Source organism: Nerophis lumbriciformis, linkage group LG29 (assembly GCF_033978685.3).
Source record: "Nerophis lumbriciformis linkage group LG29, RoL_Nlum_v2.1, whole genome shotgun sequence".
Taxonomy (NCBI): Eukaryota; Metazoa; Chordata; class Actinopteri; order Syngnathiformes; family Syngnathidae; genus Nerophis; species Nerophis lumbriciformis.
This window is the reverse complement of record NC_084576.2, coordinates 25,290,914-25,422,500: the sequence shown is the minus strand read 5'-3', so window position 1 is coordinate 25,422,500 and position 131,587 is coordinate 25,290,914. Positions and strand designations below refer to the sequence as shown.

Genomic DNA, 131,587 nt, shown 5'->3' with positions numbered 1-131,587 from the left:
TCTTCAGGGGGGTTTATATAAACTCCCCTGAAGAGCAGGGAAACCAGCAAAACAGGCTTGTAGGGATGAAATAGCCTCTCATTTTTCCTGACCTAATATATATATATATATATATATGTATATATATATATGTCTTAATAAGGTTATCCAAAAAATAGTGCTCGATACCGTAGTAGAGCGCAATATATGTATGTGTGGGGAAAAAAAATCACAAGACTACTTCATCTCTGAGAGATGAAGTAGTCTTGTGATTTTTTTTTCCCCACACATACATATATATATATATATATATATATATATATATATATATATATAATTGGAAATTAAAAGTATGTCTAAAGTTGGACTCCTACCTTGTTTACTTCCATGATGACCCCCTCAAAGTTTAGTAATCAATCATAAATATCAAGCATCTAATATGTGCCAAACATGGATAAGTGTGGCGAGAGTGTTTTGCATTTTTCCCATCATGCATTGCAGGGGATTTAAATGGGTGTAATTTTGAATTATGCGTTGTGCTTGGACATTTTTTATATTATCCACAAAGTTAGTGAACATTTTGTTGTGTCTGACCATGTGTGTTGACTTTTTGTGTTAGTTGCATTTTTCTTTGGTTTATTTCCGCCCTGAGTGGGAAAGGTTGTTTGGATTGGGTCATATATAAAAATGCTGTGCTATTCAAACTCCAAAGTGCAATCCGTGGTCATGAACCTGAATAACTCGCAATGTCCACAAGCTGGTGGGAAAGTGGCAGCAATTATACTGTCAGATATTTGAAAGGAGGTTGGAGGCCAAGTCCTGATTGGACACCCCTCGTCTAAAGTGTACTTTGAGTTTTGGGCCCCGATTGACACGGCTGTCAGAAGGTGATTGTCCGACTATTGACAGTTTTGCTGCTCTGTGTTCCCAGGAATGGACGCTGGAGGTCAGAATGGAAGTTAACAATCTCTCCATCCACCACTCAAATTACAGGAATCATGAAGATTCAGGTGATTCTCCTAGAGTTCTTCAGCCTAGTGCAGATCCCACGTGTCCTGACAAAGAACTAAACCAAGTACACACATAGCAGCCTCTAAGCTTTTTTTGTGGTTGCTGACAAAGTGTGTTATTGTCATCATCATCAGACAATAAGTACAATATCAATATTCTGAAATGAGTTTGCCATTTATCAGCTATGGATGACATACCACTTCTAACTAGGGCTGGACAATTATAATCCAAAATCAAATCAAAAATAATCATCACAACTACCGTAGTTTACCGAATATAGAGGGCACCAGTATATAAACCGCAGCCAATACATTTTAGAACAAACATTTTCCGTATATTGGCAGCAGATTTATATACTTTGTGAAATGAGTTAACACGGAAATGTTTATTTACCGTATTTTTCGGACTATAAGTCGCAGTTTTTTTCATAGTTTGGCCGGGGGTGCAACTTATACTCAGGAGCGACTTACGTGTGAAATTATTAACACATTACCGTAAAATATCAAATAATAATATTTAGCTCATTCAGCTTGTCTGTAAAACGGCAGTAAAACGACTGATCAAACAATGATAATAATAATAATAGATTTTATTTGTAAAAAGCACTTTACATTGAGTAAACAACCTCAAAGTGCTACAGTGTATTAAAAAAATAAATAAATAAAATAAAAAGATAATAAAAAATAAAAACTAGAACAGCCAAATAGCTAAAACTAGTATGCATATATCTAAAAAAGATATGTGCATACTAAAAAGGCTTAAAAAGGAGGGTTTTTAAGCCTTTTTTTTTTTAAACTTCCACAGTCTGTGGTGCCCTCAGGTGGTCAGGGAGAGCGTTCCACAGACTTGGAGCGGCGGAGCAGAAAGCCCGGTCTCCCATTGTTCAAACAAAACAGAAGTCATCGTCATTGACCCACTAGCTGCGCAAGCGACCTCTCCAATCAGCTAATCAGACCCAATAACTCCACGGTGACATTTTGGTGAATTTACCGAGGAATTTGTGAAACTGACACAATACAAAAAGAATGCAATTGTAAGTTAACACTAACACAGACGCTCGTAAACATGTTAGCATATTAGCCACTGCTAACGACGCGAGCTTCATTGCATTACGATAGCACGTACAAATATGCGTGAAAGCACTCCTACAGACGTCACACATGGGACGGTTTAGTAAGTAAGAATTGTTTTAGTTCTATTGTAAAACTTACAAACGTTGCTTGGAGTGATGGATGAAAAATCCATACGAGTAGAAGCGCTATGGACGGCTATAAGATGAAACGGAACTTCTACTCGCGGTTCAGAGCTCAGTCTAAACAGAAGGACACCGCACCTGCAGGGAGAAAACCCTGCCAGAAGAGGGCACCATAGCACAATAAATGACACCCCGTTCAGTGTATTTGCTTGTTGCAGAAATGTGTCTCTTTTTTATCTCTGTAAAAAATACTTTAGAAAGTATTTAAAAGTGTGTTAAAATCTTGATCCGTCTCTTTGTCACACCTGCCAACAACTACAGTTTTCCCGTAATGAGTACGGTTTTTGATAATCCGGTGGTAAAAACTACGGTTTTTCATTAAAAATGATTAACTTAAAAATCAAAGCTACGTAACGAAGCAACTCCTCAGGCAGGGGACAAACTATACGGGAAACATCAATGATTGGTTGGTCTACGTGTAAGAGCATCCATGATTGGTTGACTGGTTTACTATGAAAAAAAAACATTACGGACTGGCCAATCAGAGGGTTGCCTGACCCCCGGCTTATTTTCAGTCTTTTTTTTATTAAGTGCTAATCGTATGCCTGTTGTTGACATTATGGTCGTCGGCAAAGAAAAATCCATAAATTAGCCGCTCTGTTTTATAAGCCGCGTGGTTCAAAGTGTAGCTAATAGTGGGGAATTGTATTTGGTGAATGTGCCACAGAGCAACAGAAAATGCACTTTTAGGCATCCATGGAGTGACGCCAGTCTGGCTTTGTGCGTGCAGGTTCATTACTACGAGGACGGCAACGTGCAGCTGGTCAGCCACAAGGAGGTCCAGGATTCCATGTCCTTTTCTGTGAGTACCACCAAGTATCTTCAGGAGACACGACTTTATCGTCATTGCACTGCTGCTTTGGAGGTTGAAGCGGTGACGGGTGTGGGTGCGTGTATTGTACGTAAACCTGGAGTCAGAGTCAACATCCCAGCTGTCTTTGAAGAAGGGGAGGGGGTTCTTTAGTGCTGCACTAGTCTCACTGGTTTGTTTACCTCATGACCCTGCCAAGGCCGTTCCTGAGGGAGTGGAATTGTAGGTCAGGACTGTCTTTGGTCAGGCGAGCAAACATTCCAATGGTTTGTCAGCTCTAACTGTCCACTCTGGCTCTCAGATTAATCCTAATTTGCCTTGCCGAGTGGAAAGCTTGTCTGAGATGTTGTCCAATTTGCAATTCAACTCCGGGATTGCCAACGTCTTCGTGCTCACAGCTATGCCCGACCCGTCCGCGGCGACGGGCAGCCTCTTGTCAACTTTGGACATTTGTTCTTCCCACGGGGTCCGATATGTCGCCCATTGTTACGTGAGAGGTACATCGTGGGAAAGCAACAGGCGTCACAGACGTTGTCAGGTTCAAACACTGATGACATCTATTAAACAAGACAAGAAGCAAAGAATCAAACAGAGGCAGAATTCAATTTTGCTCAATTGAGGAGAAACGTGTCGACGTGTAACCTCTTACAGTGTCACCCACGCTCTGGCGAAAGATTGTACGCCACCTCTTTTTATTTGGACTTTCCCTGTTTACATAACATCTGTTTCTAAAGGAATGTAAGGTATGTAAACAGTCACTGTTTTCGGTCACATTAACACAAAAGAAAAAGATGCCTCGGGCTTGGGATGGTCCTGGATTCAGCTTGGGCAAGTCTTGGATGACAATAGATAACCCATACTTGCCAACCCTCCCGGATTTTCCGGGAGACTCCCGAAATTCAGCGCCTCTCCCGAAAACCTCCCGGGACAAATTTTCTCCCGAAAATCTCCCGAAATTCAGGCGGACTTAGGTCCTCCACAATATAAAAAAGCGTACCTGCCCAATCACGTTATAACTATAGAATGATGGAGGGCGAGTTCTTGGTTTCTTATGTGGGTTTATTGTTAGGCAGTTTCATTAACGTCCTCCCAGCGCGGCAACAACACACAACAACAGCAGTCACTTTTTTGTATACCGTAAAGCAGTTCGTCTGCCGTAAACAGCAATGTTGTGACACTCTTAAACAGGACAATACTGCCATCTAGTGCATTTGATGAAAGCACTTTTGTGCGTGCCACACATCAATGCATATCAGAGAGGGTGTTCAGCATGGTTCGAAAAATAGTGACAGAGAATAGAACAAGGATGGACAATTCAACCCTTAACTCAACAATGAGTAGATGAGTGTTATGTGTGTGTATATGTGTAAATAAATGAACACTGAAATTCAAGTATTTATTTTATATATATATATATATATATATATATATATATATATAATAAAATATGGATATAGCTAGAATTCACTGAACGTCAAGTATTTCATATATATATATATATATATATATATATATATATATATATATATATATGAAATACTTGACTTGGTGAATTCTAGCTGTAAATATACTCCTCCCCTTTTAGCCACGCCCCCGTCCCACCCCGACCACGCCCACCCCCAACCCCCTCCCCCCACCTCCCGAAATCGGAGGTCTCAAGGTTGGCAAGTATGAGATAACCCCCTCCCGTCTCCTCCCATCGTACACAATGGAATTTTCCAAGCCTTTGCTTGGTGCAACAAAGACAGCCTCTTGTCTGTTCATTGGGAACTCAGAGAACGGAAAGTTTTTTTGATAATTTACATACAATTTTTTGCCAGGAGCAGAAAACGGCCAGTGGCCAAAAACCGATGTTTTAGAACTCACCTCCATGCGTTAGCACTCCTGGCTCCGCCTCCTCTTCCTTCTTAATCTTCAAAACTTTGGCTCGCACAAAATGCTCGACAGGACTACGCATAATGAAATAAAAACATTTGAAAACAACTCACTCAGATAGCCGATGTCATTTAGAAACGTCTCCCGTGAGCTGAGATTGTGCTGTAGGGGGGTTAAGGTGCACAAATTAAGCGCTTCTCCTCCCTTACCTCACAGGTGGTGAAAAAAAACCAAAACAAAAAAACATAGCATCCAACGCTGTTTCAAAGAAAGACATTTTGTGTGCTGTTTGCTCCCAATGTTCAGCCAACATTCCGCGAGGAGGGGAAAAAAAACATCAAGCTTCAACACATCAAACCTGATCGGATGTTTTGAAAAACGAGCAAGACGCTGCAGACTATTCTGCACAAACTACACTTGAATTTAAAAATAATTTATATTATCTTATTTTCCAGACTATAGAGCGCACCGGTATATAAGCCACACCCACTAAAGTTTAGAAGGAATAAACATTTTCCATATATTAGCCGCACCCGGACTATAAGTCACTTGTTGTGAGATGAGTTGTTTACACAGAAATGTTTATGTACATACTAGGGATGTCCTGATCCAGGTTTTTGCACTTCCGATCCGATACCGATATTGTTTTTGCACTTCCGATCCGATACCGATACTGACCGATACTGGCCTATCCGAGCATGTATTAAAGTTTAAAGTTATTTAGCCTACTTAGTTGTCAGAATCATGTTGAAAAGGGTTTTAGTACTCTTGATAACAACTAGCCAGCTGAATTAGGGGAGTTTGAATAATACACAATGGTTGGTAACAAGAAACTGACCTGTTTATTCAAGGATAAACTCAAAATAGACAAAATAATACATGACAAACAGAAATGGCATCATTGAAACTAGGGCTGGGCGATATGGCCTTTTTTTAATATTGCGATATTTTAAGGCCATATTGCGATACACGATATATATCTCGATATTTTGCCTTAGCCTTGAATGAACACTTGATGCATATAATCACAGCAGTATGATGATTCTATGTGTTTTGATTGATTGATTGAGACTTTTATTAGTAGGTTGCACAGTGAAGTACATATTCCGTACAATTGACCACTAAATGGTAACACCCCAATAAGTTTTTCAACTTGTTTAAGTCGGGGTCCACTTAAATTGATTCATGATACAGATATATACTATCAGATATATACTATCATCATAATACAGTCATCACACAAGATAATCACATTGAATTATTTACATTATTTATAATCCGGGGTGTGGAGGGGGGTGCCGGATGTAAGTGTCAAAAAGACAGCCAAAAGAGTTTGATATGAGAATAAATCTAAAGTTAAAATATAGGGTAGAAATGCATCCATTTGCAGGAAATGTAGTCTTGATTTTCAACATTTTCTTTTAAGGCTTGCATGTCTACATTAAAACATTCTTCTTCATACTGCATTAATATATGCTACTTTTAAACTTTCATGCAGAGAAGGAAATCACAACTAAAAAAAATCACTTATATTTTCATACGGTGTTGATGTGGACATTTTTGCCTCGGCATTTTGATGGTGTGGACGTGTGGCACCGAACGGAGATAAGCGTCTCGACAGACGTCACAATATTTGAACAATGATGACGAAAACTGTTTTCTCTGTCGTGTCCGTGTGTTGAAAATTGTTATGCGCTTATTTTTTTATTTGATTTTGTGCGTGGCATATAATTGCTATGCGCAGAGGACGCTTAAACAGTGCGCAATTGCACAAGCGCGCACCTTAGAGGGAGCGTTGGTCACACGGCTGCGCTAGCATCACAGCTAACGTTAGCCATGCTGCTACCTCTCTGCTCGGGGAGGACGTATACATATGTGACGTATGACGTGACAGTATGTGACGTATGACGTGACAGTATGTGACGTATGTAAGAAGGTGCACTTGCTGTCTGTGAGAGGGAGACACAGTGAGAAGAGCCTGTCGTGTAATGCCAGCAGCTAAAAGCAACTGCGTTAGAATCCACAGACCTGTGGATGTGTTGAAGGTGTGCTGGAAAATGCGGAACGGAATCTGGGAGCAGCAGAAATGTGGAATGTACTATTTAAATAGGTGCGTTGGAAAACACGGAACGGAGTTTTTTTTTTAACTGGATCTGGATCTGCATTTTCCCATGCCTTGCCGATACGCATTTTTTTGCAAATATCGGCGGCCGATCCGATCCAAATATCGGATCGGGACATCCCTAGTACATACCTTAATTGTTTCCAAACAGTGTCTGTGACACGGCAGTAAAACCAATGTGGTGATGTCTTACATCAGGATTGTGAACGATAAACATAAGAAGCTGCACTAAAGATCTTTTTGTCCTCCCTGCAGAACGAGACTACAGCGGCGAACCGCTTTGTCAAGATCATGGACGTGGCAGAGACCGCCTACCAAGTAAGTGGCGGCGTGAAAGCACTTTCCGTCCGAAGCGGCGCCGCTTTGAAACTTTTTTTTTTGTTGCCGTTTCCGCCTCCAGACGGCCATCAACGAGAACTACCAGACCATGTCGGAGAGCACCTTCAAAGCCTTACGCCGCCAGCTCCCCGTCACGCGCAACAAGATCGACTGGAACAAGATCCTGGTCTACAAGCTGGTCAAGGAGATGCAGAACGCTTGAAACGAGCACCTGGCCGCACACACACATACACACACACACACACACGCACACACACAGTATATTGCATGACTGGATTGTTGTATCGTCTTTGTTCCAAAATGAGACACTTTGGGGAAAAGAAGGCTTTCGCTCTCCTGGCAAGATGTCAAATTAACTCATTGGATGTTGATCTTCTTGACTTTTGTCTGTCCAAGCTGCCGCCATCAGCAGGTGGAAAGGCGACATAGGAAAAGAGGGCGGGCGCTCGTATGCAAACACACTCCTCACGTGCAATATCATCGAGTCGCAGCCCGACAAGAAAAGTTGTCCTTTCTTTCACGGGAGAAAAACATTTTTTCATCGTTTATTTGTGCTACTCTTCTGCAAAAGCATTTTGTTCCTGTTCTCTTTGCTACTCCCCCCCCCCCCCCGACCCGGCGTTTGTTGTGTTTGTGGGATCTCAAGCTTGCTGCACCTCCTGACTGGGCGGCCTCGTCGACTCGCTAACACCTAGCTAGCGCCATCCATGAAGCATGGACACAATGTGCATATGATGTCACAATAAAGTCAAGACGTATCACATCCTCCTCCAGTGCTTCTTCCTCCCAAACTCAAGCTGACTGTATTATATAACACTGTAATGTATATACACACACACACATATATATATATATATAAACACACATATATCATACATCCTCTGGCGCTTTGCTCCTTATTTCCATCACATCAATTGTAATTCACTCACACTTATGTTGCATTAAATTTCAAATTTTATATTCAAACAGTCTCGTACTTGCTGGTGTTTTTTTTTTTTTTTTAATAACTTGCTACAGTTGACCTGTCATTATTATTACTTATTTTGGAGAATATTCCTTTTTTGTGGACTCCTGTTTCCACCACATAAAAAAATTCAATAAACCCAATGGTAAGTCATTTTTATGAGATATAGTCATAAATATGAGATACAAACTTTACATCCTGTGACTGTGTCATTTCGAATTTGTTATCCCTTTATGATTATTTCATTTAAAATCTGTATCCCATAATTATGACTCATGGTTTTAAAAGTTGATGTCATATTTTTGACTTTTTATCTCATGACTTCTCTCATAATTATGCCTATAATTAATGACTTTTTATTTCATAATAAGACTATCTGATAATTTCGATAGTTTTTAAAAAAATCTTATAATGGCTTATTGCATAATCATGACCATCTTACTATTTAGACTTTCTTACCTTATAGTTATGACTTTTTATTTCATAATTTTGACTTTTTATCTCACAATTATAACTTTTTATTTCATAATTTTAACTATCTCACAATGATAATAAAGACTTACCATTGAGGTATTTTTATTAGTGGTGAAAACAGGCACCCATAATATCCATATATATATATTTTTTAAATTATATATATATATATATATATGTGCCTGTCTAAAATCGAACGTAATAATTTAATCGTATAAAATATTGTGCAGTATGGGGAGTGGTTGAAAAATGCAAAAAAAAAAAATTTGGCAGTAAGTTTTGATAACATTTTTTTATTTGGTTTATCGTTTATTATGATATATATATATATATATATATATATATATATATATATTAAAGTTAGTTAAAGTACCAATGATTGTCACACACACTAGGTGTGGTGAAATTTGTCCTCTGCAATTGTTCACCCCCTGGGAGGTGAGGGGAGTAGTGAGCAGCAGCGATGGCTGCGCCCGAGAATCATTTTTGGTGATTTAACCCCCAATTCTAACCCTTGATGCTGAGTGCCAAGCAGGGAGGTATTGGGCCCCATTTGTATAGTCTTTGGTATGACTCGGCCGGGGTTTGAACTCACGGCCTACCGATCTCAGGGTGGACACTCTAACCACAAAAATCTCTAAAATCAAAAGTCATAATTTAATCGTATACAAATATTGTTCAGTATGGGGATTGGTTTAAAAAAATGCAAAAAAATAAATATTTGGCAGTAACTCGATAAAAAAAATAATTTGGTATAAAAAATATTGTGCACTATGGGGATTGGTTGAAAAAAAAAATTTGGCAGTATTTTTCGATAAAAAAAATAAATAAATTTGGTTTATTGTTTATTATGACATAAATATATATGTGCCTGTCTAAAATCAAATGTAATAATGTAAGCGTACGAAAATGTGCAGTATGGGGATTGGTTAAAAAAAATGCAAAAAAAACAACTAATGGCAGTAACTTTCGATAGAAAAAAAAAAGATTTATCGTTTATTATGACATATATATATATATATATATATATATATATATATATATATATATATATATAGCCTGTCTAAAATCAAATGTAACAATTTAATCGTATACAAATATTGTGCAGTATGGGAATTGGTTAAGAAAAGCAAAAAAATAAATAATTTGGCAGTAACTGTCGATAAAAAATATATATTTTTTGTTTATTGTATCATAAAGTAACGTCAGGGGTTCTGAGACCATCCAGTTAGCTTATTGCTACTCTCCTGTGCGACAAGTCCTTCAATGACGTGTTTTATATACTTTATACGTCGACACTTTTTAAAAACCGACTAATGTAAGTGTATCCCTCTATGATGACATATTTGTGTTAATAAATGTTGGATGCTCTCGGAAGGAATCAACAGCGACATCGTGAGGCGGGCCGCTAAGCTAACGGTGTTTAAAGCTAGCTGTGCTAAGCTAACGGTGCTAGTTATGCTAAGCTAACGGTGCTAGCTATGCTAAGCTAACTGTGCTAAGCTAACGGTGCTAGCTGTGCAGGCAGCGGCAGCCAGTGAGCCGACACGTCCGCAGAGAGCACGCCGTGCGCCGCCGCTGGTCACCGGGCACATGTACGGAGCAGCTGCCGGAGGAAATGTTAAATGTGACCAGCGCGAACTAAGGTGAGCTCCGACGTGTTGCTTCGGAAACACTCCACCTTCAAAACTTACACTTTTAAAAAAAAGTCACTTTCTCCAGGTTAGCTGGCGAGCTAACAGGCTAACATGGAGTCAAATATGAGTGCAGCAAAGCTAAAAATAAAAAAACATATTAAACCACAAATATTATTTCAACAACACAAGGTTATCTTTGCCTGACTATAACACCTTGCTAAAAGTTAAATGTTTTTAAATTAAATGTATATTAAATGGTTACCTGTGACAGGTAGTATTAATACATAATTGTCTTTTATGCTGCTTTACTCGTTTATGTGCTAAATGTGTACATTATGACAATATATAATAATTATGTGTTAAATGTCTACATTATGACAATATATAATAATTATTATGTGCTAAATGTGTACATTATGACGATATATCATAATAAGTATGTGCTAAATGTGTACATTATGACAGTATATAATAATAATGTGCTAAATGTCTACCTTATGACAATATATAATTATGTGCTAAATTTGTACATTATGACAATATATAATAATTATTTGTTAAATGTCTACATTATGACAATATAGAATAATTATGTGTTAAATGTCTACATTATGACAATATTTAATTATAATTATGTATTACATGTGTACATTATGACAATATATAATAATAATTATTATGTGGTAAATATATACATTATGACAATATTTAATCATAGATATGTGTTAAATGTGTACAATATGACAATATAATAATAATAATAATAATAATGTGCTAAATGTGTACATTATGACAATATATAATTATGTGCTAAATGTGTACATTATGACAATATATAATAAGTATGTGTTAAATGTCTACATTGTGACAATATTTAATTATAATGATGTATTACATGTCTACATTATGACAATATATAATAATTATGTGCTAAATGTGTACATTATGACAATATATAATTATATTTATGTGCTAAATGTGTACAATGTGACAATATATAATAATAATAATGATGTGCTAAATGTGTACATTATGACAATATATAATTATAATGATGTGCTAAATGTGTACATTATGACAATATATAATAATTTTGTGCTGGATGTTTACATTATGACAATATGTAGTAATAATTATGTGCTAAATGTGTACATTATGACAATAAATAATAATTATGTGTTAAATCTGTACATTATGACAAAATATAGTTATGTTTTAAATGTCTACACTATGACAATATATAATAATTATGTCCTAAATGTGTACATTATGACAATATATAATTATAATTATGTGCTAAATGTGTACATTATGACAATATATAATAATTGTGTGCCGGATGTTTACATTATGACAATAAGTAATAATAATTATGTGCTAAATGTGTACATTATGACAATATATAATAATTATGTGTTAAATGTGTACATTAAGACAATATATAATTATGTGTTAAATGTCTACACTATGACAATATATAATAATTATGTCCTAAATGTCTACATTATGACAATTTTTAATTATAATAATGTGTTAAATGTGTTCAATATGGCAATATATAATAATAATAGTTATGTGCTAAATGTGTACATTATGACAATAATTAATTATAATTATGTGCTAAATGTGTACATTATGAAAATATATAATAATTATGTGCTAAAAGTGTACATTATGACAACATATAATTATGTGTTAAATGTCTATGACAATATATAATAATTATATGTTAAATGTCTATATTATGACAATATATAACAATCATTATGTGCTAAATGTCTACATTATGACAATATTTAATTATAATTATGCGTTAAATGTGTACAATATGACAATATATTATACTAATAATTATGTGCTAAATATGTACATTATGACTATAATTATAATTATGTGCTAAATGTGTACATTATGACAATATATAATTATGTGCTGGATGTGTACATTATGACAATATGCAATTATTATGTGCTAAATGTGTACATTATGACAATATATAATAATTATGTCCTAAGTGTGTACATTATGACAATATTTAATAATATGTGTTAAATGTCTACATTATGACAATATATAATAATTATGTCCTAAATGTCTACATTATGACAATATTTCATTGGAATTATGTGTTAAATGTGTACAATATGACAATATATAATACTAATTATTATGTGGTAAATGTGTACATTATGACAATATATAATAATAATTATGTGCTGGAAGTTTACATTATGACAATATGTAATAATAATGATGTGCTAAATGTCCACATTATGACAATATATAATAATAATTATGTGCTGGATGTGTACATTATGACAACATTTAATAATAATTATGTGCAGGATGTGTACATTATGACAATATATAATAATAGTTATGTGTTTGATGTGTAAATTATGACATATAACAATTATGTGCTGCATGTGTACATTATGACAATTTTTAATAATAAGTATGTGCTGTATGTGTACCTTATGACAATAAATAATAAGTACGTGCTGGATGTCTACATTATGACAATATATAATAATAATTATGTGCTTGATGTTTACATTATCACAATATGTAATAATAATGATGTGCTAAATGTCCACATTATGACAATTTATAATAATAATTATGTGCTGGATGTGTACATTATGACAATATATAATAATAAGCATGTGCTGACTGTGAACATTATGACAGTATTTAATAATAAGTATGGGCTGGACGTGTACATTAATACTGTATATGATAACTATGTGTTACATGTGTACATTATAACAATATAGAATAATAATGATGTGCTAAATGTGTACAATATGACGATATATAATAATAATTATGTGCTAAATGTGTACAATATGACAATATATAATAATTACGTGCTAAATGTGTACATTATGACAATATAAAATTATAATTATGTGATGGATGTGTACATTAACACACACATACATATGTACATACACGCACTGTTTGTGTGTGTGTGTGTGTGTGTGTGTGTGTGTGTGTGTGTGTGTGTGTGTGTGTGTGTGTGTGTGTGTGTGTGTGTGTGAGAGAGAGAGAGAGAAATAGTGTTCACATATTTCACTAGATTGTTGCGTTGAGAATAAAGTCACTCGGTCAGTTTAGTGGTCCAGTTGGCTTCATGAGTCCTGCTGCTGTCATAGCCAACAAGCACAGTCCTTAGTCTTCCTGACTATGCAAACTCACCTGTGCACCTGCTCACCTGAGCACCTGCTCAGTCTAAATGCTATGCAAATATAATACCTTTTCATCATTGACCAATTGTGTGTTTCCTTGTGAGTTGTCAGTGAAGAGGAAGAAGGATGCAGGTGAGATACATGGCACTCTAATGGTGAAATTCACTTCATTTTTACTACAGATAGACCGATATGTTTTTTTCTGGGCCGATTATTAGGAGGCCGATGAGTGATATTTGGAGGTGAATTCATGTGCAGTAAAAGTTTTGAATCTGCTGATGTAGGCGTAAAATAAAATGGCGATAAATGCAAATATGGCTGGCAAACAAGGGGTGGATGTCTCATGTTTAAAAGTCAGCTTTTGTCCAGTCTGGAACAGGACTCAAGACTCAGGACTCAGCCGCCAGACTGGAAAGGTCAGCACTATTTTTGTCAACGTCCAGGAGTTATTTTTAAAAGTCCTTCTGGGCCCGGGGCAAACTGTTCCTAGTTTTAGGCCACAAGAAGTTGATGTTTTCCAGCCTGCTTGAAGATTGGAATAGTTTGGACGTCATAATGACAACATCTTGTGTCACAGAGGTGATATTCTAGTGTGATGTGTACTTCCTGTTGTCTTTTCCACCAATGACTTTCTTCAGCCCTCTCGTTTATTAGAAGTTGTTCATTAGTGCTGACTATTCTGCCTCACCAAATGTGTGGTAAGATGGTGTAAATAAGACCCGCCCACAAAATGGCACATTTAGACTTAGATTGGGCAGATCGAGTCTTAGACTTAGATTGGGCAGATCGAGTCTTAGACTTAGATTGGTCACATCTAGTCTTAGACTTAGATTGGGCAGATCGAGTCTTAGACTTAGATTGGTCACATCTAGTCTTAGACTTAGATTGGGCAGATCGAGTCTTAGACTTAGATTGGGCAGATCGAGTCTTAGACTTAGATTGGTCACATCTAGTCTTAGACTTAGATTGGTCAGGTCTATTTGAGGTTTAGATTGGTCAAATCTAGTCTTAGACTTAGATTGGTCACATCTAGTCTTAGACTTAGATTGGTCACATCTAGTCTTAGACTTAAATTGGTCACAACTAGTCTTAGACTGAGATGGGTCACATCTAGTCTTAGACTTAGATTGGTTGCATCTAGTCTTATACTAAGATTGGTCAGATCTAGTCTTAGACTTAGATTGGTCACATCTAGTCTTAGACTCAGATTGGTCACATCTAGTCATAGACTTAGATTGGACAGATCGAGCCTTGGACTTAGATTGGGCAGATCGAGTCTTAGACTTAGATTGGTCAGATCTAGTCTTAGACTTAGATTGGTCACATCTGGTCAGAGACTTAGATTGGTCAGTTTGAGTATTAGACTTAGATTGGTCAGATCTAGTTTTGGACTTTGATTGGTCACATCTAGTCTTAGACTTAGATTGGTCACATCTATTCGAGTCTTAGATTGGTAAAATCTAGTCTTAGACTTAGATTGGTCACATCTAGTCTTAGACTTAGATTGGTTACATCTAGTCTTAGACTTAGATTGGTCACATCTAGTCTTAGACTTAGGTAGGTCACATCTAGTCATAGACTTTGATGGGTCAGATCTAGTCATAGGCTTAGATTGGTCACATCTAGTCATAGACGTAGATGAGTCAGATCTAGTCTTAGACATAGATTGGTCAGATCTAGTTTTAGGCTTAGTTTGGTCAGATCTAATCTTAGGGTTAGATTGGTCAGATCTAATTTTAGACTTAGATTGGTCAGATCTAGTCTTAGGATTAGATTGGTCACCACTAGTCATAGGCTTAGATTGGTCAGATCTAGTCTTAGTCTTAGATTGTTCAGATATAGTCTTAGGCTTAGATTGGTCAGATCTAGTCATAGGCTTAGATTGGTCAGATTTAGTCTTGGACTTAGATTGTTCAGATATAGTCTTAGGCTTGGATTGGTCAGATATAGTCTTAGGCTTAGATTGGTCACATCTAGTCTTAGCCACTCTGTTAATGTTTGCCTTCTAACTTGCCTTTGTGCCCTAAAATATGAGCCTTCCTTTAAGGCAATACTTGCCTGGGTATGTGTGGGTTTTTAGTAAACCCCAACATGGAGGCCCCGGTTTTCTCCAATGTGGAGGGAATACTTGAAGACCGCCTCAATCCCACTTACAGGTCTTCCTATGAGGAAGCAGTCCCTGGGGAATCTGTGGTGGACTCTCCTATTTCTGGGGCTGAGGTTGCTGAGGTAGTTAAATAGTTCCTCGGTGGCAGGGGCCCGGGTGTGGATGTGACCAATATTTGAAGTCAAAGCATAATAATTGTGTATTTGCAGGGTTTCCCAAGATTGCGGTTAGGGGTGTGGCTGGGGTGTAGTCACCATGACATCATCGTTTGATTTGCATAATTGCTATGATGTCTAAAGTCTAAAGTTGCGACTACATCCAGATTTGTCGTTCACAACACAACAGATGAGATGTGTTGTGTGTGTGTATGATTGTTTGTACATTGATGTTACATCCATGATGTCGTTCACAACAACACAACAGATGAGATGTGTTGTGTGTGTGTATGATTGTACATTGATGGTACATCCATGATGTCGTTTACAACAGATTAGATGTGTTGTGTGTGTGTGTGTGTATGATTGTTTGTACATTGATGTTACATCCATGATGTCGTTCACAACAACACAACAGATGAGATGTGTTGTGTGTGTATGATTGTTTGTACGTTGATGTTGCATCCATGATGCCGTTCACAACAACACAACAGATTAGATGTGTTGTGCGTGTATGATAGGGATGTCCCGATCCAGGTTTTTGCACTTCCGATCCGATACCGATATTGTTTTTGCACTTCCGATCCGATACCGATACTGACCGATACTGGCCTATCCGAGCATGTATTAAAGTTTAAAGTTATTTAGCCTACTTAGTTGTCAGAATCATGTTGAAAAGGGTTTTAGTACGGTACTCTTGCTAACAACTAGCCAGCTGAATGAGGTGCCTCGTATGTTAACGTAACATGGTAAGAGTCATTCAAATAACTATAACATATAGAACATGCTAGGAGTGTGGGAAAAAATCGATCCGAATTCGAATCGTGATTCTCACGTTGTGCGATTCAGAATCGATTCTCATTTTTAAAAAATTGATTTTTAATTTTTAATTTTAATTTTTTTTTTTTTTTTTAATTAATCAATCCAACAAAACAATACACAGCAATACCATAACAATGCAATCCAACTACAAAACCAAACCCGACCCAGCAACACTCAGAACAGCAATAAACAGAGCAATTGAGAGGAGACACAAACACCACACAGAACAATCCAAAAGTAGTGAAACAAAAATTAATAAAAAGAATACAATTTCAACATAGCAGTGATTAAAAATCCCTCATTGACATTATCATTAGACATTTATGAAAAAAAAAGAACAATAGTGTCACAGTGGCTTATACACTTGCATCGCATCTCATAAGCTTGACAACACACTGTGTCCAATATTTTCACAAAGATAAAATAAGTCATATTTTTGGTTCATTTAATAGTTAAAACACATTTACATTATTGCAATCAGTTGATAAAACATTGTCCTTTACAATTAGAAAAGCTTTTTACAAAAATCTACTACTCTGCTTGCATGTCAGCTAGGGATGTCCCGATCCAGGTTTTTGCACTTCCGATCCGATACCGATATTGTTTTTGCACTTCCGATCCGATACCGATACTGACCGATACCGATACTGACCGATACCGATACTGACCGATACTGGCCTATCCGAGCATGTATTAAAGTTTAAAGTTATTTAGCCTACTTAGTTGTCAGAATCATGTTGAAAAGGGTTTTAGTACTCTTGATAACAACTAGCCAGCTGAATTAGGGAAGTTTGAATAATACACAATGGTTGGTAACAAGAAACTGACCTGTTTATTCAAGGATAAACACAAAATAGACAAAATTATACATGACAAACAGAAATGGCATCATTGAAACTAGGGCTGGGCGATATGGCCTTTTTTTAATATTGCGATATTTTAAGGCCATGTCACGATACACCATATGTATGTGGATATTTTGCCTTAGCCTTGAATGAACACTTGATGCATATAATCACAACAGTATGATGATTCTATGTGTCTACATTAAAACATTCTTCTTCATACTGCATTAATATATACTACTTTTAAACTTTCATGTAGAGAAGAAAATCACAACTAAAAAAATCACTAATTTTTTCATACGGTGTTGATGTGGAAATGTTTGCCTCGGCATTTTGATGGTGTGGACGTGTGGCACCGAATGGAGATAAGCGTCTCGACAGACGTTACAATATTTGAACAATGATGACGAAAACTGATTTCTCTGTCGTGTCCGTGTGTCGAAAATTGTTATGCGCTTATTTTTTTATTTGATTTTGTGCGTGGCATAGATTTGCCGTGCGCAGAGGACGCTTGAGCAGTACGCAATCACACAGGCGCGCACCTTAGCGGCTGCGCTAGCATCACAGCTAACGTTAGCCATGCTGCTACCTCTCTGCTCGGGGAGGACGTATACGTATGTAAGAAGGTGTGCTTGCTCTCTGCTCGGGGAGGGCGTATACGTATGTGACGTGTGTAAGAAGGTGCGCTTGCTGTCTGTGAGAGGGAGACACAGGAAAGAGTGAGAAGAGCCTGTCGTGTAATGCCAGCAGCTAAAAGCAACTGCGTGAGAATCCACAGACCTGTGGATGTGTTGAAGGTGTGCTGGAAAATGCGGAACGGAAATTAGGGAGCAGCAGAAAAGTGGAATGTATTATTTAAATAGGTGCGTTGGAAAACACGGACCGGAGTTTTTTTTAAAAACTGGATCTGGATCGGCATTTTCCCATGCCTTGCCGATACGCATTTTTTGGCAAATATCGGCGGCCGATCCGATCCAAATATCGGATCGGGACATCCCTAGTGTATGATTGATGTTACATCCATGATGTCGTTCACAACAACACAACAGATGAGATGTGTTGTGTGTATGTATGATTGTTTGTACATTGATGTTACATCCATGATGTCGTTCACAACAACACAACAGTTGAGATGTGTTGTGTGTGTGTATGATTGTTTGTACATTGATGTTACATACATGATGTCATTCATAACAACACAACATATGAGATGTGTTTTGTGTATGTATGATTGTTTGTACATTGATGTTACATCCATGATGTCGTTCACAACAACACAACATATGAGATGTGTTTTGTGTATGTATGATTGTTTGTACATTGATGTTACATCCATGATGTCGTTCACAACAACACAACACATGAGATGTGTGTTCTCATGATCGTGAGAAGCCATAATTGAAATCCAAGTGTGATTAATTGTCCATGCATTGTACCTTACAAAGGACATGTAAGTGTCAGAAAGAGGTTGCTGGATGAGAATCAATATAAAGGTCAAATCTGGTGTAGAAATGCACCCAATTGCAGGAAATGTAGTCTTCATTTTCTTTCAAGGTTTGCAAGATACAACGTGTGCCTCTTCTTTTTCTGAACGTGTGCTCACATTCCTGAACATGATGTATGCAACATTTAGCAACAAGACATGGAGGGTTTCAGCGTAGAAAAGAGATGACGGCATGACCCTTGAAGGCATGTCCTGGGTCAGCGTTGTACAGTATTGACAATGTTTGCTCCTCTCCTTCAGCGTCACCTTGGATTCTTTTCTATTTTTAGATCATTTCTTCTCTTTCATCCATCTCCTTCCTTTTTTTTTTTACCGCCATTCACGTCTTTTCTTCTGTCCCATCTGGCTGCTCCCTCCTCCTTCTCTCCATCCCGTCCATCGTTCATCCGTCCATCCATCCACCATCCATCAATCCATCGTCCATCCATCATGCGTTAGCCCCGCCCCCAGGTTGTGACGTGGCGTGTGATGGCGTGGCTATTGTCTGCGCTCGTCTTCAGCAGTAGCGTCTGGGCTTGTACTCTCCCCCCACTCGCTCGCGCCCCCCATACCCATCTCTCATCACCCCCCCCCCCCCCCCCCCCTGGGCAGCTCTGACTCCAGCAGGGACATGGCAACACAAAAGCAGAGGATGAACGTGAGAAAAAAGAGGGGCGATGCGAGCCGCTAACCCCGCCTGCATGTGACCTCGCTAGGCCTCGCTGGTTCCTCGCCGTGCGACGCGGACATTTGGTGACGTGACGCTCCGCCGGACCTCTGTTGTTGTTGTGGCGGCGGCGGGGGCGGGAAGGGGGGCCGTTGGAGCACGAGCGCTGTGAGCGGCGGTCCAAAGCGGCGAGCGTAGTCGTAGTCGGGACGTTTGTGCGTCTGGAGGCAGCGTCCGGCTGCTTTGTGTTTGTGTGATGACCCCTGCTGTGTAGCTGCCTGCTCACCACCTCCACTCTCTCTCTCTCTCTCTCTCGCTCTCTCTCGCACCCTCCCCCTTTTCTCTCCTCCTCCTCCTCATCCTCCTTTCTCTCCATCACAGCTCCCGAACCAGCCATGTTCGGCACAGAGTCGTCATGTAAGTACGCCGCCATCCTCGCGCCTCCCGTGTGTTTGCGTATTGTGCACGACGTCCACCGGTGGAGGGAAAGGGGAAACGTTTGTGCTGGCTATAATTGTGCATCCTCCTCTTCCTCTTCCTCCTCCTGCTCTTCCTCTCCTCTTCCTGTTGGAGCCTCCATGGTCGCTGCTGGCACATTTCACTGGGATGTACCATTTTAGCGCGCTACGAGCTAGCATGTCTTGCTGAGCTTAGCGTCTGCCTTGTGTTTTCCTGTCCCGTGTGTGTGTGTGTGTGTGTGTGTGTGTGTGTGTGTGTGTGTGTGTGTGTGTGTGTGTGTGTTTCATCTTCTGTTTGGGTGCATCTACAGCGTGATATGGTCCGCAAAATTATATCAGAAAATGATGCTTTTTGGTGGGCCTTACACGTGTAACATTGGGGTAGCCTTTGCTACGACAGATGATACGCATTACCGTATATTCCGGGCTGTAAGTTGCTACTTTTTTTCCTACACTTTGAACCCTGCGGCTTATAAAATGGTGCGGCGAATTAATGGATTTTTCTTTGCTGAAGGTTTAAAGCAAGTGGTTGTCATGAAAACACATGCAATGGCGTGTTACTGTTTGTGCTATGGCGCCATCTTTTGGACAAGTTTGCTACTGCGTTTAAAGCTTTGAACCAGAGGTTCAGTCTTCTAGCCCAGTGTTTTTCAACCTTTTTTGAGCCAAGGCACATTTTTTTCATAAAAAAAAATACGGAGGCACACCACCAGCAGAAAAGGTTAAACAATGAAACTCCACCAGGTTGTCGTGCCTTATTTTGAGTTTGTTGTAGTTTCCTGTGTTATTTTGGTGACCCTTCCTGTTTTGTCGGCGTTCTCCTGTAGCAGCTTCACGCCTTCCTTTGAGTGCTATTGCCCGCACCTGCTTTGTTTTCGCAATCAAGACTATTTAAGTTGTGCGTACGCTATCCTTCTATGTGGGGACATTGTTGATTGTCATGTCATGTACGGGATGCGCTTTGTAGACGTCCTCTTTGCTCCACACGCTGTAAGTTTTTGCTGTCGTCCAGCATACTGTGTTTGTTGACTTTGTAGCCAGTTCAGTTTTACATAGCCATTCCTATGCTTCAATGCCTTTTCCTAGCGGGACTTGCCTTGTTATTTTTTGGTTTAAGCGTTACATACCTTTTTACCTGCACGCTGTCTCCCGCTGTGCTCTGCATATTGGGATTACGACAAACCATACTCGACGCGTTCCGACTTCTATAAAGTAATGAACTACCTGCTGCCACCTACTGATATGGAGTTTTACAAGATTACCCTGCCAAGCTCTACACAGCACAGGCACTAGACAACGGCACATTATTATGATTATTGATTGGTCCAAAAAATATTTTTTTGCAAATTAGGTGAAGTTGCATAATTTCCCACGGCACACCAGACAATATCAATCAATCAATGTTTATTTATATAGCCCTAAATCACAAGTGTCTCAAAGGGCTGCACAAGCCACAACGACATCCTCGGTACACATAATAATAAAATCACTGTTCTAGCCGTCCACTGCGTTTTCCACTCTTATGGGTTCTTCATTCATCACTCCAAGCAACATTTTTGTAAGTTTTACAATATAACTAAAACAATTCTTACTTACTTAAGCGTCCCATGTGTGATGTCTGTAGGAGTATTTTCATGCATAATTGTACGTGCTATCGTAATGTAATTGAGCTAGCGTCGTTAACATTAGCTAATGTGCTAACACGTTTACGAGTGTCAAGACTTGGACTATGGCGTGGTTTGTTCTCCCGTGGTGCAAATGAACATTTGGACCAGACATGGCGTGAAGGTGAAGACATATTTAATTTTACTATAACAAAAAGAACAAACTAAAGGCGCGCACAAGGCGGGAGTACAAACTTGACAAATGAAACCAATACTTGCACGTGGGCAAAAAACCTAAGGACAAGAACAAAAGTCGCTAACTGTGGCATGAATAGAAACAACTTACTTGGACATGGCATGAAGTGCGCAGAGGTAAACAAAGCGTGAAGCAGAGAGTCAGGGGTATGATGTCGCCAGGGAGACTTCCTGGCAACAATGGGTTTAAACAATAGTGACATGATTAAAGACAGGTGCGTGAGTCATGAGGGCAGGTGAAAACTAATGGGTTGCTATGGTGACAAACAAGAGTGCACAATGAGTCCAAACGTGGAACAGGTGAAACTAATGGGTAACCATGGAAACAAGACAAGGGAGTGAAAAGCCAAAAACTAAAGAGTCCAATAACTAAACAAAACAAAACATGATTACACAGACATGACAACGAGTGTCTGTGTTAGTATTATTAACTTACAATGGCATTATTTTTGTATTGTTTCACTTTAACAAATTCTTCCAGTAAATTCACCAAAACGCCACCGTGGAGTTATTGAGTCTGATTCGCCGATTGGAGAGCTAGCCTGCGCAGCTAGTGGATCCATGACGATGACTTCTGTTTTGTTTGATCATCTTCTAGTTCGGTGCGACTAATATTTACCGTATTTTTCGGAGTATAAGTCGCTCCGGAGTATAAGTCGCACCGGCCGTAAATGCATAATAAAGAAGGAAAAGAACATATATAAGTCGCACTGGAGTATAAGTCGTATTTTTTGGGGAAATGTAAAATTATTTTTTATTGTTTACAAATTTTTTGTTCCAAACATTGTTAAAGTACAGACATTTAACAGTATTATATATTAATTAATATTTTTGCACGTTACCACGGAGACAGAACTTCCCAGCAGCGGCCCTAACACTCCGCCTGGAATTTTCCCTAACACGCCGCCTGGAATTTTTCGAAGCCTGCTGGTGTTTGACATAAGTCCCCTGGGAAAGATAAGAGACAAATGTCATTCAGTGACACCACCATTTTCAGGAGATTTGGATTCTATCGATCGCTGTCAATGACGTAAGAGGAAATGACGTAAGTAAGAGGAAATGACGTAAGAAAAAATGACCCCGGAAGTAAATGGGGGGGGGGGGGGGGGGTTGAGGTTTTTGTAGGGGGAAGAAATTTGTCGTGACATAGCCCGTAAGGACCAGATGAGTAGCCCGCTGGCCTGTTCTAAAAATAGCTCAAATAGCAGCACTTACCAGTGAGCTGCCTCCATCCATCCATTTTCTACCGCTTATTCCCTTTGGGGTCGCGGGGGCGCTGGAGCCTATCTCAGCTACAATCGGGCGGAAGGCGGGGTACACCCTGGACAAGTCGCCACCTCATCGCAGGGCCAACACAGATAGACAGACAACATTCACACTCACATCCACACACTAGGGCCAATTTAGTGTTGCCAATCAACTTATCCCCAGGTGCATGTCTTTGGAAGTGGGAGGAAGCCGGAGTACCCGGAGGGAACCCACGCAGTCACGGGGAGAACATGCAAACTCCACACAGAAAGATCCCGAGCCCGGGATTGAACCCAAGACTACTCAGGACCTTCGTATTGTGAGGCAGATGCACTAACCGCCTCTATTTTTTAAATTGTATTTATTTACTAGCAAGCTGGTCTCGCTTTGCTCGACATTATTAATTCTAAGGGAGACAAAACTCAAATAGAATTTGAAAATCCAAGAAAATATTTTAAAGACTTGGTCTTCACTAACTGACAAAGAAACATAACAGATTTGGTGTCCAGTTCAAAGTGTGACATGTTTTATTTAAAAATTTGAGAGTTGACTTTTGTATTTTACATGAGTTATTATTTGTACAAACATGGTGCAAAGTACCGTATTTTTCGGAGTATAAGTCGCTCCGGAGTATAAGTCGCACCGGCCGAAAATGCATAATAAAGAAGGGAAAAAACATATATAAGTCGCATTTTTGGGGGAAATGTATTTGATAAAAGCCAACACTAAGAATAGACATTTGAAAGGCAATTTAAAATAAATAAAGAATAGTGAACAGGCTGAATAAGTGTACGTTATATGAGGCATAAATAACCAACTGGTATGTTAACGTAACATATTATGGTAAGAGTCATTCAAATAACTATAACATATAGAACATGCTAGGAGTGTGGGAAAAAATCGACCCGAATTCGAATTGCGATTCTCACGTTGTGCGATTCAGAATCGATTCTCATTTTTAAAAAATCGATTTTTTTTTTTTTAATTTAAATTATTTTATTTTATTTATTTTTTTTTTTAAATTAATCAATCCAACAAAACAATACACAGCAATACCATAACAATGCAATCCAACTCCAAAACCAAACCCGACCCAGCAACACTCAGAACTGCAATAAACAGAGCAATTGAGAGGAGACACAAACACGACACAGAACAAACCAAAAGTAAATAAATGATAAATGGGTTGTACTTGTATAGCGCTTTTCTACCTTCAAGGTACTCAAAGCGCTTTGACACTACTTCCACATTTACCCATTCACACACACATTCACACACTGATGGCGGGAGCTGCCATGCAAGGCGCTAACCAGCAGCCATCAGGAGCAAGGGTGAAGTGTCTTGCTCAGGACACAACGGACATGACGAGGTTGGTACTAGGTGGGGATTGAACCAGGGACCCTCGGGTTGCGCACGGCCACTCTACCACTGCGCCACGCCGTCCCACCCAAAAGTAGTGAAACAAAAATGAATAAAAAGAATACAATTTCAACATAGCAGTGATTAAAAATCCCTCATTGACATTATCATTAGACATTTATGAAAAAATAAAATAAAATAACAATAGTGTCACAGTGGCTTACACTTGCATCGCATCTCATAAGCTTGACAACACACTGTGTCCAATATTTTCACAAAAATAAAATAAGTCATATTTTTGGTTCATTTACTAGTGAAAACACATTTACATTATTGCAATCCGTTGATAAAACATTGTCCTTTACAATTATAAAAGCTTTTTACAAAAATCTACTACTCTGCTTGCATGTCAGCAGACTGGGGTAGATCCTGCTGAAATCCTATGTATTGAATGAATAGAGCAGGTGTCGGCAACCCAAAATGTTGAAAGAGCCATATTGGACCAAAAATACAAAAACAAATCTGTCTGGAGCTGCAAAAAATTTAAAGCCATATTACATACAGATAGTGTGTCATGAGATATAAATTGAATTAAGAGGACTTAAAAGAAAATAAATGACCTCAAATATACCTACAAATGAGGCATAATGCAATATATACATATAGCTAGCCTAAATAGCATGTTAGCATTGATTAGCTTGCAGTCATGCAGTGACCAAATATGCCCGATTAGCACTCCAACAAGTCAATAACATCAACAAAACTCACCTTTCATGCACAACCTTAAAAGTTTGGTGGACAAAATGAGACAGAAAAAGAAGTGGCATAAAACACGTCCTAGAAAGTCGTAGAAAGTTGTACATGTAAACAAACTACGGTGAGTTCAAGGACCGCCAAAATTAGTAGGACAAAACGGCGCTCGCCAAATACTCGAATCAGTGAAGCATGTTTAATACAAACAGTGTGCTTTATAACAATTAGGGAGGTTTGTGTCATGTTTGTCCTCCTACAGAAACCATATTAAAACAAAACAAAAAAAAGTTTTTCCCCTCATATTTTTCCATTTTTCATACATTTTTGAAAAAGCTCCAGAGAGCCACTCGGGCGGCGCTAAAGAGCCGCGGGTTGCCGACCCATGGAATAGACAATCCTTTTGAATGGGGGAAAAAAATCATTTTTGAATCGAGAATCGTGTTGAATTGAAAAGAAAAAAAAATCGATTTTGAATCGAATCGTGACCCCAAGAATCAATATTGAATCGAATCGTGGAACACCCAAAGATTCACAGCCCTAGAACATGCTATACGTTTACCAAACAATCGCTAAATCTGATTAAATCTTATACGTCTAGTCTCTTAAGTGAATGAGCTAAATAATATTATTTGATATTTTACGCTATTGTGTTAATAATTTCACACATAAGTCGCTCCTGAGTATAAGTCGTATAAACTGAGTATAAACTGTGACTTATAGTCCGAAAAATACGGTATATGAAACTATTTTTTTCTTCTAAAATGTCATTGGTGCGACGTATATGCCGGTGCGCTTTATAGTCTGTAAAATATGGTGGAAATATTGTTGATGTACAGTGTGTGTATAGTAGAGGGAGGTATATTGTTGATGTACAGTAGATGGAGGTATATTGTTGATGTACAGTGTGTGTATAGTAGATGGAGGTATATTGTTGATGTACAGTAGTAGATGGAGGTATATTGTTGATGTACAGTGTGTGTATAGTAGATGGAGGTATATTGTTGATGTACAGTAGTAGATGGAGGTATATTGTTGATGTACAGTAGATGGAGGTATATTGTTGATGTACAGTAGTAGATGGAGGTATATTGTTGATGTACAGTAGATGGAGGTATATTGTTGATGTACAGTAGTAGATGGAGGTGTATTGTTGATGTACAGTATGTGAGCATGTACATGTTCAAATGGGCTATGGAACTCTGCTGCCATTCTTACAATTGCTGCATTCTCAAGACCCAAGTTCCTGGTCCTGGTCTTCAACTTGGTCTGAGATTGGGACTTACTACTAAAGGTAGATGTCCTCGGTGTGTCTGTTTGTTTGACTGTTGGATTGGTTCGTAACTTTTTAAAGTTGATGTCAGCTCTGTCCAAACGTTGTTAGAACAATTCTGTAAATTAATGATCATAAATTAATAGGTGCGCCTCTCTTCTACGAATAACTTGAGGGGTGAGTGAGTCGGGCTGGGCAATATGGCTGAAAACTGTATCCCAGTATAAGCAACTCATATCGGTTGATATCCATAATTTTTTATATTTTTTATGACCTATAGAAAATAATGACCGGTAGAAACATAGATTTGATTTGAAATGTAACTTCCTCTGATTATAATCCCTAAGCTATAAAGGTAGAAAGGAAATGTCAACACAAGCATGAAAAACACTCAAACAATGTCAACAAAATAGTAAAATCACATTAAAGACGTAACAATAAGCTCTTAAAATGAAGGAGTATGTAAGAAATGCTTCATAAAGTGTAAGAAAATAGTGCAAAGTGTGAAAACGTAAACATAGAAAGACCTGAGAAGAACTATTTTCTGCAGGTTTAGTGGCAGGAAGTTACAGCTGTGCTCTAAAGGGTGAGCTAAGGTGGTCTGCTATTAGCGGTCTTGCCTTGCGTCATTTACAGACAACCATGGTCTGACTACGGTCCTTTTGAAAACATCCAAAAACTGTCCAGGTGACTTTTCCTCTTTTATCCACATTTTCTTCATTTTGACTTTCTCTTCTCACGCCATACAAAGAATCAACCAAACCTGATAGTTGATACTGTTACCTGATTGGCTAGCGTGTCACTTCCTGTGTTGCTCGGTTTCTAGAGAGCGAGTGTCTTTGTTAATGCAACCAACCTTGCTCCCATACTTCCGCTTTAGTATTACATTTATGTCAATATGTATTATTTATGCACATTTATGTCAATGTGTATTATTTATGCACATTTATGTCAATGTGTATTATTTATACACATTTATGTCAATGTGTAGTATTACATTTATGTCAATGTGTATTATTTATGTCAATGTATAGTATTACATTTATGTCAATGTGTATTATTTATGTCAATGTGTAGTATTACATTTATGTCAATGTGTATTATTTATGTCAATGTGTAGTATTACATTTATGTCAATGTGTAGTATTACATTTATGTCAATGTGTATTATTTATGCACATTTATGTCAATGTGTATTATTTATGCACATTTATGTCAATGTGTAGTATTACATTTATGTCAATGTGTATTATTTATGTCAATGTATATTATTACATTTATGTCAATGTGTATTATTTATGTCAATGTGTAGTATTACATTTATGTCAATGTGTATTATTTATGTCAATGTGTAGTATTACATTTATGTCAATGTGTATTATTTATGTCAATGTGTAGTATTACATTTATGTCAATGTGTATTATTTATGCACATTTATGTCAATGTGTATTATTTATGTCAATGTGTAGTATTACATTTATGTCAATGTGTAGTATTACATTTATGTCAATGTGTATTATTTATGTCAATGTGTAGTATTACATTTATGTCAATGTGTATTATTTATGCACATTTATGTTAATGTGTAGTATTACATTTTGTCAATGTGTATTATTTATGTCAATGTGTAGTATTACATTTATGTCAATGTGTATTATTTATGTCAATGTATAGTATTACATTTATGTCAATGTGTATTATTTATGTCAATGTGTAGTATTACATTTATGTCAATGTGTATTATTTATGTCAATGTGTAGTATTACATTTATGTCAATGTGTATTATGCACATTTATGTCAATGTGTATTATTTATGCACATTTATGTCAATGTGTAGTATTACATTTATGTCAATGTGTATTATTTATGTCAATGTATAGTATTACATTTATGTCAATGTGTATTATTTATGTCAATGTGTAGTATTACATTTATGTCAATGTGTATTATTTATGTCAATGTGTAGTATTACATTTATGTCAATGTGTATTATTTATGTCAATGTGTAGTATTAGATTTATGTCAATGTGTATTATTTATGCACATTTATGTCAATGTGTATTATTTATGTCAATGTGTAGTATTACATTTATGTCAATGTGTAGTATTACATTTATGTCAATGTGTATTATTTATGTCAATGTATAGTATTACATTTATGTCAATGTGTATTATTTATGTCAATGTGTAGTATTACATTTATGTCAATGTGTATTATTTATGCACATTTATGTCAATGTGTATTATTTATGTCAATGTGTAGTATTACATTTATGTCAATGTGTATTATTTATGTCAATGTGTAGTATTACATTTATGTCAATGTGTATTATTTATGTCAATGTGTAGTATTACATTTATGTCAATGTGTATTATTTATGCACATTTATGTCAATGTGTAGTATTACATTTATGTCAATGTGTATTATTTATGTCAATGTGTAGTATTACATTTATGTCAATGTGTATTATTTATGTCAATGTGTAGTACTACATTTATGTCAATGTGTATTATTTATGTCAATGTGTAGTATTACATTTATGTCAATGTGTATTATTTATGTCAATGTGTAGTATTACATTTATGTCAATGTGTAGTATTACATTTATGTCAATGTGTATTATTTATGTCAATGTGTATGTAGTATTACATTTATGTAAATGTGTATTATTTATGCACATTTATGTCAATGTGTAGTATTACATTTATGTCATTGTGTATTATTTATGTCAATGTGTAGTATTACATTTATGTCAATGTGTATTATTTATGTCAATGTGTAGTATTACATTTATGTCAATGTGTATTATTTATGTCAATGTGTAGTATTACATTTATGTCAATGTGTAGTATTACATTTATGTCAATGTGTATTATTTATGTCAATGTGTATGTAGTATTACATTAATGTAAATGTGTATTATTTATGCACATTTATGTCAATGTGTAGTATTACATTTATGTCATTGTGTATTATTTATGTCAATGTGTAGTATTACATTTATGTCAATGTGTATTATTTATGTCAATGTGTAGTATTACATTTATGTCAATGTGTATTATTTATGTCAATGTGTAGTATTACATTTATGTCAATGTGTATTATTTATGTCAATGTGTAGTATTACATTTATGTCAATGAAACGCTTGTGTTCCAGCTCTGGAAGATATATATAAGACTCTTCTTCTTAGCGTTCCCACTCGTCAAAGCTTGGCTGCACGCTTGTGGAGTTGTTCCGCACACCTCCACCGCACTGCTAACATCTGCCAAGGCTTGTGGAGGTGACCTGCATGTCTAGATCTCTGGCTAATACCCTCTGCTATTTGATTACCCAGGAAATGCATGATGCAAATACTCAAATATTTACTACTATTTGATTAGTTAGGAAATGCATCATTTAATGATGACTTGACAAGAAATTATAACATATGGCTCCTTTAATGCCATTCCCCGTTAAGAAACAACATGCCCCTATCCAACAACTACACTATTCAATTGTGCACTTTGAACTTACAAGTTATGCTCTCTTAAAACTGAGTGACAGATCAGAGAAATACGAGACGGAGGTGGTTTACGGTGCGTTCAAAGACCGCTGAAAAGAGTAGGACAACCAAAGAGTACAACACTTACCAGAAATAATAACAAATAATAGATTTTACCTGCACCACACTTTTTTATTTCATTAAATCTTAAAAGTACAAAGCAATATTTAAAACAATAAAAGTTCAGCCAATAAAATATCAAATGAACTCAAAACATGTCAAATAGAGGCTTTTCTAACCGTGCGTCTATTTACTTTATTTTGAAAAATCTAAGGATTTCAGTGTGTGTGTGTGTTCTTTTTGAGCACGTTCAACAATATTGCGATTGTAATAACAGTGCTGCTTTCGGTCACAACAATCGCGATATAAAACTTACATATCCTTACATCCCAAACACTTAACACCTGCCGATCACTCCAGCAGCACTGAGAGCTGACTCCGCCTGTAGGTGATGTTGCCATTTTACATGCCAACAAAGAAAATGACAATAAAACAAAATATAACAACTGGACAGAAGTTATCGTAATCGGCTCATTTTCAAAAATACAAATGAGATTTTATTATCAAAAACAATTAAAATTTATAAACACACAAAAAAGTACAGAATCGGTACCGTTTGAGTACCGGTGTCGATTGTCAGGGACCAGGAATTGGTACCGTATTGGATAAGTTACTAGATGGTGTGCCTAATGAAGTGGCCTACAAGGGGATATTTGTGCGATGGCGGCCAAAAGGTTTTCACTGCACGAGGTGCTAAATGAACACGGCTGTCTCTGTTGCTATGGCAATGCTGCTTTTTTAAAAACAACAAAAAAGGCAAAAGAGCGGCAAGATGGTGTTTCTGTGGTAACTGCTGACTCGGGCTATTTCAGTCCAGTGAGCTCCGTAGACTCCACGCCACATGTGCGTGTCGTTGTTTGACCTCTGACCCTTTCACCTTGAACCCTCGCAACATGCAACGATGTCATACTGTCGTAATATATATGATGGATCCTATGAATGGATGAGTATGAAACCATCATCCATGCTGGTGGATGGATGATGTCGCATGTTATCTGCAAATGTTCCTGTATCATTTATAGACCTCTGACCAGCATTCACAATTGTCAAATATGCAAAAAGGTCGGCCGACTGAACTTGTCTTATCCTGCCAACGTCAACAGTTTCAGGCAGGGGTATCACCATTGATATTGACATCGGTCTGATATCAGCAAAACAATTGGATTATATCGGTTTGCATCTATAATGTCCAACGCAAGCAGTCCTACAACGTGCGTACTTGTGTGTGATATCATGTGCGATACAAGCAGTCCTGCAGAGTGTTTACATGTGTGTGATATCATGTGCGATACAAGCAGTCCTGCAGAGTGTTTACTTGTGTGTGATATGATGTGCGATACAAGCAGTCCTCCAACGTGTGTACTTGTGTTTGATATCATGTGCGATAGAAGCAGTCCTGCAGAGTGTTGACTTGTGTGTGTGATACCATGTGCGATACAAGCAGTCCTGCAGTGTTGACTTGTGTGTGTGATACCATGTGCGATACAAGCAGTCCTGCAGTGTTTGCATGTGTGTGATATCATGTGCGATACAAGCAGTCCTGCAGAGTGTTGACTTGTGTGTGATATCATGTGCGATACAAGCAGTCCTGCAGCGTTGTTTACTTGTGTGTGATATCATGTGCGATACAAGCAGTCCTGCAGAGTGTTCACTTGTGTGTGATATCAAGTGCGATACAAGCAGTCCTGCAGAGTGTTTACTCGTGTGATATCATGTGCGATACAAGCAGTCCTGCAGAGTGTTTACTTGTGTGTGATATGTGTGATACAAGCAGTCCTAAAGTGTGTTTTTATTTGTGTGTGATATTATATGCGATACAAGCAGTCCTACAACATGTGTACTTGTGTGTGATATCATGTGTCATACAAGCAGTCCTGCAGTGTGTTTACCTGTGTGTGGTATCATGTGCGATACATGCAGTCTTGCAGTGTGTTTACATGTGTGATACAAGCAGTCTTACTGCATGAGCACTTGTGTGTGATATCATGTGTGATATAAGCAGTCATGCAGCGTGTTTACTTGTGTGTGTGATATGTGCGATACAAGCAGTCTTGCAGAGTATTTACTTGCGTGTGATATCATGTGTGATACAAGCAGCCCTGCAGAGTGTTTACTTGTGTGATACCATGTGTGATATAAGCAGTCCTGCAGCGTGTTTACTTGTGTGTGGTATCATGTGCGGTACAAGCAGTTCTGCAGAGTGTTTATATCATGTGCGATACAAGCAGTCCTGCAGTGTTTATTTGTGTGTGGTATCATGTGCGATACAAGCAGTCATGCAGAGTGTTAACTTGTGTGTGTGATATCATGTGTGATACAAGCAGTCCTATAACATGTGCACGTGTGTGATATCATGTGTGATACAAGCAGTCCTGCAGCGTGTTTACTTGTGTGTGATATCATGTGTGATACAAGCAGTCCTATAACATGTGCACATGTGTGTGATATCATGTGTGATACAAGCAGTCCTGCAGCGTGTTTACTTGTGTGTGGTATCATGTGCGATACAAGCAGTCCTGCAGCGTGTTTACTTGTGTGTGATATCATGTGCGATACAAGCAGCCCTGCAGTGTATTTACTTGTGTGATATCATGTGCGATACAAGCAGTCCTGCAGCGTGTTTACTTGTGTGTGATAAGTGCGATACAAGCAGTCTTGCAGAGTGTTTACTTGTGTGTGATAGCATGTGCAATACAAGCAGTCCTGCAGAATGTTTACTTGTGTGTGATACCATGTGCGATATAAGCAGTCCTGCAGCGTTTTACTTGTGTGTGATATCATGTGCGATACAAGCAGTCCAGCAGTGTTTGTGTGTGATATCATGTGCGATACAAGCAGTCATGCAGAGTGTTAACTTGTGTGTGTGATATCATGTGTGATACAAGCAGTCCTATAACATGTGCACGTGTGTGATATCATGTGTGATACAAGCAGTCCTGCAGCGTGTTTACTTGTGTGTGATATCATGTGCGATACAAGCAGCCCTGCAGCGTGTTTACTTGTGTGTGATGATAAGTGCGATACAAGAAGTCTTGCAGAGTGTTTACTTGTGTGTGATATGTGCGATACAAGCAGTCCTGCAGAATGTTTACTTGTGTGATATCATGTGCGATACAAGCAGTCCTGCCGAGTGTATTTACTCGTGTGTGATATCATGTGCGATACAAGCAGCATGTTTACTGGACAGACAGTTAACATTAAATAAACACACAATTTCTCCTATTTTACTAAAGTCATTTACAAAAAGTAAACATGCTAGGCTATAGGCTACGAGGAGATAGCAGCTACACAACAGCTAAGCCCACTGAAGTTGTACATGACTTGTGATACAGGTGCAAACAAGGAGCAGGAGACATGATGTCACGTTGTAGTTGATGTTTGTAGTCGTGTGAGCAGAAGTCACTCTTGTTAGCGAGCACTTTGACACATTAGCAGTGTAAAGCTGAAGGGGTGTCATTTAGGGGTTGCCATGGTTACTCTTGCAAGAGGCGACCGTGGCATATCCTGGATTGGCTGATCCACTCGTGCTGCTGCCTTCCAAGTCCACTACCACTAGGACCAGGACATGTGTTCCATGGTCCAGAGGTCTTTCAGGAGGGACAGGACTCTGAGGAACATGCTGGCTTGTGTGTTGTGTTGTGAAGTGATGTCACACTTACAATCTTGTGTGCTGCTACACAACCATGTTCATTTGGAGCACATGAATTTATCATCGACACATTTGTTCTCATTCATGTGTGTGTGTGTGTGTGTGTGTCCTCCATCAATGAGAGATACGCAGAGTTGTGTGCGTGTTGTCGTTGTCGTCAGAGTCACTTGGCAAAACTAAGGAGAGAAAGTTGTATAGAAAGGTACTCAAGCTAATTAATGCATTTCTTGCTTAAGCCAGTGAAAAGTACCCTAAATGTGTTGACATTTCTACCAACTTCACGCCGTGTGTGTCTTCCTACCTCCGTTTGGACATGGCTGTGTGGAGTGTGCATGCGTGTGTGGGGTTTCTCCAGGCACTCCAGTTTCCGCATAATTGTAAACATTGTAACAATTGTAAACTTTTTAACAATAATAAACATTGCAATAATATTATACATTATAATATACATTGTAACAATATTAACAAATTGTAACAATTGCAACGTTATTACACATTGTAACAACTGTCACAATGTTAAACTTAACAATTGTAAACATTGTAACAATTTTAAACATTATAATAATATTGAACATTGTAACAATTATAAAAACTTTAAACAAATGTAACAATATTAAACATTGTAACACTTGGAAACATTGTAACAATATTAAACATTGTAACAATTGGAAACATTGTAACTATTTATAAAAAAAATTAAACATTGTAACAATATTAAACATTGTAACAATATTGAACATGGCAATAATTGTAAACATTGTAACGATTGGAAACATTGTATCAATATTAAACATTGTAACAATTGGAAACATTGTAACTATTTAAAAAAAATTAAACATTGTAACAAGATTAAACATTGTAACAATATTGAACATGGCAATAATTGTAAACATTGCAACAATATTAAACATTGTAACAATTGTAACAATATTAAACATGGCAACAATTGTAAACATTGTAACAATATGACATATTGTAACAATATTAAACATTGTAACAATATTGAACATGGCAATAATTGTAAACATTGTAACAATATTAAACATGGCAACAATTGTAAACATTGTAACAATATGAAATATTGTAACAATATTGAACATTGTAACAGTTATTAAAAAAATTAAACAATTGTAACAATATTAAACATTGTAACAATTGGAAACATTGTAACAATATTAAGCATTGTAACTATTGTAACAATTGGGAAAATTGTAACAATATTAAACATTGTAACAATATTAAACATGGAAATAATTGTAATCATTGTAACAATATTGAACATGGCAATAATTGTAAACATTGCAACAATATTAAACATGGCAACAATTGTAAATATTGTAACAATATGAAATATTGTAACAATATTGAACATTGTAAGTTATTAAAAAATGTAAACAATTGTAACAATATTAAACATTGTAACAATTGTAACAATATTAAACATTGTAACTATTGTAACAATTGGGAAAATTGTAACAATATTAAACATTGTAACAATATTATATTAAACATGGAAATAATTGTAATCGTTGTAAAAATTGTAACAATATTAAACATTGTAATAATTGTAACAGTAGTAAACACTGTAACAAATGTAACAGTATTAAACATTGTAACAAATGTAACAATATTAAACATTGTAACAAATGTAACAGTATTAAACATTGTAACAATTGCAAACATTGTAACACATGTAACAGTATTAAACATTGTAACAATTGCAAACATTGTAACAATATTAATTATTGTAACAATATTGAACATTGTAACAATTATTAAAAACATTAAACATGGCAACAATTGTAAACATTGTAACAATTGGAAATATTTTAACAATTGTAACAATGTTAAACATTGTAACTGTGCAGCTGGGATAAGCTCCAGCACCCCCCGCGACCCCAAAAGGGACAAGCGGTACAAAATGGATGGATGGATGGACTATTGTAACATTTGGAAACATTGTAACAATATTAAAAATTGTAACAATTGGAAACATTGTGACAATATCAAACATTGTAACAATTGTAACAATATTAAACATGGAAATAATTGTAATCATTGTAAAAATTGTAACAATATTAAACATTGTAATAATTGTAAACATTGTAACAATTGTAAACATTGTAAAAATTGTAACAATTGTAAACATTGTAACAATTGTAACAATTGTAAACATTGTAACAATTGTAAACATTGTAACAGTAGTAAACATTGTAACAAATGTAACAATATAAACATTGTAACAATTGTAAACATTGTAACAGTAGTAAACATTGTAACAATTGTAAACATTGTAACAATTGTAACAGTATTAAACATTGTAACAAATGTAACAGTATTAAACATTGTAACAAATGTAACAATATAAACATTGTAACAATTGTAAACATTGTAACAGTAGTAAACATTGTAACAAATGTAACAATATAAACATTGTAACAATTGTAAACATTGTAACAATTGTAACAGTATTAAACATTGTAACAAATGTAACAGTATTAAACATTGTAACAAATGTAACAATATTAAATGTTGTAAACATTGTAACAATTGTAAACATTGTAACATATATAACAGTATTAAACATTGTACCAATGCACATGTCACATAAGTATTCAGACCCTTTGCTCAATACGTTGTTGATGCACCTTTGGCAGTTGATAAATACTTTTGGTTTGTAAAATGTGGGCTGAGAGTTGTGCAATATGTTCTCTCTTCATAGGACTTTATGCAAACACTTGAAATATACGAGCTGGGTGTTGCAGCCTGATGATTGGAGTCTTTGATGGACGTGCTTAGTGCTCCCTTCACACCAGCTGTTGTCCTCAAAGACTCCTTTTCTGCACCAAGAGGCTGCACTCCACTCCACTCAATGGCTGACCAGCTGCCCTCTCTTACCACACATGCGCCCGTGTGTGTGTGTGTGTGTGTGTGTGCGTGTGTGTGTTAGGGCTGGAATTTTATAGAATTTTTCATTCGATTACAGCTTCTCATGATCATGACAACATAATAACGGGAAAAAACTATAAATAGGCTGCGCAACGTGCATGCAAATTCTGCAGCTTGTGACGGTGAAAGAGATGAGAAGCGAATGAGTGGGGAAAAAAAGAGCACATCTACTAGAAGTTTGGGATTTCACCATGGTTGCTACTCGCCCTGGGCGATATAGCCTAAAAATAAAATCCCCGATTTTTTCCACAAACAATTTTTTCCTTACTTTTTAAAGAACCCATTGAATACAAATGACAGATCATTCAAAACAAGTTTTTCTTTTATTTGATCAAAAACTAGTACATTGACATGACACTGCATCTTACTCTTAACAACATTCAAATGTGTATAATGTTCTTCTTACACCTGATATAAATTGTACTTTTTATGGAATCATTTTCCAAAAGCTTATCCAGAAAGTTACTTTTTTTTTTTTTCCCAAAAAAGTTGTCACAGGAGTATTTTTACCACTGTGTTACATGGCCTTTCCTTTTAACAACACTCAGTAAACGTTTGGGAACTAAGGAGACACATTTTTGAAGCTTCTCAGGTGGAATTCTTTCCCATTCTTGCTTGATGTACAGCTTAAGTTGTTCAACAGTCCGGGGTCTCCGTTGTGCTATTTTAGGCTTCATAATGCACCACACATTTTCAATGGGAGACAGGTCTGGACTACAGGCAGGCCAGTCTAGTACCCGCACTCTTTTACTATGAAGCCACGCTGTTGTAACATGTGGCTTGGCATTGTCTTGCTGAAATAAGCAGGGGCGTCCACGATAACGTTGCTTGGATGGCAACATATGTTGCTCCAAAACCTGTATGTACCTTTCAGCATTAATGGTGCCTTCACAGATGTGTAAGTTACCCATGCCTTGGGCACTAATGCACCCCCATACCATCACAGATGCTGGCTTTTCAACTTTGCGCCTATAACAATCCGGATGGTTCTTTTCCTCTTTGGTCCGGAGGACACGACGTCCACAGTTTCCAAAAACAATTTGAAATGTGGACTCGTCAGACCACAGAACACTTTTACACTTTGCATCAGTCCATCTTAGATGAGTTTGGGAAAAGTGAAGCCAGCTGTGTTTCTGGGTGTTGTTGATAAATGGCTTTCACTTTGCATAGTAGAGTTTTAACTTGCACTTACAGATGTAGCGACCAACTGTAGTTACTGACCGTGGTTTTCTAAAGTGTTCCTGAGTCCATGTGGTAATATCCTTTACACACTGATGTCGCTTTTTGATGCAGTACCGCCTGAGGGATGGAAGGTCCGTAATATCATCGCTTACGTGGAGTGATTTCTCCAGATTCTCTGAACCTTTTGATGATATTACGGACCGTAGATGGTGAAATCCCTAAATTCCTTACAATAGCTGGTTGAGAAATGTTGTTCTTTTAAACTGTTGGACAATTTGCTCACGCATTTGTTGACAAATTGGTGACCCTCGCCCCATCCTTGTTTGTGAATGACCGAGCAGTTCATGGAAGCTGCTTTTATACCCAATCATGGCACCCACCTGTTCCCAATTAGCCTGTTCACCTGTGGGATGTTCCAAATAAGTGTTTGATGAGCATTCCTCAACTTTCTCAGTCTTTTTTGCCACTCGTGCCAGCTTTTTTGAAACATGTTGCAGGCATCAAATTCCAAATGAGCTACTACTTGCATAAAATAACAATGTTTTCCGGTTCGAACATTAAGTATCTTATCTTTGCAGTCTATTCAATTGAATATAAGTTGAAAAAGATTTGCAAATCATTGTATTTTGTTTTTATTTACCATTTACACAACGTGACAACTTCACTGGTTTTGGGTTTTGTAATATTATACATTGTATGCAAAGTAAAACATTGAGATTCACCCATCTCAGTGATGGAAAATTATTATATTTAGTACCGTATTTTCCGCACTATAAGGCGCACCGGATTATTAGCCGCACCTTCAATGAATTACATATTTCATAACTTTGTCCACCAATAATCCGCCCCGGATTATAAGCCGCGCCTACGCTGCGCTAAAGGGAATGTCAAAAAAACAGTCAGATAGTTCAGTCAAACTTTAATAATATATTGAAAACCAGCGTTCTAACAACTCTGTCCCAAAATGTACGCAAATGTGCAATCACAAACATAGTAAAATTCAAAATGGTGTAGAGCAATAAATAGCAACATAATGTTGCTCGAACGTTAATGTCACAACACACAAAATAAACATAGCGCTCACCTTCTGAAGTTATTCTTCATTCGTAAATCCTTCGAATTCTTCGTCTTCGGTGTCCGAATTGAAAAGTTGCGCAAGCGTGGGATCCAAAATGGCCGGTTCCGTCTCGTCGAAGTAATCGGAGTCAGTGTCGCTGTTGTTAATTAGTTTCTCGTTACTTTACCAAACAGTGTTTGAATTACTCTTTCATTAATTGAATTAATTACAAGGGAACGTAATTAATGCGTTACTTTAAAAAAAAAAAGAATTATATCTAGCTTATGCAATTGAGAGCTGTATCATATTTGGGGAGCGTGTGCGTGAGTGTGTCTTTAAAAGGCGGTGCCTGTTGCCTAGCGACGGCAGCACTTTTATGTGTGTTAGCTTAGCAGTAGCAGTTTGTTGACAGTCTGTTGAATGTTTTCACTGGATTGTGTTACCTCTGGTTCATAAAGAGATTGACCGCTGTCATATCTTCTAGTACACAAAGGGGGTGCTGTTTGGATTGCAAGCTGAATGAAGGTTTTCACTTGAATTCTGGTTGTTGCTTTCATTAATAGGACTATTATAAACTACAACACATCTCATCTGTTGTGTTGTTGTGAACGACATCATGGATGTAACATCAATGTACAAACAATCATACACACACAACACATCTCAACTGTTGTGTTGTTGTGAACAACATCATGGATGTAACATCAATGTACAAACAATCATACACACACAACACATCTCATCTGTTGTGTTGTTGTGAACGACATCATGGATGTAACATCAATGTACAAACAGTCATACACACACACACAACATATCATCTGTTGTGTTGTTGTGAACGACATCATGGATGTAACATCAATGTACAAACAATCATACACACGCAACACATCTCATCTGTTGTGAACGACATCATGGATGTAACATCAATGTACAAACAATCATACACACACAACACATCTCAACTGTTGTGTTGTTGTGAACGTCATCATGGATGTAACATCAATGTACAAACAGTCATACACACACAACACATCTCAACTGTTGTGTTGTTGTGAACGACATCATGGATGTAACATCAATGTACAAACAGTCATACACACACAACACATCTCATCTGTTGTGTTGTTGTGAACGACATCATGGATGTAACATCAATGTACAAACAGTCATACACACACAACACATCTCATCTGTTGTGTTGTTGTGAACGACATCATGGATGTAACATCAATGTACAAACAGTCATACACACACAACACATCTCATCTGTTGTGTTGTTGTGAACGACATCATGGATGTAACATCAATGTACAAACAGTCATACACACACAACACATCTCATCTGTTGTGTTGTTGTGAACGACATCATGGATGTAACATCAATGTACAAACAATCATACACACACAACACATCTCATCTGTTGTGTTGTTGTGAACAACATCATGGATGTAACATCAATGTACAAACAATCATACACACAATACATTTCATCTGTTGTGTTGTTGTGAACGACATCAGTATGATTGGATGTAGTGAGTACGGCTGTAAGGCCAAAAAGTGTATTTGTAGTGTGTAGTTTGTACTTGAAGTTGTATTTGCCAAGTGAATGTTTAAGAATAAGAAGAAGAGTATTTGCCGTGATCCTACCCACAATGCATCAGTGTGCAGTGCTAACCTAGCGTCTTTCTTGTCTTGCAGTAAGCATGTTTCTCAACACCCTGACACCCAAGTTCTACGTGGCTCTGACCGGCACCTCCTCCCTCATATCAGGACTCATCTTGGTAAGAACCACTTTTCATTCCACCCATTTGGGACCTAGTCATCCCAGATGAAGACACTTACACACGTCACATGGTGCACAACTACACACATGCTTGCTACACACGTTACTGTAGTTCTACACTCACACATTGTATGCTAGCAGTAGCAATAGTTGTACACTCACACTTTGTACGGTATTTATACTTTGCTATAACGTTTACCATCATATTTGTACATATCGTATGTGCTGATGTTGCTCATTGTTGTTGTTGTTGTGTTTGCTGTTGTTGTTTTTGTCTCTCTGTCTAATCCCCCACTTGTCCCCACAATTTCCCCTTTGTCTTCCTTTTTTTCTCTTTCTATCCGGCTGCACCCAATGATAATATAAATACATTTAATAAAGTCAAATACAAATAAGGCAACAAGAGAAGTATCCTACACTTTTGTAAAGTAAATCTGAACAGCCGATATGGGCATCTACAAACCCTGTTTCCATATGAGTTGGGAAATTGTGTTAGATGTAAATATAAACGGAATACAATGATTTGCAAATCATTTTCAACCCATATTCAGTTGAATATGCTACAAAGACAACATATTTGATGTTCAAACTGATAAACTTTTTTTTTTTTTGCAAATAATCATTAACTTTAGAATTTGATGCCAGCAACACGTGACAAAGAAGTTGGAAAAGGTGGCAAAAAATAAATAAATCAAACACTTATTTGGAACATCCCACAGGTGTGCAGGCTAATTGGGAACAGGTGGGTGCCATGATTGGGTATAAAAACAGCTTCCCAAAAAATGCTCAGTCTTTCACAAGAAAGGATGGGGCGAGGTACACCCCTTTGTCCACAACTGCGTGAGCAAATAGTCAAACAGTTTAAGAACAATGTTTCTCAAAGTGCAATTGCAAGGAATTTAGGGATTTCAACATCTACGGTCCATAATATCATCAAAAGGTTCAGAGAATCTGGAGAAATCACTCCACGTAAGCGGCATGGCCGGAAACCAACATTGAATGACCGTGACCTTCGATCCCTCAGACGGCACTGTATCAAAAACCGACATCAATCTCTAAAGGATATCACCACATGGGCTCAGGAACACTTCAGAAACCCACTGTCACTAAATACAGTTCATCGCTACATCTGTAAGTGCAAGTTAAAACTCTACTATGCAAAGCGAAAGCCATTTATCAACAACATCCAGAAACGCCGCCGGCTTCTCTGGGCCCGAGATCATCTAAGATGGACTCATGCAAAGTGGAAAAGTGTTCTGTGGTCTGACGAGTCCACATTTCAAATTGTTTTTGGAAATATTCGACATCGTGTCATCCGAACCAAAGGGGAAGCGAACCATCCAGACTGTTATCGACGCAAAGTTGAAAAGCCAGCATCTGTGATGGTATGGGGGTGTATTAGTGCCCAAGGCATGGGTAACTTACACATCTGTGAAGGCGCCATTAATGCTGAAAGGTACATACAGGTTTTGGAACAACATATGCTGCCATCTAAACGCTGTCTTTTTCATGGACGCCCCTGCTTATTTCAGCAAGACAATGCCAAGCCATATTCAGCACGTGTTACAACAGCGTGGCTTCGTAAAAAAAGAGTGCGGGTACTTTCCTGGCCCGCCTGCAGTCCAGACCTGTCTCATCGTAAATGTGTGGCACATAATGAAGCGTAAAATACGACAGCGGAGACCCCGGACTGTTGAACGACTGAAGCTCTACATAAATCAAGAATGGGAAAGAATTCCACTTTCAAAGCTTCAACAATTAGTTTCCTCAGTTCCCAATCGTTTGAGTGTTGTTAAAAGAAAAGGTGATGTAACACAGTGGTGAACATGCCCTTTCCCAACTACTTTGTCACGTGTTGCAGCCATGAAATTCTAAGTTAATTATTTGCAAAAAAAAAAACGTTTATAAGTTTGAACATCAAATATGTTGTCTTTGTAGCATATTCAATTGAATATGGGTTGAAAATGATTTGCAAATCATTGTATTCCGTTTATATTTACATCTAACACAATTTCCCAACTCATATGGAAACGGGGTTTGTATGCTAATTGTAGTTGTACACTCACACTTTGTATGCCAGTTGTATTTGTACACGCACTCTTTATACACGTCCTAGGTATCCTACATGGCGCCTGTGTAGAGGTCTATACTCTTTATACACTCCTCTGAGCAGCAGCATCTCCATGGCAACATGTTGGAAGCTGACAACTAATGGAAACATTCTCACTTCTTCCTCTTACCATCTTCAGTGCGAGTGATGACGTGCTTTGTCTCCTCACAGATCTTCGAGTGGTGGTACTTCAGGAAGTACGGGACGTCCTTCATCGAGCAGGTGTCCGTGAGCCACTTGCGCCCCCTGCTGGGCGGAGTGGACAGCAGCACCCCCAGCAGCTCCAGCAGCAGCAACGGGGAGGCGGAGTCCAGTCGACAAAGTGTGTCAGGTGAGACGGCAGCAGTGAAAGAAGGTCTTTGGACCGCACGCCTCCAATCTTCTCCTTTCTTCTGCAGAATGTAAAGTTTGGAGAAACCCCTTGAATTTGTTTCGAGGAGCCGAGTACAATCGGTGAGTGACAGCAGTGAAACCTTCTTACTTCTTCATCGAGGTGTTCCTTGTCTTTTCTTCTTGTCACCTCCTCATCTTTCTTCTCTCCATCTTTGAGGACCGTTCATGCTTCCACTGAATGATTACTTCTTCATTCTTTAGTTCCTCAGGGGTCATTAAAAACACTAGAAGTCATCAAATAGATGTTGTGAAGAAGAAGGCCTTTAATGGCATTAAAAAGCAGTAAATATGATATCATACCTTTGCAATTGGCAACAAAAAAGACAAAACAAACCACCCTACCAGATTTTTCCAATTAGGGGAACAAAACACACTTGGAGATGTTTAATAGTTATTGGTCGGACCAATAACTAATTTTGCTTGACGATATATTGACCTACAAATTATTGGCGATAATCGATATCATTGCCGTTATTTTTATGGGACCAAATGTACCATTGATGTAAGGATAATACATAATATTAATACATGTACCGTATTTTTCGGAGTATAAGTCGCTCCAGAGTATAAGTCGCACCGGCCGAAAATGCATAATAAAGAAGGAAAAAACATAAGTTGCACTGGAGTATAAGTCGCATTTTTGGGGAAATGTATTTGATAAAAGCCAACACCAAGAATAGACATTTGAAAGGCAATTTAAAATAAATAAAGAATAGTGAACAACAGGCTGAATAAGTGTACGTTATATGAGGCATAAATAACCAACTGGTATGTTAACGTAACATATTATGGTAAGAGTCATTCAAATAACTATAACATATAGAACATGCTATACGTTTACCAAACAATCTGTCACTCCTAATCGCTAAATCTCATGAAATCTTATACGTCTAGTCTCTTACGTGAATGAGATAAATAATATTATTTGATATTTTACGCTAATGTGTTAATAATTTCACACATAAGTCGCTCCTGAGTATAAGTCGCACCCCCCGGCCAAACTATGAAAAAAACTGCGACTTATAGTCCGAAAAATATGGTATATCTTTTCAAAAGCAATAACATTTTATTTCTCGTGTATTTTATAAGTTTAATAATAATAAGTTTATTATTCTTCGGTCAATGGTCAACAAAATAAACAAACAGTTGTACATTCATAGATTGAAAATGAAAATGTTGCAGACCGAAAGGGTTTAGGCTGAAGTTGAACACTTATAGCGCCTAACCCTATAAACAATGTCAAGTACAAGATGAACTTCCGAAAATTATGAAATGTCTTTTGTACAACATATTATAAATACACATTATACACAATATGAACACTGTTCAATTATATACACAGTAAAGGCATGTGAAATATCCTTATACGCGTGTTAAACCTTTGTACCAATTTATATACTAAATACAAATAATTATACTTCCATTATTATTTATATCCCACATTTAGTATTTTAATTAACATTGATCATAGTATTAACTACTGTGTTGATTCAAGAGTGATATATTTTTCCAAGACATTGGTCTTAAAGTGTTTTTTAAATGTGTGAATGGACCTGGAACATTTTAAGGAATCATCCAAGCTGTTCCACAGTTGAGCCCCCTGACAAAAACACATCTACTTTTAACATCGTTATTGGAATGCAAAGGTTTATATCTCCAAGTTGAATAAAACAAACAAATATTAACAATAAGATATACTTTGTCTGTTAGAAAAATGATGCACTTAAATAAAAATCACAAGCAAAAGCAATATAATATGTTAAAGGACAACTTAAACAATAAATGAAATGTCTAAATCAAGTAAAAGTCTCTGACAATGTATTTAACCACACTATTTTGCAGCGTTTTGTTTACACTGACCTGGCTTGTTCACCAAAGGCCTCAGTGAGTGTGTGGAGTCCTTGTGTTTGAAGTGGGCATGTTGTTCTGGAACTGTCCATAGTCTCATCTTCTTCCAAAGGTTTACCCTGAAATATTCCCACATTTTGTCCTGGTTAGCTGCTACATGCTAATTAGTTGCACTGTGTGATGCTAGCACGTTAGTCATAAAGAGTCAAAGACACTTCATGAGAGTTCACTCCCTTCTGTTCATGCCGCTCTGGTACAAAGGCATGTAGCCTGCTGACAGCGAGGAAAAGAGTGAATGCTCTTGAAGTGTGCACATGGACATTTATACACACTGGAAAACTTACCGCCTTCATTTTTATTTGTCGTCGGTTAATTGACTTGTCGAGTATCGGCCCAGGCCTAGGTCAGACTGAATCAGACTGCATTCAGAATTAAGACTAAAAAGTACATTTAAACTAAAAAGTACATTCAGACTAAAAAGTTAAGACTAAAAAGTACATTTAAACTAAAAAGTACATTTAAACTAAAAAGTTAAGACTCGAAAGTACATTTAGACTAAAAAGTTAAGATTAAAAATCACATTAGACTAAAAAGTTAAGACTAAAAAGTACATTTAGACTAAAAAGTTAAGATTAAAAATCACAGTAGACTAAAAAGTTAAGACTAAAAAGTACATTTAGACTAAAAAGTTAAGATTAAAAATCACATTAGACTAAAAAGTTAAGACTAAAAAGTACATTTAAACTAAAAAGTACATTTAAACTAAAAAGTGCATTTAAACTAAAAAGTTAAGACTCGAAAGTACATTTAGACTAAAAAGTTAAGATTAAAAATCACATTAGACTAAAATGTTAAGACTAAAAAGTACATTTAGACTAAAAAGTTAGGACTAAAAAGTACATTTAGACTAAAGTTAATTTACACTAAAAAGTTAAGACTAAAAAGTTAATTTAGACTAAAAAGTTAATTTAGACTTAAAGTTAAGACTAAAGTTAATTCAGACTAAAAAGTCCATTTAGACTAAAAAATTAAGACTAATAAGTAAATTTAGACTAAAAAGTTAAGACTAAAAATGTATTTAGACTAAAAAGTACATGTAGACTAAAAAGTTAAGACTAAAAATGTATTTAGACTAAAAAGTACATGTAGACTAAAAAGTTAAGACTAAAAAGTCCATTAAGACGAAAAAGTAAATTTAGACTAATAAGTTAAGACTAAAAAGTCCATTTAGACTAAAAAATTAAGACTAATAAGTAAATTTAGACTAAAAAGTTAAGACTAAAAAGGACATTTAGACTAAAGTTAATTTAGACTAAAAAGTTAAGACTAAAAAGTTAATTCAGACTAAAAAGTTAAGACTAAAAATGTATTTAGACTAAAAAGTAAATTTAGACTAAAAAGTTAAGACTAAAAAGTACATTCAGACTAAAAAGTTAAGACTAAAAAGTACATTCAGACTAAAAAGTAAATTTAGACTAATAAGTTAAGACTAAAAAGTTAAGACTAAAAAGTACATTTAGACCAAAAAGTTAAGACTAAAAAGTACATTTAGATTAAAAAGTTAAGACTAAAAAGTACATTTAGACAAAAAAGTTCAGACTAAAATGTTGATTTAGACTAAAAAGTTAAGACTAAAAGTACACTTAAGACTAAAAAGTTAGGACTAAAAAATTAATGTAGACTAAAAAGTAAATTTAGACTGAAGTAAATTTAGACAAAAAAATTAAGACTAAAACGTTAATTTAGACTAAAAAGTTATTTTTAGACTAAAAAGTACATTTACACTATAAAGTTAGGACTACAAAATTAATTTAGACTAAAGTACATTTAGACTAAAAAGTTAATTTAGACTAAAAAGTTAGGACTAAAAACTTAATTTAGACTAAAAAGTACATTTAGACTAAAAAGTTAGGACTAAATAATTAATTGAGACTAAAAAGTTAAGACTAAAGTAAACTTTGACTAAAAAACATTGTATGTAGCATGTGAAGCATCCTGACTGCTCTGATGTGTTGAAGTGTGACGGTGTTGCATTCAGGTACACGTGGGTGACGGGACGAGAGCCGCTGACGTACTACGACATGAACCTGTCAGCGCAGGACCACCAGACCTTCTTCACATGCGACTCGGACCACCTCAGACCCGCCGACGCCAGTGAGTTAGTCCCTCGCCGCGGACGCCATCTTCACCCTAAACTCTTGCTGCTGTCCTCTGTGCTCGCAGTCATGCAGAAGGCCTGGAGAGAGAGGAACCCTCAAGCTCGCATCTCAGCCGCTCACGAAGCTCTGCAGCTGGAAGAGTACGAACACTTCTTATGCTCATAACCTGGATGGATGGATGGATGGATGACTGACTGTGTGTGGGTGGAGGGATGACTGTGTGCATGGATGACTGTGTGGTTGGATGACTGTGTAGATGGATGACTGTAGATGGATCACTGACTGTGTGGATGGATGGTGGACGGACGATTGTGTGGATGGATGATTGTGTGGGTGGACCACTGACTGTGTGGATGGATGGTGGACGGACGATTGTGTGGGTGGATGATTGTGTAGGTGGACCACTGACTGTGGATGGATGGACGACGGACGATTATGTGGGTGGATGATTGTGTAGGTGGACCACTGACTGTGTGGATGGATGGACGACGGACGATTATGTGGGTGGATAATTGTGTAGGTGGACCACTGACTGTGTGGATGGATGGTGGACGGACGATTGTGTGGATGGATGATTGAGTGGGTGGACCACTGACTGTGTGGATGGATGGTGGACGGACGATTGTGTGGGTGGATGGACGATTGTGTGGGTGGTTGGATGATTGTGTGGGTGGACCACTGACTGTGGATGGATGGTGGACGGACGATTGTATGGGTGGGTGGACGATTGTATGGGTGGGTGATTGTGTAGGTGGACCACTGACTGTGTGGATGGATGGTGGACGGACGATTGTGTGGGTGGACCACTGACTGTGTGAATGGATGGATGGTGGACGGACGATTGTGTGGGTGGATGATTGTGTAGGTGGACCACTGACTGTGTGGATGGATGGTGGACGGACGATTATGTGGGTGGATGATTGAGTAGGTGGACCACTGACTGTGTGGATGGACAGCTGACTGTGTGGATAGATGGTGGACGGACGATTATGTGGGTGGATGATTGTGTAGGTGGACCACTGACTGTGTGGATGGATGGTGGACGGACAATTGTGTGGGTGGACCACTGACTGTGATGGATGATTGATTGTGTGGCTGGATGACTGTGGGTGGATGATAGTGTGATGGATGATTGATTGTGTGGATGGATGATTGTGTGGATAGATGACTGTGATGGTGGATGATTGTGTGGGTGGACCACTGACTGTGGATGGATGGTGGACAGACGATTGTGTGGGTGGACCACTGACTGTGTGATGGAAGATTGATTGTGTGGCTGGATGACTGTGGGTGGATGATAGTGTGATGGATGATTGATTGGGTGGATGGATGATTGTGTGCATAGACGACTGTGATGGTGGATGATTGTGTGGATGGACCACTGACTGTGGATGGATGGATGGTGGACGGACGATTGTGTGGGTGGACCACTGACTGTGTGAATGGATGGATGGTGGACGGACGATTGTGTGGGTGGATGATTGTGTAGGTGGACCACTGACTGTGTGGATGGATGGTGGACGGACGATTATGTGGGTGGATGATTGAGTAGGTGGACCACTGACTGTGTGGATGGACAGCTGACTGTGTGGATAGATGGTGGACGGACGATTATGTGGGTGGATGATTGTGTAGGTGGACCACTGACTGTGTGGATGGATGGTGGACGGACAATTGTGTGGGTGGACCACTGACTGTGATGGATGATTGATTGTGTGGCTGGATGACTGTGGGTGGATGATAGTGTGATGGATGATTGATTGTGTGGATGGATGATTGTGTGGATAGATGACTGTGATGGTGGATGATTGTGTGGGTGGACCACTGACTGTGGATGGATGGTGGACAGACGATTGTGTGGGTGGACCACTGACTGTGTGATGGAAGATTGATTGTGTGGCTGGATGACTGTGGGTGGATGATAGTGTGATGGATGATTGATTGGGTGGATGGATGATTGTGTGCATAGACGACTGTGATGGTGGATGATTGTGTGGATGGACCACTGACTGTGGATGGATGGAGGACGGATGATTGTGTGGGTGGATGATTGTGTGATGGATGGATGATTGTGTGGATGGATGGTGGACGGACGATTGTGTGGATAGACCACTGACTGTGGATGGATGGTGGACCACTGACTGTGTGGATGGATGGTGGACGGACAATTGTGTGGGTGGATGATTGTGTGGGTGGATGACTGTGTTGGTGGATGGATGACTGACATGTGGGTGGATAGTTGTTTGGATGGATGACTGTGTGGATAGATGATTGTGTGGGTTTATGATTGACTGTGTGGGTGGATGATTGTGTGGGTTTATATAGGATAGATTATTGATAGTATGACTGACTAATAGGATGGATGCTAGGATGATTGACAGGATGGATGGAGGACAGTAAGAGATGTGAGTGTGGAGAGAATTATATTTGCGGGGAAGACTTCCTGCCTTTGAAGGCTGCTGTGTTTATTTTTAGACACGATGAAGACACAGCAAGCTTTCTTACCTCCTTCTTATGTAAGAAGTAAACACATGTATTTCATATATAAGAAGTAAACACAAGTATTTCATGTATAAGAAGTAAACAAATGTACTTCTTATTTAAGAAGTAAACATGTGTACTGCATATACAAGCCCCCAGCGGCTTAATCTAGCTCTGCATGCGCTATAAAATGTTGGTGTGAAAGGATCAACTCATCAGCACCACTCATGCTGACTCAGCAGTTTATTGCTACTTGTGGTCAGAGAGAACTATGTACCACTTTCTCATGCACTACAAATCATGAATACATTGAAAGAAGGAAGGCTTCTCTCCAATGATGCGCTCCATGCTAGTGGTTCAAGTATGACGAACACCACAGCCTAATGTAGCACTTCTGACACGCTTCTTCTTCACGTCCCAGCTGTGCCACGGCCTTCATCCTGCTGGCCGAAGAAGAGGCCACCACCATCATGGAGGCCGAGCGCTTGTTCAAGCAGGCCTTGAAAGCGGGAGAACTTTGTTATCGCCGAAGTCAACAGCTGCAACACCACAGCACCCAGTATGAGGCCCAGCACAGTGAGTACTTCCTGTCTACATCACTGCTACACCCTTACACACTTGTCATCACTGCTACACCCATACACACTTGTCATCACTGCTACACCCATACACACTTGTCATCACTGCTACACCCATACACACTTGTCATCACTGCTACACCCATACACACTTGTCATCACTGCTACACCCATACACACTTGTCATCATTGCTACACCCTTACACACTTGTCATCACTGCTACACCCATACACACTTGTCATCACTGCTACACCCATACACACTTGTCATCACTGCTACACCCATACACACTTGTCATCACTGCTACACCCTTACACACTTGTCATCACTGCTACACCCATACACACTTGTCATCACTGCTACACCCATACACACTTGTCATCACTGCTACACCCTTACACACTTGTCATCACTGCTACACCCATACACACTTGTCATCACTGCTACACCCATACACACTTGTCATCACTGCTACACCCTTACACACTTGTCATCACTGCTACACCCATACACACTTGTCATCACTGCTACACCCTTACACACTTGTCATCACTGCTACACCCATACACACTTGTCATCACTGCTACACCCATACACACTTGTCATCACTGCTACACCCATACACACTTGTCATCACTGCTACACCCTTACACACTTGTCATCACTGCTACACCCATACACACTTGTCATCACTGCTACACCCATACACACTTGTCATCACTGCTACACCCTTACACACTTGTCATCACTGCTACACCCATACACACTTGTCATCACTGCTACACCCATACACACTTGTCATCACTGCTACACCCATACACACTTGTCATCACAGCTACACCCATACACACTTGTCATCACTGCTACACCCATACACACTTGTCATCACTGCTACACCCTTACACACTTGTCATCACTGCTACACCCTTACACACTTGTCATCACTGCTACACCCATACACACTTGTCATCACTGCTACACCCATACACACTTGTCATCACTGCTACACCCATACACACTTGTCATCACTGCTACACCCATACACACTTGTCATCACTGCTACACCCATACACACTTGTCATCACTGCTACACCCATACACACTTGTCATCACTGCTACACCCATACACACTTGTCATCACTGCTACACCCTTACACACTTGTCATCACTGCTACACCCATACACACTTGTCATCACTGCTACACCCATACACACTTGTCATCACTGCTACACCCTTACACACTTGTCATCACTGCTACACCCATACACACTTGTCATCACTGCTACACCCATACACACTTGTCATCACAGCTACACCCATACACACTTGTCATCACTGCTACACCCATACACACTTGTCATCACTGCTACACCCATACACACTTGTCATCACAGCTACACCCATACACACTTGTCATCACTGCTACACCCATACACACTTGTCATCACTGCTACACCCTTACACACTTGTCATCACTGCTACACCCTTACACACTTGTCATCACTGCTACACCCTTACACACTTGTCATCACTGCTACACCCATACACACTTGTCATCACTGCTACACCCATACACACTTGTCATCACTGCTACACCCATACACACTTGTCATCACTGCTACACCCTTACACACTTGTCATCACTGCTACACCCATACACACTTGTCATCACTGCTACACCCATACACACTTGTCATCACTGCTACACCCACACACTTGTCATCACTGCTACACCCATACACACTTGTCATCACTGCTACACCCACACACTTGTCATCACTGCTACACCCATACACACTTGTCATCACTGCTACACCCATACACACTTGTCATCACTGCTACACCCATACACACTTGTCATCACTGCTACACCCATACACACTTGTCATCACTGCTACACCCTTACACACTTGTCATCACTGCTACACCCTTACATCCTGGTGGACGTATATACACACATGTCACATGTGTCCATCCTGGTGGACGTATATACACACACACGTGTCCACCCTGGTGGACGTATACACACGTCACATGTGTCCATCCTGTTGGATGCATATACACACACGTCACATGTGTCCATCCTGGTGGACGTATATACACACACGTGTCCACCCTGGTGGACGTATACACACGTCACATGTGTCCATCCTGGTGGACGTATATACACACACGTGTCCACCCTGGTGGACGTATACACACGTCACATGTGTCCATCCTGTTTGATGCATATACACACACGTCACATGTGTCCATCCTGGTGGACGTATATACACACACGTGTCCACCCTGGTGGACGTATACACACACGTCACGTGTCCATCCTGGTGGACACATATACACACGTGTCCACCCTGGTGGTGGACGTGTACACACACGTCACATGTGTCCATCCTGGTGGACGAATATACACACACGTGTCCACCCTGGTGGACGTATACACACACGTCACATGTGTCCATCCTGGTGGATGTATATACACACGTGTCCACCCTGGTGGACGTATATACACACGTGTCCACCCTGGTGGACGTATATACACACGTGTCCACCCTGGTGGACGTATATACACACGTGTCCACCCTGGTGGTGGACGTGTACACACACGTCACATGTTTCCATCCTGGTGGACGAATATACACACACGTGTCCACCCTGGTGGACGTATACACACACGTCCCATGTGTCCACCCTGGTGGACGTATATACACACACACATGTCCACCCTGGTGGACGTATACACACGTCACATGTGTCCACCCTGGTGGACGTATATACACATACGTCACATGTGTCCACCCTGGTGGACGTATATACACATACGTCACATGTGTCCATCCTAGTGGACGTATATACACACACGTGTCCACCCTGGTGGACGTATACACACACGTCACGTGTCCATCTTGGTGGACGCATATACACACGTGTCCACCCTGGTGGTGGACGTGTACACACACGTCACATGTGTCCATCCTGGTGGACGAATATACACACACGTGTCCACCCTGGTGGACGTATACACACACGTCACATGTGTCCATCCTGGTGGACGTATATACACACGTGTCCACCCTGGTGGACGTATATACACACACGTGTCCACCCTGGTGGTGGACGTGTACACACACGTCACATGTTTCCATCCTGGTGGACGAATATACACACACGTGTCCATCCTGGTGGACGTATACACACACGTCACATGTGTCCACCCTGGTGGACGTATACACACACACACATGTCCACCCTGGTGGACGTATACACACGTCACATGTGTCCATCCTGGTGGACGTATATACACACGTGTCCACCCTGGTGGACGTATACACACGTCACATGTGTCCACCCTGGTGGACGTATATACACATACGTCACATGTGTCCATCCTAGTGGACGTATATACACACACGTGTCCACCCTGGTGGACGTATACACACACGTCACGTGTCCATCCTGGTGGACGCATATACACACGTGTCCACCCTGGTGGTGGACGTGTACACACACGTCACATGTGTCCATCCTGGTGGACGAATATACACACACATGTCCACCCTGGTGGACGTATACACACACGTCACATGTGTCCATCCTGGTGGACGTATATACACACGTGTCCACCCTGGTGGACGTATATACACACGTGTCCACCCTGGTGGTGGACGTGTACACACACGTCACATGTTTCCATCCTGGTGGACGAATATACACACACGTGTCCACCCTGGTGGACGTATACACACACGTCACATGTGTCCACCCTGGTGGACGTATACACACACGCCACATGTGTCCATCCTGGTGGACGTATATACACACGTGACCACCCTGGTGGACGTATATACACACGTGACCACCCTGGTGGACGTATATACACACGTGTCCACCCTGGTGGACGTATACACACACGTGTCCACCCTGGTGGACGTATACACACACGTCACGTGTCCACCCTGGTGGACGTATATACACACGTGTCCACCCTGGTGGACGTATACACACGTCACATGTGTCCACCCTGGTGGACGTATATACACATACGTCACATGTGTCCATCCTAGTGGACGTATATACACACACGTGTCCACCCTGGTGGACGTATACACACACGTCACGTGTCCATCCTGGTGGACGTATATACACACGTGTCCACCCTGGTGGTGGACGTGTACACACACGTCACATGTGTCCATCCTGGTGGACGAATATACACACACATGTCCACCCTGGTGGACGTATACACACACGTCACATGTGTCCATCCTGGTGGACGCATATACACACGTGTCCACCCTGGTGGTGGACGTGTACACACACGTCACATGTGTCCATCCTGGTGGACGAATATACACACACATGTCCACCCTGGTGGACGTATACACACACGTCACATGTGTCCATCCTGGTGGACGTATATACACACGTGTCCACCCTGGTGGACGTATATACACACGTGTCCACCCTGGTGGTGGACGTGTACACACACGTCACATGTTTCCATCCTGGTGGACGAATATACACACACGTGTCCACCCTGGTGGACGTATACACACACGTCACATGTGTCCACCCTGGTGGACGTATACACACACGCCACATGTGTCCATCCTGGTGGACGTATATACACACGTGACCACCCTGGTGGACGTATATACACACGTGACCACCCTGGTGGACGTATATACACACGTGTCCACCCTGGTGGACGTATACACACACGTGTCCACCCTGGTGGACGTATACACACACGTCACGTGTCCACCCTGGTGGACGTATACACACACGTCACATGTGTCCATCCTGGTGGACGTATATACACACGTGTCCATCCTGGTGGACGTATATACACACGTGTCCACCCTGGTGGACGTATATACACACACGTCACATGTGTCCATCCTGGTGGACGTATACAGACGTGTCCACCCTGGTGGACGTATATACACAGGTTGTGTAATTGCAACACACATGTTGTGGTGCAGGAAGAGACACAAATGTGTTGGTGTACATCAAGAGAAGATTGGCCATGTGCTCCAGAAAGCTTGGAAGGACGAGAGAGGCGGTGAAGATGATGAGAGACGTAAGTGTCTCACTCACACACACACACACACACACACACACACACACACACACACACACACACACACACACACACACACACACGTATACACACACACTTGCACACACACACACACACACACACACACACACACACACACACACACGTATACACACACACACGTATACACACACACACGTATACACACACACACACACACACACACACACACATACACACACACATGCGCCCCCTGTCTGCTATTACATGTAACAACAGTTGTGTGTTTTCCAGTTAATGAAGGAGTTCCCTCTCCTCAGTATGTTCAACATCCATGAAAACCTGCTGGAGTCGCTGCTGGAACTGCAGAACTACGCTGACGTTCAGGCCGTGTTGGCCAAGTACGACGGTACGATGCTCTTTACCCAGCATGCATCGCTGCTTAACAAACTCTTCATCCTCTTTTTTCTGTTGATATCACTTTACTGACATCAGGGTCATATTTTTGTGTTGATATCACTTTAATAACATCAGGATCATATTTGTGTGTTGGTATCACTTTACTAACATTAGGATCATATTTTTGTGTTATCACTTTACTGACATCGGGATCATATTTTTGTGGTATCACTTTGCTGACATCAGGATCATATTTTTGTGTTGATATCACTTTGATAACATCAGGATCATATTTTTGTGTTGGTATCACTTTACTAACATTAGGATCATATTTTTGTGTTGATATCACTTTAATAACATCAGGATCATATTTTTGTGTTGGTATCACTTTACTAATATTAGGATCATATGTTTGTGTTATCACTTTACTGACATCAGGATCATATTTTTGTGGTATCACTTTGCTGACAGGATCATATTTGTGTGTTGATATCACTTTACTGACGTCAGGATCATATTTTTGTGTTGATATCACTTTTTTGACATTAGGTTCATAATTTTGTGTTGATATCACTCTACTGACATCAGGATCATATGTTTGTGTTACAGGTATCAGTTTACTAAAATCAGGATCATATTTTGTGTTGATATCACTTGACTGACATGATCATATTTTTGTTATCTCTTTACAAAAGCATGATCATATTATTGTGTTATCACTTTACTAAATCCAGATCATATTTTTGTGTTGATATCCCTTTATTGAAATCAGGATCATATTTTTGTGTTGATATCACTTGACTCAAATCTGGATCATATTTGTGTGTTACAGATATCAGTTTACCAAAATCAGCAACAATTTGCTACACAGCAGCTTTGCTCAAAGCGAGAGCTGTTTCAGACAAGTAAGTCACACCTTTCTAATACTACCTCATGTAATACTACTACTTATACTACTACCTCATGTAATACTACCTCATGTAATACTACTACTAATACTACCTCATGTAATACTACTACTTATACTACTACCTCATGTAATACTACCTCATGTAATACTACTACTAATACTACCTCATGTAATACTACTACTACCTCATGTTCTAATAATACACCTTCATGTACTACTACACCTACATGTACTACTACTACTACATAATGTAGTAATAATACACCTACATGTATTAATACACTTACATGTACTATGACTAGCTCATGTAGTAATAATAAACCTACATGTACTACTACTACTTCTTGTAGTAATAATACACCTATATTTACTACTACTACTACTTCATGCACTAATAATACACCTACATGTACTAATACACCAACATGTACTACTCTACCTCATGTACTAATACACCTATATTTACTACTACTACTACTTCATGCACCAATAATACACCTACATGTACTACTCTTACTACTTCATGTAGTAATAATACACCTATTATTTACTACTATATGCACTGATAATACACCTTCATGTACTACTCTACCTCATGTAGTAATGATACACCTATATTTACTACTACTACTTCATGCACTAATAATACACCTTCATGTACTACTCTACCTCATGTAGTAATGATACACCTATATTTACTACTACTACTACTTCATGTAGTAATGATACACCTATATTTACTACTACTACTAATACTTCATGCACTAATAATACACCTTCATGTACTACTCTACCTCATGTAGTAATGATACACCTATATTTACTACTACTACTACTACTACTACTTCATGCACTAATAATACACCTTCATGTACTACTCTACCTCATGTAGTAATGATACACCTATATTTACTACTACTACTTCATGTACTAATAATACACCTTCATGTACTATTATTACTATTTCATGTAGTAATGATACACCTATATTTACTACTACTACTTCATGTACTAATAATACACCTTCATGTACTATTATTACTATTTCATGTAGTAATGATACACCTATATTTACTACTACTACTTCATGCACTAATAATACACCTTCATGTACTACTCTACCTCATGTAGTAATGATACACCTATATTTACTACTACTACTACTTCATGTAGTAATGATACACCTATATTTACTACTACTACTACTACTACTTCATGCACTAATAATACACCTTCATGTACTACTCTACCTCATGTAGTAATGATACACCTATATTTACTACTACTCCATGTACTAATAATACACCTTCATGTACTATTATTACTATTTCATGTAGTAATGATACACCTATATTTACTACTTCATGCACTAATAATACACCTTCATGTACTACTCTACCTCATGTAGTAATGATACACCTATATTTACTACTACTACTACTTCATGTAGTAATGATACACCTATATTTACTACTACTACTACTACTACTACTACTTCATGCACTAATAATACACCTTCATGTACTACTCTACCTCATGTAGTAATGATACACCTATATTTACTACTACTCCTTCATGTACTAATAATACACCTTCATGTACTATTATTACTATTTCATGTAGTAATGATACACCTATATTTACTACTACTACTACTACTTCATGCACCAATAATACACATTCATGTACTACTCTACCTCATGTAGTAATGATACACCTATATTTACTACTACTCCTTCATGTACTAATAATACACCTTCATGTACTATTATTACTATTTCATGTAGTAATGATACACCTATATTTACTACTACTACTACTTCATGCACCAATAATACACATTCATGTACTACTCTACCTCATGTAGTAATGATACACCTATATTTACTACTACTACTTCATGTACTAATAATACACCTTTATGTACTACTCTACCTCATGTAGTAATGATACACCTGTATTTACTACTACTACTACTTCATGTAGTAATGATACACCTATATTTACTACTACTTCATGCACTAATAATACACCTTCATGTACTACTCTACCTCATGTAGTAATGATACACCTATATTTACTACTACTACTTCATGTACTAATACACCTTCATGTACTATTATTACTATTTCATGTAGTAATGATACACCTATATTTACTACTACTACTACTTCATGTACTACTATACCTCATGCAGTAATGATACACCTATATTTACTACTACTACTTCATGTACTAATAATACACCTACATGTACTACTACTACTACTACTACATCATGTACTAATAATACACTTACACAAACTAAGAGTACATGCACTACTACGACTACTTCATGTATTACTACCACCACATGTACTAGTACCTTGCCATTGTAGGAATATATTCATTGTGACATGTTATTTACATGATGTTGATTTGTCTTCATGTTGTTTGAAGAGACTGATAGTTTGAATGTTGGAAAGTACTTCAAAGTACTACCATCAGATGAATAATATACAAATAATACATCTCAACTATGTCAACTGTTACGTTATAACGTACGTGTGTGTGTGTGTGTGTGTGTGTGTGTGTGTGTGTGTGTGTGTGAAGGTTCTCACCAGAGGCAGCATCCAGACGAGGTCTGAGCACAGCAGAGATGAACGCAGTAGAAGCCATCCACAGAGCGGTGGAGTTTAACCCTCATGTGCCCAAAGTAAGACACACACACACACACACACACACACACACACACACACACACGCTGGTCACATGACTTGTGTGTCTGACTGTCATGTGTCTTCTTCTCCTGGCGGTCACGTGACCATCAGTACCTGCTGGAGATGAAGAGTCTTATTCTTCCTCCAGAACACATCCTGAAGAGAGGCGACAGTGAGGCCATCGCCTACGCCTTCTTTCACCTGCAGCACTGGAAGAGGGTGGAGGGGGCGCTCAACCTGCTGCACTGCACCTGGGAGGGCAGTGAGTACACACACACACACACACACACATAAGTACTAACCAAATAGATTCAAAATACAATTGCGTTGTGCTAAAATAAATAAATACTGAATGTTTTTTAACTTTACTGTCCATAAAATTAAAGCTCAAATGAAACTACAGTTTCCTCACTTTAGTCATAATTTGTGCGCTCGCTCCACAGCTGTGTCTCAATCCGGGGGCTGCTTGGTTCCAAGGACTTGGCCCACGCGGTCAACAAAGTCCTCCAGCAGCGATATGAGTTGGGAGGGTCTAGCCTATGGAACACTTCTTGCTTACGTCTGTCGTCCCCGCCCTTACATCTACGTCACGTATCGGCCGCTCCGTCGCATAATGACAAACTTAAGAGAAGAATGTTGCATCGTTTTTTTTTTTGTCTTCTGGTTCTTTACCGTATTTCAGAGGAAGTGGCTCAGCACCAGCAGCATCTGATGATCATGCAGTTAAAACGATCATGGGAGATGGTTGTCATGGAGATGCGTTCTAAAGCTGTTATTCCTAATTATTAGTTAATGATGGATATATATTGATGCTTGTTGTAGCGGGACATGTATTTGGCCACCTGCCTTGACTCACATATGAACTTGAAGTGCCATTCCATTCCTAACCCATAGGGTTCAATATGATGTGGGTCCACCTTTTGCAGCTATTACAGCTTCAACTCTTCTGGGAAGGCTGTCCACAAGGTTTCAGAGTGTGTTTATAGAAATTTTCCAGCATTCTTCCAAAAGCGCATTGGTGAGGTCACACACTGATGTTTGTCGAGAAGGCCTGGCTCTCAGTCTCCGTTCTAATTCATCCCAAAGGCGTTCTATCGGGTTCAGGTCAGGACTCTGTGCAGGCCAGTCAAGTTCATCCACACCAGACTCTGTCATCCATGTCTTTATGGACCTTGCTTTGTGCACTGGTGCACAGTCATGTTGGAAGAGGAAGGGGCCGCTCCAAACTGTTCCCACAAGGTTGGGAGCATGGAATTGTCCAAAAATGTTTTGGTATCCTGGAGCATTCAAAGTTCCTTTCACTGGAACTAAGGGGCCAAGCCCGTCTCCTGAAAAACAACCCCACACCATATTTCCTCCTCCACCAAATTTCACACTCGGCACAATGCAGTCCGAAATGTAGCATTCTACTGGCAACCTCCAAACCCAGACTGGTCCATCAGGTTGCCAGATAGAAAAGCGTGATTCATCACTCCAGAGAAGGCGTCTCCACTGCTCTAGAGTCCAGTGGCGACGTGCTTTGCATTGGACTCGGTGATGTATGGCTTAGATGCAGCTGCTCAGCCATGGAAACCCATTCCATGAAGCTCTCTGCGTACCGTATTGGAAGGTCACATGAAGTTTGGAGCTCTGTAGCAACTGACTGTGCAGAAAGTTTTTGCACTATGCGCTTCAGCATCCGCTGACCCCTCTCTGTCAGTTTATGTGGCCTACCACTTCTTGGCTGAGTTGCTGTTGTTCCCAAACTCTTCCATTTTCTTATGACAGTTGACTTTGGAATATTTAATACTTGCAGACAGACATCCACAAAATGTGCAAGTATTAAGAGGACAGTGGCAGCTTTTAAGGAGACGAAGGCAAGTGTGACGTCATGCTGGCTTTGAGGGACGGACTCAGTCTCTAAACACGAGTACAGTCTCTAACACCACCAGGGTAGATGCTGAATTGTACTTTATACAATAGCAGCAAAACAACATAAAAATAGATGATTTAAGTAATAACGGTTTTTAAATATATACCTTTTTTTTAGCCTTTTTAAAGAAAATCATTCAGCAAATAATAGAAATGATTATTATTACTGTTACAAGTATGTTGGCAACCCTGAAGACTGTTGTAAATATTTCAATTCTGTACCACTCGTCTTTCTGTCTGCAGCATTCAGAATGATTCCATATCCTCTGGAGAAAGGTCACCTCTTCTATCCTTATCCCATCTGCACAGAGACGGCAGACAGAGAGCTGCTACCCAGTAAGACACATACGCTCACACTGGTATTTCTTACCTTCTTGAGACCTCCGAAAAATGCCTTCCTCTTTAAGATTACCCTTTCTAGATATATAAAGATTAGTATTTATAACATGAATAATATATACATACTATGCAAATATAAAAAAGCTTGTTGTGAAAAAATGAGTTGGAATTTCACAAGAAAAACTTCAAATTTTGGCAGTATTATAATAAAAGTCGTAATTTTGCTAAAGGCAAGTCAAAATTTTACAAGAAAAACTGAACATTTGTGTAATATTATGATAAAAGTTGGAATTTTACAAAAAAAAGCTTAAAATGTTGGCAATTTTATGAAAAGTGTCGAAATTTTACTTGACAAGGCACTATTTTGTAAGAAAACTTTAAAATATAGCAATATTACAGGAACAGAATATGACAAATTGTTCCCAATTTTATAAGAAAAAAGTCAACACATTGTGAGAAAGACTGCTTTTAGTTAATTTTAATTTTTTTATTGTTTTTTAATCTTTATTTAATTTAAGTTATGACAGTATGTCTCTATATACATATTTATTTTTATTATTTTTAATTAATTTTGGCCAAAGGGGGCACATTTCAATTTCTTACACACACTTGTTATTTCATATGTTGACCAGAGGGGGAGCACTTTTAAAAGCGACACAGTCAATTTGAAAAATCCCTCCGTTTTGAGACCACCCTCATTTTGATAGATTTCACCACCAGGGGTGCAAATGAGACATTCTCTATTAGATGCAATGGTTTTCTGTATTGGGAGCATGATTTATGTCCTAACTTGTTCACACCTCCTCATATGGAAGCTACTTTTCCTTGGTGATGTCTCAAGAAGGGTAGAAATACAAGAACACACACACACACGTAAGCTAATATTGTGTGTGTCACACCTTGAAGCAGTGTTCCACGAGGTGTCAGTGTATCCCAAGAAGGAACTTCCTTTCTTCATCCTCTTCACGGCCGGCCTCTGCTCCTTCACCGCCATGCTCGCTCTGCTCACACACCAGTTTCCTGAACTCATGGGAGTCTTCGCTAAAGCTGTGAGTACACACACACACACTTATCCCAAAGAAATGGTGTAAAAGCATCATGTTCATGTCTTACTTGCTGTGGTAGTTCCTGAGCACGCTCTTTGCGCCGCTCAACTTCATCATGGAGAAGGTGGAGAGCATCCTGCCGTCCAGCCTCTGGCACCAGCTGACCCGCATCTGACGCAGCCTTTTTTCCCGGGACACTAAACGTGCTGACACGGCATCTCGTTACAGTGAAGTGACGAGGAGGCGTGGACAAAGCCAACAGACTTTATTTGACCTGTTTGGGTTTTGTTGAGGTTTTTTTTTGAGGATTATTTAAAAAGTTGTTTGTTGTACAAAAACAGTTGCCATCATTACACAAAAACAAAAAAAAACAATAAAGAACTTTTGGTGTATGACTGAATGCTAACTGATAAGTCATGCAGTGGGCGTGGCTTTGTCAAGAGTCCACTCAAGACACGCCTACTATGATTTCCATTTGAAATGTTTTTGGACTCCTCCAGGTTGTCCCGATGCCAATGCTGTTTACTGTACTGCCCTCTAGTGGCTTTAAATAACCAATGTAGCAGGAATGTGGTGTTGAAGCGCTGCTCTACAGCACCCCCCGGTGGTCAGAATACTACACCTTCACCATGACGATGGAGGCGCGGTCACGTGTGACCCTTGCAGGTGAGCACCTCCACCACCTGGTGGCAGTCTCTGCAGCGCACGGCGCAGCACCAGTGGAACTTGCACTCGCACTTGGTGCGGCGGCTGACCCGCGCCGTGTCGTAGCCCCGCCCACAGCACATCACCTCACAGCTGTCGGCGCCGCGGGACGTGCGGTTGCAGACGCGCCCGGCTGTGCCCGTCGAGCCTGAGGAGGAAAAGACACGTCAGCGGTCACATGCTGTGCTATGTTGGCATGGAACATGTTCACTTCAAATTGACGTGCTTTCTTTGATGTCAGTGAACGCATCACAAACATTTGCTAATGTTGACGTTTCTTTGGTGTTCCCTCGCCACCTCATAAATGTGGGCGTGAAGAGTCCGCCCTTTCACCCATGTGACATCACAGTAAGGTGTTGCATGGTAGTCGCTAACAGTGAATTTTGTTGACTAGAAATGTTAGTCTTTGTTACCAACAGTGTTCAGATCTCTGAGGTGGTCTTGAAAGCACTTTTATGAAGGTTATTGCGAGAGATGTCCAATAATATTGTCCAACTCTTAATTGCCGATTCCGATATCAACTGAAACCGATATATACAGTCGTTGAATTAACACATTATGCCTAATTTTGTTGTGATGCCCCGCTGGATGCATTAAACAATCTAACAAGGTTTTACAAAATAAATCAACTCAAGTTATGGAAAAAAAGTGCCAACATGGCACTGCCATATTTATTATTGAAGTCACAGTGCATTATTTTTTTTAACATGCCTCAAAACAGCAGCTTGGAATTTGGGACATGCTCTCCCTGAGAGAGCATGAGGAGGTTGAGGTGGGCGGGGTTGAGGTGTGTGGGAGAGGGGGGGGTATATTGTAGGTCCCGGAAGAGTTAGTGCTGCAAGGGGTTCTGGGTATTTGTTCTGTTGTGTTACGGTGCGGATGTTCTCCCGAAATGTGATTGTCATTCTTGTTTGGTGTGGGTTCACAGTGTGGCGCATATTTGTAACAGTGTTTAAGTTGTTCATTCGGCCACCCTCAGTGTGACCTGTATGGCTGTTGACCAAGTATGAATTGCATTCACTTGTGTGTGTGAAAAGCCGTAGATATTATGTGGTTGGGCCGACGCGCAAAGGAAGTGCGTTTAAGGTTTATTGGCGCTCTGTACTTCTCCCTACGTCCGTGTACACAGCGCCGTTTTAAAAAGTCATACATTTTACTTTTTGAAACAGATACCGATAATTTTGAAACCAATACCGATAATTTCCGATATTACATTTTAAAGCATTTATCGGCTGATAGCGGAAGTCCGATATTATCGGACATCCCTAGTTATTGCAAAACATCTCAAACTACATTCACAACAAGACCTGTTTTAGTTATAAAATAGGTTAATTAAAAGTTTTTTTTAGTCAAGAAAATTTACAGTCGCGACCCTGAAATTTCTAACAGCGTCTTTATTGTGGCGCTTTTTGGCGAGGCGTAACTTGCAATTCTCAGCTAGAGCGCTAGGAACAGTGTTTTACTGAGCACTCGCTATAAAAAAACAAACATGGAACTAATCCAAGCGGATTATCACTCGGGATGGGAATCGACAACTGTTTTTTGTTTGAAACTGGTTCCCACACAAAAACCAGTTCAAAGTGTATCAACTCCTTGGAATCACTTGACATGTTCTCTAACAACTATTGCAGGCGGGAACGACGTGATTACGCAACGTGCGTAGTGACGTCAGACAGCAACATGGCGCTGCAGAGTTTGCATTAACTATAAATGAATGTGGCCTTTTTAAAGCACTCCCCTCTCATCCGAGCAGCAGTCATGTGACACAAACACAAACGTGGCTCCAGGTCACGCCTGCGGACTGCTTCTTTCAGGCCAGCATAGACTCACGTCAGCCACTAAAAGCTTGCACCTACTTGCCACAGTGCTCCTGATTTTCGCTAGGTGAATGTTCGCTTGTACCGTATTTTTCGGACTATAAGTCGCAGTTTTTTTTTCCAATAGTTTGGCCGAGGGTGCGACTTATACTCAGGAGCGACTTATGTGTGAAATTATTAAGACATTACCGTAAAATGTCAAATAATATTATTGATCTCATTCACGTAAGAGACTAGACGTATAAGATTTCATGGGATTTAGCGATTAGGAGTGACAGATTGTTTGGTAAACGTATAGCATGTTCTATATGTTATAGTTATTTGAATGACTCTTACCATAATATGTTATGTTAACATACCAGTTGGTTATTTATGCCTCATATAACGTACACTTATTCAGCCTGTTGTTCACTATTCTTTATTTTTTTAAATTGCCTTTCAAATGTCTATTCTTGGTGTTGGCTTTTATCAAATACATTTCCCCAAAAAATGCGACTTATACTCCAGTGCGACTTATATATGTTTTTTTCCTTCTTTATTATGCATTTTTGGCCGGTGCAACTTATACTCGGGAGCGACTTATAGTCCGAAGAATACAGTAACTTGGAAAGGCCACTAAAAAGATCGGATTTGACAAGAAAATGCCAACTGGACATTTGACGCTGCAGTGTGAACGCAGTCTTTGTACGCTCATCTTACCTCTAAACTCAACTATATTGACGCTAAATCACCATTTTTTACAAACAAGAAACGATTTGTTCCAAAGAATCCGAAGTGGGATCAGAACCGGAACAATCGTATCTGCTCATCATCTGTTTTGTGTGGGTTTAGTCTTCAAGTGCTTGACCAAAAGGGGCGTGGCCAACCTGACTGCTGGTCTGCTATGCAGAAGTCGGGCGAGTCCTCCGAGTAGACCAGCTGCTTCTTTCCGGGGGGCTTCAAGCGCCCGCCTGTGAGGTGTGTGAAGCCGGTGCCGTACTGGTCCACGGCCACGTGCACGGCGGCGTGGTACTTCCTGCGCAGGTGATCGCCGGTGCGTCTGAAGTCGGCCAGGGCGAGCCAGCAGGTGCGCAGGCTGCACGAGCCGCTGACGCCGTGACATTTACACTGCAGCGTCATCAAGCGCTTCACTGCCTGAAACCACAAACCAGATCAGGAGAGCACGAAGATGGCCAGCGGACGCTCGCCGCCGCCGCCTCACCTTTCTGCCGGCACGGTTGTTGTGCAGGTTCATGAGGGCTCGGGCGTCGCGCTCCTTCCGTTCCTTGGCGTCCACGAAGGCCTGGCTGAAGCGTGCGGCGTGCTCCACGTGCTCGCTGCAGCCGCCCCAGGTGAAGGCGCCATTGCTGTCCCGCCAAGAACCCGTCTTAGTGGGGTCGCATGAGCACGAGTCCAGCTCGCCGCGGCTGCAAGCTCTCGCCAGCGTGTCGACCACGCCCGCCGACGAGATGGCGTGGATGAAGGCCACCTCGCGGTTACCTGAGGAGGCGAGAAGAAAAGAACAATATTTGAATGGTCGACACTTGAACGTTTCCACTGAAATATTCATCTTACTCTTCATTGTAATCATATTCAATCATTTTGACCACGACTGTACAATATGAGCACAACTTTGTTGTTATTTTCATTGTAAGAGGGCCAAATCACTGATATCAGAAAATAATCTCATGAAAATGACATTTGATTATTATAATAAAACATTACAATTGTTAATGTCAGGTGTGGGACAGGTGTGATGCTGGTGTAGCCACAGTGTGCACGTCTGATGTTGCTCACGTGTGCTCCACTGACTACTCCGGGGAGTTTGTGTGTTTGCTCACACACATGACAAATTACAGGGAACATTGTCCACTAATGAACACCAACGTCATGGAAATTGACATCAAGTAGGTGAAATGTTGTCATCGTACGAAGGAACGTTTGAGAAAGTGCTTTGTCATTGCTCCTAAAACAACTAAACATTTGTGAGATCCGATGTACAAAACCCAAAACCAGTGAAGTTGGCACGTTGTTGTAAATGGTAAATAAAAACAGAATACAATGATTTGCAAATCCTTTTCAACTTATATTCAATTGAATAGACTGCAAAGACAAGATATTTCATGTTCACACTGAGAAACTTCTTTTTTTTTGTGTCAAATAATCATTAACTTAGAATTTAATTGCAGCAACACATTGCAAAAAGAGTTGTCACAGGGGCATTTTTACCACTGTGTTACATGGCCTTTCCTTTTAACAACACTCAGTAAACCTTTGGGAACTGAGGAGACACATTTTTGAAGCTTTTCAGGTGGAATTTGTTCCCATTCTTGCTTGATGTACAGCTTAAGTTGTTCAACAGTCCGGGGGTCTCCGTTGTGGTATTTTAGGCTTCATAATGTGCCACACATTTTCAATGGGAGACAGGTCTGGACTACAGGCAGGCCAGTCTAGTACCCGCACTCTTTTACTATGAAGCCACGCTATTGTCTTGCTGAAATAAGCAGGGGCGTCCATGACAACGTTGCTTGGATGGCAACATATGCTGCTCCAAAACCTGTATGTACTGTATTTTTCGGACTATAAGTCGCAGTTTTTTTTCATAGTTTGGCCTGGCTCCATTGCAACTTATATATGTTTTTTTCCTTCTTTAGTATGCATTTTCGGCAGGTGCGACTTATACTCCGGTGCGACTTATACTCCGAAAAATACGGTACCTTTCAGCATTAATGGTGCCTTCACAGATGTGTAAGTTACCCATGCCTTGGGCACTAATACACCCCCATACCATCACAGATGCTGGCTTTTCCACTTTGCCCCTATACCAATCCGGACTAACTTTTCGGGTGAGAGAGGACGCTAAAGGCAGTGCTTTTAAGGCACGCCCCCAATATTGTTGTCCGGCTGGAAATCGGGAGAAATTCGGGAGAATGGTTGTCCCGGGAGATTTTCGGGAGAGGCGCTGAAATTCGGGAGTCTCCCGGAAAATTCAGGAGGGTTGGCAAGTATGAGACGATCTATATCTACCGTACACATTTACTTTAGAAAAGACAAGTGTTGGATACTTCTCTTGTTGCCTTATTTGTCTTTATTAAATGTTTGGGTGGAATTTTTTTGAAGAAAAATCGAAATTAATTAAGCGGTTAATTTTATGGAGAAATGTTGTTAATCCTAGAACTGAAAAAGTATTGATTTTGAATCAAGAATGGAATCAGAGATTCCCTGCCTTATTATCTATGATGATATTTCCAAGCACATTATTGATTTGCTATAGTTCACTGCTGTTCTTTATCCAATGTGTGGCTACCTCTTGGCAGCTGATGCTGATATGTCAATTCTGTGCAAGCAGATGTTGAAACGAGGTGATCTTAAATACATTTTTAAAGTACATGGGCTCAGTGTTTGGATTTCTTCTGCTGTATCAAATAAGTGTGTGACAATTTACAGCTAATGTGGTACGGTGACAACCCTTTGAACGGTATCACATACGTGATGTCCTTCCTTGGTGCCCATGTTCAGTTTGTGGTCCCACGACAAGAGCGGCTACCATGAATTGATTACGTGGACCCCGACTTAAACAAGTTGAAAAACTTATTCGGGTGTTACAATTTAGTGGTCAATTGTACAGAATATGTACTGAACTGTGCAATCTACTAATAAAAGTCTCAATCAATCAACCTGAGAGGATCTGGGACAGGACAGCGACTCACTGTGCAGTAGCAGGCGTCCAAACAGGCTGTGGTCCCGCGCCACTGTGTTGCACTTCCAGCGCTGGTGGCGGAACTGGTGCTGGCACTCCGACAGCCACTCCTGCACTCCGGCCCCCAACACCTGCATCACTCGAGGATGCTGGCGGCAGAGCTGGCGCTGTTTGCTCACCAGCCCTGGAACGTTGTCGCACATCACCTGAGAGCCCAGACTGCCCATGTACCTGCAGAGTAGAGATCCAACCATTATCTGCTTTTTTTTTTTTTTTTTTTTTTTCATCCATATCAGCCTTTTTTTAACAACTGCAACAGAACTACATCAGCAGCAATGTTCCCTCTAATTGTTCATGTGTGTGAGCAAACTACCCAAAACATTCAGTGGAGCACACATGAGCAACATCAGACGTGCACACTATGGCCACACCAGCAGCACACCTGTCCCAATGAAGTAATTTTTATAAAAAAAACATTCTAATACCGTACTTTATGGACCATAGGGCGCATCGGATTATAAGGCGCACTGCCAATCAATGGTCTATTTTTGATCTTTTTTCATATATTAGACGCACCGGATTATAGGGCGCATTAAAGGAGTCATAATATCATACTTGCCAACCCTCCCGAATTTTCCGGGAGACTCCCGAATTCCAGTGCCTCTCCCGAAAATCTCCCGGGACACCCATTCTCCCGAATTTCTCCCGATTTCCAGCCAGACTTAAGGCACGCCCCCTCCAGGTCCATGCGGACCTGAGTGAGGACAGCCTGTCGTCACGTCCGCTTGGCCAACCAAAAAGTAACCACAGAACACTATACTGTATAGTGTTCTGTGTTCAAGGTTGGCAAGTATGCATAATTGTATATTTTTTTCTAAATGTTAAACACTTCTAGTGGTCTACATAACATGTAATGGTGGTTCTTTGGTCAAAATGTTGCATAGATGATGTTTTACAGATCATTTTCAAGCCACTTTCTGACAGTCGCTTCCGGATGCGCCGTTTAATGGGCAGCCTTATTTACGTGGCTCACCTTCGACAGCGTCTTCTCCCCGTCATCTTTGTTGTAGTGTGCAAGGACGGGAGTGGAAGAAGTGTCAAAAGATGGAGCTAACTGTTTTAATGACATTCAGAATTTACAATCAATAACGGAGCAGGATCTTCTCATCCAGAAACAACAACACCAGGAATGTGTCCCGGATCTCTAATAACTAAAGTTCCTTGGGTGAATAATGTAAACACACTACACCTGTATGTTTTAGCGCTTTCATGGCGAGTTTACTGATAGATATAAGTAAGAACTTTACACTACTTTGTATTAGAAATGGCAACAGTGGAGGATGAATGACCCATAACAAGAAGATAGAGAAAAAGATTATCGACTACGGCGGAAAAATACGGTACTAATAATCGGTATCAGCCCAGAAAAAAACGTATTGGTCGCTCCGTTCTGCAGAGCAGCACACTAAATATTTGATGACCTCTTTTACCAGTGGACATGTAAAAAACACCTGAGCATGATGGTTAGTGTTATCTAATGAAGTGTACGTAGAAACAATTAGAGCACGATAAAAGGAGATGTATGATTGAGAAAGGTGTTGAAATGTTTGAAGAAAAAAAAGGTGCTGAGAGACTGGTTGAGACTTGCAGCCTTCAAAGATTTCTTCCAGAAGGAAGACGAGAGCATGAGAATAACATGAAATAGTTCATCATAAAGATGAAAACAGAAACTATGTTGCCAAGACAGCACCTGCACAAAAGGCAATTTGGACTACTCAATATGACATGAGGACAAAGAGAGAAGGCAAAGAAGCGTACCACCAAGAAGCGTTGACACTCGGCGTGCACAGCGTCACGCACACGCACCAGCATATTCCGCTCAGCAATGCCTTCATGTTGGGCCCGCGTGCGTCCTCTAGGGCCGCGCATGGAGCACGTCCAGGCGCCGGCAGCCCCTGGAGAGAACAAGACTGGAAGTGAACGTCGAAAGGAGCATAGCGGGGTGGGAAGCAGCTCAGCGTCTGCGTCAGGACACCAGAGGGACGTGCAGGGCTAGAGCAGTCTGGAATGAGCAGAGGATATATGTTGAGGCTCTCTGACGTCATGAAGGCAGGCTTTTAGGTCACATTTAACATGGAGTGTCGTGCAAGTGTAAAAAGAAGTGAGGACACCCATGGTTTGACTGCTGCCACTTCCTATGTTCTTCTTCCTCCATTATTGCCACCAATCCTGCTTTTGGAATATAAATGATGAAAGAAGGCCAAATACAAAGCAAAACACACCCTTCATTGTGTATATGCTCCAAAGCAATTTTTACACCAAAATTCATCTATTTTTAAAACTTCTTCAACCTTTTCTTCTCCAGATTTTCTTCTACATTTTTCACCCGAAACACACCGTTCCAACTTCAAACTGTTCAGCCTATTCGGGAATCACAGGCTTTCCCTTGACAAATTCAAAAAATTCCCAGATTCCCCAGAATTCCAGGTTTTCCGGGACATTTTTCCCATTCAAAATGTATTGGCCATTTTTTCAAACTTCCACCATTTCCACATTTTTCAACCGATTCAAACCATTCCACCTACAACACATTAAACCATCCTGGAAGTGTAAACTACCTTTTTTCTAAGTTCCAAAAAATCCCAGGATTTTCCAGAATTCCTGGTTTTCCAAAGCCCTATTTCCACCCTTTATTCTGGCGACTACTCCTTGCACATTTTTCAACGCATTTCAACCGTTCCACCGTCACAACATTCCTCTTAATTAGGACAAAAAACAAAGGTGTTTTTTGAACTGGAAAAATTCCCGGTTTTCCCGAAATTCCGTAATACCATTTTTCAATTCAACATGTTACTACTTCAACATTTCTCTATTTGTTGAATATAAAACATTATGGCTGTTAGCGAAGAAAAATACATAAATTAGCTGCACCCTTGTATAAGCCGCAGGGTTGAAAGCGTTTGGAACTACTAATAAATATTCTACAAAAGCTACCGTATTTTTCGGCCTATAAGTCGTAGTTTTTTTCATAGTTTGGCCGGGGGTGCGACTTATACTCAGGAGCGACTTATGTGTGAAATTATTAACACATTAGCGTAAAATATCAAATAATATTATTTAGCTCATTCACGTAAGAGACTAGACGTATAAGATTTCATGGGATTTAGCAATTAGGAGTGACAGATTGTTTGGTAAACGTATAGCATGTTCTATATGTTATAGTTATTTGAATGACTCTTACCGTAATATGTTACGTTAACATACCAGTTGGTTATTTATGCCTCATATAACGTACACTTATTCAGCCTGTTGTTCACTATTCTTTATTTATTTTAAATTGCCTTTCAAATGTCTATTCTTGGTATTGGCTTTTATCAAATAAATTTCCCCAAAAAATGCGACTTATATGTTTTTTTCCTTCTTTATTATGCATTTTTGGCCGGTGCGACTTATACTCCGGAGCAATTTATACTCCGAAAAATGCGGTACCTTTTTTCTAAGTTCAAAAAAATCCCAGGATTTTCCAGAATTCCTGGTTTTCCAAAGCCCTATTTCCACCCTTTATTCTGGTGACTACTCCTTGCACATTTTTCAACGCACTTCAAACGTTCCACCGTCACAACATTCCTCTTAATCAGGACAAAAAACAAAGTTGTTTTTTGAACTGGAAAAATTCCCGGTTTTCCCAAAATTCCGTAATACCATTTCTCAATTCAACATGTTACTACTTCAACATTTCTCTATTTGTTGAATATAAAACATTATGGCTGTTAGCGAAGACAAATACATAAATTAGCTGCACCCTTGTATAAGCCGCAGGGTTCAAAGCGTTTGGAACTACTAATAAATATTCTACAAAAGCTACCGTATTTTCCGGCCTATATACTCCTTATACTCAGGAGCGACTTATGTGTGAAATTATTAACACATTAGCGTAAAATATCAAATAATATTATTCATCTCATTCACGTAAGAGACTAGACGTATAAGATTTCATGGGATTTAGCGATTAGGAGTGACAGATTGTTTGGTAAACGTATAGCATGTTCTATATGTTATAGTTATTTGAATGACTCTTACCATAATATGTTACGTTAACATACCAGTTGGTTATTTATGCCTCATATAACGTACACTTATTCAGCCTGTTGTTCACTATTCTTTATTTATTTTAAATTGCCTTTCAAATGTCTATTCTTGGTGTTGGCTTTTATCAAATACATTTCCCCCAAAAATGCGACTTATACTCCAGTGCGACTTATATGGTTTTTTTTCCTTCTTTATTATGCATTTTCGGCTGGTGCGACTTATACTCCGGAGCGACTTATAGTCCGAAAAATACGGTACAAAAAGCGTTGGGACTGTAATCATCGAAATATGATTGGCAGCTAAAAAGCAAACTAGAAAGTCGTCAACGATGTGGCTCGGAGAGCGATCAGAGGCGACAACAAGTAAGCTAGCCAGATGATGCTAACTAGCGAGCTTGTTTTCGTGCACCTTATTGTCTACACGTCCTGCAAGTCAGTGCAGCGTTTAGGCAAGAGGATTAGCGAGTACCTACGGCTAAGGCCGCTCAACACATTTTGTTTACATCCTATTTTTATTGATAGTTCATTAAAAAAACGCATAGGCGATATTTTGACGCAAAAACAAACGTTTAAAAACGCAGATTTTTGTGGAAGTTTGACATAACTTATAATAGTTTTATTCAGACATCTGTATGTTCACTGCTTGCTGTACATATCCAACCAAGTCAGACCTACACTGTTTCAGTGTCCATTTCTCTGATGATGCAATTGTTGATGACTGAAGTGCTGATATCAACCCTCCACATCCCACCCCCCGGATTGTAAATAATGTAAATAATTCAATGTATATACTCTGATGATTAACTTGTGGGATGACTGTATTATGCTGATAGTATATATTTCTACCATGAATTGATTTACCTGGACCCCGACTTAAACAAGTTGAAAAACTTATTTGGGTGTTACCATTTAGTGGTTAATTGTACGGAGTATGTACTGTACTGTGCAATCTACTAATAAAGGTTTCAATCAATCAATACTGAATTTGAGCAGCAAAAAAAAAAAAAAAAACAGCTTTAAAAACCCCATCCCTGGTTACACTATTAAAGAAATGTGCTGTGTTTACACAGGGTGGGATAGTCATGTCAAACCAAGTTAAATCTGGACCTGATCCAGGCAGCACATTTGGCCTCAAAGCAAGTGCAACGTGTTAAATGCTGTGTAACACACTCAGCGTTCCTTCTATTGCTGTCAATCTTCAAGGAAAGAAAGAAAATGGTGGCGATCTCTGATAAATACTAAACATGTGCTCGAGTCGGAGTCAAATATTCGTGATCCACCTGACGAGTGAGTGATCTTCCCAAAGCGGCACCTCTGCGTCTGTGAGATTATGTGTCACACGACGTTTGAAGTGTGGAGGAAAGTGTGTGCTGGTGTCACTCAGCATTTCCTCCATCTTTGATCACAGTGCAAAAGGAGATGAATGAGGTCACAACAAGGAGCTCCTCTCACCACAAGCACATGAAGTCCGTTTACCAAGATCAAGCAGGGTCCCATCATAAAAAGTCTGCACATTATACATTCTCGTCTCATGGAATGTTTCAACAAGTTAAGATGTGCTTTGAGGAAAATAAATATTTATTGAACTTCTTTATCATTTTTACAAACTGCTCCTAAAAATTCAAACATGCACTTGTAAAACGTTGATACTCTTGAACACTAAAACAAAGCACTTATTCGCCAAAGTCGGCAACAAAGAGGAACATAAAAGTAATTTCAAGCATAGCGTGACATGTTTGAAAATCAAGGGCTGACATTCCTTAGCTTGAGCAGATAGAAGAGGACGGCGGCAGCCATGGCGGTAGCCACGGCGATGCCCGTTAGGGGCCGCAACATCCTGTTGCCCCGGGGGGCAGGTCGAGGAAGCTGACAGTGGTGTGGGGTCTCATTCATCTGTGGACAGAGGAAATGTGTGCTGTAATTTTACTCCACTTGGGTCTGCAGAAGAGCTGAACGATTATGGAAAAAAACAATTATTTTTTTGATTGATATTGAAAATCACCATGAATAATTATTCATTACTTTGAAAACATTCTACCACAAAAATTCAACGTTAAATACAATTTAAGAGAACAACTGATACAAACATATTAACGAATAAACAAGTAAAATAATTTTTGTGTCATAAATATAATTTATATATATTTTTAAATCCTCACATTGGTGCAATAAATCTTTGGGCAATTTTGATCAGTATTTTAAATCACAGCATAATATATTTTTTTAATGTATCAATAAGTGTTTTAAGTACATTATGCTTTTTCAAAACTTTTATTTTCTTAGTAGTAGTACCGGATGTTGAGCACAGTGCTGTTATTTTGGAGGGTGGAAGTGTGCTCTTCTGAGCTTAACAAGTAAGGAGACAAATTGATGTTTCAAATTAAAAAAATATCCTCTCAGGTTGCAAGTGCTGTTTGTGCATTGATGTTACATCCATGATGTTATTAACAACAACACAACAGATGAGATGTGTTGTGTGCGTATGATTGTTTATACGTTGATGTTACATACATGATGTCATTAACAACAACACAACAGATGAGATGTGTTGTGTGCGTATGATTGTTTGTACATTGATGTTACATACATGATGTCGTTCACAACAACACAACAGATAAGATGTGTTGTGTGCGTATGATTGTTTGTACATTGATGTTACATACATGTCGTTCACAACAACACAACAAAAGAGATGTGTTGTGTGTATGATTGTTTGTACATTGATGTTACATCCATGATGTCGTTCACAACAACATAACAGATGAGATGTGTTGTGTGTGTGTATGATTGTTTGTACATTGATGTTACATCCATGATGTCGTTCACAACAACACAACAGACGAGATGTGTTGTGTGTGTGTATGATTGTTTGTACATTGATGTTACATCCATGATGTCGTTCACAACATCATGGATGTTCACTGATATTCTGCGTTTTAAGAGCAGATTCCCTCTTATTGGTCAATTCTGTGACTCGGTCTGTGATTATGTCAACGCGGAAATCATGTGCTTTACTTTTCTTATTGAGTTGAGTGATTATTGATTTTGCTGTGTCAAATAAAAAGTAGCAACCATACTGAGATCCTTAACTTTTTGTAGATGTTTTTCACTTATACGCTCATCTGTTTGACCATCACAAGCTCCGTAAACTGCATGCACGGCCCAATAATAGATTCTTCTATTGTAATATTTCTATGATCATAAAAAGCCATAGCCAAAATTGAAATGTTATTCGATGTCCAGCCCTAGTCTCAAGCGGACCAGAATGCATTGGGGTGGCACAATATGAGAAGGAGTGTGGAATCATGGTCTGAGGTGGTTTCTGGTGTGCTAGTACACCCCTCTGTAGCGGATCTTCTCCAAACTAGGAACTGCACCCCTGCAAGGAGAAGCTGGGCCCAATACCCCGCCAACAAGACACGCGCGCTACACTCTGGCCGACAACTGGAGGCCACGATGTAGAGTACCTTCCTGGTCATTTCAGGCTTCATTGGTCAGCAGATTCTTGCCTGACACAGCTGAGGAACCACAGCCCCCACATCAGACCCCAATTTGTCTACCTACTGCTACCTCACCTCCTTTTTTCAACCCCTCAACCCATCAGGCCTTTCTCACCTCTTAAACTCCCTCACCCCTCACCTCCCTCTGCTTCCCGCTGGCCCCCATCGTTCCCCTGCAATGTCTGCGTGCAGACAGGGCCGTGTCACAGTGGTGCTGACTTATGGGCTGTGAGGAGTGTGTCCTGTCAGACTGCTAGGGACACGTATGACCACACATGCACAGTCAGGTGCACACACTCATGTTGGAGCTTGTCAAAATGAAAATATGCCAAAGAAGAAATGTTATGTTGCGGTGGATCGAGTGGAGGAGCACAAATCCCAGGAAGGGCAGTGGAAATGAACGTAAACACAGACCTGGCAGAGCAGATCGTGCAGGCAGCAGACTTCGGTCTGCAGGTCTTTGGTCTGGGCCAGCAGTTCTTTGCACATGGCCTGGGCCTCCCTCTTAGGGTCCAGTGAGAAGACCACCTAGATGAAGACACACAGCAGTGGGTACAGTATGAGCACAGAACAGCATGCAGGACAACCAATGAAAGCGTGGCAAAAGTACATGATATCGCGTCGTATTGGCCAATGGATAACATCAAACGACAGATCAACCAATGTGTTTTTTTTCATGGGCGATAATCGATATTTGGAGGTGATATTCATTTGCAGTCGACTTGTCCAGGGTGTATCCCGCCTTCCACCCGAATGCAGCTGAGATAGGCTCCTCGAAAGGGACAAGAGGTAGAAAATGGATGGATGAATTCATTTGCAGTAAAAGTTATTTAAGCATTAACAGTAAACATCAGTAGGCAGCTGGACTAGGCTTTAAAGGAGAACTGCACTTTTTTGTTTTTTAATTTTATTAAAGACATGACGAAGGTTTTTTTTTTTTATTCATTCTAAATATTAAATACATTTGATCAAAAGTCTGCTTACAATGGAGCCTATGGGAGTCGCTCTATTTTGCCTATTAAGCCCTTAAAACACATCCAAACACCTCCTTTAGGGTTTTATATACATGCTTTAAGTATATACTGTATGTAGTTACATTTAAAATAACATTTAATATTTATATATTTTGCTCTTTTGAAGCAAATGCAGCGCATTCATTTAAAAAACGCATCACAATGTTTGCTTTTCCCCCCCCTTTATCACCGATTATTACTCACTGCAGACTTCATTAGAGCCAACAAACATAAAACCTCACTTACTGTACAAGGTCTGCAGTCATTAGGATTCCCATTTAGATGAAAAATGTATCATAATCCTCGTCAAGAAATGGGGTGGGGGGCGGTTGGGAACAAGCGCTTTTCGCGTTCTCGCCAGTTCCAGGTCCTAAAGAGTCCCAACTTGTCGGATTATATTCTCAACCATCTACTTTCCAGGTGAGATGCATGATTTATGATCTAGAATAAATTTACAGGGAGGAAGCAGCAGACCACTTGATGCGCCGCTATAAATAGTTTGTCTGCATTAGCATAGAGTTTTGGAAGTTTTGACAGGTAAACAGAGGAGACGTACTGTAGGCGACCAGCACTGCAAGGAGGAGAGAAAGGGTGCGTGGAGAAGAACTCATAAATGTCCTGTTAGATATCAAAACCTATTTATGGAGAATGATTGACAATGAGAGTATTTTCTATTCTTAAATAAATATGAGAACGTTTCTCATGCAGGGCAAGCGGGCGGGTGCTTGAGCAGTGCTTATCATTTATCTACTTCACTTATTTCATTGTTTTTATTACTAAAAACTGGCATCATATGTGCATATATTGTATCTGCCGATGGAGTTCTGGAGTTGTAAAAAAAAAAAAAAAAGGGGGGGCCATACGGATAAACGTCAAAATGCTAAATATCAGCGCCGATAATGGGTCGATCTCTACATTACATCAAAACTTATTTTGTACAACACTTTTCAGACATAGGCAACACGTGTGCTTTAGTCAGAAAAAACACGCACAAACTCCACCATTGGTAATGAGGTTTGTGGAAAACACCACCTATATGCGATCCCCACATTAGAGAATAGGGAAAATGAACATTTTGAAAAAAATAAAATAAGTACAAGAAAAGGCAGCATAGGAGATGAAGATACCATGAATTGATTTACGTGGACCCCGACTTAAACAAGTTGAAAAACTTATTGGGGTGTTACCATTTAGTGGTCAATTGTACGGAATATGTACTGTACTGTGCAATCTACTAATAAAAGTTTCAATCAATCAATTAAGATAACACAGAAAAGTAAATATATCAAGAATAAATCCAATAGAAAAGAAGACAAAGATGGTTGGCTGAAGGTTCCGGATATTCCTGGACAAATCCCGCCATCACCTCCTGTAGCTTGATGTCTTAAGGAGAGTTTTAAAATGTTTCCTAACAAGCCTGATGAAAAGTATTTAATGCTCTCCAGCAGACTGTCCCACAGGTGGGGGCTAAATCGCCTCTTTGTTCTGCTATTTGCTAAATCCAAGTGGCTCTGCAAAGGGTGATTTGATAAAAGCAGGTTTAAAGCCATTAAGACTAGTAATAGAACCTTAAACAGGGAGCCAATGCAGTGACTTAAGAAAATGTTGATTGGCAACACTAAATTGGCCCTAGTGTGTGAATGTGAGTGTGAATGTTGTCTGTCTATCTGTGTTGGCCCTGCGATGAGGTGGCGACTTGTCCAGGGTGTACCCCGCCTTCCGCCCGATTGTAGCTGAGATAGGCTCCAGCGCCCCCCGTGACCCCAAAGGGAATAAGCGGTAGAAAATGGATGGATGGATGGTTTCCAATATTTGCTAATACAGACCACTTGCATTGGGGCAACACTTGGCAGTGACCACCTGTCCTAAAGAGAGCTGAAAGGGGAACTGAGCTTTTTTTGGAATTTTGTTTATCATTCACAATCATAAGAGACAAGAAGACATTCGGCTTTTTTTGCTTTCTAACATAAAAATCGGCTCGTTTTGGTGGCTAGCAATGCAGCTAATGGGAGCAATCAAGTCTGCCTCTAAATCACTCTAAAAATGCATTAAAAAAAGTTAGTTTAAGTTCCGTAACCTGTATAATAACCAAGCTGTAGTGACATTGTTGTAGTAAGAGTGAACACTGAGGAACTCTTTTTCTAGCGTACTAACACATCGGCATGCTACGGTATTAGCCATAAAAGCTAACTACTGCAAGAGGTTAGCTAACTTCTGCATCAGCAGCCAAATGGCTTTTAAGTTGGTAATGCACAACACAATGTGATAGGACACCAGTCTGTACTGACTGAAAAAACATAATTTTACAGTACCTGTAAAGTATTATTTCACGTTTTGTTTGTACAAAGCTAGCCAGACAGCGCATGGACTGTAGTTGTAATAACACGCATGACTTACTGCTTGTATCATTATCGATGTTCAAGTTTTTGAAGTTGTTTTAGAGGCTTTCAAGGCGACAACGCTGCATCTTTCCAGCATTTTTTATATTTAAAATCGTAAAAAAAATTTTTTTTAAAAAGGACGTGTTCTCGTGTCTCTCATCGTGATTGTGAACAATATAATTCACAATTCCTAGGTTTTTCTTTTTTGTGCATTGTAACTTGTAAATAAGCATCAGCAAAGATAAGCTAACAATGGAGCTAAGGCAGTGGTTCTTAACCTTGTTTGAGGTACCGAACCCCACCAGTTTCATATGTGCATTCACCGAACCCTTCTTTAGTGAAAAATTAAAAGTTTTATTTTTTTATTTATTCAAGACAAAGTTATATGTTTTTTTTACTGGTACACAAAATGAACCGTTCAAAGAACAAAACCAACACAGTGCATGAACTCACAACAAATTACACACCTGCAAATCAGATGGAAAATTAGAGGGAACATTGTTTGGGGGTATCCATAGTACGCCAATAGGGAGAAGTTTTTATTTACAAGATGAGTCGGGTGTGTCTTGACCTCCGCGGCGGAGGCTCCACCGAACCCCTAGGGTTCGATCGAACCCAGGTTAAGAACCACTGAGCTAAGGAGAGTCTCTCTAGTCCCCCTGTAAAGCGCTCTTTAAAAAACCTCCGTCAAAGTTTTTTATACATGCTGTATCAGGCATGTGAGCACACTTTGGGGAAAAAAAGTGGAAAACTCAGTATGAAGTGCTGCCATGCATGTCACATTCTATAACAAGCATGCAAAGAACTCGGAAAATGTTTCCCATTTGGCAACTCTATACTGTAGCCACGCCCACTCAGGTAATATACTTCCTGTGTCGTGACCTCTGTTTCCATCAAAAATACTAATCAAAATCAAAAGTAGTATTGTTTATTCATTAGAAGGTGCAAGTGTACCTGGGAAACGTGCGTGGGGAAGAGGCTGATGGTATCATGAATCCTTTCAGTCAGGCAGCAGCAGTGTTGCTTCAGTCTGATTAGGAAGTTAAGCAGCTCCTCGCTCCTGAAGAACATGTTGAAAAATGTGCAATAGTGAGGAAGACAAGTGCACGAGCAGGCAAACTAAGTGAATACGTTGGTTGTAGGGTTCTCCTAATACCAATATTTCGGTACTTTTAAAATAATTTTCGAAATAAAAGGGTACCAGAAACTAAAAATCTTAAAGCACATGAAACATATGTTTCTTATTGCAATAAAAGAACAATTGTGGTCTTAAATAAGGACTAGACAACTTTTCTTTTTTTTTTTTGGTAAGTAAGCAAACAAAGGCTCATTTCTCATTATTTTATTTTGTCAATATGATGATGGACAAGCGGTAGAAAATTGATTATTCATCTACTTGTTCATTAACTGTTAATATCTGCTTACTTCCTGTTTTAACATGTTCTATCTACACTTCTGTGTAAATGTGATAATCACTTATTCTTCTGTTTGGATGCTTTACATTATTTTTGGATGATACCACAAATTTGTAGTAGTTACAGGATCATAAATTGGTCATATTTAAAGTTATTCTGTGTCCAGGGATGTATTTCCTAAGATTATAAACATAATAAAACATTATAAAAAGAGAAACTTTTTTTTTTGGCATGATAAAAAAAATCTCAATGTAATCATTGTAGTATCGACTACATACGGCTTTTGTACTTGGTATCATTACAATCCATATCTGTGTTGACCCACCCTTTTGTATACATTGAGGAGTGTTAGCTATTGTATCCTCCTACGGTGTGTAGTGAGGCATGTTTAGCTATTCTTCGTTCTGCAGGGACGATTCTTGTAAGAAACCAGTAAAGTGTGCGGAGTCTTTGTCTTAAAAGGCGGGGTCTGTTGCCTAGTGACACGTGACATCATCGAGGGTTTCAAGGGAGCTGTGTTTTTTAGCTTTAGCAGTTAGCAGCTGACGCCAGCTCTTTTGAATCTTTTCACCGGATGGTGTTACCTCTGCTTAATATAAAGATTGAATATGCTTCCATGGCTGTCATATCTTCTTGTCAACAAACGGTGTATTGTTTGGATGGCAAGTTTGTCACTTCAATCGTTGATTTTGTTCAATATTCCCATTGTGTACGTGTGTTGTCTGCTGTGTCACAGTGTGATATTGCCTCTTCCTATTTGATATCAAGTTCCTTTTAGTGCAGTTTTGCTTGTTGCTTTCATAAGTAAAAAGATATTTCCCGCAGTGAACTTGCTGCACTTATGACGCTTTTTTGTTGACATAAAACCACATCAAAAGTATTGTGCCACTTTACCGCTGACGGCTTTGTAACGGATCTAAAAGTAATTAGTTACTCGTTACTAGTAAAAGTAATGGCATTGCTAACGGCGTTATTACAAACACTGGTTATAGCTTGACCTTTATCGTTAGTTTTTAGGCCAAAATGCGTCCATTCTCCCTTTCTGTCGACACACTGTTTCTGCTTGTAAGTACTCCGTGCGTGTACGTTGCCGAACATGCTCCTCTGCTCGTAAAACCAGCAGTTACGACATGACGGTGCACTGTCATGCCTGTTAGAAGAAAAAAATGGGCCGGTATTTTTCAGAGGCAGTATAGTACCGTGTTTAATTCATTAGTACCGCGGTACTTTATTAGTACCAATAAACCGTCCAACCCTAGGTGGTTAAAAACATTGTTGTTCTTGAAAAGCACATTAGCAAACAGGTGAGCAGGGAACCTTCCATGATAAGTTGTTGTATTCCACCTCTGCCCCCCGTCTAGATATTGATCGGTGTTATCTTAACGGTACATTTGCCTTGGAGAAGAACACTCTGTCAGAGTGAAGAGTGTAAACAGTGTCAAGCGGCCTCGCCTCCCTTCTCTTGGCTCCTAGTTTGTCTAGCGGAGTGATGACAGCGCACCCGTACAAATATGTTATGTTGTGTTATGCTTTGTTGTTTTATGAAGGGAAATATGCGTGTGCTTTTATTTCTTCTTGTTTCAATGAATTGTCAGACAAGCAATGTGTTTGATTGGCCACCTTCACCATCTGCTGCACCATCCCACAGTCTGCACACTTTTGCTGCAGACCACTCGACATCAGTTTTATCGGTCGCTAAAATCTGCCTTCATGTCTATCACAGGTATGAAAAGCCAAAGTTGTCCTGAGTAAAGTGAGGACCCTCAGAAGAGGGTCTGGCCCTAGACAAGCCTTCCCCCGTGTCCTGACTCGGACGTCTAGCCTGGGCAGTTCACAGACCTGGTCTGGCTGAGCCTTCATGAAGTGATGGGGTGTGTTGAGACGGCTATGTTTGGATCTCTTCTCCTCATTGCAACCTCTCCTCACCTCTCACCGTACAAATCATCACATTTGAACCACTTCAACCATTAGATTCCCACTAAAGGTGACGAGTAGGGGCCAGGACAGGAAGATACTCGCAGGTCTGATGGACAACTTCCAGTCTTATGTTGTATCACTATATCATTTTAAATAGTACTTGGTAGAAGCAGGAGTATCAAAACGTGTACTAACGCGGCATCTGACACTCCGAGTTGCTCGATTGTGTCCAGGTCCACCTTGTCCAAGTGCACCTGCTGCGCAGCACTCAGCACCTTCTGCTGCTCCTCTGGGTCTGTGATACCAACCTAGCACACGTAAACAGTAGGTATACAATCAAATGAGTTGTATTTACCACGGTTAACAGTTTTAGTAGCAACGAGTCATCAGGTGATATCAAACTGCTGTGGATGGTTGGTGAGGTTATACTTCTACACTTAAAGGGGAATTACACTTACTTGACTCAAAGTCAAGTGACTCAAAGTCAAGTAAGAGGTGGATAACAATAGAAGTACACTATTGCAGTGTTTTTTAACCACTGTGGCTAGTGTGCCGTGAGATACAGTCTGGTGTGCCGTGGGAGATGATCTAATTTCCCCTATTTGGGTTAAAAATATTTTTAGCAAACCAGTAATTATAGTCTGCAAATGATGTGTTGTTGTTGAGTGTCGGTGCTGTCTAGAGCTCGGCAGACTGACCGTGTAATACTCTTCCATATCAGTAGGTGGCAGCAGGTAACTAATTGCTTTGTAGATGTCAGAAACAGCGGGAGTCAGGGTGCAGGTAAAAATGTGGCTTATGCTTAAACCGAAAATTAACAAGAGTGCCCCTAAGAAAAGGCATTGAAGCTTAGAGAAGGCTATGCAGAGCAAAACTAAAACTGAACTGGCTACAAAGTAAACAACAGAATGCTGGACGACAGCAAAGACTTACTGTGGAGCACAGACAGCGTCCACAATGTACATCCGAACATGACGTGACAATCAACAATGTCCCCAAAAAGAACGATTAAAAACAACTGAAATATTCTTGATTGCTAAAACAACGTAGATGCAGGGAATATCACTCAAAGGAAAACATGAAACTGCTACAGGAAAATACCAAAAAAAGAGAAAAAGCCACCAAAATAGGAGCGCAAGACAAGAACTAAAACACTACACACAGGAAAACAGCAAAAACCTCCAAATAAGTCAGGGTGTGATGTGACAGGTGGTGACAGTACATCTACTATGAGACAAGAGCTATTGTGATGCATGCTTGGTTATGCTTTAAAGTCATACCCAACAATTGCGACAACGATTTTTTACTGTCAACTGAGTTTCGTTTTTAATGATGTCTGCTGGTGGTGTGCCTCCGCATTTTTTCAACGCAAAAACTGTGCCTTGGCTCAAAAAAGGTTGAAAAACACCGCACTATTGCACCCATAAAGTCCACTAAAAAACATCCCAAAAACGCCACAAATACTCCATTTACATGTCGTGACATGAATATGAACAAGTATTAGTAATATTCTTATTACAAGCGCCAACTAAGTTTTAGTGGTGCCGTGATCACAGAGCTAACTAGCTTATGCTGCTATATCAACATGTCGAGCTGCTGCATCACCTCTAAATTAGTGAAAGTTTATTGTAGATTATAAATCATGCCTCTCACCTGGATAGCAGAAGGTTGAGGACAATAAACCCACAAGTTGGTTCACTTTGACATCCAACTTAGACCTGGAGATGACCAGAAAGACGCTCTTTTGCGACACTTTTTTTTATAAATAAAACCTGCGTGAGGATTATGATAAATTGTTCATGTGAAGGGGAATATATACACATCCCATCAGTCTTTATTCCAGTGAGAGAAGACATTGTACAGTAAGTGATTGTTTTATTATAGTTTGTATATCTTGTTTAGCACTTAGCAATACTGCTACATGATGATTAGTGTTTCACTAAAGCTGCAGCTGTTTAGCTTATAAAACTTGTAGATCATCCTCCTTATACGGAGCATCCGGAATGTATTCAGTGCTTCACTTTTTCCACATTTTGTGTTACAGCCTTATTCCAAACTGGATTTGTTTGTTTTTGTCCTCAAGATTCTACCAACAATACCCAATAATAACCATGTGGAAAGGTTTTATTTAAAAATATTTGCCAATTTATTACAACTAAAAAGTAAAACAACCACATGTACAGAAGTATTCACAGTCTTTGCTCAATACTTTGTTGATACACCTTTGGGAGCAATTACACCTCAAGTCTTTTTGAATACGATGCCACAAGTTTGGCACACCTATCTTCAGGCCAGGTTCGATCCCCGCTTCCGCCATCCCAGTCACTGCCGTTGTGTCCTTGGGCAAGACACTTTACCCACCTGCTCCTCAGTGCCACCCACGCTGGTTTAAATGTAACTTAGATATTGGGTTTCCCTATGTAAAAGCGCTTTGAGTCACTAGAGAAAAGCGCTATATAAATATAATTCACTTCACTTCATCTTTGGGTACTTTCTCTCATTCCTCTTTGCAGCACCTCTCAAGCGCCATCAGGTTGGATGGGAAGGTTTTCATCCAGGATGTCTCTGTATATTTATGAATTCATCTTAGTCTAGTCAGGGAGGTGACCAAGACCATGGTCACTCAGTCAGAGCTATAGCATTCCTCTGTGGAGAGAGGAGAACCTTCCAGAAGGCCTGTATGGTAGAGTGGGCAGACGGAAGCCATTTCTTAGTCACAGCTTGCCAAAAAGCACCTGAAAGACTCTCAGACCATGAGAAACTAAATATACTGGTCTGATGAGACAAAGATTGAAGTCTTTGGCGTGAATGCCAATCATCATTTTTGGAGGAAACCAGGCACCTCTCATCACCAGGCCAATACCATCTCTACAGTAAAGCAGGGTGGTGGCAGCATCATGGTGTGGGGGTGGTTTTCAGCAGCAGGAACTAAGAGATTAGTCAGGATAGAGGGAAAGATGAATGCAGCAATGTACAGACACATCCTTGTTGAAAACCTTCCCATACAACATGATGGAGCTTGAGAGGTGCTGCAAAGAGGAATGGTTGAAACTGCCCAAGGATAGGTGTGCCAAGCTTGTGGCATTGTATTCAAAAAGACTTGAGGCTGGAATTGCTGCCAAAGGTGCATCAACAAAGCATTGAGCAAAGGCTGTCAATACTTGTCTAGGTGTGATTTTTATTTTATTTTAAACAAATAAAAATTAAACAAAAAAACAATAAAAAACCTTTTTCACATTCTCATTATGGGTTATTGTGTGTAGAATTTTGAGGGCAAAAATTAGTTTATTCCATTTTTGAATAAGGCTGTAAGATAACAAAATGTGGAAAAAGTGAAGCACTGCGAATACCCTCTGGATACTCTGTATTCAGATTTAAAACCAGAAGTTTCTGGATCATCATTTGTCCCGACATAGTCTTTGTTGTCCCTCATCAAGTCTGCCATGATTAGTAGTCTTGTTGTTGTTGGAGAAGTGAACAATCTGACGCGTCTGTGAAATGAATACGCCGTTGTATGCTTAAACTGAGCAAAAAAAAATTAAATATTACATGTTATTATAAATGTTACTACATTACTTATATACTTACAGTGTGCATATAAAACCTTGATTGATGCGTTAGGATGTTTTTAGAACACTTAATAGGCGGAATACATCAACTCCCATTGACGCTGTGAGCTGACTTTTGCTAACGTTTATCTATGCTTTAGAATGCATAAAAAATAAGAAAAACTCATACATTCATAAGGACTGTGGATGATAGAGAAAATTCCAAAATAAGTGCAGTTCCCCTTTAAAGTGATGTATCTTCAAGAGCTGGTGTCATTGAAGCGCATCAGTGTCCTGTGTGTGAAAGTCCAGCCTGGACATGAGCAGCTACCCTCATTATGTTCTTGCTGACATTGACAAATATGTTGTAGTCACCCTCTACCTTCTCCAGGTCCTCCTTGTCCATGGTCAGCAGGTCACTCCAGGTGATGTCCTTCTCCTGTGAAAGTATGGGAGAAGTTGACCAGGTGCAGCAGATGTGCCTGCATGGCCAACACCTGCATCTGTCAAACTCAGCCCTCATTCTCCCCTCCAGACCGCCTCAAGATATTGAGTGTTCATTTGGGTCAAGCCAAATCAGTCAATTTGAGCTATTATGACTATGTAGAGTCAAATATGTAAACTGCACACCTCATTACAAGAACATGTCATACCTTCTCACATCGGTTACTGTAAAAGCTCACCTGCAGATCAGCTACCATTAATCAGTGATGTTCCAGAAGGGAGATATGGGAACAATAGAAAACAAATATCTCTACGTACATGTATGATGTCAGTAAGGTGGCTGAGATGGAGGCCATGCAGGAGGAGCTCCAGCTCATCCAGTTTGGGAACACTGAGGGCAAAATAGAAATGATTTATATTATTTCAGTCTATCAAGTCAAATACAAAACATTGCAAATACAATTTATACAATACAACTTGCCAAAGTATTGAATGATGGGATATATCACTTGTTTTATGCTGCAAAGAGTGCAGTCATTGAAAAAAGCCAACAGGGGGAGACAAACACACACATTAGTTTGTGCAAACTGAGAAGAGCTGCAAAGCCAAACTTAATTTTATGCTCTTGACAAAACAATCTGTTTTTTAAAGCACAGGTATCAAACACAAGGCCCGGATTGTGTGTGTGTGTGTGTGTGTGTACATATACGTGTGTATGTATATGTGTGAGTGTGTATATATACATACACACATACATACATACGTGTGTGCGTGCGCATATATTTGTTTGTTATATATGTGTATATATTTTTTTAATGATATATTTAAAAAAAAAAAATATATATATATATATATATATGTGGGTGAATATGTACAGTATATACATATATGTGTGGGGGTGTGAGTGTATACACACACACACACACACACACACACACACACACACACACACACACACACACACACACACACACACACACACACACACACACACACACACACACACACACACACACACACACACACACACACACACGCGCTCACGCCCACACCCATGCTGGTTATCATTTGGAATGGGGACCAAGTTTTTGATCATCACTTGTGGGGACAAGGGAAAAAATATTAGTTTTAACTAAGGATGGATACCATACAGAATTACAGTACTATTAATGCCAGGACAACACGTTTCACTTTTCAAGAAAAGTCATTTTCTCTTTTACCAATATTTAAAACACGTAAACAAAGTAACCCAAATTTCCCTGTTGTGGGATCAATAAAGGATTATCTTATTTTACCTTAAACCACAGAAATAAAATACAAACTCATTTCAACTTTTATTTTTACTTTTTATTTTTAACAACATTGAACATGAAGAACATAAAAAAACGGTTCTACTTAACCAGTCTTGCTGATTATCTTTTAATCTACTATTTTACCTGCCCACATAGAACTTCAATGCTTGCCATTCCCGGTTTTGGAGAGCTTCCGGTTCGGCCCTCAAACATTTTAAACAGTCACTCTTTGCTGGTACAATACCAGAAGGGATGAATCGCTTCATGTGCTTCTCGACAGCCTTCACCTCTTTCTGTGTCCAGGGTCTTCTTTTCTGGGCAGCTTTACCTGCAAGTGACCATGCAAAATATGTGTATGAAAATAAAATAAATAAAAGAAGATTAAGAAATTAAGTTATACATTTGTTTCCTATAATGTCTCTAACCCACAGAGAACAATGCATACATATGCATTTGCATTATTTGTGAGAAAACAAAGACTGATAAAACTTGACTAAAAAAACATTTTATGTATATAGTTTACCTTTGGAAGAATGTCTCACTGCACGATCTCCTGAGGATACCGCCTCTTCTTTTGAAAGTTGTGTCAGTCTCTTGGGGGGTGGAATAACCTACAATCGAATATTAAACTTCTAACCCTTGTTACATTAAATGAGTTTAAAGCTTCTGTGAAAGGACTGCAGTCTACCTTGTCTGTATGCACATGTGTCATGTGAGCAAGTTTTAATGTTGTAAATGTGATGTTTTATGTGTTGTTTACTGTTTTTAATGTACCGGTAACCTTGCTGCTGCCCTCTTGGCCAGGTCTCGCTTGAAAAAGAGATCTTTGATTTCAATGGGATTTTTACCTGGTTAAATAAAGGCTAAATAAAAAAAATAAAATAAAAATTGCTTCCTCCTCAGTGGTTGGAAAGGCCCCCTCCTCTGTTGGTTCAATGTAATAAACATTCAGTGTCATTCTTACCATAGTGTCATGCTTACCATACCACATGCACTTCTGGAGTGCTAACCAAATGGAACTTCAGAAACAATTCTAAATAACAGAATATTAAGACATTTATTGTCATTAAAACTACTGCGAATACTGTCGAATACATTTAATAAACCACAAAAATGAGTATTGACATTACATACCATTATCAGGAATTGAATAGTGTTCGTCCTCTCTGGTAAGATCTTCCTCTTCAGTTTCCAAAACACATTCTGTGGTACACATAACATGTTAAGCTTATAATTGAGTTCAAACCAAACAAAAGGATGGAAAAAAATTATAGACAATGGAAACAACAAAGATGACAACTTACCATTTGGAGCAATTGTGATTTCATCTAAGTTCTTGCCATGGAACTCTGATAATCGACCTTGCTCGAGTGCCATCAAAACTTTGCTGATTTTTGCCAGCTGCAGTGTCTTTTCAGGGAGTCTATAGAACTCGCGATGGATTCTAATATCATGGCCAAGAAAGTTGGCCAGCTGGTCCATCTCTGTGTCTGTTATGTTTAAGCACAGTTGAAAGGGTGGCAGCATGTTTTCGTAGTTTCGTGGATGTAAGTGACACAGGACACTTTGCATGACATGCTTTTGCATAGTCTCGTTTGCAGTCAGAACCACAAAAATGTGTCATCGCTGTGGGTCTTGCAAACAGGTAACTGTTGTCTTTGAGAACCCCACAAGTTTCCCTGTACTTAACGAGAAGTTCTAATGCACACACCATTTTTGGAGTCAGGAGAATAGGAACAGGTCTGCCTCGTTTTCCCCTGATGACAATCCTTGAAAAATGTCTGCACAGTTTTTTTTCCACTTCAGAGAGAGCCCAATCAACATCTTCGTGAGGATCAGTTGTGTCTCTTGACAAAAAAGTCAACAAGGGCATGGCTGCTGCCTCTCCTTCTCTTCGTCTGTTAAAAAGGATGATCTGTGTCAAACATACTTTTGTCAGGTCTGACCAGGCCTTTGTGGAAGGTTTTCAGATAGCGCACTGCTGCACTCACCATGCATTTGACTGAGAAACTGATGCATTTTTTGAACATCCTCAGTGAAGGGCATAAGTTGTGGTGCATTCCACTTTTCTTCGGCTATGTTCCTCAGGGCCGTTACAGAGATCAACTCGTTCCACTTCTCACGATGGACATCTTGGAACTGAGTGGCATTCCTTACCAACTCTTCATTGTTGTTTATCCAACCTTGTGCTTTCAAGAGTTTGCTGACTACCAGGGAATTCCCAAGTTTAGTTGCCAGTGATGGAATGCAGAATTTGTTAGTGTCACTATCATAGCCACAAGTACATTTGACAGCTTTGACCATCTCCAAGTAGTTCTTAGTGTACACAATTTCAATTTTGCACACTGCTGCTGGAATTTTAATTTACCTGAGGGAACTCTCCTGAAGGAATCATTAAAGTACTATCTATCTATCTATCTATCTATCTATCTAGGATTCACAAAATCCTCCATTTTTTCAAGGTAGTTACTCTCCTGGCATTATGAATCAGTCTTCCTAATTCCCGCATCTTCTCTCTGACACATTGTTGAATTTTTGCTGACATACCACTTTTGTTCAACAGGTGCTGCCCAACATCTGTGATGACATGGTCATCTTTTATTATTTCTGTGATTGGATCAGGAATCATGGCACTTATTACTCCCCACAGTTGTTTGGATACACTTGAAGGCACAGGCCCAGTATATGTGCACATGGACTGGACACGGTTCTTTCCTGGTTTTCGGGTGACTGATGGAGGTTTGAGGCGACAACTTCGCATGTGTCTCCACAGTACCTTTCTGGTAAACAGTCCTTGGCAATGTGCACAGTGCATAAAATAATTTCCTTTAGGTGGTCGTTTGAATGGCACCAGTTCACCCTTTCCTGACTCCATAATAGCAGTATTGTGAGCATAGTTTCCTTTATTACGAATATTCTCTAGCTGTTTCCTTCTCTCCATGGAACTCATTGGAAAGCTAAGGGCTGTGGCTACTTCCAATCTGTTTTTGTGTGCACTTTCTAGATGTCTTGCCAGCTTGGCATAAGGCTTACAATAATGTCTTTTGTTGTAAACTCTTTTTCCATGTTTTTTAAAGGGAGCGCAAACAACAACGGTGTCAATTGTTTCCTGACTTGAGCAGTATTCCTCTGTTCCAGTGACATCAGGTGTTTATGTCCAAGTGGTTTACTGTACAACTGTCTTTCATCTAAAATGTGTGAAACAAAATCAATGTGAGGTTCTTAAAATATCCTTAATCTCCAATGTCCATCAAAACTATACATATAACTTCTTAAAAGTCCTTATAGACAACCAATTAGCATTAAACCAGTACAAATGCCAAAAAAAACAAAAAACACAGTGATTCAAAAGCTTTTTTTTTTTTAGCAAGGCTCATGTTCTTAATTAAATGCACCCCCTGGAAAAGGTTAGCTGCTAATTTTTTGGCTTAACTTGGTCATAAACACATTGTTCTTCTACAAATGATAGTCAATAACCTCCATTTATAAGAAAGATGTGCTTACCTTTTGGTTCAAAACAGCGCGCAAACTTCCTTCGTTTGGTGCACCAGGTGTAAATTGTAAGTAATCAAGGAAGGAACAGCGAGTGCAGTACCAGCTGCAGCCCTATAAGGAGGCTGCTGTGCAAATCTCTCACACTCAAACTAACCAGTAAACATGTTTTATGGGAAAAAAAGAAGCTTAAAAATCACTTAGGCATCTTCAGAATGGATCTGACTATTATTTAAAAAGGTTTCCCTTTCGGGCAGTGGTCCCCAACCTTTTTGTAGCTGCGGACCGGTCAACGCTTGAAAATTTGTCCCACGGACCGGGGGTTGATTTTTTGTATTTATTTTTTTAATAAAGAAATACAATCATGTGTGCTTACAGACTGTATCCCTGCAGACTGTATTGATATACATTGATATATAGTGTATATATTGTGTTTTTATGTTGATTTAATAAAAAAATAAAAAATAAAAATTTTTTATTTTATTTTATTTTTTTCCTTGTGCGGCCCGATACCGGTACCGGGCCGTGGCCCGGTGGTTGGGACCACTGCTTTAGGGGACCTGTTTTTTTGTCCCCATAACGTCAAAGGTCCCCTAAAGTGACTTTGTAAACAGAGCGACGTCCCCAATAAGTAAGCATTGCCAGAGCACGCACGCACGCACGCACGCACGCACGCACGCACGCACGCACGCACGCACAATATGTGCATAAAATAATACTGTTTTTGTAAAGGTAAAATATAGTATTTTCTTATTTACAGAGTAAAGCATGGTAGTGTCATGTACTACGATAATAATCGTATCAGCTTTCCAATGTTCTACCTTTCCCCAGAAGCTGATGGTGGCGGTTGAGTGTTTGTCTTGATGAAATTGGAAAGGGTTTCCTCCATTGTGCTGAAAGGCTGGACAGGATCAGCGATAATTGAGGAGGCCAGGATGCTGGAAATCTGCACACGTCATGTCACACGTTCAGAGAGATTCCAGCTATTTGGTAGATGAAGGTGATCAGGGTGTACTTCACCTGAGTGTGATTGAAAATCAAGGCCAGCTCAGCAGGGTTCATTCCCGACTTGATCCTGATGGTGCTGTCTGCTCCCAGCTGGAGGAGCTTCAACACCGCCTTCTCTCGGCAGTTCCGCACAGCGAACGATAAAGCCTGACAGGAAACACCGTAGTGTCCAGATGAGTGACAAATGCTACAGCTGTACTTCCAACGTCACGTACAGTGTATCCATCGCGGTCCTGCATGTTGAGGTCTGCTCCATAGGACGCCAGCAGGTTGAGGACTTTGCAGTAATCCTCTTTGGCTGCCAGCATCAGGCACGTCATGTCGGACCTGAAACACACAAGTTCAAGAGAGACATGTTAGGAATTATGTGACATTCAAGGGGAACGGCACTTTTTTGGATTGTTGTCTGTCATTCACAATCCTTATGTCAGATAAGAACACGTTTTTCTTTTTTATGCATTCTAAATCGTAAATAAACGCTAGCAAAAGTCACTAACAACGGAGCTAATGGACGTTGATCTATTGATCGTCTATAAAGAGATTTAAAAAACATATTTTACAAAGTGATGACTGCAGACACGAGCGTGGATGGTATTCCAAAAGATGATAAAAGTAGGGCTGGGCGATATGGCCTTTTTTTAATATCTCGATATTTTTAGGCCATGTCACGATACACGATATATATCTGGGTATTTTGCCTTAGCCTTGAATGAACACTTGATGCATATAATCACAGCAATATGATGATTCTATGTGTCTACATTAAAACATTCTTGTTCATACTGCATTAATATATGCTCATTTTAAACTTTCATGCAGAGAGGGAAATCACAACTAAGTCAATTTACCAAAACTGTATTTATTAAACAGTTATTAAGCAGTGGCACAAACATTCATGTCATTTCAAAACAGAAAGTGCAAGATTGTCAGAGACATTTTAAAACAAGCTATAAGTGCACTTTTGTGAATGATGTCACCAAGATGACATATCAAAACAACACTAAATTAAAGTGCACTTTTTGTACAGAACGCCACTACAATAGTTACAAATAAAGTGCACTTTTGTGCATGATGTCACACAATAACTGTCAAATAAAAATGAGCTGCATAATAGGTTCCTGTGGACGTTATCTCCTTCTGTTGACTTTTTTTTTTCATACGGTGTTGATCTGGAAATAGTTGCTTCGGCATTTTGTTGGTGTGGCACCGGCCGGAGATGTTGACATGCAGAGTTTCAAGCACTCTTCATTCTCTAGCGGGTGACTTTTCAAATGATGCTACATTAGCAGTGCTGCTACTTTTTGTAGCAACGCTTTTGCCGCCTAATTGTTCAACATATTCCCGCTTGAAGCCAAACCACCGCCAGACGATGGATCCCGTGCCGTTTTTCTTGGGAATTAATTCTTCTTCCATTTGTTACCAGATTCGCACCTTCTCTCTTTCGTATAACCACCCACACCTCACCGTTAGCATCACAGCTCACGTTACCATGTCGCTACGTCTCTGCTCCGCGGGAGCATGTGACGTTGCACACATGACGTATGTAAGAAGGTGCGCTTGGTTTACGTCTCTGTGAGAAGGAGAGACAAGAGTGGGAATCGCATGCAGTGTAATGCCCGCAGCTAAAAGCAACTGCGTGAGAATATATACTCCAATATCACGATTAGGGCTGCAACTAACAACTAATTTGATCATCGATTAATCTGTCGATTATTACATCGATTAATAATCGGATAAAGGAGACAAACTACATTTCTATCCTTTCCAGTATTTTATTGAAATAAAACCAGCATACTGGCACCATACTTATTTTGATTAGTGTTTCTCAACTGTTTGTAAATGTTGCAGCTTATAAATAAAGGTTTATAAAAATAAAAATAAAATTTAAAAAATAAAATAAAAATAAAAATAAAAAAGTAGCCTCTGCGCATGCGCATAGCATAGATCCAACAAATCGATGACTAAATTAATCGCTAACTATTTTCATAATCGATTTAATCGATTAGTTGTTGCAGCCCTAATCACGATAGTCATTTTGTATATAGCACAGAGACAAACCTGCGATTTATCGAGTATACCGATATATCGCCCAGCCCTGGATGAAAGTGATATTTTTAAGAGCCATTTTGTTTTTCCCTGACTTTATTACTTTAATTAACCACTTCCTTCTGGACTCTATGGAAGCTTTTTCCTATCTCTGTATTTGAACGACTGGAACAGCCAAGAACAGAACAACAATACGACATTTCCTGCTCAAACTCCACACTCACTCTCACTTGTTTTAATGCTACGCTCAAGCTGCTTGCTTGACCATCGTGTCAATTAAAGACGTGAAGAAGAACAATGGATGTGACGTCATATGCAACCCAGCTATAGGAGTGTTTACATGCATATTTAAGTTCCTGCTACTGAAAATATCATGAAAACAAAAATGTGGTCGAAAACAAGCTACTTTTTGTGTTTTGCTCACCATCTCCGGGTCCAAGTTGGATGTCAAAGTTGACCAATTTGTGGGTTTATGTCCACAACCATCTACTATCCAGGTAAGAGGCATGATTTATAATCTAGAATTAACTTTCACCAACTCAGAGACGAAGCAGCAGCTCAATATGTCAATAGAGCAGCATAAGCTAGTTAGCTCTCTGTGATCATGGCGCCGCTAAAAGTAGTTTGTCTGCGTTAGCACTTATATCGCTAATGCTTGTTAATATTCAGGTCATGAGATATAAATGGAATATTGTTGGCGTTTTTTGGACGATTTTTAAGAGGGCTTAATGGGTGCTATAGAGCAGTGGTTCTCAACCTTTTTTCAGGGATGTACCCCCTGTGAACCTTTCTTTAATTCAAGTACCCCCTAATCAGAGCAAAGCATTTTTGGTTGAAAAAAAGAGATAAAGAAGTAAAATACAGCACTACGTCATCAGTTTCTGATTTATTAAATTGTATAACAGTGCAAAATATTGCTCAAATGTAGTGGTCTTTCTTGAACTATTTGGAAAAAAAGATATAAAAATAACTAAAAACTTGTTGAAAAATAAACAAGTGATTCAATTATAAATAAAGATTTCTACACATAGAAGTAATCATCAACTTTAAGTGCCCTCTTTGGGGATTGTAATAGAGATCCATCTGGATTCATGAACTTAATTCTAAACATTTCTTCACAAAAAAAAAAATCTTTAACATTATTATTTATGGAACATGTCCACAAAAAATCTAGCTGTCAACACTGAATATTTTCACTGTTCTTTTTGACAGACATTTTAGTGAGAAACCTGAGCTTGTGCTTCACTGAGTTTATGAACTTACATTCATATTTTGTTGAAGTATTATTCAATAAATATATTCATAAAGGATTTTTGAATTGTTGCTATTTTTAGAATATTTAAAAAAAATCTCACGTACCCCTTGGCATACCTTCAAGTACCCCCAGGGGTACGCATACCCCCATTTGAGAACCACTGCTATAGAGTACTACCATTAGCTGCCTTGTTAACCACCTCTTACTTGTCGTATCTTATGATTGAAATTGTATAAAAAAAAGAGAGAAAAACAAGTGTTCTTGTCTTAGATGGCTGTGGATGATAGGCAGCATTTAAAAAAAGTGCAGTTCTCCTTTAAAAGATCACAGTTAATATGAACAATGAGGGGATTTGGGTATTTTGGAAAACTTGATGGAAAATATATTAGCGATATTGCAATTATAACAGCACAGGTGTTGCTGTGTAAGACTGTTGATTTAAGTCATCTGTTTGCTCTTGTACTTAAGAATATATCGTAAATACTGCACATGTATCACTGATTAGCAATGCATCATTGAAAACAGCACAAGCCAGGATGAACATAAAGGTGAACATGAAGTGATGTACTGTGATGGGGCGGTTGACGTTAGTCCCAGATCATCATGATTTAGGGAGTAGTCTGGGAAAGACTCTGTGTTGGTCAAACACCTCCAGGGGGACAAAAGTTAATGTTTTATGCCAATTCACGCAAATACAAACACACTGTGCGTACATTCCTCTGCACTTAACAACTGTTCACTTCCTCTTCGACCAATGAGAGGAGGATTGATAGCATCATTCATGTCCACTGTCAGATACATCGGCAAACAAGGTCTTTCTCATACAGTGACTTGTCACTGGGAGAAATATATCGCTCTTATCTGTTCAACTGTCAGAGGCAGAGCCTGGTAGACCAGGTCGTTCTTGAACAAGACCCAACTACAGTATGTACAGTCGTGGTCAAAAGTTTACATACACTTGTAAAGAACATAATGTCATGGCTGTCTTGAGTTTCCAATAATTTCTACAACTCTTATTTTTTTGTGATGGAGTGATTGGAGCACATACTTGTTGGTCACAAAAAACACTCATGAAGTTTGGTTCTTTTATGAATTTATTATGAGTCTACTGTAAATGTGACCAAATCTGCTGGGTCAAAAGTATACATACAGCAATGTTAATATTTGGTTACATGTCCCTTGGCAAGTTTCACTGCAATAAGGCGCTTTTGGTAGCCATCCACAAGCTTCTGGTTGAATTTTTGACCACTCCTCTTGACAAAATTGGTGCAGTTCAGCTAAATGTGTTGGTTTTCTGACATGAACTTGTTTCTTCAGCATTGTCCACACGTTTAAGTCAGGACTTTGGGAAGGTCATTCTAAAACATTAATTCTAGTCTGATTTAGCCATTCCTTTACCACTTTTGACGTGTGTTTGAGGTCATTGTCCTGTTGGAACACCCAACTACTCCCAAAACCCAACCTCTGGGCTGATGATTTTAGCTTGTCCTGAAGAATTTGGAGGTAATCCACCTTTTTCATTGTTCCATATACTCTCTGTAAAGCACCAGTTCCATTGGCAGCAAAACAGGCCCAGAGCATAATACTACCACCCCCATGCTTGACAGTAGACATGGTGTTCCTGGGATTAAAGGCCTCACCTTTTCTCGTCCAAACATTGCTGGATATTGTGGCCAAACAGCTCAATTTTTGTTTCATCTGAGATCACATGGACAAAGACAAGACCTTCTGGAGGAAAGTTCTGTGGTCGGATGAAACAAAAAATGAGCTGTTGGCCACAATGCCAGAAGCTTGTGGATGGCTACCAAAAGCGCCTTATTGCAGTGAAACTTGCCAAAGGACATGTAACCAAATATTAACATTGCTGTATGTATACTTTTGACCCAGCAGATTTGATCACATTTTCAGTAGACCCGTAATAAATTCATAAAAGAACCAAACTTCATGAATGTTTTTGGTGACCAACAAGTATGTGCTCCAATCACTCTATCACAAAAAAATAAGTTGTAGAAATGATTGGAAACTCAAGACAGCCATGACATTATGTTCTTTACAAGTGTATGTCAACTTTTGACCACGACTGTATGTGTTTTGTGTCCTGTGACGACACAAATCAAATGATGCTGTGTTTCGCCATTAGTTTTGTAAAGTATTAATAGGAAATAAGCGGTTAGTTAAACTGTCGATGTAACGTCTACCCGTCGTAACATTTTTAAATGAAAGCACAAAACAAAAGAGAGGGTGACAAACATCTTTGATGGACCCCACACGGCAGGTCAAAGCCACTTCCTGCCTTCCTGCAATGGAGCCCATGTTGTATGTGAACAATTGCAACAAGTGAATAGTGGACCCCACATCGTGTTTGTTGCAGGATTTGACTTTGTTTACACCAAGGCAGGGGAAAATGCAGCTGGTGTTAATCTTTGGTTTTGACGCTCAGACGTAGGAGGACGTTTTATCCCTTCTAATTAAATCCACGTACATCCTTCTTTGCACTGATGCTACAGTCAAGCATGCACGAGCAAGTTGAAAATGTTGAAAGACAGGCTGGATGATGAAGACGAGAACACAAATGACCATAGTATGCCTGCTGGACTCCTGCAGGTCTGCACTGAATAAAGCTTTTCCAGTAAATTCACACATCCTTTGAATTGTGTTTGTTTGTCTGAGCGGTGCCATGCAGTGGTGTGCTTGCCATAACAGGACATGACCCACACACAAACACACTCACTACATACTGTTGCCATATGTCAGCAGTCACCTGTAGGGCTGCACTATTTTAAGAAAAAAACTAATCGCCAATTTTCCCTCCAAAATTGCAATTCTATTTGTTATGGTTATATTTCTAGTAGGGCTGTCAGCGTTAACGTGTTAACGCATGTTATTAATTTAAAAATGGAGTTATAAATGAATCAAAATCAATCACACCATTTGTTATGACCAAGCAAAAAGTCTTGCTTGTCAAAGTTGTCCCATCAGGTGGAGGTTCTACAGCGATCGTATCCAAAACAGCTGACTGTCATTTGCGCCGGCGGGAGTGTCGCAAGGCCCATTTTGATGAGACTTTTTTATTAATGTTGTGTGAAAAAAGCAGCATGTTTACGTTCAAACTAGGGCTGGGCGATATGGCCTTTTTTTAATATCTTGATATTTTTAGGCCATGTCACGATACACGATATATATCTGGATATTTTGCCTTAGCCTTGAATGAACACTTGATGCATATACGGTAATCACAGCAGTATGATGATTCTATGTGTCTACATTAAAACATTCTTATTCATACTGCATTAATGTATGCTAATTTTAAACCTTCATGCAGAGAGGGAAATCCCAACTAAGTCAATTGACCAAAAGTGTATTTATTAAACAGTTATTAAGCAGTGGCACAAACATTCATGTCATTTCAAAACAGAAAGTACAAGATTGTCAGAGACATTTTAAAACAAGCTAAGAGTGCACTTTTGTGCATGATGTCACTAAGATGACATATCAAAACAACACTAAATTAAAGTGCACTTTTTGTACAGAACGCCACTACAATAGCTTAAAACAAATAAAGTCCAATTTTGTGCATGATGTCACACAAGATATTTCAATAACTGAAAAATAAAAATGAGCTGCATAATAGGAAATCAAATAGTGTTATGTCCTTCGCTATTTGGTAAGTTCCTGCGGACGTTATCTTCTTCTGTTATTGACTATTTTTTTCATATGGTGTTGATGTGGAAATGGTTGCCTAGGCATTTTGTTGGTGTGGCACCGAACGGAGATGTTGACATCCGGAGTTTAAGCACTCTTCATTCTCTAGCGGGTGACTTTTCAAATGATGTTACACATTAGCAGTAATGCTACTTTTTGTAGCAACGCTTTTGCTCCACACTTGACAAATTACGGTTGTCTGTTCGACATATTCCCACTTGAAGCCAAACCACCGCCAGACGATGGACCCTGTGCTGTTTTTCTTGGAAATTAATTCTTCCTTCATTTGTTACCAGATTTGCACCTTCTTTCTCTCGTATTACCACTCGCACCACAGCTAACGTTACACATGATGCTACCTCTCTGCTCCGCGAGGGCGTATACGTATGTGACGTATGTAAGAAGGTGCGCTTGTTTTATCACTCCTGTGAGAAGGAGAGACAAGAAATAGTGATAAAAGCCTGTAGTGTAATGCCCGCAGCTAAAAGCAACTGCGTGAGAACGTATACTTGAATATCACGATATAGTCATTTTCTATATCGCACAGAGACAAACCCGCGATATATCGAGTATATCGATATATCACCCAGCCCTAGTTCAAACATACATTTAGTCTTCTTGTAGTGTGTTTAAAGGCGACAAGGCAGTGTTGTTGAGCTTGGAAATGTGACGTCATCACAAGTCTCCGTTTGTACCGTGTACACGCATACAATAAGCGGAGAGTTTTGCAACTCTACTCTTCGGCCAGCGTTTGTAAAATTCTGCGTTTCTTAAAGAAAAAAGTATGCGTCTGCGTGTGGATAAGAGGCCTAAACGCAGAGATAAGTATGCGTTTATTAAGTATCTGTGTTTGTGTTGACATGGCCGAAATGGGACAACAAGAACACACATTTCACTCACTCAAGTGAATGTTCAGAAATGCTACATAATTGTGTTCACGGTATAAAAAGAAGCATCGAACGTGACTCACGTGTCCACCTTGTTTGGATCAGCGTTTCTGGAGAGTAGGAGTGCCACACATCGGGCAATTTTCTCCTCCTTGGCTTGGGCAGTGCAGCTGGCCATGAGCACTGTCCAACAGTCTGTGGACATCAACATCGCAGCATTTAGATGAGCCTTATGAAATAATTTCCATGAAGACAAAAGACGACTACTCATATTCAAATGCTTCAATTGTGACATTTTAGGAAGGCATAAAATATTCTTAAGTATTTTGGATGGAATTGCCTAAATAAAGTAAGAGTGTATGACCTGCTTAGCTGGATACATGTCTTTAGTTCAAGATGAAGTGCAGACAAAGTTTAAAAGTTATCATGAAGTGTTTTTGCAGGACTTGATGACTTTAGAGGACTTGGTAAAACTGCTCGTGGCGCTGCGTTTCGATTCCCGCTTGGTTCCGCATCAGTGTGTATCCGCGTTTGGGCCGCTCCATCTGTATGTGGGTTACTGTGTCTCGGTGGATGTTTACATACACTTTGCGTGGGTGTAAACCACAAGGGCCCAGCTTGCGTCTGCACAGGGCTAGAGTAAATAAATCCTTCTCCTGGGGTTTGGTGCGCGGTAATGGCAGCGGCATGGTGGCCGTTAGTATTCGCTCAAGTGTTCATTCGCTCGTTCCTTCACTCGCGTCAGGGTGACGTTTAATTGTTTCCTTCACTTGCCTCGAGCATGTCCATACCATGCAAAAACATTCCCGGACTAAGTCCAACTCTACTTTTCGGACACATGTTTGATAGAGGACTAATATTTAATTACAGTACTCAGTCCAGGGGCCTCCAATGTGGGGGATATTCTTAAAAATGCAATTCAATAGAAAAAACCCTAGCAAAAATGTGTTTTACAAAGTTTATATGTTGATACAAATAATATTGTGATAAGATGTATCATCTATGATACAACGAAGACACATGATGTCTTTAAAATAAATAAAATGGTTTTAGCCGGTTTGCAAAATAACAAAATATCAAAATAACCATTCCTTCCATCCTTTAATTTTTCAGTCAGCAGCTCTTGGTTGAAAAGATTCTGAGGGTTTTTTGCGAGAGACACAAAGGGGGAGAGGCACAAAGGTGACTGGACATTGCAGTCAAGGAAGATCAGAAACAAACAAGAAGGTTACACTAATGCTAGCCAGCTGTTGTTGGTGCCAGGTATGGTAGCATCCTCAACATAGTCATTGCTAAGTAACTTGACAGCTTGTAACACTGTATTTTGAACACCAAATGATACATGATGCATGCTTGTGTGTGTGCCCGAGGGCCACTTTTGGCCCACAGCCAATGTTTATTGGCCCTCAACATGTTCTGAAAATGAATGTAATTATTTGGTAATGAGGTGATAGAACACCAACAGACTATTTGCTTTTCCACCTACGAACACAAAAGAGAATGTTTATTATATACTGCTGGGAAGAGGATTCGATTCAGAATCGATTCGACACGATCTCAATTCAAATTCAATTCAAAAGGATTCTTCCTAGTTCTTCCTGGATTTGCGAACCCCTCTATTTGCAAACGTTTCGATTTACCAACTTTACGATCGAGCCATGTCTCTGTGTACGAACAATTCATCCAGTCATTCATTTTGTGTCACACATGCAGGCAAAAAGCAGGGTGCAGCTCCACATCATTTGATGCACAGGCACTTCTCAGCATGTCAGCACAGGTGCATTTTGTGTGTTGTTTCCCCTTTTGACAAGTTTTGACTCAATACGAGTCCTAAAAAAAACAACAGACCAGTGTGGAAAGGAGGGAATCGCTGTAGAGTTAAAAATAAAAAATTTGCGAGGAGTACTTTACATTTATGGTGCTCGCAAGTATGGAAGAATTGACAAAGTAGCACAGCAAGTTTTAATTATAATGAGACTGGACGTTTCCAGAAAAATATGCCAGAGCAGACTTATTTCACAGCGGATGACAACAGCTACTCTCTCTCGTAGAGCGGCGCCTCTTTCAATGCACACACACGCCCCCATCCCCATGCCCTCTCCTTGGCCGAATCTGACAGTAAGGGGATTTAACTTTTTGTAAACGTTTATTATTCTAGCAAAATGGTATTCAAAGTTAAGGATTTTGTAGATTTCTGATTGTTTGTGAGGGCACCATAGTAACTTCTGTGTGTGTGCGCGTGTTGGCAAAGCAGTGCATGCAGAGAACAGCAGCTGGTTGTTGTCGTTTTGGCTTGTTAATGAAGAGAAAGTTGATCCATCAGCCTTGTTATGTTTGTTTGACATAGCACGTTGTATTGTGTTCAAGGTGTGAAAAATATGAACCTTTGTCGAAGCTGCAACCCATTATTCATATTTACATTGTTTCTTATGGAGAAGTTTGGATCAATATATGAACTTTTCGATTTAGAACCATGAATCAAGGTTCCACTGGATTTGCATAATCATAATGAAACTCCTTGTAGTTGTGTGAAGATACCCAACAAATGTATTTATAAAAATGTATTCTTATTAAAAAAATAATTGTTTTAAATGTTTATCAAATCGATTTTTTTAAATCTGTGAATACATATAGAATCGGCATAAATAGGAATCACAATCCGGATGTGAATTGATTTTTTTGTGCACCGCTAGTACATATTGAATTTGTTATAGTATGTTCAATGTACAAAACGTATCATTGTTTTTCAGTTGCAGCCCTCAGTGGGTGAAGTATGGAGTAAAAAAAGGAATACTAAAAAATTTCAAAAGGAAAAGTGTATTTGTAAAAAAAAAGAAAGGGCATTTAACAGGAGCATGTGTGTGGCTTCTTTAGGCATGTAACATGGGAGACTTACTTCGAGCAGGCAGACCTTAACCCAACACATGCAGTTTCCCTGCAAGATGACGCAGCCCTATGCCGCAACTAAAACAAGGATCAGAGGCGTGGTGTTTTGCTACATTTCCTCCGTGGCGTCATCACCATTAGGTTAAAGGCATCAAACAATTGAAAAAAGGTGGCAGATGCATGCAGAGCAGACTCAAGTTTTTGGCCATGTGATCACTCAACATACATTTGTATCAATGAGATGTATCATTAGATATTTGTCACCTAGGATCTTTAAGCGTTAGGATTGCTCTCTTCAGACAGACGTCTTCCCTCTTGCTTTTCAAACCCGTTCTGAAGAAGAGCGGTTTTAATAACCACTGACCTGTATCCAACTTACAATTTTAGATAAACAGTTTTTTAAACAAGTAAATGACTTTTTAAACAGAAATACCATTTCATAAAAACATGCGTGTGGTTTTAGGATAAAACTGGGCAATACAGCAAAAAAAATTAGGACAATTGATTTTTTCATTTCATCCGATCTCAATCAATATCAGGATTTTTGATATTGTTTTCAACCTGCCAGTTGAAGCTAAGAAACCTTGAACATCTTGTTCACCTACTGAGTCAATGAAGCAAATTAAAATAGAACAAACACAGTAACAATGTAGAAATAAATGCTTATTTCAATCATAAGTTATTATTTCAAACTGTAGTGTTGGAAGTTGCCAAGTTAGCGTGAACATAGCAGTTGAAGGTGTTCAGGATGCCACAATGAATACCCTGGCATCCGTGGTCACGTCCACAACAGCCAACTGGCTAGCATGAGCAGTAGTACGATACATTTTCCCACACGCCTTTTGGACTACAAGAAGTCACTACATTTGCACACCAAAGAACATGTTACCTGATGTTTGTAAAGTGCATGTTTTGCCCAGACAAACGTACCTCATCGTCATGATCACAGCATTTCACTCACATTACAATCACTTCTGCCACTTTCCACGTTTAATAGAACCGTATTTTTCGGACCATAGGGCACACAGGATTATAAGGAGGACTGCCGATGAACGGGTCTATTCAAGAGGCGCACCGGATTATAAGACGCATTAAAGGGGTCATATTATGATTTGTTTTCTACATTTAGAAGACTTCCTTGTGGTCTACATAACATGTAATGGTTCCTTAGTCAAAATGTTGCATAGATGATGTTTTACAGACCATCTTCAAGTCGCTTTCTGACCGTCGCTTCAGGATGCGCCATTTTGTGGGCGGTCTTATTTACGTGGCTCACCTTCGACGGCGTCTTCTTCTTTTTGTAGCGATGCAGCGTGCAAGGATGGGAGTCGAAGAAGTGTCAAAAGATGGAGCTAATTGTTTTAATGACATTCAGACTTTACTTCAATCAACAACGAAGCAGCATATCCTCATCCGTGGCTCACGAGTGCAACAACAACGCCGGAAATGTGTCCCGTGAAAAACCGGCCGACCGAAACTAAAGTTCTGTGGGTGAATTATGTAAACCCACTGCAACAGTAATTTTTAGCGCTTCCATAGCGAGTCTACTTCCATCCATCCATTTTCTACCGCAGATATAAATTAGAACTTTACACTACTTTATATTAGTAATGACAACAGCGGAGGATGAATGTCCCATAACAAGAAGATAGAGAAGAAGACTACAATGGTGGACACGCGCAAATTTTCAGGACTTATAGATCCCAAATACACAACAGGTACCAGAAGATAAGAAAAGTTGGGTTTACATAATATTGCGAAACAAAACGCCAGATAATATGTCTACTAATAGGTGCCATTTTGGGGTCCTTATATACACACCATAATAATACTCATATGTCTTGACTACAATACTCGTGATGCTCCAACAATCCATCAAGCAGTGCAGCTTCATAGCTTACCAAAGTCGTACTAATACATTTTGACATATTTTTGAGCTCCGTGTGCAATGTTCTATATTCTCAGTGAAACATTTAAAGTTTTGTTGTTGTTTACTAGCATTATCTTGCAGTCGACACGTATCTCTTATGTGTGACTGCCATCTACTGGTCACATTTATCATTACACACTGTACCAGATAAAATAGCTTCCAAGTCGGGTCACATTTATCATTACACACTGTACCAGATAAAATAGCTTCCAAGTCGGCAAGCACAACCAGAATTATTCTGTAAAATAGGCGCACCGGGTTATATCGCAGTTATAGCTGCCGTCAGAGGGCCACTTTTAACAGTGAATAATATTTACATTTGTCTTTGCATCTGATTGATATATATATATATATTACCTACACGTTAAAAAAATATGTACTGTGGATTTTACAGTAAAATTAGATGGCAACTCTGTCACCATAAAATTACTGTAAAATATAGTGGGGGGGGGGGGGGGGGGGGGGGGGGGGGGGGGGGGGCAACAGGACCGCTGGCAGGTTAGTCGCCAATTTTACTGTACAATTGGCAGTGGTTTTTACAACATTTTACTGTAAATGGGAAAGAGTACCACTTTTTTTTTTTTTATTCTGACAAGTGAGCTGCCAGTTTTTTACTGTAAAAAAATGTGGTACCGTTTTTCCATTCACAATATTCAAGGGTGAAAACAACCACCTTAGATTTTACCGTAAAAAAAACCTGCCAGCTCAATCGACAGAATTTTACCGCAAAAAAACAGTGGTGGTTTTTTCAAATTACTGTAACATGCTGTAAAAACACCGTAAAATCTGTTGTCATTTTTGCCGTGTATAATGAATGACTTGCTATGAAGTCATAACTCAAACAGATATTTAAGAATTTATTTTTATTTTCACAAAAAAAATTGTATGATATATAAATATTTGGTGCAATATGGAATAGAATTAAAGTTTAAAAGCGATGCAATTTCATGAAGTACATATTTTCTTTCTGTCAAAATGTCAAATACATTTAGTATGAAATGATAAGATACTTTGACGCATATTATTTCTAGGCCATCCTTGAGTTTACACACTTTTGATCTTAAAGTTATTTCGTTATTTTGCTCATCATCACAAACATTCTGCAGTAAACAAAGTACCAGTGGTGTACTGAATACTGTAAGACTTTTATTTCAAGTGAAAACTTACTGAACATCACTTTCAAATGGTAAATGATTATTTGTATTCTTTGATTACTTGCATACATAAGTGCTTCTCACCAGTGCTTCGGCAAGCAGCGACCGAGCTTGTGAAGTTTTGTTTTTTTTACTCAAATTCAGTATTTTATGAAAACACATTTAAGTACAATTTGAAGTTGAAGTACCGTAAAATAATGTGCACCTACACATAAATCAAGTTTAATGATTATTTCGGAAACAAAATATTTTTTTATCCACAAACTTAAAAATGAAACAAAAAGTGTCTGCAGAGTTTTTAAGTACTTGTTATATCAGAGGAGTTGAATCTTTGCAGACACAAACAAAAAGTCTGATTGAAAAAAATATTTAGGTATAAACATAATTTCTTTTTTTAAGTTAAATTAGTAGGTGTGTTTATTCTCCCGGTCGGGACCAATACAGAAGTTTAGTCACAAAGACTTTCTGTGAGTGCCTGCAAGTCCACATTCAGGGCAGGATTGCTGGTGATTGCAGTGAAACTAAAGTCTGTCACTAAAGTCCCTGCTATTTCAAAATGTTGTGTTTTAACTTCTATGTTTTCATAAATGATGTCAGCCATCCTGAAAAATGTCTCAACTATAATCCACATGAAGGAGCCCAGAATTGTTGCTATTGAAATGTTGACGATATTTTGCGATGAAACCTTACAGTGTATCCATAAATCCATAAAGTGTTATAAAATTGTATAAAACTGAGTATTTATACCTATTGGCACGCAGTTGGAGGCGTTTGTGTCAGTGAGGGACAGGAGGACACTGGACAAACTGCTCGCCATCATGGACAATCCTGCCCACCCACTCCATCAGACAACTGAGGGACAGCGGAGCTCATACTCCAACAGGCTCCTTCAGCTTTGTTCCCACAGTGTTCAATTCAAGAACTCCTTCATTCCGCACTCCATCCAGCTGTATAATCACTCGCCATACAGCAATAGATGATATCTGTCTATTACCTGACCGCTTCTATGATAGCTACCTCTCTTTGTTTATAATGCATGTTTTCTGCTGGATCTACTCTATATTTTATGCTGCCCTTTTTTTTTTTTGCTTCAGCTGTTACATATACTGTAATACTGTACATGGTAATTGGGATTTGTTATATATTGTATATATTATATACAAATATAATAATATATCAGTATATATTATATATTGTATATATTATATAACAATATTATATAATAATATATCAGTATATATTATATATTGTATATATAATATGTAAATATTACATACACTATATTGCCAAAAGTATTTGGCCACCTGCCTTGACTCACATATGAACTTAAAGTGCCATCCCATTCCTATCCTGGGGCATTCAAAGTTCCTTTCACTGGAAAAACAACCCCACACCATATTTACTCCTCCACCAAATTTCACACTTGGCACAATGCAGTCCAAAATGTATCGTTCTCCAGGCAACCTCCAAACCCAGACTGGTCCATCAGATTGCCAGATGGAAAAGCATGATTCATCACTCCAGAGAAGGCGTCTCCACTGCTCTAGAGTCCAGTGGTGACGTGCTTTACACCACTGCATCCAACGTTTTGCATTGGACTTGGTGATGTATGGCTTAGATGCAGCTGCTCGACCATGGAAACCCATTCCATGAAGACTTAGACAAACTTTAATGATCCACAAGGGAAATTGTTCAACACAGTAGCTCAGTTACAATGATGGAAAGTGTAAGGATGGAAAGGACAATGCAGGTATAAATAGACTAATATAGCGATAACAAATCTAACATATATACGAATATATACATAATAAGCTCTCTGCGTACTGCACGTGGGCTAATTGGAAGGTCACATGAAGTTTGGAGCTCTGTTGCAACTGACTGTGCGTGAAAGTCGGCGATCTCTTTGCACTATGCGCTTCAGCATCCGCTGACCCCTCTCTGTCAGTTTACGTGGCCTACCACTTGGTGGCTGAGTTGCTGTTGTTCCCAAACTTTTCCATTTTCTTATAATAAAGCCGACAGTTGACTTTGGAATATTTAGGAGCGAGGAAATTTCACGACTGGATTTGTTGCACAGGTGACATCCTATGACAGTTCCACGCTGGGAATCACTGAGCTCCTGAGAGCGACCCATTCTTTCATAAATGTTTGTAGAAACAGTCTCCATGCCTAAGTACTTGATTTTATACACGTGTGGCCGGCCAAGTGATTAGGACACCTGATTCTGATCATTTGGATGGGTGGCCAAACACTTTTGGCAACATAGTGTATAGGTTATATTTTATATTGCTACTATGGTACATTTTTTGTCTACTTTATACCTGCATTATCCTTTCCCTCCTTTGTAACTGAGCTACTGTGTGGAACAATTTCCCTTGTGGATCAATAAAGTTTGTCCAAGTCCAAGTAAATGAGTTATTGTGATGTAGAGAAATGTCATATTTTGACCAATTTTCCCAGAAGATTTTCCATATTCCATCCATCCATTTTCTACCGCTTATTCCCTTTGGGGTCGCGGGGGGTGCTGGAGCCTATCTCAGCTACAATCGGGCGGAAGGCGGGGTACATCCTGGACAAGTCGCCCCCTCATCGCAGGGCCAACACAGATAGACAGACAACATTCACACTCACATTCACACACTAGGGCCAATTTAGTGTTGCCAATCAACCTATCCCCATTTTGAAATAAAATGTTGATGCTCCTCTTACACATGTAATAACGGTTTTTGATGATAAGTTAAACGACATTAGGTCCCACGTTTCCTAAAAAATGTTAAACAACTTCAACTCTTGTCCAGATGTTTACTAGCATATACTATTAATGTTTAAATAACTTTTACTACAAGTGAATATTGGCCTCCTCGACTACTAATAATCGGTATTGTATCGGTCCTGAAAAAACATGGAGGTGGATATCTACTAGAAATCCAATTCGTAGTTGATTAGGAAGTGTGTGTATATGCTGTGGGGATAATTAAAGACGGCTTTGCATCGGTTGAACAGCAGCTGTATCTGACCTCTGCTGCTGAAGTTGGCGTCGGCTCCTCTGTCCAGAAGAACTCTGGTGACGTTGTCGTCGGCCACACTGACAGCACACATGAGAGGAGAGAAGTCATGGCCCAGCTTGGTCTCCACATCCATGCCTGTTCACGAGCACAGTACACCATGACAACATGTTCTCGTACACTGGAAGAACACATGCTTCTTGCTCTGTTTTTATAAATATTAAAAAATGTGCCTGCCATTGTCTAGCAGATGTCCAATCATGGCGACATCGCCGTGATTGATGGCTTTTTTCAGCAGACCAACTTCATCTTCTGCATTTGGCAGCACAGTTTCTGCATCCTAAACAAACATTCTCATGTCAGTCAGACATATTTCAATCAATCAATCAATCAATGTTTATTTATATAGCCCTAAATCACAAGTGTCTCAAAGGGCTGCACAAGCCACAACGACATCCTCGGTTCAGAGCCCACATAAGGGCAAGGAAAAACTCACAACCCAGTGGGACGTCGATGTGAATGACTATGAGAAACCTTGGAGAGGACCGCAGATGTGGGTGACCCCCCTCCTCCTCTAGGGGAGACCGGATGCAATGGACGTCGAGTGGGTCTAGTATATAATATTGTGAAAGTCCAGTCCATAGTGGATCTAACATAATAATGAGAGTCCCGTCCATAGTGGGGGCAGCCGGAGACCATCCCGAGCGGAGACAGGTCAGCAGCGCAGAGATGTCCCCAACCGATGCACAGACGTGCGGTCCACCCCGGGTCCCAACTCTGGACAGCCGGCACTTCATCCATGGCCACCGGACCTGTGCCGCCTCCTCCACAAGGGAGAGGGGGGCAAAGGAGAAAAGAAAAGAAACGGCAGATCAACTGGTCTAAAAAGGGGGTCTATTTAAAGGCTAGAGTATACAAATGAGTTTTAAGATGGGACTTAAATGCTTCTACTGAGGTAGCATCTCTAACTGTTACCAGGAGGGCATTCCATAGTACTGGAGCCCCAATAGAAAACGCTCTATAGCCCGCAGACTTTTTTTGGGCTCTGGGAATCACTAATAAGCCCGAGTTCTTTGAACGCAGATTTCTTGCCGGGACATATGGTACAATACAATCGGCAAGATAGGTTGGAGCTAGACCGTGTAGTATTTTATACGTAAGTAGTAAAACCTTAAAGTCACATCTTAAATGCACAGGAAGCCAGTGCAGGTGAGCCAGTATAGGTATAATATATATATATATATATATATATATATACACACACATGAACCAATCACCACGCCCCTAGGCCAGCCTGTACCCACCCACTCTGTGCCCTATATAAACCATGGTATGCGAATGCTCCCATTAAAATCTCCTGACGATTGAGGGTACCCCCCTCATGAAACAGGCCTGTAGAGATGAAATAGTCTTGTGATTTTTTTCCCCCACACATACATATATATATATATATATATATATATATATATATATATATATATATATATATATACTGTACAGTATAGGTGTAATATAATCAAACTTTCTTGTTCTTGTCAAAAGTCTAGCAGCCGCATTTTGTACCAACTGTAATCTTTTAATATTAGACATAGGGAGAGCCGAAAATAATACGTTACAGTAATCGAGACGAGACGTAACGAACGCATGAATAATGATCTATATTTCACTTTTAACATACTGTCAATCTGTCATTGAGTAAACTACCATGTTTCCGGACTATAGAGCACACCTGTATATAAGCCGCACCCACCAAGTTTCAGAAAAAAAAAAAAAGTTTCCATATATTAGCATATCTGCCAACTTTTGAAATCAGAAAAACCTAGTAGCCAGTGTCCAGGGGCCGCAGGCCCCGGTAGGTCCAGGACAAAGTCCTGGTGGGGGGTTCAGGGGCCGACGCAAAATGATTATTAGCATTCAGACAGGTTAAAATGTTGCTAAAACCATCACTTTTCTATCAGTCTATCATATATGTTGAAACTTTCAACAACTTGAAAGAATAAGATTTTTGAGAGTATTTGGTTGAAATTACACAATATAAATAAGACATGTCATTATTGATATTGCAGACATTATTGTAACAAGAAACTTCAGGTCGAAATTTTGGTTTATGAAAGAAATATAAATAAATATAAATATAAAACTTCATGACGACATTTTTCAAATTAATAAAGAGTAATAGAATAGTATGATAGTTATATGTTACTTGTTTTGAACATGTTATCGTTATCACAAATAAAAAGATATACTGTACACAGAAATTATTTTTGATTTGATTTATTGTTTATGTAATAAAAGATTTACTTAAAATGTTATGTTTTGTGAGTTTTTTTATGCTACGAACTGTACTTACCGGCGATGTAAACCGAAGGAGACATTTCCGTAATGAAAGCTGCAACACCCTTTTTAGATCCCATCATCACTGCAGCATTATCGGCAGCAAAGCAAACCAAATTCTGCCAAGGAATTTCGTTTGAGTCTATTTCTTCCGCGAGTATTTTGTAAATGTTTTCGCCTGTGGAAGCCGTATTGCATTCCCTCGCTAATTCCTCCGTGTCCGATCGAAAAATCTTGTCTGCACAAGGTGCAATTTGCGTAGTTTTCACCCTTTTTGGAACGGATAATTATTCCCGGATAGGCTTTTGAATATTCTTCACGGAATGACTGCAGTTTTCTTTTCGGTTTAAGACTCGTTTGCGATTTTTCTCCGGCTGATTCCATGATCGTTCGCTCGTTTGGAAACAATGGCAACTGGTGCCTCGTGCTTGGCAGCGGTGCTATAAATAGCCTCGCGCATGGCTTTCGGAATGGCTCGATAGGAAGTTACGGGAAGCAGTGTCGATTGTCATTGTTGTTACGCGATTTCGTGAATAAAACTTTTTTTTAAAAATGTTTTTTTAATTAATGAAAAACCGTATTTTTTATCACTGCAACCGTAACCCGGAATAGGTTGATGAAAACCGTACTAATTACGGGAAAACCGGAGTAGTTGGCAGGTATGTATTAGCTGCAGATATATACGTTGTGAAATGAGTTATTTACACAGACATATTTTATAAATGTTTATTTACATACCTAATTGTTTCCAAACAGTGTCTGTAACACGGAGGAAAAAAAAAAAACAGAAGTCATCGTCATGGACCCACTAGCTGCGCAAGCTAGCTCTCTAATCAGCTAAAAAGACCCAATATATCCACGGTGACATTTTGGTGAAATTACTGAGGAATTTGTGAAACTGAAACAATACAAAAAGGATGTTTTATTAGTCAACATCGCAACTTTTTCTACATGACATTTCAGCTGTAAGCCTTTTTTATTCCACTTTAGTTTAGGGATGTCCTGATCCAGGTTTTTGCACTTCCGATCCGATACCGATATTGTTTTTGCACTTCCGATCCGATACCGATACTGACCGATACTGGCCTATCCGAGCATGTATTAAAGTTTAAAGTTATTTAGCCTACTTAGTTGTCAGAATCATGTTGAAAAGGGTTTTAGTACTCTTGATAACAACTAGCCAGCTGAATTAGGGGAGTTTGAATAATACACAATGGTTGGTAACAAGAAACTGACCTGTTTATTCAAGGATAAACACAAAATAGACAAAATTATACATGACAAACAGAAATGGCATCATTGAACTAGGGCTGAGCGATATGGCCTTTTTTTAATATTGCGATATTTTAAGGCCATATTGCGATACACGATATATATCTCAATATTTTGCCTTAGCCTTGAATGAACACTTGATGCATATAATCACAGCAGTATGATGATTCCATGTGTTTTGATTGATTGATTGAGACTTTTATTAGTAGGTTGCACAGTGAAGTACATATTCCGTACAATTGACCACTAAATGGTAACACCCCAATAAGTTTTTCAACTTGTTTAAGTCGGGGTCCACTTAAATTGATTCATGATACAGATATATACTATCAGATATATACTATCATCATAATACAGTCATCACACAAGATAATCACGTTTAATTATTTACATTATTTATAATCCAGGGTGTGGAGGGGGGCGCCGGATGTAAGTGTCAAAAAGACAGCCAAAAAAGTTTGATATGAGAATAAATCTAAAGTTAAAATATAGGGTAGAAATGCACCCATTTGCAGGAAATGTAGTTTTGATTTTCAAAATGTTCTTTCAAGGCTTGCATGTCTACATTAAAACATTCTTCTTCATACTGCATTAATATATGCTACTTTTAAACTTTCATGCAGAGAAGGAAATCACAACTAAAAAAATCAGTAATTTTTTCATACGGTGTTGATGTGGAAATTTTTGCCTCGGCATTTTGATGGTGTGGACGTGTGGCACCGAATGGAGATAAGCGTCTCGACAGACGTCACAATATTTGAACAATGGTGACGAAAACTGTTTTCTCTGTCGTGTCGGTGTGTCGAAAATTGTTATGCGCTTATTTTTTTATTAGATTTTGTGCGTGGCATATAATTGCTATGCGCAGAGGACGCTTAAACAGTGCGCAATTGCACAGGCGCGCACCTTAGAGGGAGCGTTGCTCGCACGGCTGCGCTAGCATCACAGCTAACGTTAGCCATGCTGCTACCTTTCTGCTCGAAGAGGGCGTATACGTATGTGACGTATGACGTGACAGTATGTGACGTGTGTAAGAAAGAAGGTGCGCTTGCTGTCTGTGAGAGGGAGACACAGGAAAGAGTGAGAAGAGCCTGTCGTGTAATGCCAGCAGCTAAAAGCAACTGCGTGAGAATCTACAGACATGTGTTGAAGGTGTGCTGGAAAATGCGGAACGGAAATTAGGAGCAGCAGAAAAGTGGAATGTATTATTTAAATAGGTGCGTTGGAAAACACGGACCGGAGTTTTTTTTTTTAAACTGGATCTGAATCGGCATTTTCCTATGCCTTGCCGATGCGCATTTTTTTGCAAATATCGGCAGCCGATCCGATCCAAATATCGGATCGGGACATCCCTACTTTAGTTATGTTTTTGTTTATTTTAATAGTATTTTTAGAATGTGCCGTAGGCCTTTAAACATTAGCTGCGGGCCGCAAATGGCCTCCAGGCCACACTTTTGACACCCCTGCTATAGATAATAAAAAAATTAATCTGTTAAGTCTATGGATAAAAAGCAGAGCCTGGTGACGCATACGCGTTTATCATAACGCACAGTCAGCATCTTTGCTTCAGTAAACAGTGACGGTGATGATGTCAGCGATGCGAGCGACACTTGCTAACTTGTCAGCCACTTCTCCAAGAGACTCCTTTTGAACACTCACACATTAACACTTCAAAGGGCACATATTTGTTGACCTGCAAAGTATGTTTATGGGGTGGAGGAGTCTGGTCGGATGCTGGTTAACTTGAAGCTAACAGCTCGCCTGTCTCCATCCTCAAACGATGTCGATGCAGCGGGAGATAAAAGTGAAGTTTCCATGGACTCACAAAGACTAAAACAAGTCATTTACTGGAGACATGGCACAGGATGAAGTTAAAAATGTGGACTTTACACTCACCTTAGTGTTTACCATGAAGTCTTTCTTTTGACAGCCCCTCGCGGTAAAGTTGTCCGAGTGCAAACTGAGGCAGTATTTGTCATTGATAAAAATTTCGGAGAATCAAAATTTAAGACCAATAAAAACGCAATAAATGGGGACGGAAATTTGTTAGTGCGTCTGCCTCATAATACGAAGGTCCTGGGTTCGATCCTGCGCTCGGGATCTTTCTGTGTGGAGTTTGCATGTTCTCCCTGTGACTGCGTGGGTTCCCTCCGGGTACTCCGGCTTCCTCCCACCTCCAAAGACATGCACCTGGGGATAGGTTGATTGGCAACACTAAATTGGCCCTAGTGTGTGAATGTGAGTGTGAATGTTGTCTGTCTATCTGTGTTGTATGGCGTCACATTAGTGCCAAAAATCTGAGCGCATAAAAACTGTCATCGCGCACTGATTCTCCACTTCGTGCGCGCACGCGACACCCTTTTGCGCGCGCGTGGTGCCTTTTTGCGCGCGCGCGGTGCCTTTCTGTGCGCGCGTGGTGCCTTTTTGCGCGCGCGCGGTGCCTTTCTGCGCACGCGCCTTTCGGTCTGTGCGCTCTCTGTGTACTCCTGGCATATCTCCTCGCGCTGTCATGTTTCTTTTTGGCACTTTGGGGGCGGGTATGCTTAGACGGCCCCTTCTTTCTGATTGGTCAGGCGAAAAATGCTGAAAAATGCTCAGAGCCAATCAGAAGTATAGCAGGGCGGGTCATCGTCAATATGTATCAAGATTTACGGAGGAAGAAGTGGATAAAAAAATGTTGCGCGCTGATGAAGGTTATTTCATACCACATAAACACAATACAGGGTAATACAAAATGTGACCCAAATAAATAATAAGACAACAAACACCATAATCACATCTTTCAGCCAGAACTGGTCCACCAGCAATAACATCCAACCATAACATTATTTTATATTTTCACTTCTTCTTGAACATTTGTTTTCTAATTTATGGAATTTCTTTTGATTCAGCCTTAAAATTAATGAAATAATCTTTGAATTTTGTTTTTAAAATGTTAAAAATAGCTTTTAATAATGTATTCTGAAAAAGTTTAAAATAATCAGAGAACTGACTAACACTGACCCTACACAACTATGTTGCACAATTAAGTCTTTTTTTTTTTAAAGCGAAAGAGGTAATTTCAACAGGTACAGCATCCTATGTCATATCTACATGTAATAAGATTTGTAACAAGGCAAACCATTTGTAAATTGGTCGAAAATCGAGCAAGTTATGGTAATTTAATTAGTACATGTACCATTGACATCAATGTAATGATTGAGGCTAGCTGTCCGAGGTAAGATGGCTACAACGTTGCTAGGCTGGAGAATCATTGGTCATATGAAAAATGCTCAGAGCCAATCAGAAAGGAGGGGCCGTCTAAGCATACCCGCCACCAAAGTGCCAAAAAGAAACATGACAGCGTGAGGAGAGATGCCAGGAGTACACAGAGCGCGCACAGACCGAGACGGCGCGCGCGCAGAAAGGCACCGCGCGCGCGCAAAAGGGTGTCAATGCGCGCACCAAGTGGAGAATCAGCGCGCGATAACAGTTTTTATGCGCTCGGATTTTTGGCACTAATGTGACGCCATAGTGTTGGCCCTGCTATTGAAGTGGCGACTTGTCCAGGGTGTACCCCGCCTTCCGCCCAAATGCATACATATGTGTACAGCTCCACTAATGGACATTGGAGTGTTACTTTCAAAGGCAAAAAGTATTGCTAGAAACATAATTTTATATGGGACTTTATTGTATTATATGTATAGTACATGTTCCAAAAAGAAAAAAGCATAAAACAGCACCAGAATTACAGATATTACAAGTCAAAGTGATGAAGCTTAGTGTTACGCTCATGACTTGGTGTAACTAAACATTACCCTATAAGATGAAGGCAATTGCATTTTATTGATATTTGAAATGTATTCAATGTTTATAAATGAATATTAATTATACTAAATGTCAAAAAGAGAATAAATATTCAAAATAAGATCATTAAATGAAATTTAGTTTGGTTACGCCATCATGGGCGCAACACAAGGTTGTAAAAGTTTCAACTACAATTCTAAATAAGATGTCAAAAGCAAACTGAAATCAAATACACGCAGCTTAAAGATTGATCAATACCTATTTAAAGGCCTACTGAAACCCACTACTACCGACCACGCAGTCTGATAGTTTATATATCAATGATGAAATCTTAACATTGCAACACATGCCAATACGGCCGGGTTAGTTTACTAAAGTGCAATTTTAAATTTTGCGCGACATATCCTGCTGAAAACGCCTCGGAATAATGACGTCAGCGCGTGACGTCGCGGATTGTGGAGGACATTTTGAGACAGCATGATGGCCAGCTATAAAGTCGTCTGTTTCATCGCAAAATTCCACAGTATTCTGGATATCTGTGTTGGTGAATCTTTTGCAATTTGTTCAATGAACAATGGAGACAGCAAAGAAGAAAGCTGTAGGAGGGAAGCGGTGTATTGCGGCCGACTTTAGCAACACAAACACGGCCGGTGTTTCATTGTTTACATTCCCGAAAGATGACAGTCAATCTTTACCATTGGCCTGTGGAGAACTGGGACAACAGAGACTCTTACCAGGAGGACTTTGAGTTGGATACGCAGACACGGTACCGTGAGTACGCTTCCAAACATTTGATTGCTTGCCCGTACGTGCGTGCCGCTATGTGCATGTCACGTAAATAATTCAATGTATACACCCAGATGATTATCTTGTGTGATGACTGTATTATGATGATAGTATATATGATAGTATATATCTGTATCATGAATCAATTTAAGTGGACCCTGACTTAAACAAGTTGAAAAACTTACTCGGGTGTTACCATTTAGTGGTCAATTGTACGGAATATGTACTTCACTGTGCAACCTACTAATAAAAGTCGCAAAAAGTCTCACGTACATAACTTTGGGGAAATATATGTGCCGTATGAACTTTGGGGAGGTGAACGGTACTTTGGGCTGTGGGATTGAGTGTGTTGTGCAGGTGTTTGAGTTGTATTGGCGGGTTATATGGACGGGAGGGGGGAGGTGTTTGTTATGCGGGATTAATTTGTGGCATATTAAATATAAGCCTGGTTGTGTTGTGGCTAATAGAGTATATATATGTCTTTTGTTTATTTACTGTTTTAGTCATTCCCAGCTGAATATCAGGTCCCACCCGCCTCTCACAGCATCTTCCCTATCTGAATCGCTCCCACTGCCCTCTAGTCCTTCACTCTCACTTTCCTCATCCACGAATCTTTCATCCTCGCTCAAATTAATGGGGAAATCGTCGCTTTCTCGGTCCGAATCGCTCTCGCTGCTGGTGGCCATGATTGTAAACAATGTGCGGATGTGAGGAGCTCCACAACCTGTGACGTCACGCTACTCGTCTGCTACTTCCGGTAGAGGCAAGGCTTTTTTATCAGCGACCAAAAGTTGCGAACTTTATCGTCAATGTTCTCCACTAAATCCTTTCAGCAAAAATATGGCAATATCGCGAAATGATCAAGTATGACACATAGAATGGACCTGCTATCCCCGTTTAAATAAGAAAATCACATTTCAGTAGGCCTTTAAATTTAGTAATACATAAATATGATGATTTATCAAAATATAAAATAAATATACCTGAACAGAACGCTCATGATGGTTACCCCAAAAAGTAACGCTATGAATCGCATTTTTATGCTATTTCCAAGCGTCTCCTATTTTATTATCGTTGATTTTAAATATTCAAACTAATGCATATTATATATATGCATGCCCGAGTAATCAAAAAAATAAGTCATATTTATTATGATTGTTACATTTTGAAGTACATTTGTGCAAGTGGGTGCGAATGTACCCATTACCAGTGCTGCACACAAATGAATATAATAAATATAGTACAATATTAAGTTTTTAATATGGCCCCCTCTATCGTTTAACAGATGAAATGACCGACAATCTCACAATAATGATATTATTAGTGTCACAATCAGCCTTTTAATTACCTAATCTATTATGCAATTATTATGGGATAGCTTGATTGGCAACACTAAATTGGCCCTAGTGTGTACCCCGCCTTCCGCCCCAAATGCAGCTGAGATAGGCTCCAGCACCCCCCGCCACTCCAAAAGGGACAAGCAGTAGAAAATGGATAGGTTTGTATCGTTGTTACCGCAAAAACGGCGTCGAATAAGCCACGCTAGCTAGTAGGCTAACATCATTAGCAATTAGCATGACTAATGGCTACGAGCTAACTGTTAGCCAACATGTCGATGTTAACATCCACTTTCACAACATTCAGTTCCACTTCACCTCATTAGACCACGACGCCGACTTCTTGTCTCTGGGAAGCTCCATGTACCAATCATCGCTGCTAGTGTCGCTGTCGTAGCCCGCCGGGAAGATGTTCATGTTTGCGGCACTTCGACAAACTTTAATGATGAATGTGATTACTCAGGTGCGCATGCCGCCATTACAAGATGGCGCCCGCTGCTCGTCTTCTCCACTGCAACTAAAAGTCGAAATAATCTTTGTTAAAAACATTTAAAGTGATTTAAGTAGCCCTTTATGTCTTTTATTTTTTTGGTATTTAATAACAAAATAAAAAATAAATATAATTATTATTTATTAATATTTAATACGCTGTATGTATTTGCTTTTGTTTTCTTTCCTTATTGTTGAAAGTGCCTTGACTGTTGGGTGAATTATAAATGTATGTTTGTTGTTAAACAAAATAAAATAAAATAAAAAATACAAATACAAAATAAAAGTCGAAAAATTACATCTATTAGCATACTTTCCAACCCTCCCGAATTTTCCGGGAGACTCCCGAAATTCAGCGCCTCTCCCGAAATCCTCCCGGGACAAATATTCTCCCGAAAATCTCCCGATTTTCAGCCGGAGCTAGAAGCCACGCCCCCTCCAGCTCCATGCGGACCTGAGTGAGGACAGCCTTTTTTCATGACGGGAGGCCAACAGGGTGACAAGAACTAAATCATCCAGACTAGAAATAAATTGTATTATTATGTTTATCTTACCTAAAAATAAATATATTTATTAATTTTTTTTAAAAAACAACTAAATACATGTTTACTATATTTTGCTAAAAACATCAAAATTAATTTTATTTTTAATTTGTATTTTTTCCTGACTCCTTATTACATCCAGCCATAGAATTATACATTAAAATAAACATATTTGAAATAATTGATTTTAAATTATCATAATAACTCATTTAAAATTACCATATTTAATTATTAAAATAATTGCTTGTTTATCAACAACTTTAGCATTTTATTCATTACATTTTGAAACTCTCAGAAGCCAAGTTATGTTATATTCCTTAATATTTATTTATGCAAGTTTGAAGTATCTATTATCTAAACACAGTTTTGTTTGCATATTTTCAGGATGTAGATATCTATATATCTATATATAAATATATACAGGGACGTGCACATGATTATAGAGGGGCAGGGGCTCAAAGTCAGAAAAGGGCAGGACATTTTTTTTTGGTCCTTTACACAATATGGAAATTAATGTAAAATTAAATTTGCTAATAGGAAGCTAACTACTTAGCTGTGTGTCCTTTGTAGGTAAAAGTGATTGCCATTTCTTTTGTGTCAACAAATTATTGTCATAATGAGTTAATTCACATTATCATAGGCTTGGAAGACATGAAAAGCAACAAAAAACTGATTTATTATTAGGCTATTTATTGTTAAAGATAAGCACTTTAATATTGAACATTGAACAGTGCAACATGAACTTTGAAAAAAAATACAAAAATAAATACCCAAAAGGAAAAAACTTCAATGTGAAAATCTGTCCTTCTTCCCTTAACTTGATGAAAACACCATCAAGTTGTAACTTATGGTCTTTCTCACTTAATGCTCAGACTAAACAACTGAAACGCAATACAGGCCCAAAAATATGGACCAGGGGCCAGTAGAGGGCTGTAGAATGGAGGCCACCTATACCCAAATATGCTCCTCAATGTAAATTCAGGGCTTCCATGATGCTAGTACTTGGTTTTAGCCATGCATTAAGAGGTCTGCTACCCTTAGCTGCTTCTCCTTCCTTTTCTCTATCCTTTCTTTTTTTGGCATTGTGCTGCAACATGAATCAAGTTTAAATACAGATGGTAATATTCCTAACAGATAACCTACATCTTATATCCCCAGAATTCTGAAATTATTATTATTAATTATAATAATAATAATAATAATTATTATTATTATTATAATCATTATTCTTCTTATTATTATTGTTATTATTATTATTTTGTTAACCCACACAGTAATAACAAAGTCACAATAAACTTTATATCTAAACCTCTACTGTGAGAGAAATGTGATCCGCCGTAAAAACACAGTGCATTTTATTTTGAAAATTAACCCGGTGTTTTATTTTGTATTTTGTACACTACTTCCTGTCCCGCACGATCCGCTCTGCTCTGTGCTCAATTGATGCGCCGTGCTCCGACGTCCGGCAAAAACAGAAGCTGACACATTGAATAGACTAGACCATAACTCACAGGTTCAAGTTGCCCCACTGTCACGTGACGTCTCCTCAGGGGGGCACTTGGCTCTCTCTCCTCTCACTTACTCACTCACTCGCCCTCTCTCTCTCTCTCTGGCGGAAGCGGCAGGCTCAAACAACCCGGTATTACAAGAAAACGTGGAGTTTTTGTACCGCTGTTTTTTTTTCATCCCTGACAGGAATTTATTAATGTTACTTAAAGAAAAAAAAGAAAAAAAACACACACACAGGCAGAGGGCACTTTTTAAGACGAGGCAAAAAAGGGCAGGGGCTCAAGCACCCATAGGGCCCTATGTGTGCACGTGCCTGAATATATATATATATATATATATATATATATATATATATATATATATATATATATATATGAAATACTTGACTTGGTGAATTCTAACTGTCAATATACTCCTCCCCTCTTAACCACGCCCCCAACCACGCCCCGCCCCACTCCGACCACGCCCCCACCCCCCACCTCCCGAAATCGGAGGTCTTAAGGTTGGCAAGTATGCTATTAGGGGTGTGGGGAAAAATCGATTCGAATTCAAATCGCGATTCTCACATTGTACGATTCAGTATCGATTCCCATTTTTCAAAAATCGATTTTTATTTCAATTTTTTTTTTAACAAAATAATACACAGCAATACCATAACAATGCAATCCAATTCCAAAACCAAACCCGACCCAGCAACACTCAGAACTGCAATAAACAGAGCAATTGAGAGGAGACACAAACACGACACAGAACAAACCAAAAGTAGTGAAACAAAAATGAATATTATCAACAACAGTATCAATATTAGTTACAATTTCAACATAGCGGTGATTAAAAATCCCTCATTGACATTATCATTAGACATTTTTATCAAAATTTTAAAAAAGAACAATAGTGTCACAGTGGCTTACACTTGCATCGCATCTCATAAGCTTGACAACACACTGTGTCCAATATTTTCACAAAGATAAAATAAGTCATATTTTTGGTTCATTTAATAGTTAAAACAAATTTACATTATTGCAATCAGTTGATAAAACATTGTCCTATACAATTATACAAGCTTTTTATAAAAATCTACTACTCTGCTTGCATGTCAGCAGACTGGGGTAGATCCTGCTGAAATCCTATGTAGTGAATAAATAGTAAATCGTTTTTAATCGGACAAATATCGTTTTTGAATCGAGAATCGCGTTGAATCGAAAAAAATCGATTTATAATCGAATCGTGACCCCAAGAATCGATATTGAATTGAATCGTGGGACACCCAAAGATTCGCAGCCCTAATATCTATGGAAGTCCGTTTCCGCCACTCAAAGAAAAAAAAATACCCCAATGGTAAGACATAATTATGAGGCGAAAAGTTGAAATTATGAGACAAAAATGTCGAAATTATGAGATAAAAAGTCATAATTATGAGGGGGGGAAAGTCGAAATTATGAGATAAAAAGTCATAATTATGAGGGGGGGAAAGTCGAAATTATGAGATAAAATGTCATGATTATTAGATAAAATGTCGAAATGAGATTTAAAAAAAAAAAAAATCAGAATTATGAAATAAAAAATCATAACTGATAACTAAAATCATAACTAATACTTTTTTATTTTTTTGTATTTTTTTATGGAACAACAAACTTTAGACCAATACTAGTTAATAACCAGCTGCCATCTGCAGATCAATAGGCCAAGACTAGTTACTAATCAGTTGTCATTGGCAGATCACTAGTCCAAGACTACTGACCAGCTGTCAGAAAATCATTTTTTTCTTCATGTTTTTCCTATTAAATTCGGTTTATTAAAAAAAAAATATATATATTAAAAAAATAAAAAAAAAACATTTGAGGAGCTGTGGCTTAGCCTGGTGTTTACAATAACATAAATCACAAAATCATTCGAGTCTGCAAAACAACGTGTGACTCTTTCTACTTCCTCTCTTGTTCACACATACGCACGCACACCAGTGACGTGCAGTCACTAGAGGCAGGTGAGGCGGGGCCTCACCTGCCATCATGGAAAGAAAAAAAATGTAAAAAGAAAACATTTTTATTAAATTGTTATATGTATCCAGTGATTATACTATAAAGTTATTTTCCATTTAACTTCACCAGTTTTAGATTATTTTTATTCAAAATCGCTGAATTTTCACATTTGCCGTTCAAATACTGAGAAGAGACGGTGCGGTGAACAGCAGCCAGTTGAGGCACGTCACTCAGTTGTGCCTCACCATGGATTGCGGACTCGGCTAACTGCTGGCCTGCTGTGCAGTGAGACCGTATTGCTATATGAATTATATTATACATTTCCATAGTTTAGTTAGCTGAGGTATATAATGTACAGTGTATTTTGTCAACAACTGTATGTGTGTAACGTATTTCTTGTGCTGAGCGATCATAAAACGGCTGCAAAAGACGCACTGGCTGAGGCTCCAGTAATCCCGCCTCCTGCACCCCTGCCGTAGAATGAAATCCCTGACGGGAGTGTTATATCAACTAGAGACTAACAAGCGAGACTTGTTAGTCTCGCTTAACAAGTGGCTGGCTAGCTTCTGTAGACAACAGGGACTAACGTTTATTGATAATTGGCCCTCTTTCTGGGGCAAACCAGGCTTGCTGATGAGGGACGGCCTTCACCCTAACCAGGAAGGCGCCATCATCCTGTCTAAGAATATAGACTACTGTTTAAGTCACATTTGACTAACTACACTAGAGCAAGCCCGGCCACAGGCAATTACAGAGCCTGCTAGTCCGGGTGAGGAGTCAGTTAAGCTAGAACTAGCCAGCACCAGGCTGGATAATTCCTGTACGCATAGCAATTTTCTTAGAATAACACACAACTCACATAATGTGTTTTCTGTTGTGAATGTGTCCGGGGTAGATATGCATTCTACTGAGGTGGCAAATCATGATGCGTTCAGTCGATCGCAGCATCAAGCAAACAATCTGAAAATTCCCGTCGTATCAATTCCTAGATATGGTCAAAACTATTTAAAGTACACTACGTATAATAAACGCAACATTATTAATATTTCTACTACGGATAATTTAAACAAAAACTCGTCAAAACAGCCCAATACTTATAATATGGGCTTTTTAAACATAAGATCATTGTCTCCCAAAACGTTATTAGTTAATGAGGTCATTAGAGACAACAATCTTAACGTCATTGGTCTTAGCGAAACCTGGCTCAAACCAGACAAATTTTTTGCGCTAAATGAGGCATCTCCTCCTAACTATACGAATGCGCATATTGCCCGTCCCCTTAAAAGGGGTGGGGGGGTCGCACTAATATACAATGAAAACTTTAACCTTACCCCTAACCTAAATAATAAATACAAATCGTTTGAGGTGCTTACTATGAGGTCTGTCGCACCGCTGCCTCTCGATATGGCTGTTATCTAACGCCCCCCAGGGCCCTACTCGGACTTTATTAATGAATTCTCAGAGTTCGTTGCTGATCTAGTGACGCACGCAGACAATATAATCATAATGGGGGACTTTAATATCCATATGAATACCCCATCGGACCCTCAGTGCGTGGCGCTCCAGACTATAATTGATAGCTGTGGTCTTACACAAATAATAAATGAACCTACGCATCGCAACGGCAATACGATAGATCTAGTGCTGGTCAGGGGTGTCACCACCTCCAAAGTTATGGTACTCCCGTATACTAAAGTAATGTCCGATCATTACCTTATAAAATTCGAAGTTCTGACTCATTGTCAACAAACTAATAATAATAATAACTGCTATAGCAGCCGCAACATTAATGCCGCCACAACGATGACTCTTGCTGACCTACTGCCTTCGGTAATGGCACCATTCCCAAATTATGTCGGCTCTATTGATAACCTCACTAACAACTTTGACAATGCCCTGCGCAAAACCATTGATAGTATAGCACCGCTAAAACAAAAAAGGGCCCCTAAAAGGCGCACCCCATGGTTTACAGAGGAAACCAGAGCTCATAAATTATCATGTAGAAAGTTGGAACGCAAATGGCGCGCGACCAAGCTTGAGGTTTTCCATCAAGCATGGAGTGATAGTTTAATATCGTATAAACGCATGCTTACCTTAGCTAAAGCTAAATAATACTCAAATCTCATCCACCTCAACAAAAACGACCCTAAATTTTTGTTTAGTACAGTAGCATCGCTAACCCAACAAGGGACTCCTCCCAATAGCTCCACCCACTCGGCAGATGACTTTATGAATTTCTTTAATAAGAAAATTGAACTCATTAGAAAGGAGATTAAAGACAACGCATCCCAGCTACAACTGGGTTCTATGAACACAGATACGACTGTATCTACGACGGATACTGCAATACAAAATAGTCTCTCTCTTTTTGATGAAATAACATTAGAGGAACTATTACAGCGTGTAAGTGGGATAAAACAAACAACATGTTTACTTGACCCACTTCCTGGGAAACTTATCAAGGAGCTTTTTGTATTATTAGGTCCATCAGTGCTAAATATTATAAACTTATCACTTTCCTCTGGCACTGTTCCCCTAGCATTCAAGAAAGCGGTTATTCATCCTCTGCTCAAAAGACCTAACCTTGATCCTGACCTCATGGTAAACTACCGACCGGTGTCCCACCTTCCCTTTATTTCGAAAATCCTCGAAAAAATTGTCGCACAGCAGCTAAATGAACACTTAGTGTCTAACAATCTCTGTGAACCTTTTCAATCCGGTTTCAGGGCAAATCACTCTACGGAGACAGCCCTCGCAAAAATGACTAATGATCTACTGCTAACGATGGATTCTGATGCGTCATCTATGTTGCTGCTTCTTGATCTTAGCGCTGCTTTCGATACCGTCGATCATAATATTTTATTAGAGCGTATCAAAACACGTATTGGTATGTCAGACTTAGCTTTGTCGTGGTTTAACTCTTATCTTACTGACAGGATGCAATGCGTCTCCCATAATAATGTGACCTCGGACTATGTTAAGGTAACGTGCGGAGTTCCTCAGGGTTCGGTTCTTGGCCCTGCACTCTTTAGTATTTACATGCTGCCGCTAGGCGACATCATACGCAAATACGGTGTTAGCTTTCATTGCTATGCTGATGACACCCAACTCTACATGCCCCTAAAGCTGACCAACACGCCGGATTGTAGTCAGCTGGAGGCGTGTCTTAATGAAATTAAACAATGGATGTCCGCTAACTTCTTGCAACTCAACGCCAAGAAAACGGAAATGCTGATTATCGGTCCTGCTAAACACCGACATTTATTTAATAATACCACCTTAACATTTGACAACCAAACAATTACACAAGGCGAATCAGTAAAGAATCTGGGTGTTATCTTCGACCCAACTCTCTCGTTTGAATCACATATTAAGAGTGTTACTAAAACGGCCTTCTTTCATCTCCGTAATATCGCTAAAATTCGTTCTATTTTATCCACTAGCGACGCTGAGATCATTATTCATGCGTTCGTTACGTCTCGTCTCGACTACTGTAACGTATTATTTTCGGGTCTCCCTATGTCTAGCATTAAAAAATTACAGTTGGTACAAAATGCGGCTGCTAGACTTTTGACAAGAACAAGAAAGTTTGATCATATTACGCCTATACTGGCTCACCTGCACTGGCTTCCTGTGCACTTAAGAAGTGACTTTAAGGTTTTACTACTTACGTATAAAATACTACACGGTCTAGCTCCGTCCTATCTTGTCGATTGCATTGTACCATATGTCCCGGCAAGAAATCTGCGTTCAAAGAACTCCGGCTTATTAGTGATTCCCAGAGCCCAAAAAAAGTCTGCGGGCTGTAGAGCGTTTTCTATTCGGGCTCCAGTACTATGGAATGCCCTCCCGGTAACAATTAGAGATGCTACCTCAGTAGAAGCATTTAAGTCCCATCTTAAAACTCATTTGTATACTCTAGCCTTTAAATAGCCCCCCTGTTAGACCAGTTGATCTGCCGTTTCTTTTCTTTTCTCCTCTGCTCCCCTTTTCCTTGAGGGGGGGTGGCACAGGTCCGGTGGCCATGGATGAAGTGCTGGCTGTCCAGAGTCGGGACCCGGGGTGGACCGCTCGCCTGTGCATCGGCTGGGAACATCTCTACGCTGCTGACCCGTCTCCGCTCGGGATGGTGTCCTGCTGGCCCCACTATGGACTGGACTCTTACTATTATGTTGGATCCACTATGGACTGGACTCTCACAATATTATGTCAGACCCACTCGACATCCATTGCTTTCGGTCTCCCCTAGAGGGGGGGGGGTTACCCACATATGCGGTCCTCTCCAAGGTTTCTCATAGTCATTCACATCGACGTCCCACTGGGGTGAGTTTTTCCTTGCCCGTATGTGGGCTTTGTACCGAGGATGTCGTTGTGGCTTGTGCAGCCCTTTGAGACACTTGTGATTTAGGGCTATATAAATAAAGATTGATTGATTGATTGATTGAACTAAAGCCCACACTTAAACTTTCCACGTGCAAGATTGAATCTATTTAAAAAAGTTATTTCATAAGAAGCCAAAAAGTGCAAAAACAATAATGTTCGTGTTGGAGGAGTTGTGAATGACTGCAGGGCCACAACATTAGGTACACCTGCAGACTGCAGGTGTACGTAATTCCCAACTCCTCCAACACGAACATTATTGTTTTTGCACTTTTTGGCTTCTTATTAAATAACTTTTGTAACCTATTTTTATGGGCTTTCCTCTTTGTGATGTTAAGTTCCTGTTATGCGCTGTTATGCAGTATATGCCTTGAGCTCTTATTTTGAAGGCGCTAAGAGTGGAAGTGATGACACATTGGAGTGGAGCGCAGGTTTTTGAAAGAAGGTAAATAAAGTGGTCCTCGTGTAAACTGGAGCCTCCGTGTTTGTTATTTTGTAGTTTCATACAGTATAGGCGACATTTATAAACCCTCGGTTACACTTTTTTAAATAGATTCAATCTTGCACGTGGAAAGTTGAAGTGAGGGCTTTAGTTGATAGAACACTCCCGTCAGGGGTGCATTAATCCAGCACAACAGCGGTGAATGGACTTCATTTATAAGTAAAGGTAAGACCATAATAAAGTTTTTTTTATTAAATGTGCTTTTTTGTGTGCTACAGTTTGTATGTGTAAAGTTAAAGTTAAGTTAAAGTACCAATGATTGTCACACACACACTAGGTGTAATGAAATTTGTCCTCTGCATTTGACCCATCCCTTGATCACCCCCTGGGAGGTGAGGGGAGCAGTGGGCAGCAGCAGCGCCGCGCCCGGGAATAATCTTTGGTAATTTAACCCCCAATTCCAACCCTTGATGCTGAGTGCCAAGCAGGGAAGAATGCTGGTATGAGCTTTTAAACATAACCCGTTAACTGCTGCCAATCAAATGGTGAATAAGATACTCTTTAGGGTTCATATGTTTGTAAATCTGACTGTGATGAAGTCAGTGCCTCACCAGCCATCAACCTCACCGCACGTCACTGACGCACACACACTCACTATATGTTTATGACGGTCCCTTTGTATCACCAAACTACTGTAAGAAGAAATATGATCCAGATTGTCACATTATTTTTTGTGATAATTCACACAAAAGTCAAGACACTTTCAACATCAAGGAAAGAAAACACATGCAAATACAGATAAGAGTAATAACACTAAAAATATATGAAAAAACAAACAAACAAAGACAAAAGGGGCTACCTAAATCACCTTAAATGTCTTTAACAAGGATATCAGTTTAAGGGCTTCAGTACTCTTAATCATCCTCCAAGATTTGATTGATAATTGTAACCCATTAAGCCAATTAGAAAATGTAGGCCTTACTTTCATAAATCGATATTCATGTAAAAAAAAAAATTGGCCTGGAGCATAATAATGTTGACAAACATTTCTACGTTACAGTCGTTTATAAAAAATACCAAATTTGATCTTTTCTATAGAGAATGGGGACATCTCAACACCCGTGTTTCTTCTCCACTGCAACTAAAAGTCGAAACATTACATATACTATGGAAGCCCCTTTCCGCTCTAGTGCAGTGGGGGTGTAGTGACAATAAATGGCCAGCAGAGGTCAGTGTTTCCTGCTGAAGGCTTGAAGCAACAACAGCTCCAGCTTGAAGTCTTCTTGATCACATATTAAGTCATTACACATCACATACAGTAATTACACATCACATACAATAATTACATGGGGCGGTATAGCTCGGTTGGTAGAGTGGCCGTGCCAGCAACTTAAGGGTTGCAGGTTCGATCCCCGCTTCCGCCATCCTAGTCATTGCCGTTGTGTCCTTGGGCAAGACACTTTACCCACCTGCTCCCAGTGCCACCCACACTGCTTTAAATGTAACTTAGATATTGGGTTTCACTATGTAAAGCGCTTTGAGTCACTATAATTCACTTCACTACATACAATAATTACACGTCACATACAGTAATTAAACATAAAATACAGTAATTACACATCACTGCCATGTCCCAAGAGTATTGATGATTAATATTACAATAACTAGTACATGAAGTATGAGTGTGAGTACACAAACTTATATTTGATTATTAATATTACAATAACTAGTACATGAAGTGAGTACAGAGTACAAATACTTATCTTTGATGAGTAATATTACAATAACTAGTACATGAAGTATGAGTGTGAGTACTGAGTACACAAACTTATATTTGATTATTAATATTACAATAACTAGGACATGAAGTGAGTACTGAGTACAAATACTTATCTTTGATGAGTAATATTACAATAACTAGTACATGAAGTATGAGTAATGAGTACAAATACTTATATTTGATTATATTACAATAACTAGTACATGATGTATGAGTACGGAGTACAAATACTCATATTTGATGATTAATATTACAATAACTAATACATGAAGTATGAGTGTGAGTACAAATACCTATATTTGATTATTAATATTACAATAACTAGTACATGAAGTATGAGTGTGAGTACAAATACTTATCTTTGATTATATTACAATAACTAGTACATGAAGTATGAGTACTGAGTACAAATACTTATATTTGATGATTAACATTACAATAACTAGTACATGAAGTATGAGTACTGAGTACAAATACTTATATTTGATAATGATTATTACAATAACTAGTACATGAAGTATGAGTACTGAGTACAAATACTTATATTTGATGATTAACATTACAATAACTAGTACATGAAGTATGAGTACTGAGTACAAATACTTATATTTGATAATGATTATTACAATAACTAGTACATGAAGTATGAGTACAAATACTTATATTTGATTATATTACAATAACTAGTACATGAAGTATGAGTACTGAGTACAAATACTTATATTTGATAATGAATATTACAATAACTAGTACATGAAGTATGAGTACTGAGTACAAATACTTATCTGCATACTTGATGTGTGTTCTCTTGTGGAATGTTTGGATCCTCCTCTGCTGATACAGAGTCCAACTTCAAACTCATTAAAACACTTTTTGATTCAAAAGGAATTGATTTAAGTGTGTGTGTGTGTGTGTGTGTGTGTGTGTGTGTGTGTG

The 131,587-nt window shown here is 39.3% G+C and overlaps 4 protein-coding genes across 8 annotated transcripts in view; 2 read left to right on the top strand and 2 right to left on the bottom strand.

The window, feature by feature from the left end:
* The window catches only part of LOC133572022 (F-actin-capping protein subunit alpha-2-like), a 51,960-nt gene extending 43,805 nt beyond the window's left edge, over positions 1 to 8,155 (top strand). Inside the window, exons 7-10 of the mRNA XM_061924634.2 lie at positions 911 to 989; positions 2,976 to 3,047; positions 7,309 to 7,371; positions 7,454 to 8,155. Coding sequence (XP_061780618.1) covers positions 911 to 989; positions 2,976 to 3,047; positions 7,309 to 7,371; positions 7,454 to 7,594 — 355 coding nt within the window. The 3' untranslated portion in view covers positions 7,595 to 8,155. The remainder of the gene's footprint in view (positions 1 to 910; positions 990 to 2,975; positions 3,048 to 7,308; positions 7,372 to 7,453) is intronic.
* A 1,966-nt stretch (positions 8,156 to 10,121) lies between these two features.
* On the top strand, positions 10,122 to 63,251 carry LOC133572023 (suppressor of tumorigenicity 7 protein homolog). Of its 5 annotated transcripts, XM_061924637.2 has the most exons (16): positions 10,122 to 10,476; positions 20,119 to 20,154; positions 40,830 to 40,912; positions 43,196 to 43,355; positions 43,423 to 43,477; positions 47,304 to 47,419; positions 47,489 to 47,564; positions 50,327 to 50,481; positions 55,471 to 55,568; positions 55,827 to 55,956; positions 56,779 to 56,851; positions 59,449 to 59,551; positions 59,667 to 59,817; positions 61,710 to 61,802; positions 62,712 to 62,854; positions 62,931 to 63,251. In XM_061924637.2, exons 2-16 carry the CDS (start codon positions 20,133 to 20,135, stop codon positions 63,024 to 63,026), a joined length of 1,554 nt encoding a protein of 517 aa, XP_061780621.1. In that variant the 5' UTR covers positions 10,122 to 10,476; positions 20,119 to 20,132; the 3' UTR covers positions 63,027 to 63,251. The 5 variants fall into 5 exon arrangements, with proteins under 5 accessions (XP_061780621.1, XP_061780623.1, XP_061780622.1 ...); XM_061924639.2 differs by lacking the exon at positions 20,119 to 20,154 and having other exon boundaries at positions 10,123 to 10,476; XM_061924638.1 differs by lacking the exon at positions 10,122 to 10,476 and having other exon boundaries at positions 19,898 to 20,154; positions 55,842 to 55,956.
* Positions 63,252 to 63,384: 133 nt separating this feature from the next.
* On the bottom strand, positions 63,385 to 70,996 carry wnt2 (wingless-type MMTV integration site family member 2). The gene is made up of 5 exons (XM_061924641.1): positions 70,871 to 70,996; positions 69,063 to 69,283; positions 66,575 to 66,852; positions 66,240 to 66,507; positions 63,385 to 63,704 (listed from the first exon to the last, which is right to left on the bottom strand). The coding sequence occupies exons 1-5, from the start codon at positions 70,945 to 70,947 to the stop codon at positions 63,499 to 63,501; spliced, it is 1,050 nt and encodes a 349-aa protein (XP_061780625.1). The 5' UTR covers positions 70,948 to 70,996; the 3' UTR covers positions 63,385 to 63,498.
* A 3,693-nt stretch (positions 70,997 to 74,689) lies between these two features.
* Positions 74,690 to 120,041, bottom strand: asz1 (ankyrin repeat, SAM and basic leucine zipper domain containing 1). The gene is made up of 13 exons (XM_061924311.2): positions 119,849 to 120,041; positions 110,253 to 110,355; positions 110,028 to 110,153; positions 101,124 to 101,235; positions 93,366 to 93,477; positions 93,163 to 93,297; positions 92,964 to 93,088; positions 87,677 to 87,749; positions 87,297 to 87,353; positions 83,562 to 83,674; positions 80,989 to 81,094; positions 77,055 to 77,168; positions 74,690 to 75,033 (listed from the first exon to the last, which is right to left on the bottom strand). Exons 1-13 carry the CDS (start codon positions 119,945 to 119,947, stop codon positions 74,884 to 74,886), a joined length of 1,425 nt encoding a protein of 474 aa, XP_061780295.1. The 5' UTR covers positions 119,948 to 120,041; the 3' UTR covers positions 74,690 to 74,883.
* Between the last annotated feature and the right edge of the window lie 11,546 nt (positions 120,042 to 131,587).

What these genes read in the sequence shown, in the direction of transcription:
- wnt2 (XM_061924641.1), bottom strand. Translation starts at nt 70,947, where the DNA reads ATGAAGGCATTGCTGAGCGGAATATGCTGGTGCGTGTGCGTGACGCTG. An exon ending in ACAACCGTGCCGGCAGAAAG is followed by an intron (nt 66,508 to 66,574) that starts GTGAGGCGGCGG and finishes TTGTGGTTTCAG; the next exon opens with GCAGTGAAGCGCTTGATGAC. An exon ending in CATAGCAGACCAGCAGTCAG is followed by an intron (nt 63,705 to 66,239) that starts GTTGGCCACGCC and finishes TTTCCTCCTCAG; the next exon opens with GCTCGACGGGCACAGCCGGG.
- LOC133572023 (XM_061924637.2), top strand. Translation starts at nt 20,133, where the DNA reads ATGTTCGGCACAGAGTCGTCAT. An exon ending in TTAACCCTCATGTGCCCAAA is followed by an intron (nt 59,552 to 59,666) that starts GTAAGACACACA and finishes CGTGACCATCAG; the next exon opens with TACCTGCTGGAGATGAAGAG. An exon ending in GCACTGCACCTGGGAGGGCA is followed by an intron (nt 59,818 to 61,709) that starts GTGAGTACACAC and finishes TTCTGTCTGCAG; the next exon opens with CATTCAGAATGATTCCATAT.
- asz1 (XM_061924311.2), bottom strand. Translation starts at nt 119,947, where the DNA reads ATGAACATCTTCCCGGCGGGCTACGACAGCGACACTAGCAGCGATGAT. An exon ending in GATCCAAACAAGGTGGACAC is followed by an intron (nt 93,478 to 101,123) that starts GTGAGTCACGTT and finishes TGTGTGTTTCAG; the next exon opens with GTCCGACATGACGTGCCTGA. An exon ending in TCCCCACGCACGTTTCCCAG is followed by an intron (nt 77,169 to 80,988) that starts GTACACTTGCAC and finishes GTCTTCATCTAG; the next exon opens with GTGGTCTTCTCACTGGACCC.